Source organism: Erigeron canadensis, chromosome 6 (genome assembly GCF_010389155.1).
Source record: "Erigeron canadensis isolate Cc75 chromosome 6, C_canadensis_v1, whole genome shotgun sequence".
Classification (NCBI taxonomy): Eukaryota; Viridiplantae; Streptophyta; class Magnoliopsida; order Asterales; family Asteraceae; genus Erigeron; species Erigeron canadensis.
In genome coordinates, this window is record NC_057766.1 from 40,888,912 (window position 1) to 41,002,800 (window position 113,889).

The window sequence follows — 113,889 nt, forward strand, 5'->3', positions numbered from 1 at the left end:
TGTACGGTTTTTGAGATAAAAGATTTTGAATAAATTAGATGAATAAAATGATTTATGAAGGAAATAGAAAAATAAGTGGTTGGGATTTGATGAGAGAAAAAAAAATGAGTAGTTAAAATTTAGTATTAATGTTGAATGTTGAAAAAGTGAAAGTTCAAAAATGGATTTACTTTGTAATATAGATATGTGTCATTATGAAATATGAGAGATAGAGAGTCTTTTAACACTAATATCAATTTTATAGGTAAAGTTAAAATAACTTTAACCATTATATTGAAATCAATGGGCAATATTTGAACTTGATTTAATCGTGACCTTTGATTTAAAACTAAGGTTAAGATTGTTTCAACTTTACCTATAAAGTTAATATTTAATTTTAGAGAATCTATATCCTAGAATATGAAGAGTAAAAATGAAAAAGATATATATAATTATATAATCGGTCCATCTTACGTTATAAATAAATTTGTAAATAAAGATGAGATTCCTTCAAGTTACCCAACATGACAAGTCAAGTTAAGTTAAAGAAATCTTAACCATTGATTTATAACCAATGATTAAGATTAAAAGTCTTAAGATTACTCTAATTTAACCACTTAAGTTATTTTCAACTTGATAAGATTTCATCCCTTACAAACATTTGTTTGACAACTTAACATTTTTAAATTTAAAACAATAAAATATATAAGTATAGCTTAGTTTATAATTTGAACTTCCATAGAATAACATATGTCTATAATAAAATGAGTTGGTAGACTATTGATAAGGTCATAGACATTAGATAAATTTATCAGGGTTCAAATCTCACATGCTATATTGGTAGAATATGATTATTGGGAGGTTTTTTCGAGAGTACGAATTTTCATAATAGACGTTCGTATTTCGAGTTCCGCATATTGCCCAAATTGATATCATCAATGTACATCTTAAATACTAATTATAAACTCATTGTTTAAAAGACAAAAATACGATTCCTTTAATATGAGTAAATTTAGACAAGGTTCATTTGCCACCACACTTCTTTCTTGTTGTTTCTTTTAAAGAATAAAATTTTTATTATTTGCCTTTTTTTTTTCTTTTGACTTTTTTGTCCCTCCTGTTTCTTTTTTATTATTTCAACCCCCTAATTTTATATACTTTATGTTTTTCTTTAAACTTTTGTAATATTTTTTTTTTTTTACCTTTATTACATTTAACATTTTTTTAATAACTTTTTAAAATGTTATAAACTTTTTAAAATGCATAAACATTCGGGGCGGACGCACCTATACAATAAATAAAATACCCTTATTTCTTCGTATTGAAACCTGCAATAAAAAAAGGAAAAAACATCATACAAATATACAGATATTACATACAAATATATATACATATGAAACAAATGAAAAGCAAAAAAGAAAAACATTATCGAAAACCATCACTCCTGAAAAGAAGGCATGCACCATGTTTTTTAAGGATATGCATCATATGTATATGTATTTTGTGTATAAGAAAACTCACAACTCAATTATTTTCCATTGGTTCGGAGGTCCATAGGGTATGCAAATGCATACCCTGTTGTCCATGTGCGTCCGCCCCTTATGTTTATGGCTTAAAAGAACAATCATCTATATCTATAACTCCTAATAAAATATCTTTATTTCTTAATCCTAATTCCTCTATATATAAACTTAGAGGTAAGTATGGATCGGTTTGGTTCGGTTTTTTGCTAAAACCGAAACCATAACCGATCCATTCGGTTTTTAGAAAACCCAATCCATTGGATTCGGTTTTTGTTCGGTTCGGTTTATCGGTTTTTTAGTTCGGTTTCGGTTTTTGTTCGGTTTTTATTATAATTTTTTTTTTAACTTTTTTGTTTATTATGTTATAAATTTAATTTTCAGTTGTTAACAAAAAAAACTATGATATAGAAATTAAAATATAAAGATGTTTTTTATCGACTAATTATATTTTTTAGGTGTTAAAATTGATATAACTTTTATAAAACGAATTCATTTTCTTGTACGTTTTCATCTAAAACATACAATTTATATAGATTTGTATACTAAAAAGACAAAAAGTTTAAATATATTAACATATTTACAAATTATAAGTAATAAATATAAATGTAATATGACATAAATATTAAATAATTAATATATAATTGATTCGGTTCGGTTTTTGATCGGTTTTTTGGCAAATGAAACCGAAACCCAAACCGATCCGTTCGGTTTTTAGAAAACAAAACCAAACCAATGGATTTCGTTCGGTTTTTGGTTTTTTCGGTTCGGTTTTGTCGGGTTTTTTCGGTTTTTGGTTTTCCGGTTCGGTTTTTGCTCACCCCTACCTAAACCTAATCTATACTTTTATACTTTTTATTAAATAAAACAACCCTCTCTTTAAAGTTATGAAGGAATCTAAAATACCATTAATGATTAAATTACAGTATCAGTCATTTATATAAAGTATATCCATTAACCTTTTACGTCAATTGCCTTTACATCAACTATCTACACCACTCTACGCTACCCCAACGACCAACATTCGTCCCCAACACCACAACTACCGTCGCATTACGCGGGTACCGTGCTAGTTATCAATGAGGCATGATGATCGGAAATTTTTCTATAGGGGAAAGATAAAACTTTCTAAAACAATAATTAATCTAAATGTGAAAAGATTAAAAATAAGGCTTAGCAGAATTTTTTTTACGCTAATTTTAGAAAGATAAATCAGAATCTCATAAGAACCTCATAACTAGATTAATATCTTAACAATTATTTTGAAAATACTTCAAAAACATTCACAAAAATTAAATTTTCAATATTCGCGCATGTTTGAGTTATACACTCGTTTTCTCATATACTTTAGAAGTATATAACTCCTTCGCAATGAACTTGTTTCCTTCAAGAAAGTTTCAAGATTATTGGTACGTTTCAATACTTTAATATTTAAATTAGTGGAAACAAGTGTTCAATTTAAGTTAACTTTATAGTAATGCAATGCAATTAATACAAACTTTAGTTAATGCAATCACCCCATCATTTGTATATATTGTTAATAATGAATTTTAGAGATAATTACCATGTCTTCTATCGTGGGTTTATTGATTCATGTGTTATGTTACGCGTGGTGTATCCCGACCAACATTTTTGGTATCTCGACCATATAACTCCAAAATAGTGTGGGCCCCCTGTTTGTAATGATAAATTTGGTAGAGTAAAAGCGGCCCTCTGTCATTAATAGTCTGGTCGAGTTACTAAAAATATGGTCGGGATACGAGACGCTTTATGTTATCAACTCGTATATTAGATGGTCACTAGTGTCAGTTCAAAGGGTTAATAGATTAAGAGAGTTTACTACGAGTATAACCTTTAGGAAAATGGTTCAAAGTATTTAAGAAACAGGCCTAATTCAAACTTGATACAAAAAAAAAAAAGTTTTTATAAACTAGCAAAATCCAAGCAGCAGGATTAATGCGGGAAAGGTCTTACGATTTCAGCGGATAGTTGTAGCAAGTTGCAAAGAGTTTATTTTAACCTAATTTATTTTTCGTTATAATTTGTTTGACAAAATTGTTAAAATTGAAGATTATAATTATAAATCTACCAATAAACTAAAACATGATTGACATGTGCTTGAAAAGACACGTGGCGTAATTCTTGATCGACTCAATTTATTTGTATTGTTAAATTAGCTTTTTTTAGTTGTATATAAATTCAAGTTCCTTATTATACTTATAATTAAACTCTTTATTAATACAAAAGATACTACAACCTTATTTGATTGGTCGTTTTTTCATTAATAAACTGTTTCTTTTTCTTTCTCAATTTTTCAACTACTATTACTTACACTAATTACAATAAGTTATTAAGATAAAAACTTCAAAATTTTGAATTTACGATCTAAAATCACAAGGCTATTTGTCATCATCCACTATGATTACAAGTTCTAATTTCGATGTGGTTCTAAAAATTTAAGGTAAATCTAAAACTCTAACTAAACACATATTATATTTGTCATTACTGTTTATTATAATTTAGTTTCGATCATCGATTTATCTTAATCACAATTTATTTTATACTCACGAATCATGTATGATGCATATTTGAATATCTTTATGATACAATCAATATAGTTACCGTACATCGTACTGATATTAAGACTAGTTATATTATATATAGTGTAAAATAAACATATTAACCTTTTTAGTAACTGAACAAAGCTTACATTAATAAAACTATAAAGCAGGTTATCGTTACAATGCCAATACAAATAAAACTTATGCGAAAGAGTAGTTAGAATTGGTCTCGTATAAAACACACTCATCTTATCTATGATTTCTCGTTTTTATTACTAAGAGGCAAGGGTGTAGTCGGCAAAAACTCTCGACAAAAACCATCGGTTAATTCGGCACATCGGCAATACTATAGCACGTGAATCGGCAACTTTTGGCATGCTACATCGGCTAGCTTTGGGCGATGAAAGTGAACGTTGGGAGCGTCCTAGTAAACCGTTTTTTTTGTTTTTTTATGAAAAGTGAACGTTGGGAGCGTGCTGTGACCTTTTTTTTTTTTAAATTTTGTTTTTTTTCCCTTTTCCAACTCATATATACACATACGCATATTTACATATTTATCAAACAACTATACATATTTATCACATACAATCAAACACCAAACTATCAAATTTCATAAGGCAAAATGTCTGACGATGAACTACCCGTGTATATAATCCATGAATTCTTGTCGTCGTCGTCATTGTCATCGTCTTCTGGAGGCCTCGAGTTTTTGGCTTCTGTTGCTCTTGCAGCCTTAGAAGAAGACACTGCATCTTCTACACACGAAGATATATTTGGAGCGATCGGTACTCGACTCGTGAAAGATTGATGAACATGTACTTTGTGGATGACCCGATGTTTGAGGACGATGTCTTCCGTACGAGATATCGTATGTCGAGGAGGTTGTTTTTGAAAATCTTGGAAGATATCACTGCATCATTTCCATGGTTTCGCTCTTCGGTGAATGCGGCGGGTATTAAAGGGTTCTCGGCAATTCAAAAGTGCAAGTGTGCGCTACGGCAACTAGCGTACGACAACCTCGCTGACAACTATGATGAGGGGTTGTCGTTCTCTAATAGAACGACACATGAGTGTCTAGACAACTTTTGCATCGCCATAAAGTATCTTTAAGGTGAAGAGTATTTGCGTTATCAAACTATCCACGATGTTGCGCGTTTATATGAGGCGCGTGAAGCCCGACATCATTTTCCTTGCATGATCGGTAGCATCGACTGTACCCACTAGACTTGGAGAAATTGTCCACATAGTTTGCGTGGGCAATACCACCAGGGTGATCATGAACGCCCGACCATCATACTTGAGGCCGTTGCTTCATATGAATTATGGTTTTGCCATGCGTATTTCGTTGTTTCAGGCTCAAACAATGACATCAATGTTTTGAAGCAAACGCCATTGTTTATTTCCGAAGTGAATGGGAAGTCTCCTGAGTACGGCTTTACCGTAAACGGGCACCGTTACAACAGAGGATACTATCTAGGGGATGATACCCACCTTGGTCTTGTTTTGTGAAGGCGTATGTTTACCGGGTCGCTCGTAAGGAGCAGATAATGAAGAAACTTCAAGAGTCCGCGAGAAAAGATGTTGTGCGAGCATTCGGGCTTCTAAAGAACAAGTGAGCTATCATCGATCGACCTGCACGGATGAGGGACAAAGAAAAGATCACTAACGCGATGTATGCGCGTGTTATTTTACATAACATGATCCTCAAGGACGATGGTAACACGATATCATCGATGTACATCAACGATCCTCCTAACGATCTTCGTGCTACCAACCTTAATTTTCTCTATAACTTACGTAACGAAGACACGCATTACATGTTACGTCGTGATATTACGGAGCACGTGGGAGATCTAGATATCGATGTTTAGTGATCTTGTTTTTTATTTTTAAGTATTTGTGTGTTTTATGTTTTAAGTAAATGTATGTTTTAATTAATTGTATTTTTAAGTATTTGTGTGTTATAAGTATTTAGTTGTATTATGTTTTTAAGTTTAATAAAAGTTTAAGGTTTGTTTTGTAAATATTTTGAATTGGTAAATTGGCAAAAAAAAAACATGACTATAGCATGTAGTTTGGTAAAAATTGGTTAATTTTTGGTAAAAAAAGACTTGGACACTTGTCGGCTTTTAATTGACTGATTTGTTGCTAAAACTTACCAATTTACCACAAGTGTGGCACTACACCCTTGCCCTAAGGCTATGTGGAGTGAGGCAACCCCAGCCCCGTCGCCGCCCCTTTGCCGCCGGCGGGCGGCAATTGCCCAAAAACTTGCCTGCCGATCAATTTTTGCCGCCCCCTTTGGTTATGTTTTCAAAATTTTGTGCCGTTAAAACGACTAGTTTTTGTTTAAATTTTTTTTTCTACTTTAACCATTTTCCATACATTTTTCATTATAAATACCCTTCTTTACTTCTTATTTTATACATACTTCTCTTCTTCTTTCACTTTTCTTTCTACAATATATAAAAATCATTCAAATGGCAAGAGTTTGGACCCGGTCCGAAGAAATAAGTTTGACACGAGCTTGGGTCGAGGTGTCAAACGACCCGTTGTCGGATAACTTTCAAAGGAACAAAACGTTCTGGATGAAAGTAACCACACTTTTTCTCGAATATGAAAACCAACCATCGACATATCGAGATTCCGATGCGGTGTCCGCTAAATGGCGCCGCGCGCACAAGCATTAACGTATTCAATATGATGTTCAACCGTGTGAACGAAGGTCACAACGATGGACACGATGCAATGGTTGCAAGGGCTTTGACTGAGTACAATACGGTATCTCGACACAACGGTTTTCAATACTTGGAGGAGTGAGAATTGATCCGAAACAATCCGAGACTTAGAGATAATTAGTCGTTTAGTTGTCTTGTGTGATGTTTGGAATAAGTTTTAGTTGTATTGTTTGTTTTTTTATTTGAAATAAAGTGTTGAAAAGTGTTTTTATATTTTAGTATATGTTTTTTATTACATATAAATTTATAAAAAATAAAAAAATAAAATAATAATAATAATAAAATAAGGGAGAGGGCTTCTTTTGAAGGAAACCTCTGCTCCCCCTCTAATAAACTTACAAAAGAATTATTTCAAGGGATCAAAAAAAAAAAGAAAGCAAGAAAAAACAAGGGTGGAAACCTTGATAAAAAGAAAGCAAAACCTGTCTCATGAACATTCTCTCCACTCTCTTCAATTTCTTTTAATCTTGGGGGACCCATATATATCTTTCCCTTTCATTCATTATTATATATCTTCTCCATCCGGCAAACACACTCTCTCTCACTCTCAATTCTCACTTCCCCCCACATTTCCTTCCATTCCCAACATGTCTGACACCCTCCCCGACCTTTCCTCTTGGCTCCCGTCCGACTTCCTCTCCGGCGACTTTGACCACATCAAACCACCCCACGTCCCCAACCGCCACCACCACCATTTTCCGTACGACTTTGCTTCCTCATCTTCTACTGAGTCAGAAAGCGACGACGATGAACTCACTGGGTTGACTCTCCGTTTCACTCGCTCCGTTTCCCTTCAAGAACGTCTCCATAACACTTTCCCTTTTCAGGTACTTACCATTTTTTTCTTTTCGTCTTTTTCTTGTTCTGAAACATTTTTTACTATTTTTAGTATACTTTTTTTTTTCCATCTTTCTAATATAATTATATATATTATTTTAAAATAGAAGAAAATGGGTTTCTCTGGCTCTTGCCCAACGACGCCGTTTCCGTTAGACAACGAGTGGGAACAGGTACACGCTGCGGCAGAACGAGTAGCCAGAATGAAAATGCAAATAATGAACACTACCTCAAACGACGACGTTTTGGCTAACAGAGTTGATATTGTACCTCCACGTCACCTGGGACCCACCCAAACCCACCACCACCACTGCCATCATCTCGACTGTTCCATCTGGAGGTCTGAAAATGAAGACCATCTCCGGCTGCTACACTTTCGTAACAGGGTTTCTCTCAACGGCGGTGGGTATTTACCCACCGGCCGGCCGGTGGGTTTCCGGCAGTCTGCATGGCCAACACTCCGTGTTGAAACCCCCCGACGTCATCAAAACGCTCCTGTCAAGAAAGAATGTGCCGGTACCGGAGTCTTTCTTCCCCGGAGCTACTCTCCTAACCCACCTGAAATTAAGAAAAAAACAGGTAAATATTTTATTTCAATACTTTTTCTTTTATACTCACATTTTACTTCTCATTTTTATCCTGTATTTGTCTTTGTTTTTTTTTTACAAAAATTTATTTCTGATTTTTTTTTTCAAAATTCGAATTTGGATTCCGATGATGTTTTTTAGGACCCATTTCTGTCCTTTTCATTTTCTATTTTCATATTAATATCATTATTAACTTAGTCTTTTCAATAAATCCATATTTGTAATATATCCTTGAACTACTTTAATCAATTATTACTATACTATTATAGTTTGACTTTATAGCTGCTAAATCTATGATTGTGTTTTATTAGTATAGTATTATTTTAATAATTTATATTAGGGAAAATGATTTATGATGTTAGATGATGTTGTTCTTCCAAACTCACTTAAAATCAATTTCTACCCATGTTAAAAAGCCCCCATGATTTTAATGTTTGTGAGACTAACATCATCCTACCAAAATAAACCTTTATATTATTGATTTATTAACAGGAGGAGGAGGATGTCATTTTCCAGCAAATAGAGTGATGAACAAAAACATGAACATGATGGGGCCCCCTCAACCAACAAACATCCAGCAGTATCCTTGCTCTCAGTATCATCATCCACCCCACTACAATATCACACGTGACGAGCTTGAAGAGCTTGTAATGGCAAGAAGAACTGCAATGATGTTAGCCCAACAACGCCGGATTTGCACCAGCCGTGTGGCCCCACCTGAACCACAAATGGGCCAACACCACCCTGAAGCCCTTCTCCCTCAAGAATGGACATATTAGTCTCCGTTTTTCCATCAATCAAGAAACATAGGTTACAAAAAACATTATCACAAGTAGGGATCTGAAGAGTAGTATTACCAGTATTATTATTACTATTAGTAGGAGTTGTTACTATAAATGAAGAAAAATAAAGGTAGGTTTTGTTTAATGTAGGAATTTGGGGAAAAAAAGGCTTTTGTTGGGGGTTTGTTTTTGTAAGAAAGGAGAAAGTGTAAGGGGGTTAGTAGTGATAGAATAAAATGATGGTCTTGAGAAGTGTGGGGGCTATTTGTTTGTTTTTTTTCTTAAAAAAGTGAAAGGGGGTAATTTTGGGATATGAAATGACTGGAAAATGGTCTCTTTTGTTCATTTCAAAATTTTAATAAAAGGGAGCCAAAGTTTGATTTTGAATGAATTTGGCTGGTTTGCTTGCTTCCCTCTGATCTTTTTGTCAGTCTCTTTTCTTTTTCCCTTCTCATATGCTTCTGAATTGTCCTTTACAACTTTCCCTTTTATTATTTATAATTTTGTTTATGCATAAAGTGTAATTTGAAATCTGCAAGTAGTGTATATATAAATATTATACTAATGTTATAATTAATATTTATATACAAAGTGTAATCTGGTATATATAAGTGAATTTAAACTGTGGTGAGTGAGTTTGAAATGACTATGATTAGATGTTTGGTTAGGAATGTTACTATTTATTGTTTGAAAAAGGTTTGGTTACAACGTCATATAAAATAAAATCATTTGTTGGAGTGCGCTCCCATGCCTCCGTTTGGTAAGGTGGAGATATTTTACGTGTTGTTTTGGTGTTGTTGCATTGAAGACTGTTTCAAACTCGTTTCGTTATACTACTTCATAGCCTAGGTTGTATTCTTTTATTTTTAAATTTTGGGCAAATATCTACTCCCTATTAATTTATGTGCAAAAGGATTCCCATTTTTGATCGTTATACGATACGGATAATGACTTTCAAATTTTAATAATCACTTATCAAACTTGCAAGGTTTCCAAATTTAACCGAACAAGCCAAAGCATATTTTTGAAATGGCAAAAGCATAGAAACCTTATAAATTTGACTAGCAACTTCGACAACCTCTATGAGCTATATCCCTCTTGAAAACTACTTTAAATTTTATTTAGACCCAACGCTTTCTTTTGCAGCTGCGTACAAACACACAAATCAGAAATTTATTTATTCATTTCTCTGCAGAATAATGGTGAAGTAACAGTCAAGAAGTTTGGAATGTCTAAATCCTAAACTTATACAAAAACCGACTCTAAATTCTAGACAAATACATGGTTCTCGTTCAAATTAAAAATATTAAAGTTAAATAATTAAAATAATCATTTTTTTAGTGTAAATCGTTGTGTATTATGAAAATCTTCGTGAATCGGTGTATATACGTGCCATCTATATTTGGGAATCGATTTTATCATGATCTAATGGTCAAATCCTTTCTTATTTGTTTTATATTAATAAATGTTCTACAATAATCGTCACTATATATAGTTATACAACCTAGATGTTATTGGTAGCTTTAACATTAAGATTGTAATGGTGTAAACCAAAAGAACACCAATCCATTGAATTCGATTTTCGTTTTGGTTTGTTTTATTTTATTTTTTTGATTTTTTTTTCGGTTTTTGCTTCACTTTTAAATGCCAACACTCTTATGCTCCACTAAAATATTTATTTAGCAGTTTTAAACTACCTTCCCCTAAATTACATCAAACATTACAAGACCGGTTCAACTATAATATGGAGTTAAGCATGTGATTTGGGCCTCCAAAACCTAGAGGCCCCCAATTTTTTTGTAGCATGTGGGTTTTTAGTTTTGTATACATCATTAATATCAAATTAGTGGCTGGAAAAAAAAAACCCCGCCTAATAAGAAAAAAAAATAGGATACGCAGAAGTCAAAATGCAGCCTTATTCATCTTTATAAAAACTGAAAAGCCTGCGATTATGACGGTAACGTTTGAGACTCGTGATTATAGTGAAATCGAAGGGCTTGCAACCCTTTTTATGATTGAAGTTTTTGCTATAAAGTTAGATACAACTGCAAAGTAGTGATTAAAAGGAGAGGCTTCAAAGTTCACCAATTCCTGTAAACTATTTATGTAAATCTGAATCAGCAGCGCTGCGACGACACCATTATTAACCACCAACGGCAGCGGCACACTGGTATCAAGGTAGGCCCCCAAAGTTGATCTCGTTTAAGGCCACCGAAAAGCTTGAGCAGGAACTGAATATTGGATTGAACTAATTGTATTTTCCTTTGTTGTAAAATTATAACTGTAATCATTTTGGTAATTTGAGTCATATGCTCATGTAATGTGGCTCGAGGTGGTGGCGGCTGCGACGATTGATGGCGGCGGCGATGGTAACGATGGTGGGGCGACAATGGTGGCGAATGTATAAGTAATTGATGTTAAAGGAGATGAGTATTTTAGTTCAATTCCTTAATCTAGATTTCAAAAAAGAGGTTACTTTTATGTATATAATAAAAAAGTAACCTCTTTTTTGAATCCTTAATCTAGTACGATCCGACTAATCCATATGTCCCAATTCCATTTTTTATGGATCAGCCTAAATTAACTTCACATCTATAGTAAAAGAAGGATTCAAAATTTTATGAGATGCTAACTGTAAGGTGAGGCGGTATGTTTATTAACTTTGTGCTAACTACTAACAATACCCTCGGATTTCTTTTTTTTTTTTTTTTTTTTACTTTTTGATTTCAGCTCATATATTAATGATAGAGCTTTATATTGGTTGATTTATACCATTATATATTTGCTTATCAGGTTACATGGGTTGCGTCATGGGTTAGCGGTTGTGGGTTAGGGTTAAACTTTCTGATATGAAACTTTTAGTGGGTTGGGTTAGGGTCAGAGTTTTTCAACCCAGCAACCCGAACCCGGACCCACTGACCGCCCTAGCGTTATTTTCCTAATTTCCCTCTTCTAGAGATATACTGAATTTGATAAATTTGGGCCAACGATGTTACCAGGCCATTTAATAGATTGATCTTTTCGAGTTGCTGAGGTATTTGGGCTTTGAATGTTACAGCTTACAAGTGTTCTGTTCTTTTGGATTAAAATAGCCCAGTTTATGCTTTTATATACGTATGAATATACCTATGGAACTTGCAATCTCTGTGTTCGTATGGCTGATGACAAATTATTTTGGGAGAATACCACCATGTCTCATAACTTTGGATATATCGACAATGGTATATAATACATAAATATTGCAGACGGCCAGCTGGGCCCAACTTTGATACCATATATGTTTTATATAAGGACACTACCAAAATGTTGCCAATCACATGGAGAACCAACCAAGGAGCACCGTTGACCGGAATCGGAGAGTAATATTGTTTCCGTTGCCATTTCAAGGCCATATAAACCCCATGCTTCAGCTAGCTAACATACTCTACTCCCAAGGCTTCAGTATTACTATCCTTCATACCAACTTCAATGCACCAAATACTTGCAATTATCCTCATTTCACTTTTAAAGCAATCCTTGATAACGATCCACATGACGAACGCTATTCTAATTTACCGTCACAAGGCTTTGGTGCCTTTTCTCGGATTTTTGTGTTCAATCAATACGGTGCGGATGCATTACGTGAAGAGCTAAAACAAATGTTAGTGTTGGGAAAAGATGAACCCCCAGTGTCATGTTTGATCACTGATGGAATTTGGTACTTTACGCAATCTGTTGCTGATAGCTTTAACCTCCCACGGCTTGTTTTGAGAACAAGTAGCTTGTTTTGTTTCCTTGTTTATGCTTCAATACCTATTTTTGATAATCGCGGGTACTACAAACTTGACAGCACCCGTACGTTTGCCCACAAATTACATATAATTACAAGAAACTATACATCTCTTTTAACTTTTAAATGAAAAACTTTTTCGTGATACTTTTTTTTTTGATTACATGGATTCAAGACCTGGAAGATCAAGTGGCAGAGTTCCCTGTGCTAAAAGTGAAAGATATATTGAAGTTGGGTATCAGGAGCAAGAATGATGCCGGAGGGGAGTTGATGGGTAATATGGTTAAACAAACAAAAGCATCTGCAGGAATCATCTGGAACTCTTTTAAGGAACTCGAAGGACTTGAGTTCGAAAGGGTTTCTCATGACTTCCAAGTACCAAGTTTCGTGTTACCGTTCCCCAAGCATTTCACATCATCGTCGAGCAGCTTACTAGAACACGATCGGACCTTTTTTCCATGGTTAGACCAACAACCACCCAATTCTGTGCTCTATGTTAGTTTTGGTAGTGCTGGTCAAGTAGAGGAGAAAGATTTTTTGGAGATAGCTCATGGGTTGGTCGATAGCAAGCAGTCATTTTTATGGGTGGTTCGGCCTGATTTTGTTAAGGGCTCTTCAACATGGCTTGAAACTTTGCCTGATGATCAGTTCCTAGGTGAAAAAGGTCGAATTGTGAAATGGGTACCTCAGCAAGAAGTGTTGGCTCATAAAGCAATTGGGGCTTTTCTGACTCATAGTGGATGGAACTCAACACTGGAGAGCGTTTGTGAAGGCGTTGCAATGATTTGCTCGCCTTTTTGGGGAGATCAACCGTTGAATGCGAGATGCATGAGTGATGTGTGGAAAGTTGGGGTGTGTTTGGAGAATGGGTGGCAAAGAGAAGAGATAACAAGTGCAATAACAAGAGTAATGGTGGATGAAGGTGGGGAAGGCATTCAAGAGAGGGCAAGAGTTCTAAAACAAAAGCTAGATGTTTCTCTAATAAAGGGTGGCTCTTCATTCAAATCATTGGAGTCTCTTGTTGATTATATTTCATCCTTCCATGTTAATAAAAATTGATACATGATTTTATTCCTTGAAAAATGATATATAATTTAGTATGTGAAAAATCATGTTTTTAGCTTAATACTTAGAACAACATATCTACCAATATAGCTAATTAAAAAGGGATTATAGCATTCTGTATGCAATACATGACACAATCTTTAAGCTAGCCTTAGATACAACATACTTTTACAATAACAAAACAAAACATGGGAGACATATCTAACAGCAATGTCCTAACAAACAAAACACTTACAACGTTAAAAGCTAATTTCTTATACACATGGGATGATAAGTATCTAAAAATGTATTAAAATTTTCTAAACTGATGAAGCAGAACTAGACTTCAACCATCTATATGGAGGCCACATATATCTGGATGTATAATATAGTAAATTTTTAGAATTTGAAAACATATGATGGTTCAATCTAATATTCGATATTTACTCGTAGTACTGTACGTATTATTTTAATGAAGTAGTGGATTATGCTTTCAATACTAATAAGATAATCTGACATTATTGCCTTGTATACTCTATCAAATGCAATTTCTTCCAATGGATTTAGATTTATAAACAATTAGACACAAGGAAGATGCTCAAAGATGGTGGTTATCGTGACACTGACTAAAAATAAAATAAATATATAAAACGTTTTACATGATAATGATATGGGTCCAACTGGCCAAGACTCTTGACCATATTAATATATATACACTGACATATAATATGTACATATTTGCTACAAACATACAAACACATCGGCCAAAGTTACCCATGGAGATCCAAACGGCCGGGAGCACCATGTGCCGGAACCGGAGAGTAATATTGTTACCTTGGCCATTTCAAGGTCACTTAAACCCAATGCCTCAGCTTGCTAACATACTCTATCTACTCCAAAGGCTTTGGTATCACTATCCTTCATACAAATTTCAATGCACCCAAAACCTCGAATTACCCTCACTTCACTTTCAGATCCGTCCTCGACAATGATCAGTCACTAGACATGCGTACGTACTTTTGTTCAATCTTTTTTCTTCAAGCAAAATTGTGCAGATGCTTCATGTGACGAATTGGAGCCGCTGCTACAATCAGGAAAAGACGAGCCCATTTCGTGTTTGATCACTGACGCGGTCTGGCACTCTGCACAATCGGTTGCCGATAGCCTTAATCTCCCAAGGCTTGTTTTGAGGACTAGTAGCTTTTTCTCGATGGTTGTTTATGGTTTAATAGCAACACTTGATGATCGTGGTTTATTCAAACTTGACAACAACGGTAATACATCTATTTAACTTTAACCCGTAACCCATTATGCGTATCCAACTTAGATCCTTCGTATATCCATATAAGTTGCCATATCATTAGCCTTTACTATTGAAGTTGACTCTATTTCCAAATACTTTTCATATTGTTACAAAAGAACTCTTTTCCTTTTACAGATTATGATGATAATCTCATTCGTAAAAAGAAGCTTATGTAACTTTTTTTTCAACTTTGATGGGATTAAGAATTGGAAGAGCAAGTGGCAGAGTGTCCTGTACTAAAAGTGAAAGACATCTTTAAAATGGGAATTAAAGTCAAGGACGGCCCGGTCATGCAAATGATGAAACTTATGATGGAACAAACAAAAGCATCATCAGGAATTATATGGAACTCTTTCAAGGAACTTGAAGAATCCGAGGTTGAAACGGTTCTTCTAGACTTTTCAGTACGAAATTTTCTGATACCATTCCCCAAGCATTTTACAGCGTCGTCAAGCAGCCTACTAGAGCCGGATCGAACCTTTTTCCCATGGTTAGACCAACAACCATCCAATTCTGTACTGTATGTTAGTTTTGGTAGCCTTAGTCACCTAGAGGAAAAAGATTTCTTGGAAATAGCTCATGGGTTGGTCGATAGCAAGCATTCGTTCTCATGGGTGGTCCGGGTTGATACTCCCGAACTTGTTAATGGCTCAAAATGGCTAGAATCATTGCCTGATGGGTTCTTAGGTGAAAAGGGCCGAGTAGTAAAATGGGCCCCTCAACAAGAAGTGCTAGCTCATAAATCAATTGGAGCATTTTGGACTCATAATGGATGGAACTCGACAATGGAGAGCATTTGTGAAGGTGTTCCTATGATTTGTTCGCCTATTAGGGTGACCAACCACTTTCTGCAAGATACGTGAGTGACCTTTTAAAGGTGGGGGTGTATTTGGAGAATGAGTTGCAAAGACAAGAGATATCAAGTGCAATAAGAAGAGTAATGGTGGACGAAGAAGGCGCAGAGATTAGGGAGAGGGCAAAAGTTTTGAAACAAAAGTTGGATGTTTCTTTAGATACGGGTGGTTGTTCGTATGAATCATTGGAGTCTCTTGTCGGTTATATATCTTCGTTATGACTGCATTGAGTCAGCCTGTTTCCTATAAGAATGATTGTGTGTTTAGATGATTTTTATTGTATTCTTTGTTTTGATAAATGAACAAATTATATTAACAAAATATCTGACATAACCCTTGTGTATTTACAATCCATATACCGGTGTATCTTTGTGAGTACCAGATAAAAGGAGCTACCTATGTGAGCATGAAGTTTAGCCGCTTCAAGAAGTTGGGACTTGGCTTTGACATGTTTATGAAGGATAGGGATATAGGCTAGTAAAACGTATGTCAAGATAGAACTACTATGTGTGTAAACTTTTGTGTACATTATCTTCGTGTATTCAATAGAGTTCCCATGGTTCAATCGTTACGAAACCATGAAATTCGAATATTCGGAATGTGTAATGTACTAATGTGAAATTCAATTGTTACGACATTTAATTTATGCAAAAGTTTGAATGTTTGAGATGGTTTTTAGTTAATCATGGATTACACTAAAATAGGGGAGGATTGTTGGATATTTTAGTGTAATTGGATTAAATTGTTTGATCAATAACATCATAAGAATACATCAAATAGGATTGGTGGTGCGGAGTGCACGTCTATTTGAATTTATTATGACCTTAGGGGCGAAAGGTACGGGGGTCCGGGGGTCCGGGGGCAGCGCCCCTAGGAGGGGGTCCAAGGGGCAGAGCCCCTGGCTGGGGTCGAGCTGATTTTGGCGACTTACGAAACATGCATAAATAACTGCCGATTAGGCAGTTTATGGGCTATGCGTTTTATAAATATCAAATATATACAACCCGTATCACATTTCCTGATAAATCTCTCTTCTTCTTTCTCTGGTTCTTTTCTCTCAAATATATACACACAGAAACTTCTTAATCTTTGATTGTATCCGATTGAATAGTTTGGGTGAACCGCCAAATTGATTCAATCTGAAAGCGTTTACGTGCCTTCAAAGATTGATCACATCCGGTTATCTGTTCGTTTATAGTGAAATTTCCCAACACCAGAGGCGGATCCAGAGATTTCAGTTGGGGTGGGGGCAAATAATATAACTTACTTGAACATCAAAAGAGCTATGAGCATCTACAAACAACAACAACAACGATTGCAAAAATGATCCAAACTATAGCAATAACAGCTGCAAAACAGGGTCCAAACAACACCACAATGGCTTAAAAACAGCTTCCCAATACTGCAACAATAACAACTACAGTTAGCTCCCAAACAGCACTAAAACAAATGCCATAAAACACCTAAACACCGCTAAACAGGTACCCAAAGACATTAGGAAATAGTTCCTGGTAGTACCAAAATAACTGCAAAACATAAGAAAAATAAAAACAACAAAAGAACTGCAAACTTAGCAACAACAACAAAAAAAAAGCAATAAAACAGAATGTAGGCAACAAAAAATAGCCAAAAAGGCAAAAACAATGTTTCTTTCATTAAACCAAGAAAAATAAATTAGAACTTCCTACAATGCGTTATCTAACTTGTGGAATCGAGCCATTACATCTTCAATCTTAACCAAGTTAGCTTCGTACAAGCTATTGCTATTGATAGAAACAAATCAAGAATGTAGTCATAGAGATTCATAATACCTCATAACAAACTCATAGAATTATACGAGTACAATTTATTTCAATAATTGCAACTTCTCAAGTACTCAGGGTACACAATTTTAACAAAGTAATATGAATATTAAGATTTACAAATTGTAAGTTTAATTTGGATTTCGGCTTACCTTGTTCGTATTTAGTATAATACTAGATTTTAAACTCGTGTCCAACACTGGACATGAGGCTTATGACATTATTAAAATTAGATATTAATACATGTAACTCATAAAAGCTTATAAGTTCAAAGTTAAAAATATATGTAGAATTTATGTGTTTAATTCAAATGTCAAAAATGTTAAGATAATAGAAAGAAAACCAATGTAAAAAAATAATATTGGAAGCATATACCCTTATTCGGCAGTTGAAAGACTTTTTTATAGACGAAATTTATTGTAATGTTTTTTCTCTTCTCATCTTTGTCACATATTAACACTTTAGAGCCCCTTCTCGACTTAACTCGAGATACTGCGATGTACAATTATTCTTGTGTGAAAGCTGGACTTTGTAGATAGAAACTAATTTTAATAACATTGTAAAATAATTATTTTAGTTATTTGTTTTTTATTAATTAAATAAAATTATGTAAAAAACTAAATGGTGACATCATCGAGAGTCAATTTGATGAAATCGAGCGATATAATTGGTTAAAAAGTCATAAATTCAACTGTCTCTATTAATATTAAAATATTACAATTAGTCAATTACTATTAAGATCTTGATATATTTACATTAAATTTAATTTATTATTAATTATATATATATATATATGATAGAACATATCATTGGATATATATTAGTTATTATTTTATTGGATAAATATTAGATATTATTCTATCGGATATATATTAGATATTATTATTTATTTATTATATCGAAATTATTGGTAAAAAGTGTAAATTTGTGATGAAAAACAAAAAAAGTGTAAATTAAAGTCAAAATTGAAAACAAAAGTCAACATTAAGAAATCGAAAGTTATGATTGGTCGATAAGTTATTAGAGTAACCGTGCTTTAGTATAATAAAAGATATGGACAGGTGAGAGGCGACAAGCCGACAGCTAATTGAGCAAGGGAGGAGAAAGGATTGTTTTATTTTTTGGGACCGAGGTCTGAGGGTCGAGTAGAGGACTAGAGGGAATTCCAAAAATGGGCTTAGGACACTAAAAACATTTGGGCTTTGCAAAGAATTTACATTAATAACTTTTATTCTTTGGGCTGCCATAGATCGAGGTCACTGCCCCCAATATATTGCCCTGTTTGTGACATTGTTTTATGTATGAAAAACGTGGGACATGAAATAGTTCGATAAATGCATATAACATGGCAAGAAGTACATGATCGATTTTATTTATAGTTTCCTTAAAGATTGCATATCAACCAAATTACATGGAGAAGCAATCAACGAGCATCGTTAGCCGGAACCGGAGAGTCATATTGTTACCTTGGTCATTTTAGGGCCACCTAAACCCAATGCTTCAGCTTGCTAATATTCTATATTCCAAAGGCTTCAGTATTACCATCCTTCATACCAATTTCAATGCACCCAACACCACCAATTACCCTCACTTCACTTTCCGATCAATCCTTGATAACGATCCTGAAAGCCAACGCTTATTGTTGTCAGAAGGCATCCTGATCAGTTTTGCTAAGAACTTCATATTCAAACAAGATGGTGGAGATGCATTACGTGAAGAGCTGGAACGGTTGTTAGCTTAAGGTAAAGATGAACCCATATCGTGTTTGATCACTGATGCGCTTTGGCATTTTACACAATCTGTGGTTGATATATAGCCTTAACCTCCCAAGGCTTGTTTTATGGACAAGCAGCTTGTTCTCTATGGTTGTTCATAATTCAATATCACGTCTTGATGATCGTGGTTTCTTCAAACTTGACAATAGTCGTAAGTTTTTTCAATCTTTGCAACTTTTTCCTTTTTTTGTTATCTTGAAATATATTTTTTTTCGTAATGAGAAGCTCATTTGATTGTTTGATTTTTGATGGGTTTAATATTCGGATGAGCAAGTTGAAGAGTTTCCTTTCCTATATGTACTACTTTATAATACACTAGAAGAATACCCGCGCGTTGCAGCGGTAACAATTTTTTTTTTTTTTACCGTCTTTAGTAGTTTTTGCATGGTATTGTAACAAATTAGTCAAATAAGAGACCATAGTTCTAAGATCGGGTTTCATGAAGATATGCCATTGGTTTGTTGGATCAAACATTATCAACAAAATGAATATAGGCAAATGGCCCATCATTTATATCTTAAGAACCATAGGACCTCTGTACAAATGGAAACAAAATCATAATAAATACGCTACATATGATGATGGAAACCAAGATGGCCTAACATCTATAAATACATTACCAGCATTCACATATCATAGTTCTTCTTTCACTTGAAACTTCTCTTCCATGCCATTCATTACTTTTCGTTCAATGTAAATATGATAGTTAATCTTCAAAATCACATTCATTTCTATCAAATTTACATGCAACTGATGTATATCATAAGATGAACTAACCTTTAAATGCATTAAATTTACTCGTAGGTAGGCCATTATATTACCTTGGAGTTCTTAGGAAGCCTCCCGCTTTTGTTGCTGTCAAGTGTCAACAATATCATTGACTTTCTTTAGTAGGATGTTGAAACCAAAATTTATCAAGCATGGTGTGTTTGTCCCCGAATCGACCCAACCAATTTCGAACCAGCAGCTTATGTTCTGTAAAAAACATGTAGCTATACTACTAATCAATATCATATAGATGTTGCCTTGTGTAAAACATGCTATAATTGGATTACCATGACTGAAATGAGGTACATAGAATGAATACAACACGATAAAGAGTCAGATGAGCACATATGAAATGGACACCACTCGGCTATTTGGCGAGCATCATCGACCCTGTCACAATACAAAAACAGTCAGCATGTGATTAAAGATCTTTTAATAGAAGTAGCAATTGTGGCCATGATGACCCATATAAATATAATTTTGGTCATACACATTATCAAGTAATCTCTACCCAGTAAACAAAATAAACAAATAAAAGTATCCTGGAATCTATTAGCTCAAAGTCTCAAACCGCTTTATAATGCTATATGACTATAAGTTTTATTTAAGTTGTAGGAAATTGAAATTGCCTTTTACGAATAAAACTAATCAATATCATAATCAAAACAAAACAAAACAAAATCATTAATTAAAATATTCTTCCAAAATGAAATACACATCTTTTGATTCATCAAAACAGCTTATCAACACCAAAATAGCTTATCAATGTCATTAAAAGTCCCTTTAATATCTCGAGCTACTTGTTTGTCCAAAAAGTGACACCAAAGTAACTTTCTGCCGTTCGGGAAAAAAGAGTGACACCAACTTAACCAATGTGGAAGGGTATGGAACAAATATTTTCAAACTTTACACATATATAGAATTCAAAAATCTTATTCATATAACAAAGAAAGAATTATCCAACTATAGACTCAAACACACATAATCTCTCATCCTACAATCAAACATCTAGCACAACTCATATTAAGTTAAAAAAATCTTCATTTTTACAGAAAAGGTGAATCAAGTGATATAAGAGGCAAATATACCATGTTTTAGCACTTCATTGTCTCGACCAAGAGATTCAGTTGTTGTAGGAAAAGAGCTTCAATAATAACAAATCATCATCCTGAAGCGGAAAACAATTTTATAAACATTGATACATACATACATCTATATACTAAACTAATCGAACATCTATCATTTATCTACTATATTAAAGCTTGAAATTTAACCTTGAAATGTACATACAACAAAGAGAGAAAGGCGAAAGTTTTTTTCAAGCTCACATAGCCCCATCACCCTCTCTTCTGCAGATTTGTCATAAAAGTAAATCTCTTTGACACATTCCCTGAAACCATTGGGTGATCAAGAGTTCAGAAAATATGTATACATGGGTTATACATAACTATGAACCATGGTAGTTAGTCACGACTCACGACATAGCTGAATGTATACAATGTGTGTATGACCATCAAGGTGTTCAACTATACTCCCATTGTAGAAACATAAGTCTTATCTGCATTTGGAATATAATTACCAGTTATTAAATTAAATATATATATACAATAGCCTCAATAATAATAGGGAACAAAAGAATCTCTTAAATCTTACTCTGTTCCAAAAATGCCAAGTAACATAAAAGTTCTAACAACAGCCTCACTAATCTAAAAAACCCAAACTCCTTTATCGAACATACCAAACCAAAGTTACTAACTAATCAATCATACACAAACTAAAATCATGTACATTAACAAAGAAAGAAACAAATTTCAAAACCCGACACAAATAAAAGCCTCGATGAAGAGACCTGAGTTTTATACTATGGTTAGCTTCTTCCACAACCCTATAAATCAGCCACATTTTATTTTCTATTTTCTATTTGAAAGGGCAAAGACAGATTTCGTATGAGAAATTGAGAATGTAAAAAATAGAAAATTCATTGAAAGGAACGTGTGCAGTTAACAGATTTGAAATGGAAATAAAAAACAATAGAATGAATGTGGCACAGATGGTGTGTGTGATGGCGGTGGGTTTAGTTCCGAAGATACAGGTAGCATATGTTTCTGCCATTTTATTTAAATTTATTTAAAAATCAAAATACAAACCCTAATAATCACGATTCAAACAATGAAAGAAAAAAAATCGATTGAAATTAATTGGTTGATTGCGAGGGTTTTATGGTGAGATCGTGGTTGCCGGCGAGTGGTTCCGGCGATAAAGTTGCCGACAGATATAATAGCCGCCTGTTGTGGTGGTGATGCAAAATATGCCGGCGATGGTGGCTGATGGTGAAGATCTGAGAAGTCCGAGAGAGGGAAGATATCGATATGCAATTATCCAGAGTCTGTCTTTTTTCTCTTTGTTTAGGGGGATGAACGGAGGAGGGATGTGGGAGGAGAATGGTCAAGAGTAATTTCGGTATTTTAAAGACGGAGATACTAAAAATAAAAATAGCCCTTTTTTTATATAAGGTAATATAGATATAGTAAATTTGTATCTTAACCTATTTTACATTTATATCATTTTATATCGAGAAAAATGAATATTACGTTATCAATTTCCCATCACCTAAGTTTAGGTGTAAAAACTTTAACATATTAATTTTTTAAATATTTTTTTTGTCTTAAATAAATAATTAGGCCCTTATGAATTTTATGTACTGAAATATTATATTATGACCTAACCTTAATTATGAAAAAACCTCATATTCTCATTTTTTTATATTTATAATAATTACTTTTTGCTAACGAATATTTTGTTATATTTAAACTTTTTGTTTTGTAAATATACAAATCAAAATCATTAGTATGTGTTAAATGAAAAATACACAACAAAATCAATTAGTTTATAAACAATCATACCAATTATAACATATAAAGGATATACAGTAATAAGTTAATAAAAAATATTCTTATATTTTAGTTTCTTTATCATACTTTTTTATTAATATTTGAATGTTTAATTTATAACTTAATAAAAACGAAATCAAAATTAAAACAGAATCAAACCGAACCAGAAACTCAACAAACCAAACTAAACCAGATTCAATAGTTTTGGTTTTTTAGAAACCGATAAGATCGATTGGGGTTTCTATCTTGAGCCAAAACCAACCTATACCTAGTCCCAATATATATACGTGACAACCTCAACCATTAGTCATGGTGACAGGTCCCAACACATGATGTATACAACTTAGAAACTAGCCACACAAACCATAAAGAAAAGTGAGTATGGGACTGTTATGCATTTAACTTGGGTAAAAACCCCTCACATACCAATATTTTAATATTTTGAATAAATGCTTGGCTCCCCATGATTTTTATGGTTTAAAAAAAAAGTATATGAGAGATTTTTCCTAACTTAGGTGTCTAAAAATTTCATATTCCCTCCCCCCACCATTCCCCCATATATATATATATATATATATATATATAAGGGGGAGATCTCTCATATAAGGGTATCAGAGCCATTTTGATTTTTAAAATAAGGGGGAGATGGAGAATAAATCCATTTTAATAAACGATTATGAAGAATCTAAAGAAAACATGACTGAAATTTTAAATTTCAATGAAAATGAAAAAGGTTTTGTATCAGATTACATGATTAGTTTTGATCAACATACAAAAATTAATAAGCTTAAATTCAAGCTTGATTCAAGACATGTTTTTAATCAGTCTGGATATTTACAGAGTTTAGTTTCAAAAGCTTTTACTCGAAAAAATTAAATCTTTTACTGTTTTAATACTGAAGAACTTTCAGTAGATATAAAAGATACTTCTGGAGAAGTTTATTTACCACTTTTAACCAAAGGTGAAATAGCAAAAAGGCTATTAAGTGTTAGACCAGATTTAAGAAAGTCTCTTAATATGGTTCATATAGGAGCTGTAAAAATTCTCCTAAAAGCACAATTCAGAGATGGAATTAACTTTCCAATAAAAATGGCACTCGTTGACAATAGAATTGTTAACAGACAAGATGCTCTATTAGGGGCAGCACAAGGAAATTTAGCATATGGTAAATTCATGTTTACTGTTTATCCTAAATTCGCATTACATAGAGAGTCTAGAGATTTTGATAAGTCTTTAAGCTTTATACACTAATGTGAATGAACTGACCTTATAGAACCAGGTAATAAAGTATTTACGGTTAATTATTTAATCGCATATGCTATTACAAATAATACTCATTCAATAGAGTATAAAGAAAAAGAGAATATCACAATGGAAGATATATTCTCAGAAATTGGAACTGTAGAAGGCAGTAAATTTACTGAACCATCACAGTTACAAGAAAATTGGGCAATGAATATTACGCGAAATAAAAAGGTTTTACACCAAAGGCCTAGATATAGTCTTTCTAATTCTTTAAGATTAAGTGAACCTAGTTCATCTGAAATCTCTTCTGATTTAATGAGATCAATGTCTGAAAGAATAGACAAATATGGAGAAATCCTCAAAGAGGTAGTAGGAATTTAATATGTCCTCACAACCAATTATTGAAGTCTTGTCTATGATAGACGAAGAAATTAGTCAAGAAGAAGCTAGGATATTAACCTATCTTACTAGAATAAACCAGCTTAAAACCAATTTTATGCTGAATACAAAAAACAAGGCTTTTGCCATAAAAAATCTTAAAAGAAGAATCTCATCTTCTAAACAAAAAATTATTGATTTAAAATCAAGAAGAACTATTATTTCTACAATATGAGTTCTCTAGCAAAAATCGAAGAATTAATTAAAAAAGTAGATAATTTATCTACAAATGAGAATTTAGAAGCAATTGTTGCTAAAATCATCCAAGATTTATCAGAAAAAATTGATAAAGTTGAAAAAACACAAATTCTAGTTGAAACTCACAAACTAGAAGAAACACAAAAACTAGATATTATGGAAGAATCTAGTCAAAATAGTCTTTCTAAAAGAAGATGTCAAAAATATACATTTCCTAACTTTAATGTTGGAAATTCTTCATTAGGAGACTCTACGAATCCTAATGCATTAACATGGCCTTTTGGGTCAAATTCAAAAAAATATGGATATCATTAAAAGATAACCAACATTAATGAGTTCTATTACTGAAAAGTTAGAACCAATCCTTATTAAATGAACACTACATTTAAATGGGGGGATGATAAAGAAATTCATTCTTATGAAAATCTTCAAAAAGAATTAGTTTATTCAAATATAACTAATCCAAATTCCATTTATGTTAAAGGAAAAATCTTTTTAAAAGGATATAAAACAATTACATTACATTGTTATGTAGATACATGAGCTAGTCTCTGTTTGGCAAGCAAACATGTTATTCCAGAAAATCTATGGGAAAATACTCCTAAAGAGATTAAAGTAACAATTGCAAACCAAGAATCCATTAAAATAGACAAAGTTTGTAGAAATTTAGTTGTCTATTTATCAGGAGAACCATTTCCCATTCCTACAATTTATCAACAGGAATCTGGTATGGATTTACTCTTAGGAAACAATTTCTGTCAACTATATGGTCCATTTACCCAATGGCTTGATAGAATATCTTATCATCTTAATCAAGAAATGATTTTGATAAAAAAGATAACAAAGGCTTTCCAAGTTGGAAAACCAGATTTTCTTGAATCCATGAAAAAGAATACAAAAATCAAACAAATTCCCGGAACTAATATAGCTCAGGAAATTATAAAAACTGAAGAAAAATGTTTCTTAATAGACATACAAAAATATCATATGATAGAAAATTTACTTGAAAAAGTATGTTCAGAAAATCCAATAGATCCTGAAAAATCAAAAAATTGGATGAAAGCATCTATTAAATTAATAGATCCAAAAACTATCATTAGGGTAAAACCTATGAAATATAGTCCTCAGGACAGAGAAGAATTTAGTAAACAAATCAAAGAACTTCTTGATTTAAAACTAATCAAACCAAGTAAATCTCCTCATATGTCTCCTGCATTTTTAGTTGAAAATAGAAAAAAGAAGAGGTAAAAAACGATTGGTTGTTAACTATAAGTCAGTTAATAACGTCACAATTGGTGATAGTCATAATCTTCCTTGCATGCAAGAATTACTAACTCTTTTAAGAGGAAAAACAATATTTTCTACTTTCGATTGCAAAAGTGGATTTTGGCAAGTATTGCTAGATGAAGAATCTCAGTTATTAACTGCATTCACATGTCCAGATTGTCATTATCAATGGAAGGTAGTTCCTTTTGGATTAAAACAAGCACCTAGCATATTCCAAAGACATATGCAAAATGCTTTAAGAGGATTAGAAAATTATTGCACCGTCTATGTAGACGATATTATAGTTTTCTCAAATTCTAAAGAAAAACATTATTTTCATGTTTTGTCAGTTTTAAAAACAATTGAAAAATATGGAATCATTCTTTCAAAAAAGAAAGCAAATCTTTTTAAAACAAAGATAAACTTTTTGGGTCTTGAAATTGACCAAGGAACCCATTGTCCACAAAAACACATTTTAGAAAATTTGCATAAATTTTCGGATACTATTGAAGACAAAAAGCATCTTCAAAGATTCTTAGGCGTATTAACATATGCTGAAGGATATATTCCTAAGCTTGCAGAGCTTAGAAAACCATTACAAACAAAATTGAAAAAAAATTATGTTTGGGAGTGGAAACTATCTGATACAGATTACATTAAAAAGATAAAGAAAAACTTAATCAGTTTTCTAAAACTTTATCTTCCACAAAAAGAAGATTTTCTTATCATAGAAACTGATGCTTCTAATAAATTTTGGGGCGGAGTTTTAAAGGCTAAAACCACAGAAAAAGAAGAAGTATGCAAATATACTTCAGGAAGCTTCAAACAAGCAGAAAGAAATTACCACAGTAATGAAAAAGAATTACTAGCGGTAAAAAAAATACTATTTCAAAGTTTTCTATTTATTTAACTCCGGTTAAATTTTTAGTAAGAACAGATAATAAAAATTTTACTTATTTCCTTAAAACAAAAAATTTCTGGAGATAATAAACAAGGACGTCTTGTCAGATGACAGATGTGGTTTTTAAGATATTCCTTTGAAATTGAACATCTTGAAGGAACAAAAAATGTCCTGGCAGATTGCTTAACCCATGACTTTCAAAATGTATAAGCAATAATGCAGACACTTTTGTTATAAATAGCATTCAAAAAGTCTTTGAATAAAGAAAAAGACATCTATTTTCCATTTTTAGAAAGGGGGAATAATGAATGAGCTTAAGGCATTTCGCCTAAAAGAAAAAATTCTTTTGATCGAATTAAAAGCTATTCAAGAAAAAATAGCTCTTTATGACGAAAGTCTAACAACTGTTAATTCAGAACAGGAATCCGCAAGGATAAAATCTGAGTCTATTCCCTCTCAAACGGTAAAGGGTAAAGAAAAAGAAAATCCGTTGACTCCTATTGCTTTGAAAAAAAGCAAAAAGAAAGTTAATGAAGAACTACAATCTTCATCTAGTCCAGCAGCAAACGGCTTTGGTAAAGACACAAAAAATCCGTTGATGGCTGATAGTTTGCCAAAAACTGGAACAGTCTCTCTCAGACCAAGTTACGCTCTACAAGAGCCCACAAACTCCAAGTATTATGTCATTTTCGAAGGCGAATACAGAGGAATTTATGAAGACTGGGGAATTGTCTCCAAATATGTTACTGGAAATTCTTTTCCATACAAAAAATATAAAACGCTGTTACAAGCCCAATAAGAAGCTACTCGCTATTCGGCACAATTTGGAAAGAAAGAAATACCATTAAAGGTAACCTTCTACTAAACCATTGATGAGCAAGTCCAAGCGATGAAGAAAAAGCTTTGTAAAAAGCTAATAGCAATGACTAAAAGTCATATTACGATTATTGCTAAGAATCTTCAACAGAAGAAAAATAATTCTAGTGGTCCCTCCACTAATAAAGAATCTCTTTATACAGACGAAGAAATATAAACCCAGCACATGTAGCTGTCGATCAAGAAACGTCTTGGATGACGAAAGAAGAAAGATAAAACTCAACACATGCAGTTGTCGAGCAAAAAAACGTCAGGGATGACGACTTTTTATTTGTCTTGTAATAAACCACTTCCATTATATAAGGAAGATGGATCATTTAGTTTAGGGCATCTCAACTTGTAATCACATCCCATCCTACACACACCCTTCACATTTTCTCTCATTGTAGAATATGATAATTAGGGAGTAGTTTCTCCATTAAGGAGAAATAATGTAAATTATCAAGAAGTTTCTTATCTTCGGATAAGAGACAGTTATGAAATAAAACTATATTTTCTAGTTATCTATCTTTTTTTCTAAATATTTGTCATTGTTAAACCTGGAGACCCTGAAGCCATGATGAAGTACCGTTTAGGCAGGAGGCCGCTAGGGAAATATTGGTTGGGTTTGGTCACTAGCAGAAACAGAATTCAGAAGATATAAAGAAAAGGTACGTTACTCATAACTGTTAAAACAACTTTATATGGTAATTTACTTATTCTCCTTAAAACTAAAAACTTGATAAAAATCAAAACATATAAAATTGATATGCAGACAAACATGTCCATGTTAATTTTGCAACTCATAAATTTGGTTATGCCAAGAATTAAAGGTTACTCACAAGATATGACTAAAAGTCTATCATTAAGTATGTGGTTCACCACAATTATGACTAATTCAATCTTTATGATTGTTTACGTCAAATTAAAGAAAGGCTTTATTGCCAATAAAGACTAGAAATTTGTAAGACTTTGATTAATTATGGTCTTATATTCAACATCCCTCAAAGAGGAAATACATCGGGTTAATCAAGAGATTATCCGTACAAAAAATATAATTAAAACAATACATGATTCTATTATAAGACATCCTATTAATAAAAGCAATGATATAGAACATCTATATAGAATTGAATTTCATATATTTAGATTAAATGAAACAATGAAATGCTTGACTCGACAGATATTTTAAATATGAGTCTACATCATAATTTCTTAAAACAAGAAATTAAAAGAATTAATCAAGAGATTATTCTTAATAAACAACTGATCCAGTTGTTATCAGATTTCGGTTATCCGAAATCCAGCCTACCGGCGAAGAGATATAGCTCAAATAATTGAGTTAAAATTCTATCTAGTTGAACTAGAACAAGAACTGAGACTGTTGTCTCTACATATCTTTTAATTAAGACCATTCCACACTTCCAACTGATCCAGTTGTTATCAGATTCGGTTATCCGAAATCCAGCCTACCGGCGAAGAGATATAGCTCAAATAATTGAGTTAAAACTCTATCTAGTTGAACTAGAACAACAACTGAGACTGTTGTCTCTCTCTCTCTCTCTCTCTCTATATATATATATATATGGTAAAGTTATTTTGAGAACCCTTTTTTTGCGAGAACCTTTGAGAACTTTTCAAATCAAGCCCAACCGATGATTGTTCTTTACATGAAAATTGTTTTTTGATTGTTTTCTGAATAACTTATGTGTAATTTTAAAGTTTATAATTGTGTGGAGGCAGTGATTATCATCTGTTATACATATATGTGATTATGTGGAGATTTGGATTCTTGATCACAAGTACACGTATATTGCTATGATCACATGTATGCAAGTCGATCACATGTAATCATAGCAATATTCGTGCATATATGATCAGGAATCCAAATCTCCATATAATTGTATAACGGATGATAATCTATGCCTCCACACAATTATAAACTTTAAAATTACACATAAGTTATTCAGAAAACAATCAAAAAACAATTTTCATGCATGTAAAGAAGAATCATCGGTTGGAGTTGATTTGAAAAGTTATCAAAGGTTCTCGGCAAAAAAAGGGTTCTCAAAATAACTTTTCCCTATATATATATATAGGGGAAAGATAATTTGAGATAAACTAAAAAAAGTCCAAAAAAGGATCATTGATTTTCGTAACTTACACACCACCATTATCATCTACTACGATATACAAGACTTTTTTGTAAAAACACTAAGACTTTCCGGCGACGGGCCCATGTGTAAGTTAACTTACACATGATTTTTCTGTGGGCCCGTCGTTGGAAAGTCTTAGTGTTTTTACAAAAAAACCTTACACATGATTTTCTGGTGGCCCGTCGCCAGAAAGTCTTAGTGTTTTTACAAAAAAACCTTGTATATCGTAGTAGATGATGATGGTGTACAAAAATTAATGGTCATAGTTGGTCCTAAAATAAGATGTGGTCTCAAAATATCTCACCCCTATATATATATATATTATTTATTTTTTCAATTGTTTTTAGAAAGTGTAAAAAAATATGCTATAATTGTTTATGTTAATAGTGTGTATGAATATTTAACATTTCTAAAAGTGAAAAATATATTTTACAAAAAATTAGTATATAAGTTAGCAATGCATAATTATAATTGTGAATATATAACTGCCCGATAATAATGAAACATCAACTCTTTATATTTCATAACATCTTAATTAGCTCGATAATTTGATACATATGTTAATTAATGCATAAAGTTTTATTTGTAGGTATAACTTAATTATGGCTATTTCATATATCACTCTCTCTAATTAATAATTAAGTCGTACTTGACGGCCTATATATGTAGATAAGTACGTTAAAGTTAGGATCGGATTATTTTGCTGACAACTGGGAGAAATTTATTCCAAAATGACACACGTTATTGTTAGTAGTGTTTGGTAGACCATAGTTATTAAGTACAATTTGGAGACAAGGACACTTTGGCATGCCACAAAATCAAGTTCGATATAGCTAGGAAAGAAACTCAAAAGAAACAACCAGCTGAAGTCAAGTGACGAAGGTACTTACGTTACGTAGAACATTTAACATCCATATATATACTGTTGTTGTTGAATTTGGTGTAGCAATCGACTATATAGAATATATAGCCAAAAAAAAACAGAGAGTACGTACAGTACAACAGCATCTATATATATATTCAGCCTGATTCCTGAACATAGAGACCAAGGGAATTAATCGGTACCGATTAAAATAACAGCAACCGATGGCAACTGATCACCACAAGAGAATAATATTATTTCCCCTGCCTTTCCAGGGTCATATCAATCCCATGCTTCAGCTAGCAAACTGTTGAAATATTAATGTATTTCTAGAAACTACTAGAATAAATTAGTCGTAGTAAAAGTTAGAATTAACTAGGATTATCTAGAATCATTTAGATATTTGGTTAGTGTTTAATTACTAGAAATTTCTAGATTAGTCTAACCGACTTTGAAGGCCTATAAATATGGCCATCTTGTAACATATGGATGTAACAATAACAACATCAACAACTTCAATCAATAAAATCTAAGTTTATTTCTATCTAGTCCATCACATATTCAAACTCTTCTAAATCCCCTCATCATCAATTAGCATCTAAACTATATTTAAGCATCACATAAATAACTAAAACTCATAACAATTCTAACAAGTGGTATCAAGAGCCGTGTTGGGCGTTTACTAAAAATACACCATGACTACCGTTGGTGCATACAATATTCCCGTTCCTATCTTTGATGGTGACAACTATGACTTTTGGAGTATCCGAATGAAGACATATTTCCAAGCACAAAGCTTGTGGGATATTGTCGAAGTCGGGTTCACAACTCCAAAAGATGTCGAAACTCTGCCTGCGGATCAAAAAGAAAAACACAACAAAAATGTTGTGAGAAATGCTGCCGCCCTAGGCTACATTCAACAAGCCGTGACGCCATCTATTTTTCCACGTATCATGGGAGCTACAACAGCCAAGGAGGCGTGGAAAACTCTTCAAGAAGAATTTCAAGGAAGTGTCAAGGTGAGATCCGTCAAGCTACTAACCCTAAGGCGAGATTTTGAAAATTTAAAAATGAAAGATTTTGAGACCGTCAAAGATTACTACTCTAAAATCAAAGAAGTAGTAAATCAAATGAGAGCCTATGGAGACTATATAACCGACAAAAGGATTGTTGAAAAAATACTTATTAGCATGCCTGAAAAATATGATCATGTCGTTACTGCTATTGAAGAGTCAAAAGACATTGAGACTCTTTCAGTAATAGAACTAATGGGCTCTCTAGAAGCATATGAGGCTAGACTGAGCCGGCGAAGTGATGACTCACTTGAAAGTGCCTTTCAGTCTAAACTCAGAATGAGGTCTCAAAAATCTAACAGTGAGGGGAAAAGAAATTTTGAAGAAAAATCAAGAGGAGGAGAAAAACCCAAAACCGGGTTTGATCAGAGAAGAAAAAGCTACCCTCCATGTGGTATTTGTAAAAAGACAAACCACCTGGAAAAAGATTGTTTCCACAAAGGAAAGCCACAATGTAATAACTGCAAAAGATTTGGACATTTAGAAAAAGATTGTCGACTAAAACAAAATCATCGAGCTAACTACACGAAAGAAGACGGAGATACACCGGAGAACAATAATCAACTATTCTACGCGTGTCATGCTGCGAATGAACAAAAGGAAGATATTTGGTTCATCGACAGTGGCTGTAGCAACCACATGACCGGAGATGAGAAATTATTCAGCAGCATCAACACGTCAGTAAAGTCCCGTGTCAAATTAGGGAATGGAGCACTCGTTGACACTAAAGGAAAAGGTACGATAGATGTCCAAACTAGTAACTGCACGAGATCCGTCAAGGATGTTCTTCTAGTTCCAAGCTTAGCAAGTAACTTGCTAAGTGTTGGCCAAATGATGGAGCATGGCTACTCTTTACACTTTGAAGATGAGACATGCGTTATTCGTGACAAGAAAAATAATAACAAATTAATTGCCGAAGTCAAAATGGAAAATAGAAATTTTCCACTTTGTTGGCATTACATCAAAGACACGGCCATGAAAGCTCAAGTCGAAGAATCATGGCTATGGCATCGAAGATTTGGCCACTTCAATTTTCACGCACTAAAGTTCCCCAACAGAAAAATATGATGAGGGACTTGCCTGGCATAGAGGAGATCACTGATACATGTGAAAGCTGTATGATGGGCAAGCAACATCGAAAACCTTTCCCTCGTGATAACGCTTGGAGAGCAAGGAGTATTCTAGAATTGGTACACACTGACGTATGTGGACCAATGAGAACTCCATCTCATAACCAATCCAGGTACTTCATCCTCTTCATAGATGATTATTCTAGAATGACCTGGGTATACTTCATGCGTGAAAAATCAGAAGTTTTCACGATATTCAAGAAATTCAAAACTTTCGTTGAAAAGAAAAGTGGCCATTATATAATAACACTAAGGAGCGATAGAGGAAAAGAATACACTTCTAGAGAATTTAATAAATTTTGTGAAGATGAAGGAGTTCACCGCCAACTAACAGTTGGTTACGCTCCCGAACAAAACGGTGTCTCTGAACGTAAAAACAAAACTGTAATGGAAATGGCCAAAACTATGATACATGAAAAAGGCCTTCCAAACAGATTCTGGGCAGAAGCTGTATACACGGCTGTATACTTGCTAAATAGATGTCCGACGAAGGCTGTGGAAAATAAAACTCCGATAGAAGCATGGAGTGGAAAGAAGCCATCAGCAAAACATCTACGAGTATTTGGATGTATCTGCTACATCCACATTCCAAAGGAGAAACGTCACAAGCTCCAAGAAAAATCAGATAAAGGAATATTCTTGGGCTATAGCACACAATCAAAAGGCTATCGAGTTTATAACCTAAAGTCAAATAAGCTCGTGATCAGCCGAGATGTGGAGTTTGATGAAGAAGCTTCTTGGAATTGGGAGAAAGAGAAAGTTGATAAACAGATATATCTTCCAAAAATATCTATGGAGACTCCTACTCAACAACCACTACAAATAGAAGATTCTGGAAGAGATGAAAGTACAGGAGAAACGAGCCCCACTACACCAACTTCTTCACCGTCAACATTACCTTTAACACAAGAGGAATCAAGTTCGGAGTCAACACCTGGAAGAGTCAAAACATTAACTGAAGTCTACGAGACTTGCAACTACACATCTCTAGAACCTGAAAGCTATGAAGCTGCTGCCAAAGACGAAAAATGGGTGACAACTATGAATGAAGAAATCAAGATGATCGAGAAAAACAATACATGGGAGTTAGTTGATCTCCCCAAAAATAAAGAAATCATTGGAGTTAAGTGGGTCTACAAAACAAAACTTAACCCCGATGGTTCTATTCAAAAACATAAAGCAAGACTAGTGGCTAAAGGCTACTCACAACAACCTGGAGTCGACTACAATGAAACTTTCGCACCTGTAGCTCGACTTGATACTATAAGATCACTTGTGGCATTAGCAGCTCAAAGAAGATGGAAGATTCATCAACTAGATGTGAAATCAGCCTTTCTAAATGGGTTTTTGGAAGAAGAAATATACGTAGAGCAACCACAAGGATTCATCACGAAAAGAAAAGAAGATCAGGTTCTCAAGCTAAAGAAAGCTTTATATGGACTAAAACAAGCTCCACGAGCTTGGTATAGTCGTATTGACAGCTACTTCACAAGTTCTGGATTCAGGAGGAGTGAAAGTGAGCCTACGCTCTACATCAAAACCCAAGGTAACTCTGACACTCTCATTCTTTCCTTATATGTCGATGACCTAATATATACGGGAAATAATGAGAGAATGATACAAGAGTTTAAACATGACATGATGAAAACATTCGAGATGAGCGACCTTGGATTGATGCACTATTTTCTTGGCATCGAAATTAGTCAAGAAAATGAAGGCATCTTTATATGCCAAAAGAAATATACCGAAAACCTCCTGAAAAAATTCAAACTATACGGTTGTAAAACCGTAGCCACACCATCAGTTGCCAATGAGAAGATGAGAAAAGAAGATGGATTTGAGAAGGCGGATACTTCAAGATTCAGAAGTCTCATTGGAAGTCTACTCTACCTAACAGCTACAAGACCAGATATTATGTACGCAACAAGTCTGCTATCCAGGTTCATGCAAAACCCTACTCAGATACATTATGGAGCTGGAAAACGAATATTAAGATACTTGCAAGGTACCATGAACTATGGAATATGGTACAAGCCCACTACAGACTCAAAGCTGCAAGGATATACAGACAGTGATTGGGCCGGATCGGTGGATGACATGAAAAGTACTTCTGGATACGTATTCACACTTGGATCTGGAGTAATCTCATGGGCGTCTAAAAAGCAAGATACAGTGGCACAATCATCAGCAGAAGCCGAATATGTTGCAGCCGCAAATTCAGCAAATCAAGCTATATGGCTAAGGAGAATTCTAGAAGATATGGGCGAAACACAAGATGAAGCTACAAAAATATTCTGCGACAACAAGTCCTCAATTGCAATGGCAAGGAACCCCGTGTTTCACGGAAGAACAAAGCATATCTCCATCAAGTATCACTTTCTTCGAGAAGTGTCGGCAAAGAAAGAGATTGAGCTACACTACTGCAAGACTGAAGAACAAGTTGCAGATATTTTCACTAAAGCATTGCCAAGACCAAAGTTCGAGTTCTTGCGTAACATGCTTGGAGTAACATCGAAATACATTAAGGAGGAGTGTTGAAATATTAATGTATTTCTAGAAACTACTAGAATAAATTAGTTGTAGTAAAAGTTAGAATTAACTAGGATTATCTAGAATCATTTAGATATTTGGTTAGTGTTTAATTACTAGAAATTTCTAGATTAGTCTAACCGACTTTGAAGGCCTATAAATATGACCATCTTGTAACATATGGATGTAACAATAACAACATCAACAACTTCAATCAATAAAATCTAAGTTTATTTCTATCTAGTCCATCACATATTCAAACTCTTCTAAATCCCCTCATCATCAATTAACATCTAAACTATATTTAAGCATCACATAAATAACTAAAACTCATAACAATTCTAACACAAACATTCTACATGCCCATGGAACTTTTAAAATAACTATCGTACACACCGAATACAACTCTCCGCCAAACCAATCAAACTATCCTCACTTCACCTTCAAGTCCATCAAGGACAACTTCTCCGAGATCGTAAATCAGTTGGCTTGGAACCCAGACTCCAGCTTTTACCTTAAGCACCTAAATACAAGCTGTGTAGATCCTTTTAGGGAATGTCTTGCCGGGTTGTTAAGAGAAACCGATAAAGAGCCGGTTGCTTGTGTGATCACAGATGCTGGATTCTACTTCACGCAGGCTGTTGCGGATGAGCTGAAGATTCCTCGGATGGTGCTCCGGACAAGCTGTCTTGGCTGCGTTCTTGCTTATACCCGTTTACCCTTTCACTCTAAGATGGATTGCTTTAAACTTACAAAAGAAGGTCAGTGTTTCCATATCTTACGTACACTATTCTTCCCACATTTTCTTATAAACTATCATTAATTAGTTAAAAAATAAATATAAGGAGGTTAATTAATTACTCGTAATACGGAGTAACAAGTAGTTAATTAAATTTAACTTAAATATGTGTCTTTTGTTTCAATAAACCTTTTAATATGCATGATTTAAGTCTTTAATTAACCATATATATGCCAATCAAAGTTGGAACTTTTTTAAGCTTGTTTGCGGAACCCGTAAGTTAACAATCTTTTTTTTCTTAATTTTCTAGATAGATATATGTTCGAGTTTCTCAAATTCGGATTTGAAGAAGTAATATATTAAAAACTATATAAAAAAGCACGGAGTAATTTGTTAAGATAAACATTGTGTCTACCAAATCCGACTGAAAATAATAAAAATAAATAATTGTACCTTGTTTTTATTATTTCCTTGTGTTGATTGTGGAAGGATTTTTGCCAACATTTGGCCGGGCCTGAGGGATGACACACAATCCAATGTATAAAATGAAATAAATAAGATGGTTGATTAACGTGTCATGTTTTCAGCCCGTCATCTCGTTTATTGAAGTTGAAAAATAACGTTTAATTAATGAGAAATGATCCCTACATAACAACTTTTAGCCATACATAATATTGTATGCATTATACAATTATACAGTACAACCATATAATGCATATATTTGTTGTGTTAGTTATGTTTTTCGAACCGTACTCACCCAGAAAGTATCATGAATTACCAGAATAATTATTTTTAACTCAAAATATTAATTAAGGAAAATGATCTCTACACAACTTATTTTTACCATACACAACAAATATATGTATTATATGGTTGTACTGTACAACTGTATAATTACTAACCCAAGCTACTAGGCGGTGGCCTGGTGAGTTAGTTATGTTCTCCGTACTTTGACTACATGTATTTCGTGCACTATATATGGGATGTACGGACCAAATCTTAGTCAATAAGCCATGTCGATCGGCTGATTTTAGTCAACAACATAGCACGAGTCATCAAATGTACATTCCACTAATGAGTGGTATCTTAAAAAAATTTAAACTTTTTATAAACATGTATGTAGGCCTATATTATTAGAGAATTAAAATGAGAATTTGCTTTGATCTTTTGGGTCCATATATATATGCATGTTTGTAGATTCACAATATGAATCATCAGTGGAAGAATATCCAATTATGAAATATAAAGACATCGCAAAGATCACTATCAACCCACAAGGCACGGGGGACTTCGTCGGCAACATGCTTAATGAGATGAAGGCGTCATCAGGAATCATTTGGAACACCTTCAAAGAACTCGAAGAATCACAACTAGACACGATTTCGCTAGATTTTAAGGTTCCAAACTTCACCTTGGGCCCATTCCACAAGTACTTCCCTGCATCATCGAGCAGCTTGATCCAACAAGACCGAACCATTCTTTCGTGGCTAGACACCCAGCCTCCCAAGTCGACCATATACGTAAGCTTTGGAAGTCTTGCAAATATAACCGAGTCCGAATTTCAAGAGGTGGCTCATGCGTTGTTTAAAATTGGTTTGCCATTCTTGTGGGTGGTTCGACCTGGAATGGTCCGTGGCTCAGAGTGGATCGAGTCATTACCTGAAAGGTTTCTAGAAAGAGTGGGTGACAGGGGACGAATAGTGAAATGGTCTCCTCAACAAGAAGTCCTAGCCCATCCAGCCACCGGGTGTTTTTGGACACATTGTGGATGGAATTCAACACTAGAGAGCATTTGTGAAGGAATTCCTATGATTTGTTCACCGTATTTTGTAGACCAACCAATAAATGCGAGATACGTGAGCGACGTATGGAAGATTGGCGTGTACTTAGAGGATGGGCTTGAAAGGGTGGGGATCGAGACGGCCATCAAAACAGTTATGATGAGTAAGGAAGGTGAAATGATGCGGGAAAGAATAACTTCTTTGAAGGAGAAGCTAAATAACTCTCTCCTTGATGGTGGTTCTTCTCATCAATCATTGATAAACTTGGTTGATTATATTTCAACACTCTAATTAAAATGATAAAATTACATATGGTTCACATGTACGTAATTTGTACCACAAGTGTTTGTTATAACAATTTAAGTTTACAGAAAAATAATATTAAAGAAAAGGGTTTATTTTCTTTACATATGCAATTCAATTATATGCATGTTTATATGGTTCGCTTCAAAACTTTTAATTTATCTTTTCATTTAATCCATCGTTTACTTTTTAACTAGACGTTACATCCTCACACTAAATTTTTATTAAATAATGCATGAAATATTAGATATACAACGAAGATCACCTAAACTGATTAGTACGTACGTGATGCTCGACGAGATTGATGTTAATAGCATTTTTTCTTTGATTGATTGATGCCTTTTTATCTTTGTATTTACATGCCATCTTTTATTTTTTGTGTGGATAACCGTATTTTCGGCTTTTGGCTTTTTTATTCTTATTTATTTTTAGAAGCTTACTACCTTTAAATTCCTTATTAGAATCGAACCGTTTTTATAAGCTTACTACCTTTAAATTCCTTATTAGAATCGAACCGGCAATAAACCCTAATAAATACACACTACAACAAATTAATAGAAACAATATGAAACATACACTGATACACCCATTATTAGGCTAACTTCAAGCAACAATCTGATCATTAACTTTGGATATAATCGGTTGATAATTCAAAAACACAATCAATTAATACAAGATTATTCCAAAAACAACAACAAATCAATAAGTAACTTCATCTTTTTTCCCTATTCATTAGTTACAAATATATTTAATAAAAAAAACCCATTATCAATATCTATAAAATAAAAAATAAAAAAAAATCTCAACAAACAACAGAATTTGTAATTTTATATTTTATGTATAGAGATATTTTATATTTTATGTATAGACCGCATTCTGGGTTTCTCTTCAACCATTTTCTGATTCTTTTTAATAGTCCAATTTTTTATTATATCAGTAGCCTTGTTGAAGATCAACATCACTTTAAAAAAAGAATTTACAAAAGTTGAAAGAAGATTTAATTGGGTTAATTATGGTGCTTAGGGTTTGTTTTGCTTCAAATTGAGGAGGGTTTGTTTGGTTTTGAAAAAAAAAATCTCATTCATGGGATTCGAACCCGTGCTCATAAATATAAAAAGCAAGATATTTACCACCACTACCAAAGAGAACTTTGTTTACATTTTGCTATACTCTATATATATAGTATTCTGTAACTTTTTTTGACTTTTTACTGTTCACATCCAATTCCTTTATTAAAGAAGATAATATCTTCATTATTTTATTTTGTTTTTTATACACCAGCCCAGATTAGAGTGGCGACAGGCCCAAAAGAGTTTAACTGGACTAATTAACGAGTAGCCCATTATGAAAAGTAGCTTGATGCCTTGATCAGATTAGAAGTATTGAAGTAGGCTCAAAATTTCTAAGAAACCCAATCAGAAAGAAACTATGTGAGATGTGCACATACACGAATAATGATGCTCATGCTTATGAGTTCACATGATGTTAACAATTTCCCTTTTCACTTACAAAGATAATGATCATAATGTTGGGTTAAGAAATGTCATCGAAATATTAATAGTTCTCGCAGTCCAGACATGGAAGAAGAATACATCATTTTTTGAGCTTATTGGAAATATAGAACTTATGAAGTACGATTTGAACCCGATCCGAACCGATTTGAACCAGTTTTTTAGTCTAATGACGTGGACCGGTTTGACCGGTTCTTTTTGCCAAAAAACGAGCACAATCCGATTTGAACCCGATCTCTAACCGGTCCGAAAACCCAAACCGGTGGGTTTTCCAAAACCCGATTTGACAAGCAACTACCGATTTGACAAGTATATTATAAAAGTACCTAATTGTGTTTCTTACGATTAAAATTCTAAGTAGGCTAGCCGTGCAATTAAATGTTTCTCACTTGAATTGATAGCAGGTAATCATCCCATTAAGCCTCTAACTCTCCACTCGGTTGAAAGTGAGACCAAGTTAATGAGAAAAACGATACCTAGAGAAAAACGATATAGAAAAACAATTAGGTACTTTTATACTAGAGATGATAACTATTTATAATATACGAGTACTTGTCAAATCGGTACTTTTATACCCCTAGCTAAACTGAATGAGAAAAACGATACCAAGAGAAAGGTCAAACTATATATTGAAATGTATTAAAGTTAATACCTACAACAAAAAAGTGAAATTTAAAATACAATTACAAATTCGAGTATAGAAAACACACTAGATAATGTTATTTTGCCACAACTTTCCTATTTCCTCAAAATTTTCAACTTTTTGTTTATACGTACATGAATATTAGATTAAAATATATATATGTAGGACAATCCGAAGTAACTCAAAGTCGGTTTCCAAGTTCCAAACCAGAGCAAACCACTCATGTGCCAATACTGACATATGTGCATGTTTATAAGTACCCCCAACAAGAGAAAAGATAGGTATCCAAAAATATCTATATCTATGAATATTTTTTGAAAAAAATAGATAAATTAAAAAAGTCTACTAGTGGTAACCGGCGTGGAAGTTATTTATACTTCCGTGGGGCTAATGAATTGAAGTTGACATGAGTGAAACTGTGAAAGTGTTTAAACATAATACTAGTATATTACTTAGGTGTAGTGAAAATTATTGGGAGACTTTCAAATCTTACCATCACATAACTTTAAGGGCGTGTTTGATTTGTTAAGGGATTGAGAAATGGTTTCAGGTATAACCGTAAAAACAACATGTCAATTATAACTCATTTTCTTTATGTGATATATGATATTTCATTATTTAAGGAGGCGTTTAATAGCAGTGAATCATAAAGAATAGAATTAAATGAGAGAATGGAAACAGTAATGAAAAAGACATTAATGGAATGATTTCTTTGTTTGGTATAATCAGATAATCAATATAAAAAATAGAGAGGTGATTTATTTTTCTTGTTTGGTTATACTATTGAGTAGAATGAAAACGAATTTTATTTTTGTTAAGAATAATTTGTTCTTATCATCTACAAAGTACAAGAATATATCTATGTTGGTGTTCTTCATAAGTCCAACAAAGCATCTCATAATTTGTTATAGAACTTCTTTATACATGACACCCAAATTATAAAAACCAAAAGTGAAACTAAAACATACAAATTGACAAATCAATAATACCTACCAAAAAATGAATATTTGAGACATGTAAATCATACTCCTTACGTCTTATTTTAAATGTCTTATTTTGACTTTTTAAGTCTTTTTTTTAAATTACCGTAAATATCTTTATTTGTATTATTTATTAGTTTGATGAAATGTATATCAATTAATGAAAAATATATCTAAAACTCAATCCATTTTTTTAAAAAATTTTTATAGCAAGTGTTATAAAATATAAACGAAAATATTTATGATCAAAGTTAAAGATAAAAGACTTGACAAGTCAAATAAAATAGAACGGAAGGAGTAGTAAACAAGTATAAATCGAAACATGTATATATATCACAAATAGTGAATAACATATTAAATTTAAATAAAAAAAATAAAAAATAAAATGATAATATATAAGAAATAGTAATATGTTAGATAGATCGAGTTTTAATTTACACCAAAAGATTTTTCTTTGATTTTGTTTAAAAAGAAAGATGAAAGATGACTAGAAATATTAATATCCATCAAAAAAAAAGAAAAATGATAATTGATAAAGGTAGGGTTCAAATCTTGTAAAATTGTGCAAGGCACATGATTTTCATATTTATATCCTCTTTTTTAGATGGGTATTCATTCACATCAAGGATGGGTCGCGTCTAGTTTTGCTCCTCTCATTCCTTTCTCGGATTTTTTCTAATTTTTTTTAAGAATGAAATTAGTGGAATGGGAATCATTTTCTAATTTGATGTTTCCATTCCAATTGCCAATCAAACAAGTGAAGATAGATCAGTTCCATTCCGATACTTTTTATTCGCCTCTACCAAACACATGCACCTTAAAGATACGCAAATTTGACAATTAAGTAATTACCACCGTTTGACTTTAGAATATATATATGCAAAACTGGTTTATTTATGGCACCTTAATTAAAAGTTAAAATGTCGAATTTGAATGTATGAATCACTATACGACTAATGCTGGGTTAATTTGTATATTACATTGTTTAGTTGAATGACCGACAACAGCACGTTATTACCTTTTTGAAATCCTGGCCATGCCAATGATTCAAAATTTCAAATATCTTGCGGATCATCTTTCACATGCATATCTTTGTTTTTGAAATCTATGTCTCTCATGCAATTAATCTCTTGGACCAAAATATTTACTGATTTTTTGGTGTTACATTTTGAGTTTTAACTATTTTTTTATATTTTTAAGCTGGCTAATTAAAGTACTCAATTCCAACGAGTAATTAAGCCTTTTATTTCCACCGTTTTATTTCTATGCCCAATTGCCCATGCATTTCATTTTCTTGAATTATTTTTTTATGAAACGTGTCCTTAATTTTTAGTTCAAATCTCTTTAATTACCTTAATTCGTACATGATCATCAGTATTTATTACCCACATTAAATGTAACCAAAGTGCAGGACTAACTCAAATTCCATACGTCGTTCCAACCATGCATATATAGCAGACCTTGCATGCATGTGGATCGAGTGTGGCCACTCCACCTAACTATATATCATTTGGCAATATACGCGAGCACGCACACGCACACGATCGATTTTCGTGTTTATCTATATCCCTTCTAAAAAGAATAACATTAAAACATTAAAGATGCATTTGGTTGTAGAAAACAACCCTTGTTTTTTATTTTTGTTTTTTAAGAAAACATAGAAAATATAAAACGCGTTATAATGATAGTTTTCTAAGAATATTTTCCAAGAAAATAAAAAACAATGTTTTTTACTTTTCAATGGAAAACTTGAAAACATCTTTTCATTGTTTTTTATTTTCCATTTCCCCCTTCCCTTCCTCTCATATCCTAACATGTTTAATTTCTAGTTTTCTAATTAGAACGTGTTTCAAAAGTTTTATTTGTTTTTTAGAAAATAAAAACCCTTCTCATTTTCCAGAAAATTAAAAATGAAAAATCATAAAACATTTTCCACAACGAAACGCACCCTAAGCACTTTTCTAAATATTTCTAAACTACCCCTCTTTAACTCACGCGCGCACTTTCCATCTCTTATTTGTTGTTAATGAGCAGCTTATAATCGTCTTAATTTTCTTTTAATTTTTTTGTTTGATAGCTTGATGGAATACATGGCATGACCTAGCCTAGATGCGGAGATGAAAGGAAGAATATTTTAAACATCTTTTAAATTAATATCGTTACGGCATCTCACGTGCTATAAATTGGAGCCGCTGCAACACGCGGGCACTAGGCTAGTATAATTAAATATATATATATATATATATATATATATATATATATATATTATATATATATATATATATAACTTCAACACATGCAAGAGTACTAGTATATCATTGGAGTACTATCAATAATAACGTCCGATCGACACTACGAATTAAGCAGCCAGCATATATATATCATCGATCATGTCGTCCGCTGATGAAGTACCAGCAGCTGGAGGTGGCTCATCAAACAACATTAACTACCGTGGGCAGCTGGTTCTTTTTCCGTTACCATTTCAAGGCCACATCAACCCTATGCTTCAATTAGCAAACATTCTACACGCTAAAGCAGGGTTTAAGAACATTACAATCATTCACACGGATCTCAATTCTCCAAATCAATCAAACTACCCACAATTCACCTTTAAGTCAATCTCAGACGGGCTTTCAGATGAAAGCTGCAGCTTGATCAATCTAGATACTAGTAACTCTGTCATCAACTTTCTCAACAAAAGCTGCATTGACCCTTTCAAGGCCTGCTTGTGTAAGTTGCTGGCACAAGTAGTAGAGGATGATGAGCCACCAGTGGCATGCCTGATATCAGATGCACTATGGCACTTCACTCAATCTGTTGCTGACAGTCTGAACCTCCCACGTATCGTCTTACGAACTAGTAGCATGTCATGCATCCCTGCTTACGCAACCTTTGTTCTTGGTCAACAGTCCTACTTGAAAACAAGCAGCTTAAAACAAGAGCTTTCACTCATGACAGAAAAAGACAGACAAAGTATCATCTACAAAGGTGACTCCGAAGAGGGAAACAAAGAATTGATTGCTAGCATGATCCAAGAAACAAAAGCAGCTTCAGGGATCATATTGAACACGTTCAAAGAGCTCGAAGAAGCTGCATGCTTGGCATTAACCCAGGATTTCCGCATTCCGATTTTCCCTATAGGCCCTTTTCATAAGTACTTTCCGGCTTCTTCTAGCAGCTTGCTAGAACAAGACCGAGGATCTATTTCATGGTTAGACCTCCAACCAATAAGCTCTGTAGTTTATGTGAGTTTTGGAAGTATAGCCCAAGTGAGCGAAGCAGAGTTTTCAGATATGGCTTGGGGTTTGGCAAGTAGTAACCAACGGTTTCTATGGGTGGTTCGGCCCGGTTCGGTCTGCGGCTCTGAATGGCTCGAGTCATTACCAAAAGGGTTCATGGAGGAAGTAGGTGAGAGAGGATGTATCGTCAAATGGGCCCCACAACAACAAGTGTTAGCTCATAAAGCCACAGGAGCGTTTTGGACTCATAGCGGATGGAACTCGACATTGGAAAGCATATGTGAAGGGGTTCCGATGATATGTTCTCCTTGTTCTTATGATCAACCCATAAATGCGAGATACGTGACGGATGTGTGGAGGATAGGAGTGATGTTAGATAACTGGCGGATGAACAGACGCGAAATCGGAAGAGCGATCAAAAGAGTGTTTGATATGGACAACGACGAAGGTATTGAGATGAGACAGAGGTCTAAATCTCTTCAACACAAGGTGAACCTTTCTCTACAAAGAGGTGGCACTGCATACCGTTCACTGGAGAATTTAGTTGACCATATATGTAATCTCTCTTTCTAGCTAGCTATATATATATATATTTGTTATTCGATCGATGAAATTCCATCAAACCGCGGGTATTATGCATGTGCTTAATTCTTATTAAATTATCTGAATTGCTGTACGTTTGTTTCAAATTCAGTCATTAAAATACAATGAAGTTTAAAGTGTGTTATGTTTCACATATAAGGTTTGTCAGGGTGGGGCTAAAATGTGTACTTGCTTATAGCTAGGTTTGATCATTATAAAATCAATTCCACGTACTTAACAAGAAAACAACTACCTTGCTGTTCCTCTTCCTTTTTTTTTTTTTCTTCTTCTTCTTCTTCTTTTTTTTTTCTTGTATATATATATGAGCTATCCGCCTATTTTGTTTTTCATATACTAATTAAACATTAATTATAAAATAACTTTATTTTTGAAAAAATCCTTGTCATCATCATTGAAAACATTTTGCTTATATTAAAATTTAAATTAAAAAATTCAAGGTTTCTAAGTTTCTCAAATATCAATCTATCTATTAATTGACTATTGATCGATGGTAGTTGATCACTCAATAGGTTACCTAACCCTTTATGTCACATTAAAAATTTACAACTGTTAAACACGTGCATTAGTATCTATCAAACCTAATATTGTTTCTTATACTTGAGAATTGAAGTAAATGATAATATGAGGTTAGCTTATTTAATATTCCAATCTATCCTATTTTAATTGTTCTATTTTGACTGTTTAAGTCTTTTTCTTTCAACTTTGACCGCAAATATCTTTGGTTGTGTTATATATTAGTTGATGAAAGTTATATATCAATAAATATACATTTAAAACTCAACTAATTTATATATAACACAAACAAAAATAATTATGATCAAAGTTGAAAGCAAAAGACTCAAAAAGTCAAACGTAGACACTTAATATGGGATGAAGGGAGTAAAATTTTTTGTCTTTTAGAAATATTTAAACCATGTTTAATCCTTAATGCTAATATTTCTTTTGTTTAAGAAATTATAAAATTACAGTACATTTATGTTGCGATTTAGATGGTGAATTGAGATGTTATATTTTATAGGATGTTATATAATGAAGTTCAGTTGTCTCAACAAAGAAAATTAATCTTACATTTATACAAACATATATACTCTATTCATGAAAGAAACAAATACTATCATATTTTTTAGTTTGTAAAGACCATATTTTCATTTAGAGATAAAAAAAAAAATAAAAGAAATATGTAGATATTGTATGTCGACTATGGCAATCATCTAAGGCCTCTCCCTAAGGCCTTCGTCCACCGTTCGTCAATGGGTCTTCGACAACGAAGCCTTAGGGAGCTATCTCGTCGACCGCGAATTCTTCAACGCTATTCGATCCATCAATGTGTAAAGACGAGATAATGTGGGCCAACTGGTAACGTAAACTAAAAAAAAAATTTGATTTTTTCAAAAGTACGTTTTCAAAATGTAAATGGCTAGTTTCTTTTTTTTTCTTTTTTTTTAACTTTTCATATATATATATATATATTACCTTTTTACTCACCTTCTTCACCACTTTCTTCACAACTTCTTTCATTTTCTTCACAACTCCTTTCATTTTCTTCACAATATCAACAAAATCTTTCACTCCCACTCCATCTCTAAACCATGTCAAACAACGAAAACCAAATTAACGACATTTGGAATCGCTTTCTAGAAAACCCGATGTCGTCTATGTCGTCAACTAACCAAAGCCAAACAAGCCATGCTTCAACCTCATCCAACCCGCCCCCAATGGGTCTTTCACCCACTTGCCTCGTTAACCCATATTCTCAAGCGTATTACAATCAAATTGGTTACAATCCAATTATGGGTCAAAATTGGACCGAGTCTCAACGTTTGCCGTTAGTCCAAGCCCAAATGCAAGCTCAAATGCAAACTCAAATGGCGTTTGACTTTCACCACCACCAACAACAAAGACCAAGAATGTCACAACCGCCATTGATTATCAATGAAAATGTCCCCGACAAAGATAGTGTCGAGTCTGCCGATGATAAAGGTGAAGATGAAGTTGTGGAGGTGGGTCGTGGGAAGAGACGCGCCACAAAACCGAGAGAGAAAAGGAACTGGGAAAATAATGATACACTGTTGTTGGCAAGGTGTTGGGTGCATTGGTCGCAGGACCCGGTGGTGGGTAATAGTCAGACGGAGGGTGTTTTTTGGAAAAAAGTGGTGGAGATATTCAACAGCAAAACGGCATATGCACCATGTACCAAGAGCCAAATACATGGCAAATGGAACAAGATTAAAAATGGTGTTAAGGAATTTGGTGTGGCGTTGAAGAAGGTTAGCGAGTAAGGCCGACAAAGTGGGGCGGATGAGCGACAGGTGACTAACGCGGCTGTCAAACTATACAAGAAACAAATATGGGAGAAATATTTACCAGAGTTGCTATGACTTTCTTAAAAACTTGTCCAACTTTTGGAATGAAAACTAGGCCACGAGTAGTCGACAAGCTCCGGCGGTAGATGTGACCGCCGATGATGTTCTATTAGGCGGGACCCCCATTCCGACTCCCAATCCCACCCCTCCACGGCCCCATTTGAGGCCTTATTTGGGCCATATCCCATTAGGCGACCACCGAGTCGTAACGTTAGCCATAGGTTGTCTAGTTCATCCGATGCCACACCGGGTCGATCTTTGGGTTCTGAAACGACTCAACAGATTAGTTCTTATCTTCAAGAACGAAAAGATGCTTTGTGACGGGCCGAGATTAGAGATGCCATGAAGTTTTGGCGAGACCAATTCCGACGGGCTTGTCGCAATACGACTTTGAAACACATATGAGATATCGTCAATACTTGCAAGAGAACTTCAGTAGCTCGTTTTATGCACCGGCGCCACAGCCGGGTCCTAGCCACGACCCGGTGGAGGACGAGGACGACCAGACCGCCGACGACGAGTAGTTTATTTTTTAATAATCGTAATGTTTTATTTTTCCTTGCAATGTTTTATTTTTAAGTGTGTTATGTGTTTTATTTTCAGTGGTAATGTTTATTTGTAATGTTTTTTTAATTTAGTTGTAATGTTTTATTATTAATAAAATTAAGTTTCGTTTTAATTTTGTGTAAATATAAAATAAATAAATAAATAAGTGTGGAAGAGGGGTTATAGGGAGTGATTGTGGATGAAGAGAGAGAAAAGCTGATGTGGCAGTGTGGAAGAGGGTAAGGATGAAATGCCTTAGGCTTTCAGGTCCGACGATTATGATGATGTCGTCGAGTGTGCGGTTGCTATGTCCGTTAATCTAGCGATGCGAGCCGCGGTTAGAGATAGCGAAGCCGAACCGCGACAGCGATTTCGGAGGCGTGTCACGCTTGTACGTAACCTTGCAGAGGCGCAAGAACGGTTGATGCGTGACTACTTTGTTGATGAACCAACTTACTCCCCGAGAATTTTTAGGCGCCGTTTTCATATGCAAAAGGGGTTGTTTTTGAGGATTTGTGGTGATTTGGAGAGAGAGTATAGGTATTTTCAGCAAAGATATGACGGTGCCGGGAAACTTGGTTTTAGTGCAGTTCAAAAGTGTACGTCTGCGATATGACAACTTGCTTACGATGTTAATAGCAACTTGCTTACGATGTTAATAGCGACTTACTTGACGAATACTTGCATATGTCGGAGAGCACTTCGAGGGAGTCACTTCAACATTTTTGTTCAGGTTTTGTTTTTTATATACATAATTTATATAGTTTATATATATTACGTAATTTATATATATAGTTTATATATTACGTAATTTATATATATATATATAGTTTATATATTACATACATTTATATATATAGTTTATATATTACGTTTATTTATATATGTAGTTTATATATTTATAGGTATAGTTAACTTGTATGGACCTACGTATCTACGAAGACCGACTTGGGCTGATATTTAGCGCATATACAGTGTCCATGAACAAGTTCATGGTTTTCCCGGCATGTTAGGTAGTATAGATTGCACGCATTGGGCGTTGGAGATGTGCCCCAATGAATGGCGAGGTACTCACACACGTGGTGATATTGGACATCCGTCGATGATACTTCAGGCTGTTGCTTCTTCCGATTTATAGATATGGAATACTTATTTCGGACAGTAGGGGTCGAATAATGACATAAATGTGTTTGAGTCCTCTCCTATTCTTGAAGAGATCGTTAATGGTTTGGCGCTATCAGGTATTTATTATACACGTTAGTAGAAACTTATATTAATTTTTGTTGTGTTACTAATATTTTTTGAATTTACTTTGTAGCTTGTTTTTATGCAAATGAAAACTACTATGCGAGGGGATACTATTTGGGTGATGACATATACCCAGAATATGCCACATTTGTGAAGACTTTTACTGACCCGATGGATGAGAAGAGAATATTGTTTAAGAAGAAGCAAGAGGCGGCACGAAAAGATATTGAAAGAGCATTCGGTGTGCTAAAGAAGCGGTGGAAGGTTCTTAAAAATCCGGCACGATATTGGGACAGGGAGAGAATGCAAGACGTGGTATATGCTTGTGTCATTTTGCATAACATGATTTTGGAGGACGAGGACAAGGCTACTTGCCAAGACTTTGATGAGGAGGATCCCACTCTAGTTCCGGGATATTGGTATACGCAAACTCCAATGGAACAACGTCTCCAAAATCTACGTGCGGTGAAGAATCGAGAGACTCACAACATGCTAACGGCGGATTTGGTTAATCATATATGGTCGACGATACCACGTGACTTCAAGCCCGTTGCCGATCCGTTTGCAGACTTTGGTGATTACGTTAGTTCCGACGATGAGTAGTTTTATGTTTAATGTTTATGTATTAGTATTTTGTATGTTTTAAAACTTTTATTTGATGTTTAGTTTGTATTTATTTTTAAGAATTATGTAAGAATATTATGTTTAGTAGTATGTTATTAATAAACAAATAAAAATTACTTATTAAAATAACACAAATTAAATAAATAAATAAAAAATGAACAAGAGTTAGGAGAAAATCCTCACTCCAAAGGAACGCCCCAAAATCAAAAGAACTTCACATGTCACCAAAAGAAGCAAAAGGAGTTTTAAGAACCCTTGCTCCCACTAGCCTTAGGGAGAGGCCTAAGTACCGTAGCCGCACGTTCTACCAAAGCAGTTAGATTCAATGGACTTGATCAATCTAACTGACAGATTGAAATCATTATTAATTGGGATGTCAGTTTTTTGTCCATTTATAATTTAATTGACAAGGACCATATGGTCCAAACTCCTCAAGGGCAATATATGCTTACATATATACATGTATTTTAATTAATCTTTCTTATATGGACAACATCAATATAGAATAACAACTAGTTTTATTATCCACACGTTTCCCTAAGAAACAAAAACATCTATTGCGAACAAAAGTCTAGGTCTCCTATATTAAGATCCGATGCACAGTGCAGACTGTGCAGTTGCTCCTATTGACACTTCAATTACAATAAAGATAGCGTATTAACGAAATAAACAAAAAAAAAAGTACTCAGTAATAGATAATAAAAGAATGCTTACCTTTATAACAAACAGAGACATTTTATTTTACATACCATCAATTACCATAAAATAGCCGCCGTTTTGTATATGAAAACTATCGTTTCATCTACTGTTCACAGTGGCATTTTTGTAATTAGTTCCAACTTTATGGTTACTTACTAGTATTAATTAATAGCCGATACTTTATGAAATATGATTATACGTACTATTTTGTAAAACAAAAGTTTTTTTTAGTCAAAAATTGATGTTGGAAGAGATATATTTCAATATAACAAAAGCAAAGGTTTTTTTTAAAATAACAATAGCAAAGATCTATTTTTCGATAAAATGTATCTATCACAAACATCAGATTATGGGAAATGATTAATCTTTTAAAAATAATAGCCTAAAAATCTTCCTAACTATTAGATGGAGATATATAAAAAAAATCAGAGAGCAAAATTAGGAAAGAAAATTAGTGGATTTACATGTCATAGTTTAGGAGAATTTTCAGACTATCATTTTAGAAAGATTAATTATTTTTTTAAAATAATTTGTTGTTAATGAAGACATAATAAAACCGCAACGGAGTGCGGCTAATTTTTCTAGTTTTAATATCGTTAATATGATGTATTACTTTATGTATAATCGGGTGTTGTCCCCAGAGATACATCTAGATGTTGCTCGAAAGACATTACGTCACATAAATAAATAATCACGTTTAGAAAACTGAAAGGGGAAAGAGGGCCCATTGGGCCACTAAATGAAGTTCAAGCTTTGCTGTCAAATTGAAAACCCAGTGACACGAAAATTCATACTTCAAAATTTAAATAAATTCGTTTATATGAGTAATGCTACAATGAAAACATTTTAAAATAAGAACATGATAAAGAACAGTTTATGCTTAAGAATTTGAGAGGCCTTAAACGAAATTAATTTTATAGGCCTAGGTTATTAACAAAAAAAAAAAAAAAAAAAATGATATGTCACACTGTGAAAGGCACTCTTATACAAAATCTATTAGGGTCCTTTCCTTATAAATATGTAGTCTCCTTTTTATTTTTCTAAAGGCATAACAATAGGTCAAAAGGCCATTAGCCAACTTAATTTTTTCCTATTTTATAATAGTATTAGCTCAAATATCTATAATACTAAGCTCACTCTACAAAATATGGAGACCAATAAAAATGGGGGCGCAAAGCAATTGCTTATCCAAGACTAGTATTAAGTGGTAGGAACACTTAATATCATCATGCATTAAAAATCTATAAAACTAATATACGCTTAACATCTTTAAGGAATCCACGAGTTGGATATTATGTGTTTATTTGCGAAAACAGAGTTGCGGAATCTCGTAACTATATATATATATATATATATATATATATATATTAATGAAACATGTAGTAAAATGATTATATTAACAAAAAAAATCAATATAAACAATGAATTTTACTATAAAGATACGTAAGAAGATGATCAACACCGAATGTTTTAAAAAGAAATCAAAAATAAGAATTGTAAAGCTCAATATTAGTTAAGTACGGAGTAATAAATTTTATTAAATGTTGAACTTCTAAAAGCTTTATTTTATTGTAGTGCAAAGCTTTTTCTAGAGAAATGGCAAAAAAGTTTTTCTAAATTTACCGTTGTAGATGTTCTTACCATAAGTTTATGGTTGCTTTAAACTGTTGGGAAAACTACAGTCTTTTGCAAACGTATCCTATTCAGATTCGTAGGGAAAGAACGGCAAAATCCATTCGGCATAAAATTCAATTGTGTATTGACATCGTTGTAATATATCTGGGAATGAAATTAGTTAAATACAATATACAGCTGAATACACAAAAACTTAATCCCAAAAGGAATGACTTGAGGAATGAAAAAATCATTTCAAATGAACATCCACGCTACCAGCAATCCAGTATCAAATCAATCTCGTGTCAATCTGATCCTGTCAAACACTGACAATACATATATTAGGTTGATCCTTTAAAACACCAAACCAACAACTATTTGAAATATGAATCATTGAATTGTAAACAAAAAATAGCAATCGAAACTTCGATGAAATTAACATGTATAAAAACTTCCCTAATCTTAGCAAATACACAAATGGTTGGACCATCCATATCGAACTCAAGATCATACCATATAGGAGTGGGTTGTTTGTTTTAAGTTTTTAACATATCTGTTAGTGGCTCGTGCAACTAATTCAATCAAAAATACTAAACTATATTGATTTACATATACCTATATAATCTAATTGACTCTGTAATGGGCATAAATAAAGGATCATATATATGTATTTGTCAATCCATATCATGCTAGTTGCTTCTCATGTAGTCATATAAATAAATAAATAAATTTAGCTCGTCCAGCAACGGGGTGTGTTTGGAGTTTGGACTCATAATGGATGGAATCAACATTGGAGGGAATATGAGGAGTTCCTATGGTTTGCAGTATTACACACTCTGAATTCAGTTACAAAACTAAAGTATAGAATGAAATTTATTTGTGTACCTGGATTAGCCATCTACACGACTGCACATAGTATTACATAGCTTCAATATCCTTGATTAAACGCTCTAAATTACAATAAGAGGATCCACCATCTATCAAGCATTGTTTTGCAAAGTTACTCATTTGATCAGCTGACCTCCTAAACTCATCTTTCCTATCCTCCATCAGTTCTCTCACTGTCTTCTCTATAATCACTTTGTCACAAGTATCCTTCATGTCCAAACCCAACTTCCATACTTCTCCGACAAATCTACTATTCACTTGTTGGTCCAAAAAATAAGGCCAGCAAATCATTGGAACGCCTTCAATCACACTTTCTAAAGTCGAGTTCCACCCACTGTGTGTTAGAAACCCACCCACGGCATTGTGGGCCAAGACTTCCTCTTGTGGGGCCCAACCAACAATGTAGCCTCTCTCTTCTGTGCCTTTAGACAATTCTGGTGGGATCTCTTTTGAATCACTGGTTACTGCATCAGGTCGAATGACCCACAAGAAACGAGAACCACTGCTCACTAGCCCATACCAGAACTCCATATATTGCTCCTTTGTCATAACAGCAAGACTTCCAAAGGAAACATAGATCACGGATTTTGGTGGTTGTGAGTCCAGCCATGTAATACAACTCATGTCTTCTTGCCACAGACTGTTTGAAGAAGGCAGTGATGAGGATGTTTCTCCCACTAGCTTGTACTTGAGATGGGAGTGCAATGGGCCAATTGTGTACAGATTTGGACAAAAAGTGCGTATTTGAGATAGTATTGGACCCTCTAAATCATCAAATGTGTTAAGTATAAGCCCATGAGCTCTTGGGTTTTCTGTACTTTCAGGAAGATAGAGATTGAAGCTTGGGTCTGACAAGCTGCCAGAACGACAGAACATTGGAAGATCACGACGTCTGAAGATCCCTTCCATGCCTGGTATGCTCTTTATTGGTGCATCCAAGTCGTTATCTACTAGAATTCGACAAACCAAATAAATATACAACACAGGAATCGTTAAAACAAGAGCAGAGATAATATAAGTAGATTATGCACCTGCAAACGGGAGTTCACCAGCTTCAATGAGCTTGGGAAGACAGAAGAAGACCCAAAGGCAACAAGCACTAATTGTACGAACAAATATAATAGGTATTCCTACCTCATTAGCTACATCACAAGTATACCCCATTATACCATCTGCAATAATACAAGTTACCGGCCTACGTGAATCTGAATTAAGTTTACCAGAAGTCAAAAGATCTTTAAAAAGGATCTTGTTTTTGGTTTTCAGGGAGTCAAACATTTCCATAAGCCCGCTCCCAGAGCGAGGATGATCGTCTGGAAGGCCATCAGATATAGTTTCTAGGTGGAAACCGGGGTAACAATCAAACCGGGACTGTATATTAGAGTATTTAAGGAGTCGGGTATGAATATGACCAGTGACAAGGAATGTGACATGAATACCCGAGAGGCACAGAAGCTCAGCTAGCTTGAACATGGAGTTCACCGGGCCTTGTAGCGGCAAGGGGAAGATCAGTACATGTGGTGGGAGTTCTTGATCCATCACATAAACTGTTTCTGAGTTATGTGCTTTATGTATAAATCTGTACAAAGAACATCAATAAATAATATAGTTACAGATTCTTTAGCTAATAGCAAACAGAAAACTTATACAAAGTGCTGTTAAAGACTAATTTATTTGTAACATAATATTGTTAACCCTACTGAAGCACATACAGAAAACTGATCTCTACTACGTATACATTAACATTTTCGGATTTTCTATCAACACCCAATGATTTTAATCAAAACCGTTGATGTCATCAATGTATTAACATTTCAATCCTACAAATCATTTCACACAACCATTAATATTTTCAACTTTTTAGATAAAATGCATTGCAAGCGAAACGTGTCAAGATCACCCATTAAGTCATATATCTCCGCTTTACTTTTTAGAATTGTCTAATGTTTATATTGTTTAAAGACAGAACAAACCCTTGAGAGTTGAAACATATCAAACTCTATCATCCAATTGTGTTTTCACCAAAAACAAAATTCCTTAATCCTTCATTCACATATTATATTATACAAAATAAATAATACGTTTGATATTCTATACATTATTCGAAAAGTATGAGAAACACCATCTTATGAGTTTAGTTGTTGGGGGGTTTGAAGTCGCTGTTGATTTCTGCAACTTATGAGTTTTGTTGGTGGTGTTTCATGTACATAACAGAAGACTCCATCATCACTTTGGTCGGTTTCAAGATTAGGGGGGGGTGGGGGGGGGGGGGGGGGGTGTTGACTGTTGACCGATGGGATAATTATGGTCAAATTATATGAGTTGGTAGAATTAGCGTTAGTATGATGTAGTATTGGGTCAACATCATTGGTCTATTTTTACTAATAACATTTACATCACAATTGTTATTGCTATAAATCCTATAATAATTGGATTATCATAATACTCTCCGGTATCATCCTGGTTAATAAGCTAGTGTATTAGATTTAGATATAGATTTTCACATGAGTGAGTAATAATCATTATAATTGAATAAGTAGAGGCTGAAAAAAGATTACCTGAGGGATTCAATATAGCAGATTGATGTAGTTGAGCTGTTTAGACAACTACAGATTAAGGGTGGAGTTCTTATGGGTAAGTCGGCCCGAATATCAAGTATTGTAGGGAAAGCCGGAAAGGGGGCTATGATTGAAATTTTACCAAACAAGAACCTCTTAATCGCATAAGTGTTCATTTTAACCTTTAAACTTTTGTAAATTTCATTTTATCCATCCGATTTTTTTCCCCTATGATCCCATCTACAGTTTTAACTTTATACCAATTTTTCATTTTAGTCTTTTAAAGGCGCGTTTAGTTAGAGAAAATGTTTTTATGTTTTCCATTTTTAGTTTTCTAGAAAATGAAAAGGTTTTTCATTTCTAAAAAACTCTTAGAAAATTTTGAAAACGCGTTTAAAATAAAAGATGGAGTTTTCATTTTAGAAAACTAGAAAGCATGTTCAAATTCACTTGTTTTCTAATTTTAGGTTTATATAAAGTTTAGAAAATAGAAAAGTGAAAACAAAAAGAAAAAAACAGTTTTCTAATTTTAGTGCAAAAGTTTGAAAAAAGAATTTTCATTTTCTAGGAAAACATTTTTAAAAAATTACAATTTGAACGTGTTTTCTGTTTTTCATGTTTTCTTGGAAAACATGGAGTATTTTTTGCAACCAAACGCCCCATAAACTTTTTAAAATTTTCAGTTTGGAGTTTGGACAACATCTTTAAACCTTCAAGTTTTGCCTTCAGTTTACACTTGACCTTTATACTTTATCCATAAGATGTGTTATACCATACTACCATAGGGACCTTATTCAAAAAACATAGAATTGAAATACTTTCTACACAAAAAGGGAGACATTAAGTCAAACTTTTGTTCTCTCCCCTATTCACATAAACGTGCCAAAGCAAGATAACTTGGAGCCGCTTGAGCGGTGTTTTGTTTTCAACGTTCATAATGATTAATGAAATTGGGCAGTTGTGGATCTAGCCACATGATGCAACCCTTACTAGAACGTAGATTAGACTACTGGCGTAAGAATTTGAGCAAATGGAACTAATTTGAAAAAGAATGTGCCAGGCTAATGCTTTAAAGGTTTTGAGTACGAGCTCATGGGCTCCATCATGCCTTTTAGCTTGTTTGATCATATGCGCAGAGGAAGGATGAGCAACGTTACTTGATCCGCACATCGTCACATCCAGTGAAGATACTTGTAACATCACCGCAGGTTATAATCACGATATCAGGAACACAATGTGCACACTTATCATTATTTATTTTTCCTGAAATAAGGATGAATTCAATCAGGATATATGAAAGAAACACTAAGTTCGATTTGGAAAAATTTAGCAATTTCAAATAACCAAAGAGAACAAGGGCTTTAAGTCAACACGGAATTAACAGATATCAACTTAAATCTAATTAGCAGTGCAATACAAAAAACAAACTCCCTCCTTGAATCCATTATAGAAACCTATTGGTTCACACTCGCCGGAGTCCAGAAGCCAAATTTTGCACATAGGATATATAAATTGGTAATTGAAGATTTGATTATGTCAGATAACCAGATGGAGCAGAAAGACATTGGAAGATCAATAAAACTAAAGAAAGAAGTAGTCATTAACAAATAAAGCATCTAAATCTCTTCAAGAGAAGTTGAGCATTTTATACATTAATCAACAGGAGTCACTTTGAATAAATTCCAGATTCATATTTTGCCAATGAAAAATATGTTATACGAATTTTCAGAAAAAAACTGATTCATAAATGGGAACTGTTAGGAATTGCAAACTATCGCATTGAAGCCAAATAGAATGTCATTAAGTGTCAATTGTTCACATTAATGAGGTCTCATAACACCAAACCTATGATACTGAAGCGCAAGGTCATAGATTGACACGTATAGATCAGCTTATAAACCGTAGGATTGCTTGGCTGCATTCATGAAACAGGGGTCCTTGGCATGCTTGATCCCAGACACACTATGGCACCATTCAGTCATTTGCAGACACTCTGAAACTCCCAAGGATTCTGTTAAACCAACAGCATGTTGTGCAATTTTTGTTTCCGCAGCATTGCTTCATCTTGGCAAAAAGGATAACTTCAAAACTATTATTCATGAAAAGCCAATCCTAGATGTTGCACCTATGTATCTGTAGCAACTAAAGGCATTTTAAAGATTATGAATAGAAATTTTGAGGAGGACAAGCCGGAGTTGATACCCAAAATGATCAAAGAAACAAAGACAGCTTCAGGGATAATACGGAACACCTTTAAAGAAATATCTAGAAAAAATGTGTTCTACGTTTTCTAATTGGGTCCATTTAATAGATACTTATAGAAGCTTACAAGAATATAAGTGAAGCTTTCGGTCATGTTCAGAGTTCTAACCAATTAGGGACGCGGTACATGATGTGACTAAGTGAGTTTTAGAAGTATTGCTTAAATGGGTGAAGCTGACAGCTTGCAGGTTGACAAAAAGCAAGCAGTGATTCCTGTGTATGGTTCAGTCACTGGCTCAGGTCAATGCCTAAAGGGTTTATACAGAAAGTAGGAGTCCTCTGAAATCATAAGAGCATCCCCCTAATCCAAGCAGACCCTCCCTCCTGTTGGAGATGGTCCAATGGTTCGAACTCAACTTTAAAGAAATGGCAGAAATCTGAATAATACAATAATCTGAATTGGTGAAAATATCTTCTTTCTCAATCTCACTTTCTCTCCATCAACTAGATGGCATCCGAGAAAGTAACTAACTATGACCACCAATAAGCTTACTATAGCACAAATCACAACTTACCAATAGCTTTTTAAAATTATGGCTTATATAAGTAAGCTTAAAAAGCTCTGCCAAACACCAAACTAGCTAATTTTATTTTTATGAAAAAACAAAAAACAAAAAAAGCTACAACAGCTTAAAAAATAACTAAAACAAACACTTCCTAATGAATACTACAAGTTTAATTAAAACCCTAACTCATAAACCAAACCCTAATTAATGAAGAAGAAAATCTGGCAATGGAAATGATTCAAAAAATTAACATAATCGCATCGATTATTACGAAAAAAAAGAAGAGTGGAAATCAAATGTATACCTGCGCATGAATGAGATCGGATCGAAGGAGAAGAAAAACAATTTGGACCATTTCTCGATTTGTGCGTGTCATCCTTGCGCAGGGGCCATGCTAATCTTCTCTGTATCGTTCCAATTTTATCGGATGTCCCCGAAGGGACGATATGGGTTGCCTCCCGGTGCCTTATAAACCCTTGACAAGACCCCTCTCTGACCGATGTGGGATACGCTACGCAAGGAAGTAGAGCATAATGTAATTAAGCACTTAAGCCTATCTTATTTCTCCTTATGCATTTTTTATTTTAAACGAAATAATTACAAAACTCACTTTCTCAATCTTTATCCTGTATTATGCATCTAATCTTTAGCTTATAAACATTAGTATAGGTTAAGTGACTCGTAATGTGTCAACCTACAACTCAAAAAAGTATATTGTGTATTGAAATCTAAATATGTTTTTGTGTGTATATATTACAATGTTATGTATTTGTCCAATCAAAATATTTTAAGAATGACATTGAACTGAATGCGGAAGCGTGGATATACACAAAGCATCGCTATATGCATAAAATAATATGAGTAGTTTTTTATAAGTTAAATTCACACAATAGATGAGTTTAAATTTCGATACTATAATATAGAGTTCGGGTTATAGCTCGATATAGTTTCAAGCACTTATCGCGATTAGTATTTATTTAGTAAATAATAATGACAAAAGAGAATTAATTAGTTATTTAATTTTTTAGAAAACAAGTGGATGTGAGTCTATATCGGCTTCTTTTTAATACTATGCACATAACTATTAGATTAAGAAAGACACATACAACCAACAAATGTGATCAACTTTCTTCATGGTAAAAAACATGAACAATTGGCATACCAAAAGGCTGGTACCCAAGTCCTCAAACCTGTCATTTCTTCTTTTTTAAGGTTCAGAAAAGGATAATTTGGTTTTCAGCTTACAAATGATATGATCAATGACTTGATTTGTTTTTCGGCTTACAAATGATATGATCAATGACTTGATCAATGAAAAAGTGATGGTCTTTTTTCTGTCTCAAGGGTGATGGGATGGGACAAAGTTTTTGATGTTGGGTCCGGATATTGCTACAACCAAGTATATCATAAGGATTAAAGAAGAAACGCAGATACTTAAATAAACTTCTCAATTAGTTTGGACATCTCCAATAATCATCATGATTTTGGTTAGAGAGAGATACATACATAGGCACATGCGAACAAATTCAATCGAACTACCCCCAACTAGTGGAACCAATGATTCCGTTATATAACATTATAACAAAAGCAGCATGAACCATTTCTGAAGGTTGCTTGACTGAGTTGCAAGATGATGAGCCTGTGGCATGCTTGATTTCAAATGCACAATCGTATATCACTTGGTTTCTTGCAGACAGTCTGAATCTCCCAAGGATTGTCTAGCGAATAAACAGCATGTCAATCATCGTTGTTTACGCAGTCTCTTGCTTTTTCTCAGTGAAAGGGGCTATTTCAAAACCGCTGGCAGAATGGTTGACAAACAGCAAGCAACGATTCATATGGGAGGTTCAATCAGGTTCAGGCTTAGTCTTTAACCTCCGTTCGCTAGAAACATGTTCAAAACTTAAAAGGAATCACAGCTGAAGTACATGAATAGGGTGTATTGTCAAGTTGGCTGCCTAAAAGTAGCAGCACATAAGGCTATAGGAGGCTTCTGGACTCCTAATGAATGTAAATTGACTCTGCAGAGTATCTGTAAAGGTGTTCCTATGATCTGCTCATCATTATGATTAAAACCAAAAAGTGCAAGATATGTAACTGACTTTTGGAGGATTTTACAGTGAAAAGGACTGAAAAGATAAATTATCAACAAATACTATCACCCAATCATATCCCATACTGAAGTGTAGATCACACTTTACATCACCCCCACCATACGAAAATGAGAATGTACCTTTTAGGCATTTGGAAATTGTCATGCTGAAGCCAAATAGCTTACACTCACTATCATGGATCCTATACAGCATAAACTTTGTGGACAAACCACACAGTTGACAGTACTAACGATATTGAAGTGGAAGGCAGCAATTTACAAAGAGGAGATGTGTTTCTTCTACCTCTCACCTGAATTAAGAGGAAAAAGCTGATGACACTCAAACCTACAAAGTAACAAATAGAAACTCGAATTATCTGTCTTAACCAAGAAAACAAAAACTAATGCAGTTACACACATGCAGAAACAGTTGCAATCGTCAAAAGTAAAGAGGGATTGAGCTCAATACCTTCAGGGTTTGAAACAGCTGATTGATTATTAATGTAAATACAAGGGTGCAACTTCTAGCATGTTATAAAGTGGAGGCAGTTACTAAACTGTCATTGGTGATGAAATGACATCCAAAGTTCCCAACAGTCCAAATAAATTTCCTAACCTGCATCACCGCTACAAGCAAAACCTAGCCGAAATAAGTTTACACGAAATGGTCCATACTTTACAGCGTAAACCACAACTTTACTTATGAGTCCATGTTTAAAACCCTGTTTGATGAACCAAGAAACCACTAAATGATGATCAACTAAATCTGCCAAAACAAAATGGGTAATGGAATACGACATTTACACATAATCACAATAATCACACCAAAAATTACTGATTTGCAGATTCGTTTACTAATGAAAGGATAAATTCCTAGGCTGCAAAAAAAATATCAGCTAGTAACCAAAATTAATTGATTTATGGGGACCATTTTGTTCCCATGTGCTCTTGTAAAGCTCTGATTTGGATGACAATAAATTTACCACCTTTTAAATATATATATATATATATAATCCATCAAAGCTAGCTCAATTGGACCACCTGCCATTACACATGTTTGTATTCCTCAAATAACTCAGGCACATCAAAACACACCCAAAAAGCCTTTAGTAATAAAGACAAACTGGCTGCCTCCATCATGTCCACCGAACCATCGCCTAACAATCGCAGACTGGTGCTTTTTCCATTGCCATTTCAAGGCCACATAAATCCCATGCTACAGTTAGCAAACATTCTTCACACTAAGGGCTTCAAGATTACTATTATACACACCGATTTCAACATTCCAAACCAAACAAACTACCGACAATTCACCTTCAAATCTATATCAGATGGCTTGTCCAAAACCATGGCCGATAATGTGAATCTGGACACTGTTAGTTCTGTCATCAACTTCATGAACAAAAGCTACATTCCATCGTTCAGAAATTGCCTGGCTACATTGCTAGAACAGGAGCCTGTGGCATGCTTGATCTCAGATGCACTATGGCACTTCACTCAGTCTGTTGCAGACAGTTTGAAGCTTCCAAGGATCATCTTACGGACCAGCAACATGTCATGCATGCTTGTTTACGCAGCCTTTCCCGTTCTTGATGAAAAGAGTTACTTCAAAACGACTATTCAAGAAGAGCCGATAAAAGATCTAGCACCTATGACAACCAGAGACATAGTAAAGATTATGAATGGAGATTTTGAGGAGGGCAAGCTGGAGTTGATATCCAGCATGATCAAAGAAACAAAGGCAGCTTTAGGGATCATTTGGAACACCTTTAAAGAGCTCGAAGAACCCGAGTTTTTAGCCATATCTGAAAGCTTCCAAGTTCCAAGTTTTCCAATAGGTCCATTTCATAAATATTTTACAGCCTCCTCTAGCAGCTTATTAGAACAAGATCGAAGCTATATGTTATGGCTAGATCGCCAACCAATAAGCTCTGTATTGTACGTGAGTTTTGGGAGTGTAGTTCACATGGGTAAATCAGAGTTTACTAATATGGCTTGGGGGTTGGCAAACAGCAAGCAACGGTTCCTTTGGGTCGTTCGCCCTGCTTCAGTTTCTGACTCTGAATGGCTCGAGTCATTGCCAACAGGATTCATGGAGGAAGTAGGTGAAAGAGGATGCATTATCAAGTGGGCTCCACAACAAGAAGTACTAGCTCATCAGGCGATAGGAGGCTTCTGGACTCATAATGGCTGGAACTCAACTTTGGAGAGTATATGTGAAGGTGTTCCCATGATTTGCTCACCTTGTGCATATGATCAACCGATAAACGCAAGATATGTAACCGATGTTTGGAGGATAGGTGTGATGTTGGATAACATGTCGGAAAGAGAAGAAATTGAAAGAGCAATCAAAAGAGTAATCATCGACAAAGAAGGTATTGAGATGAGACAGAGATCTAAGTCTCTTCAAAAGAAGGTGAACCTTTCTCTGGAAAAAGGTGGTTCCGCAAACCAATCCCTGGATAGCTTAGTTGACTATCTATTCTCCTTATGAAGTCTTAAGATTGCTACTTAACAAGTTTAGTCTCCGTATTAGCAAGACTTGCTTCAAATCTGTAACAGAACTAGAATAAGGATTGAACTTGAAACAAGGTTGTAGCATTTAAAATTTTACTTGCCTTCAATATCCTTATCGGAAGAGACAAATTACAATTAAACGATTCATCTATAGATCAACCATCATTATGTAAAATTAAGCTTTTATATGTATATAACTATATAAGTCGCTTAAAGATCATTGAAAAACTCAAGATACAACTTAACGACCTGAGGGGTGACTGAAACTGTTGGTTGACCAAAAAGGTATGGCATCCCATAAAGTATCCAAGTTTGACCACAAATATGCCTAGCGAATAAGCTTACCAGCACAAATCACAACTTAACCATAAAAGCTCTACCAAACACTGGACTAGCTAATTCTTTAAAGAAAGCTAACAAAGATGTAAGAACTCAAAATAATAGCTAAAACAAACACCCCCTAATGAATACTACAAGTTTAATTAAAACCCTAATTGATGAGCAATAATATCTGGCAATTATTCAAAAAATTAACATAATCGCATCGATTATTAAATGGAAGAAAAAGTGGAAAAATCCATACCTGGGCATGAATGAGAGGAAAAAAATTTGGACCATTTCTCGATTTGTGCGTGTCATCCTTGCGCAGGGGCCATGCTAATCTTCTCTGTATCGTTCCAATTTTATCGGATGTCCCCGAAGGGACGATATGGGTTGCCTCCCGGTGCCTTATAAACCCTTGACAAGACTTCTCTATGACCGATGTGGGAGGAGAACTAAGCATATAATATTAAGTCTATCTATTTCTCGTTATGTTCATTTTTTATTTTTAACAAAAGAAAAAAAAACGCACTTCTTCAATCTTTATCTTGTAACTAGCTTAAAGACCCGGGTAACTACCCAGGTAGTATTATGATAACTAATTATAATAAAAACAGTTGTGATGTAATGTTAAACGTGAAAACACAAATACATCAACAGTCTAGTTATATCATATGATTATATCGTACATATACATCTAGGAATGAAAAAAATATCCGTACCTAATGAGAATCCGATATCCGAACCCAATTTGACCGGGTATGGGGATGTAATTCTATTCCTCAATGGAGATGGTGACGGAGATGAGAAACTATTAATCCCCGGTCCTCATACCCGAACCCGAAAACACTAAATATATTTATTAGAATTAGTTTAAGTTTTTTCTATATATTAAAATAATTTTAAGTTTTGTTTAATACTTTTTATGTTCAAAAAAAGATTCAAACTCTTTGATAAATCCTTTATTAACAAACCTTCTTTAAACCAATATTGATATTGACTAATTTAAAAAACCCTTTTTATCGCAACAATATATGCTATCTTGACGTGATGTATGTGATTTGTTTAAAACATTTTGGAGTGAATATCATACATCCCTTCCTTAAATTCTAAAATAACATATCGTGAAGGAGTGTATGAATCGGGCCAATGGCGTAAACATTTGGACAAATGGAACTAATTTGAGAAAGTATGGGCCCGTCTAACGCTTTAAAAGTATTGAGTATGAGCCCATGGGCTCGAGGAAACTCTTCAATTTGTTTCATAATATATTTTGAGTAATTATAATAATGATCCACATCACGTGATTCCCAAATTCTTGCAAGATCATCGCTAGTGAGAATCCCAGGAACACGTTTTAATGTACTTCTCATTGGATCAAAAACTAGGGTGGGTAGATTAGAAATAACCCAAACAGAACATGGACTTAAAGTCAACGCAGTAATAACAGGAAGTTGCATCTCCTTACCAATGTCATAAACAAAACTCATGATCCCATTAGAAACAATGCAGCTCGCCGGTCACGCTCATCAGATGTCAACTTCCCAGAAGTCAGCCGCTCTTTCAGAAGCGGTTTGATGACTGTCTCAAGAGAGTCCAACAATTCTACTGGATTCGATGATGGTGAATGCTCTGGTGGCAGTCCGTCAGAGATTGTGTGAAGGTGGAAGTTTGGATATGGATTCAAGCGAGAATCAATGTGGACGTGACAACGAAGGAGGTCGTGAGTCAGGGGGATTAAGAGCAATGTGACTTGGACACCCGAGAGACAGAGGAGCTCTGCTCTGCTATATCAAACATCGGATTTATTTGGCTTTGTAGCGGTGACGGAAAGACGATGACGTGAGGGGATTGGATGATGGGTGATGGATCTTCCATTTGACTATTTCTGTGCAATATTGATAGTGAAAAACTACCAACTCATAGTATATAACAACGTTGTCACATAGTCGGACTATAAATAACACTTAAATATTGGTCTTTGTTCTCTTGATATTGGTAGTCTCTTTCTTACAAGACTTCTAGTATAAGTTTATCGTTTAAAGAATACACACACGCTTCAGTATCTAAATTGTGATGCAATCTGATACACAAATTGAATTACAAGTTTTGATACTTGGACATGGACCACATGGTAGACTTTTTCTCCAATCACTAAAATCTTTCTTTGACAATGACTTTCAGTTTGGTTTTCCTTAAACTAATACTGTTTCAATACAATTTTGACCACCCACACAAACACACACAATGACCCCAACTTAGATTATGACACTATACGTGTTGTTCAGCTTATTGATTTGATGTCGTTGATGAGCCGGTTCAAATCCATGAATGAAGATCCATCTTTTGTAATACTTTCAGCTGCTGACTTTGCCAATGCGTTTAATGACTTGATAAAGTCATTTCTCTTTAGGTTAATAAGATTGTTTACTGCCTTTTCAATTATAACTCTATCGTTTGTGTCCTTTATGTCGATTCCAATCTTCCATATCTCACTCACAAACCGACTGTTTACTTGTTGATCCACATAAAATGGCAAACAGATCATTGGTACTTTCTCTACTATGCTCTCCAACGTCGAGTTCCATCCACTGTGAGTGAAGAACCCAACAATTGCAGAATGGGCTAGGACTTCCTCTTGTGGAACCCATTCAGCAAAAAATCCTCTCTTCTTAGTTTCATCCATGAGAACTTTTGGAACTTGATTATCATCGTAATCACCAATGATGGAACCAGGCCGTTTAACCATCAGGAAAGGCTTTCCACTGTTCACTAAACCATGCCAAATTTCAAAGAACTGATCCACAGTCATCATGGCCAAGCTTCCAACACTAACATAAATGACTGATTTTGGGGGTTGCTTGTCAAGCCAGGAGAGACAAGTTCTGTTTTCTTCCCATAGACTATTTGAGACAATGGATTGAGGATCTTGAATTTCTAGTTTAGGTTCGATAGAGAGACGAGACTTGAACAAAGTATGTAACGGGCCTATGCAGTAAGTGTTTGGACAAACGTTGCGCAAGTGAACAAGTATGGATGCATCCAGTTCTTCAAAGGTGTTGATAATGACACCATGAGCTCTAGGTACATATTGAGCTTCCTTCATTATGATTTGCATGGTATGATTAGTAAGGTTATCACGACGATAAAAGTCTGGAAGATCACGACGCCTTAGAAACGCTTCTGTGCCTGGAACATTCTTTACTGGGACATCCAAGTCATCACCTGAGTCAATTTAACACATGAACATTACTTGCATAGACTTATATAGTTATATGTGTGAAATAATGACAGTAACATAGATAATAGGTTAATTAAAAGGGGTATGATTCCAACATATTCATACCATTTTCACATAATAACAAAATGCAAATGGTATAGTTATATTGAAAAGGAGAATTAAGATGTATATAAAGAGACAGAGAATAAATGAAAGTTACGTATATGATTATGTAGTATTTGGTTTGTTAATGTGGGAATAAAAGTTAATGGGTATGAATTGAAACCCATAAAATTGAGGTTCGATTCTTTAAACCCATCAAAGGGGTGGGATTGAATTTCATGTTGGAACCACGTTAGTGTGACCGTCACTGATCATGTATCATTCCTGATATGATAATTGACAATAACTGAAATCCCTATGTCTAGGTAAATATATGATGGGCGTATTTACTCTTAAAGACGTAGTATAGGGTTTCCTATTAGGTGATTGTAACTAAGAGGACTAATGATACACACATTAAACACCACAGGGGTTGAATGTGTAATTACTAAAGGGTGGTAAGTGTAATTACTCTCATTATAAATAGAGGGTAATTAACCCTAAGTTAAGGTTAATCCCAACACATAATAAACCCTAAAATTCGTGTGTGTATTCCTCTCTAATTCGTGCATCATGTTCCAGCTGAATTTATCATCCCATTATTACTCAATCACCTTGTTATGGGAACCCGAAATCAATAGCAATTATGCTTTAATGTTCTTACAGGTTCCACAGGACGATTGGGATGTTTTATCACTCCAATCGAATCATGTTTATTCCAACATTTCATTGATGATTTAAGTATTACTCATACTTTTCCTTTATCAAACATATACCCATAGTCCCATAAGGCCATAATGAAACCAGACTAAAAACCAAACTCACCGCAATGAAAATGACTTGTGAACAAACGGCTGCTTCAGCATTTGGCAAAAAGTCAAATTTATCAATATTGCGAGTAAATCCCTAACTTATTTAATATAGTTAAAGACACTATTTGTATTTTTCTTTGTAAACGAAACGAAGTTACAAGATAAAAGCTTAAACTTGAGCTATGGATGACAAATTGATATGGTCTTTATAACAATGGGCTTTTGATTTGGGTTCAACTCCTGCTCTCTTTATATTTGTTGGCGTAGGTATTTTTGGAACTCTGAGTATTTATCTTAGACATTCAGGTAGTTTAAGATTAATTAAGAGTAAAAGTAATACAATTTGTCTTTTAAAAAAATAGAAACTTAAGAGTTAATTCAAAGTTCATCTCATCTACTACTAATATTCAAGATTATCTTATTCAAATAAAAAAGGAGAATGCAATACGTATAGTACGTACGTAAGAGGCAAAAATATACGAGTATTATATGTAAGTTAGCTCACCGTTGAAAGGAACTTCCCCAGCTTCAATCAGCTTAGGAAGGCACAAATAAGTCCAAAGTGCACACGGACTCACAGTTTCAAAATATATCAAAGGAATCCCAATCTCTTCGGCAACATCAAGGGCAAACGAGAACGATGCATCCGGTATTATGACTGTGACCGGACACTCGGACTTAGAACTAAAACATCCAGAAACCATCATGTCTCTAAAAGCTGGTACGGTCACATTTTTCATGCCTTCAAACATTTCCATAAACCGTTCAGCTGAACGAGGGTGGTCTTCAGGAAGCCCGTCCGAGATAGCCTCGAAACGGAAGTTAGTGTAACGACTGAACCTTGACACGACGTTGGTGTGAAGGAGGAGATTGCGTTGTATGTGCTCGGTGTTTAGGACAGTTACGGAGATGTTTGAGATACAAAGCAATTCTGCTAGTTTTAGTGTACAATTCACAGGGCCTTGCATTGGTATAGGAAATAGCAGCACATGAGGAGTAGTAGTAGACATTTTATTTTATTTTTGGTGTTTGGAGTGACCTTCAATGACTTTTATGGTTTTTGGATTATGCTTTACCAATGACCACTGTTTGATTTATATAATACCGAATGAAAGGATTTATAAAGGTGATGTTTGTTTTTTAATTCTTGATTTTTTAAATTCCAAATCAGAGAAAAGATATGGTAGAATCAGCAGATTTCATTATGAATGTTTTTATTTTTGACTTTGTCTTTTTCTTTGTTTGTTTGGTAACACCAGCTTCATTAAAGGGGAGGTGAGACGTAAATAGTTATGCCCTTATCCGAGGAAACTATAAGAGTGCTTCCAACATAGCTTCGTAAAAAATGTATGACTAAATACCAATGAGGTTATCATAAAACTTCTATCATACATTCATATGTTTAATTGCAAATAAAATACCGTGAAGATAAAAAGAGGCCGGAGTCCAAAAAAACTTCAACAAGATTATGTACGTGAGAAAATATAAGTATGAAACTTCTATCATATGTTTACTTGCAACTGAATGAAATACACAAAACTTCTGTCTTATGTTACTTACTTAATCAATAATATGCTACTTATTTAATTTCCCTTTAAAAATAGTATGCTATTACTTAACTAATAAATTTCGATGCGTTAAATTCGCTAAAAGATTAGTTGTGTTTCATTTTTATTTTTTTTTAGTTTTAGAATTCTTGTACTCTAATATCTAGCGGCTTGTTAGATGATGTAATATTGTATTATACTCTCCTGTTCAAAAAAAATAAATTTTGATGCGAGACACGAAAATCCAAATCATCAGATAACCAACTCACCTTGAATATAAGTTCACTAATTATTACTACTATATCATTAATGGCGAGGGTTATGAACAGTGCCACGTGCCACGTGGCGTTGTTCTATTGGTCTTACCTGTATCTTGCGTTTTTCTCAGATTTTGCCATATCAGATTCCGTTAAGGTTATTTTTTGTTCGGTTTTTCTTGGTTTCCTACATAGTTTTTTTTGCTTTTGTGTTTTCTTTTGATTGGTCCACCTATACCCTGCGTTTTTTTGGATTTTGCTATATCGGATCCCGTTAAGGTTATTTTTCTTTCGGTTTTTGTTGGTTTATTACATAGTTTTTTTGCTTTTGTGTTTTCGTTCTATTGGTTCATCGTATACCCCCCATCACTATTTAGATTTTGTCATTTTGGATCCCGTTTGGGGTTTTTTCTTGGTGTTCATCATAGTTTTTTGGCTTTTGTGTTCTGAATTAATATATTGGAAACTTTTACACAAAATTTAATTTTTTCTTTGTTATTTCTATTTTCGTTAAGGTTATTTATCTTTTGGTTTTTCTTGGTTTTTTGATACCTTTTTTTGCTTATATGATCTCTTTTATTGGTTCATCATATACCCCGCATCACTATTTAAATTCTGACATTATGGATCCCATTTTGAGTTTTTTCTTTCGACGCTTATGAACAGTGTCACGCCACGTGGCACTGTTCAATTGGTCCACCTATACCCTATGTTTTTATTCCAATTTTGCCATATTGGATTTAGTTTGAGTTTTTATTCTTTCGGTTTTTCTTGGTTTCTTCCACAATTTTTTTGCTTTTGTGTTCTTTTCCATTGTTTCATTTTATACCCCGCATCACTATTTACATTTTACCATATCGTATCCCGTTTGAAGTTTTTCTTTCGATATTTTTATAGTTTTTTTGCTTTTTTGTTATTAAGCATGAGGCTAATGAACAGTATTGGTCCACCTACATCCCGCGTTTCACTCGAATTTTGTTATATCGGATTCCGTCCGAACTTTTTTTCCTTTTGGTTTTTCTTGGTTTCTTGCACAAATATTTTTTTCTTTTGTGTTATTTTTTACTGGTATATCTTATACCATGCATCACTATTTAGATTTTGCCATAAAATATTCTGTTTGGAATTTTTTCTTTCGGAATTTTTCATAGTTTTTTTGATTTTGTGTTCTCCACTAATATATTGAAAACTTTTACTCGACATTCAGTAATTTTTTTGGCTTTTTCTGTACAACAAATATTAGACATATATATTTGGTAAATGAGATAATAAACAAAAAAATGATTTAGTTCAGCTGGACTTGGACTCCACTTATGATGTAAAGGTTGTGGGTTCGAGTCCTGCCACCACTCTTTAATTTTTTTCCCAATCTTTTTAGATAATACATTTTCAACCCTTTAAACTTTACATATATAACCCTGACCTTTTTACATTTGATGATTTGGTGTATTAGTTTAGTTCACTTTGTTGAATTTTTTTTTTTTTTTTTGCTTTCAAACTTTTTTGTTTCGAAATTCTTTATATTTTTTTAGAACTTTTTGATTTATTTGTTTTCCAATTATTATTTGTTTTCATAAATTTTTTTTTGCAATTAGACACATATTTCCACCATTAACCGATTTTCTTACATCTAAAAACTTTCTGGTAAGTACCACAACATGCTTTAAACACCGACGCCGCCCTTCCTGGTAAGTACCACAACATGTTTCAAACACCGACACCACCCTTCCTGATAAGTACCACAACATGCTTTAAACACCGACGCCGCCTAACGGGCGGCACCAGAACTTTCTAGTTTCCCGCTATATCTACAAACTCCCATTATACTTCATATATGCAAAAGATAATGATACACATATCTATATACCCAAAAATAAGTCTTTACATGATATCTATGTATATATAACTAAATATCTTAGTATACATATTTCCTTTTACAATCTTATTAATGTATGCTATGTAGTATGTAACGATAAGATGTTCTCACATCTCTTGATATTGTTTTCCCATAATCGCATTTGTTTTTTAGGTTCTTAGCTAGTTAGCTTTGAACATGTGCCCCTCAGGCCTCAGCTCTATTTTATGTTACATTCTTTAACTTTTAATTTAGAAGGAAAGCTATCAATTTAATTTGAATAAGTATTTTCATTAAATAGTGTGTCAAACAAAACATATTATATTTTCTAATGGAAATGATATATATGATGCATTGTCATACTCTACCTATAGCAAGTACAAATAGTTAATCTATAGTCCACGAATGAGTTATGCATATAAAAGTAAAGTATTCGCGCAATGCGGCGACGGTGACGACGAAGAGTGGTGGTGGCTACGGTGGCGGCTACGGTGGCGGGTAACAAAGTGGTTATTAATGTAAGGGTAATTGGTGTAAACGGATGTAGTGTAGTTATTATAAGGGTCAAATGATGTGTGTTGTAAATAATTTTATTAAGAGTATTATTGGTAATATCTAAATTAGTGAAAATTGGAGGTAAATAGTTTGGATAGATATGGTTGAAAAATATTTTAATGATATTTTTGGTAGATGTAGCATGTGAGTTGAGAATGTGTTGAAAATTAAGAATAATTTAAATATTTTATAGGCAGAAAACTAAAAATGAGAGGAGAAATAATTTGTTTTATAAAAATGTATGTATAACTCATATATGAAAATTTGTGCTTATATATTTATTGCTCATATAGTCATATGCTCTCCATTTTCTAAACACAAGTGAAGTAATCTTTTTATTTTTATATTAAAACAACACTAATATAACTTTTTGTTTTGTGTTATTTTATCAAGTTTGAAAGTCTTGCTTATTATATTAAAAGTTACAAATAAAAGAGACGGTCGCTCAAATAATGGAACCAAATATCTTATCATATGAAATTATGAGTATATTATTATATTAAAATTATAGTTTGTTCTTGGGATTTAGCCCAACTGAACATTTAATGTCTCTTATTTCTTTCAGCCAAATGTTGGTCACGGGTTTGAAACCTTTGAAATACATATTGGGAAGTCTTTGCCAATGAGGTAAGGTATGAGGGTTTTCTCTAGCATTTAGTTGGTTTTCTCTAGAACGGTAATGGGACTTCTACCGCTAGTCATGCCCTCGGATTGACTGTGCTGGTGATATGGTTGATCTCTACCAGACGATTAAGAGAGAATGCCGCTGAATCCAATAATCATTGCTGTTTTAAAAAAAAAATTATAGTATCATGTTAAATGTTAAAAAAACGATACACTTAGATTAACTAAATTACTTTTAGTGAATTAAATTAACATCAACTCTTAATATTAAATTACACAATCATTTTCTTATAATGTAAAATATATTTACACTTCAATCAAACATTTTTACATTAATTAAGTACATCATTTGACAACACCATCATTATCATCATCCACCACTATCGTTATATCGTCGTATTACGTAAGTACTGTAGTAGTTGTAACTAATAATTCATTGTATAAAAAGTGTTTTGACATTATGTGATAATGACCAACAATAATTTTCTCGTTCGGTTTATTTATTAAAGATAAATTTTGATTATATGTGTCCAACTATCCATCCTACGTCATCATAAGATATCCGTAATTATGTCGTTATTAGAAACTTATAACTTGTACCCTTGAGATAGTCAAATACTCAAACAGTCTTCATTCTATATGAACTCATCACCAACGAATTTCGCTTGAGCACCATTTCTTTGTAAAAGATCCGTAGTTGTTAACATCATTCACACAAAAGAAAGTTACATACACATTAGACTGAATTCACTTTTTCACTTCAACAATACCAAAAGTTGTAAATTGGATTTTACAAAATCCCAAATAATACTGCATAATACTAGCGAAATACAGTACTCATCAATAAGGAAAGGAAAATAAAGAAATAAACTCGCCACATAACCGTTCCTAGCATCACCACACCACAATTGACATAGAACAGAAGTGAATAAATAAAACCCCAATCGAATTTGACAAAATTTTATTAATAATTACAACGTAAAAAGGAATGAAACTCAAGCTCAACACGATAAGGTAAAAACTATGATCATTAACTTTCTTGAGTTTTGTATTCACACATTGATTTTTTATTTTTTATTTTTTGGGTAAATCACACATTGATTTTGAATAAGTCTCGAACTACCAATCTTTTATTGTTGGGTCACATCGACCCTAATTGGTCAAAGGCGTACTGTTTAATTCAATCTTAAATTATACTGTATTCATTAAAAAAAATCAAGCATTCATGTAATTATATTATACTGTATATTCATATGTACGTAACTAGCTGATAGAGTTTTGATTTCCTAGTCTAGTACAAGATTTTATAGGAATAAATAAATCATTTTAAAATGTAAATGAAATGATATGTAAAATCCAGTGCGACTGGTCAATGTTTTAAAAGAAATAATATTATACTAAGTATTTGGTATACCGAAACAATGACTTTCATAGAATTTAGGATAGTTTTTTTTTTTTAATCATATTCTGATTTGCTCCAAATATGATCCAACGGTTAATAAAATATGGTGGCAATTTTCAATTTGATTGGAACTATTTAGTGGCATGCATTTTTCTTCATCGGAAGATTAATTATATGCTCATACTTTCAAAAAAATTTGATCATAAAACTTTAATTATTTATTTATTTATTTTTATCTCTTAATTTTTTATTTTTAAAAAGTTATTTACTTAAAACTAATAAAAAAACCTTCAACTTATTGAAGAAATCTTCGGATGAATATTAATTAGACTAATTGCGAAACAAAAAGCGTCATAGTACTCACAAACTTTCAATGAAGATTTCTCAACTAAAGTGTAGTGAGAAAATTCAAAAATTAGCTATAGGATTATGCAGGATTGAAAGATAACCATATTATATCAGTAAATACTGAATAGATCAATGTAAATAAAGCATGTTACTTCGTGATCGTTAGCTTCCCATGGAGATATGATATGTGTTATGTTTTCGAAGTTTTGTGATACTATGGTTGCGTTAATTAAGTTGTGTAAAATGTTTTCAAATTTTCCGTTTTCAAATGAAAAGGGTTAAACAAATGAGAATTTGAGAACGCGTATTAAAAATTTTATTTTCATTTTCCATATGTTCAATGGGTGAGGGAATGGGGGCGGGAGGCGGAGATGAGTGGGTAAATCAGTGGCGGAACCAGAATTGAAAAAGACGGTTAACACAATTTTATTTATCGTTGTCCTTATATTGACGTAAACTAACGATATCAACTAATTTGTTTCGATTTTAGCAATTTTTAGGTTTTTTAGCTATTTTTATAGATTTTTGATAGTTTTTGGCACTTTGGTAGTTTTTATTTTATCATTTACTTGCACAAGTACGTCTTTATAAGTTTTATTATTCGGATAATCTTTCGAAAGTTTAGAATTAGTTACATTGACGGGTATCCCATATTTGTTTGACACGTAACACCAATAAAGAATAAATCATTTTTTCAGAAAAATTGCACTACATGAATTTAATGGACCCGTAGGGCCCCTAGCTTGGGTGTAGTTCTGCCTTTTGGGTAAATGTAAATTGGAGTTTTTAAATTTTGGAAAATGGAAATGTGGAAAACAAAGAAAGATGTTTTCAATTATTCATTGAAAAATAAAAGACATTGTATTTTGTTTTTTTTTTTCTTTTAAATTTCGATCATTTGAATACAATTTTTTGTTTTTCATGTTTCATTGAAAGACAATGAGTGTTTCACCACCAAATGTGTGTTAATATTTTTTTCATTTCAAACTATTCGTTCAGGATCAATGAAGATTTTTTCACTCAAGCCGAATGAAAATTAATTTCACATTTTCTGAAGATAAATGAAAATTAACTTGACTGAAATTAAAAATTGAAGATTTCTTCACCGATTGAACATGTAGATCAAAAGATATAGGTAAATGTTTCTTCACCATTTAAAAAAAAAAGATTTCTTACTTGAGTTGAGGTAATTTTCAAATGAAGATTAAACGAATGTGTAGATATTAAGTTTAACTCTTTTTTTTCTGACCAATTGATCAGAAATAAAATAACAATATAAACAAGGACGGATCTATCATGGGAACAGCGGGGTCAGCTGCTCCCACTCCAATTTTAGTACAATGTAATTTTTTAAATTTAAATGGTATATGTGTAAATTTTTCTCAAAATAATAATTTTAGAATAAAAAAACTTTAGCTGTTTTAATTTTTAATAATTATAATAATTATGTTGAAAAGATATATATATATATATATATATATATATAAAAGCTAAATAATTCATAAAAGATTATATTTTTTTTGGGTTTCTCGCATTATGATTGAATAAGGTTTCATTTAATAAGACCTTGTCTGACACGTATAATCTTTATTTATTCAAAACAACTGGTATTTTTTAAATATGACTATATGAGTATTACACACGGTATAAGGACTCTGAGGGTCCATTTTCTATTCCTGAGCTATGTTCTGATTTTTTTACAATCTCGAATACGACTTTTATAAGTAAGACAAACATCTTATAAAATTGCCCCTCGTAAAAAAAATTCTGACTCCGTCTCTAAATATAAACGGACTGAAACTGACGAAATAAAATAAATGACCCTTATTTATATTCTCTGATGGTCAAAAATTACAATGGTAAACTTTGATCCATGCCATAATACTACACATCGATATTCCATGTACTCAAAGATGTTTAAAATAAAACCTTCAAGGGGCTAGTTTGTGAAAGCCTAGTCCATCTTAATAGGCCACTTGCTCAACAAAATGTCAACATAAAGTCCATCTCGATATCCTTTCGTAAATTGTCGAACAAATTTCATCAATATAACGCTGGTGGTTGATAAGCTTTATGATCAGTTTACTTTACACTGCATGAGAACCTCAACTAGAGATAAAAGTAGCACTTTATAAAATGTGATTTATTTTGGAAGAAAGTTATTCAAGATCTTCGAAACAAAAGGAATATACGTGTCCAAAATACTCATCAGTCAATCTTTTATTTTTGACAATTTTATATTTTGATTAAATTAAATAATTGAATGTAAAGCAGTATGGTTGGATCAGTAGTAAACACCTTTGTCTCTGGAGACAGAGGTCATGGGTTCGATCCTCATCTCATGCAAAGGTTGGAGGGCCTTTTCTACCATTTAGGTAGAGACTGGAAGCAGCCTCTCTACTTAGGTAGAGGTAAGGTCTGCCTACATCTTAACCTCCCCCATATACTGTCGAGGTATTGGGGCTCAAAACCCGCGGAAGGCGACACTGGGCAGTTACTTACATACTATTAAATAATTGAACGTACAGTCATAAGAAGTTAACCGATCTCCTAGCAAATTTCATCATTCAGTTAACCGAGTAAAACCTTTTTAAACGAACATTTAAAAAACAATAACTTGTAAAACTCTAAAGTTTTCAACCATATGATATTCAAACAATTTATTTGTCATAAAATCAAATAAATTTTCATATGCCACTAAGCCACTTAATATATATTTTCATGGATCCACTAGCCCACTATATGATTATAACTTTGGATGTGCGCAAGGCCCAGCCCATGTTGTGTAGAGTCCGACTTGAAAACTTGAGTTAAACAAACACCTGGACTTTGTGGATTGACTATCGAGATAAAGCTAAATATCCAAGGAACATTCTCCCCACTCTAGAGAGCCATCGAAGATTTTAGAAGAAGTGAGTGACCCTGCTTTCAAAACTTCAAGACAATCCTAGAAACCGCCACATCATTCTTTCCTCTCCCTATAAATAACTTCCTTTCATCTCTATCCCCCGCATCACACAAGATAATCAGAAGATATAAACAAAAACAGCTATCAAAAAAAGGAAAATTAAATATGTCGATCATTCCAAGCTTCTTAAGCGGCAGGAGGAGCAACGTGTTCGACCCATTCTCTCTTGACATATGGGACCCTTTCCAGGGCATGTCAAGCGCCCTCAGCAACCTCCCTGAATCCTCAAGGGAAACCGCAGCCATCGCAAACGCGAGAATCGACTGGAAAGAGACCCCCGAAGCTCATATTTTTCAGGCGGATGTACCCGGGCTGAAGAAGGAAGAAGTTAAGGTGGAGGTTGAAGATGGAAGTGTGTTGCAGATTAGCGGTGAGAGGAGCAAGGAAAGTGAAGAGAAGAATGACAAGTGGCATCGGGTTGAAAGGAGCTCCGGCAAGTTTTTCAGGAGGTTCAGGTTGCCTGAAAATGCGAAATTGGACCAAGTGCAGGCTACCATGGAGAACGGTGTGCTGACGGTCACCGTGCCCAAGGCGGAAGAGAAGAAGCCGGAAGTGAAGTCTATTGATATATCCGGTTAAAGGTTCATGGATCGGCGGGCGTTTTGAATATGGTTTTATATAATGTAATGAGATCCTGAAGTTTAATGTTTATGTGGATGGGTTGTGTATGGTTTGTATGTATGTTTTTGTGGTTAGTTGCCCTTAAATAAATAAATAGAAAACTTTGTTGTACTAGTCAAGAGACAAGAAAAAGAACTTCTACTTAATTTTTTTGAACATGTACTGTAATTTTTAAATCTGGGCTAGTATGCAACCTAGTCGGGGAAATCAGGCAAAAAAAAGAAGAAAATAAAAATAAAAATTACATGTGTTATTGTGTGACAACGATTGATCTAAACATGAGCATCAACCCTCTTCCATTTACTAATATATATCACCCCATCCTTTTAAAGCTGCAGCACTGCACGACTTTTTAATTTACCCCGACAATCAATCCCTATGTGCATCCTTCATTTTTTTTTTTATTTTGGTTCCAAACATCGGGTTTGTCGGGTGACAAGGAACCATATATATGTCTCTCTGAAAGCTACCGATGAAGATTATTCCACATTTCTACTACGAATGATTGACTTTGTCGGCGTGTTGTGCGTGGTGATTAAGCTATTGGTATGTTACGTGGTATATATGTGCTCTATGCCATCTATCTTCAAGGCGTGCCGTGGCTCAAGATTTTTTTAATTTCGGTTTTGGGAAAGTATATAATATATTATTTTTCAACTCCTTAAATATTATAAGTTTTAATCATGATTTTTCGGATATTAAAACTTAAAAGGAATAAAGGTGAAGAAAAAAAATCAAAAATATTGTTGGAAAACACCCAATCAAGGTGCAACATGACATACATGTCAAGCAATGAAACATCTTCCAGAGGGAACAATTTGTACAATAAACCAACAAATACCCGTAAAAAAAACCTGAACAGATAAAGATGTGACAAAATCCACAAGATGATCTAGAATGACTAACATATGTTTAAATATATGATAGAACTACAAGTTATATGCAAGACAAATTCTTATAAATCATGTTCTGTTAGTGAAAAATAGAGAAAAAAAAATCTAAAATGTTATATAATTGTTTATCCACTAACTAAACCAATAAAAATGTTGATTTCAAATCACACAAATTGCGTTTCGCTATCATGACTTTGTGATAACATTATTAGTATCAAAAATAATATTGGATTTTACCGGATATTACGTGTTTAATTATTAGGTTAATATTGAAAACACTATGTCATAAACAATATGTTAAATTACTAATTTTCTATAAAGATAAAATCAAACATTCAATACACATTTATATAATCGATCTTTATAAATACTACCAATCATATTTTTCTATTTTTTTAAGTTAGACTTAAATGATGTCATTAATATATTTAGTACTAACTATACTAATAAATGTTATCCAAATCCAAATATAACTATATAAGTTTATCCATATATTGGACTCGATATTTATAGTTATTTGAAATATATCCAATTTTTATCTTAAATTTTAATATAGTCCATATGTTCAACATAAATAAAATTAATAAATTTCGTCCATGTTCTGATATTACATTGTTTTTTTACTTTAATTTTAATTAAATTATTTACTATTTTTTTTATTAATTTGATAATAATTATCTTTTGTTTAATGAGATTATTTATTATATTATGTTCATTTTTATGAAAAATATTAATAATATTATATTTAATAATAAAAAAGATTTTTATAATATATAAATATTTATGTTTTATGCTTTGACATATCTGATGTACATATCATATATACATTAACTACACATTTATTGTTTGTATCAGTGTAATCGGATGTATCTTGTGATCGACACATGTCATAATATTTAAGCGATAAGTGTCTTTTTTTATTCACTAAAATTTAAGAAAATAAAGTTTTAAATATGTATATACGAGTAATAGTTACCTTATCATATTATAATTAGTATAAATAATATTTTATGTTATGTTATGTATTTACTTACCATATAATTTTATTTAGTAAACATTTATAAATATCCTAATCCTAAATCAAGTATATACATGCAAATGTTAGTTTTCATAAAACATTAATTTATATTATGATTTCAAAAGCTAGATTCCATAAAAGATTTTATATACTTAGTTTTTTTAGTTGTATAGCTACTAGCTAATTAACCCGCATATTATGCGGACAACTGATAAAGATTGAATTTTTTAATATATAACACGATAAACGTATTTAACTTTTTATTATGTTGAACACCTATATTGTATGTTTTGATATAACATACATCTAACTCAAAAATACTATTACAATAATCAATTTTGATTTACAAATTTGTTCATATTTTGATAGAAACCTTTCTGGTTATCTACCAAAAAATATCTTAAAATAAGTTTTTTTTTTATTTTGTTCACTTTTATTTTTTTTATGGGGATGTCATAAAAATATCAAAATCATGCATTAACATGTTATGAAAGTTTCTTTTAAAGTAAAAATGACACATCTTAATTTTGTTTTATTAATATAAGAGATAACTATTTACATTGAGGAGTTATATGAGTGACACGTAACGTAATTCTTCGTCGACATGTGTATTTTTATCAATTTAATACCTAAAATATGTTTTGAGTTTTAGATTGATAATCTTTCACTAATATAAATTTGATATACAATATTTAAAAATATATATATATATATATGTGAGGTCTAATCAAACAATGTTTCTAATTGTATTTATTAATTAAATTACTTAATATTATTTAATTAAAAATAAGACCATCTAGCAAGATGTACAACATAAATACTAAGATAATCTACCAATAAATTAAAACATGACTGAGTTGTTTTTGAAACAATACGTGACGTAATTATTGATTGACATGTGTATTTTTAATTTATTTATTTTTATTAAATTAACTTTTATAATTGTATATTGATTCAATTTCCTTAGACTTAGAGTAAAACTCTAATTATTAGCTTATAAATACAAAACACATTATAATCTTATTTGATTGATTGTTCTTACTTCTTATTGCGAAAATTATTTTTTTTTCTTTCTCAATTCTTCAACTTTTATTACTTATAATAAGTTTTTAAAATGAATACTTCAAAATTTTGAGTTTACGATCCGAAATCACAAGACTATTTGTCGTCATCCACTGTGCTTACAAGTTTCAGTTTTGATGTAATGGTAAAAGTTTAAGGTAAATTCAAAACTTTAACTAAACATATACTACGTATTATATACATCATTACTGTTTATTATAACTTAGCTTCGATCATCGGTTTATTTTAACCATAGTTTATTTCATTCACACGAATTATGTATAAGGCATATTTGAGTTTATTTATGATACCATCTATGTAATTACCGTATATTGTACGGGTATTAGAACTAGTAGTCTATTATTATCATAAATTAAAAATAAAAATAATGTAATTTATGTTCTCTCAGCCGTTCAGGTTTAATTTAGTACAAGCAATAAGTCAATAACTCGAATAAGTCATATAAGTGTGTGTTGGGCCTTAAATAAAAAAAAAAAAAAGCGTCTGGTATCCCGACCATGATTTTGATAATTCGACCAGATTATTAATGATAGGGGGTTTATTTTTTACTATATCATATATACCATTATAGACATGAGGTCCCACATTATTTTAGTTGGGATATCAAAAAGTGTGGTTGGGATACCCATAGTGAAAAAAAAAAAAAGCCCAAATCTATATCCTCAAATGTTTTTATGATTGGAGCTCTAGAAACTTGCAGAAATATCCATATATATATATCCCTTTCAATTTAAAGCTTATTCAAGAAAAGCCTAGAAATTACTATCCCACTCTGTCCATCCTATAAATACACCCATCTTCTATCAAACTTTAATCATAACAGAGACACAAATAATAATCTGATAAGTATATCTGACAGCTACAAACATCCGAATTCAATCATCAAAAATCATATCTTTGAAAACATGTCGATCATTCCAAGTTTCTTAAGCGGCAGGAGGAGCAATGTGTTCGACCCATTCTCCCTAGACATCTGGGACCCCTTTCAGGGCATCTCCAGCACCCTCAGCAACCTTCCCGAGTTTTCGCAAGAAACCTCAGCGATCGCAAATGCCAAAATTGACTGGAAAGAGACACCGGAAGCTCATGTGTTCAAGGCGGATGTACCCGGGCTGAAGAAGGAAGAAGTGAAGGTGGAGGTTGAGGAAGGAAGGGTGTTGCAAATTAGCGGTGAGAGGAGCAAAGAAAATGAAGAGAAGAATGACAAGTGGCACCGGGTCGAGAGAAGCTCTGGCAAGTTCTTTAGAAGGTTCAGGCTGCCCGAGAATGCGAAAATGGATCAAGTCAAGGCTACCATGGAGAATGGGGTGCTTACCGTGACCGTGCCAAAGGAGGAGGTCAAGAAGCCAGAAATCAAGTCCATTGATATCTCCGGCTGATTGATTAGTTGGTTTTGGAACTATGGGTTTGTATATGATGTCGCAATGATTATTGTGAATTTGTGATAATGTGTACTAGTTTTATGTGTCTTGATCGTGGTTTTGTATGGAAGTGACTGATGTTTTAAACTTTTTATGGATATTTTGATTGAATAAAAAAGTCTTCTATTATCAATTTTGTGTTATATGCTTTTTAGTTGCACATACATCTAGTGTGGCTGTGTGGGCATGAATAAAAAAACATCGCATAAACACACATGTCTAAAATTCAACCTTTCATCAATTGTCTATATATCTGTACATATGAAGTGCAATAGAGATTGGCGAAGAAGACCTGTGTGTTTTTTTTACAAGTTTTTGGTTGGAGGATATCATGATTATTTTTAGATGCAGAATGGGGTGGTTGGATTGAATGGAGAAGACGACTTGTGGGTATTTTTATATTCATTATATACAAAATTTTACTTCCGGCCCATATGCTCACTGTTGTAAAACTCACCGAGTAAAACCGAGTACTCTCCGAGTATTCTCTACAAGGTAAGATGTCGAGTTGACCGATTACTCTGATTACTTCCTGACCTGGCCACTTTGACCCCCGAGTACTCACCGCATACACCCGAGTACTCCCAACTCGCTTGTCTACCGACCTAAGAGCGATTAGCGACTTCCGCAACCTTGCCCGTGTTATTTAAAGTTTTTCTTTTTAACTCTTTCAAATGTGATATATTTTGTTTATATTTATCTTAGTTTTATGGTTAATATTAACATTCACGTTATTATTTAATGTGTTTTATATATGTAGTTTGTAGGTTTATGTATTAAGAATAAATGAAAATAAAATGATGATTGGGAAAGTGGCATCAGTGATTTGGGAAAGACAAGGAAAGATTGAGGAAAATTGAGATGGAAGATTTTTATTGGTTAGTGATGGTGTGGAAAAGTGGTAAAGATTGGGGAAGGGGTAACCACTCCCTCCCCCCTTGAAACAAGATTCAGCTTGTCTTGCAAAACGTTTTAGTGAAACGTAGCTTTTTATATTTATTACAATATTTTATGGAAAAAAAACTTATAAATATCTTTGACATTTTCTCACCATTCTAATTAAATGGAAATGCTTTTTTTTTCCAACCTCTATATTTCAAAACATAAAATATGGATTTTCTTAAACAACGAATACATCAAATCTGGCTGTTGATCAATGGCTACTGAACAACGGGTAAATAATACCTTTGTTTGGAATAGATGGGTGCCAATCAAAGTCAACTTTTTGGCATGGCAGGTTTGGTTGTGAAGGATGCCCACTAAAGATAACTTGGCTAGAAGAAATGTGCATATTCCGTCATTCGAGTGTGAGGTTTGTAGTTTGGAGGTCAAGAATTTAAAACACAGGTCTGGCTCATGCAAAGTTGATGATCGGATTTGATTATGTGTCACATTGGTGTCGGATAGCTCGCTTATTTTTCTTGTCGGTTAGAGATCTTCCGATTTTAGCTCAACAATTGAGAGGCAAGTTGTGTTGGAAACGAGCAATGAATTTGGTTATTGTTACTTTTTTGTGTGGTGTTTATAGAGAAATAGAAACAATGTTGTGTTCAATTCAAAAAGAGCATCCGTTGATTCGATCATAAATGAAATTCGATCACCATTATTCATATGGATCAAGGGCAGGTTAAGATACAAAAGTTTATTGTGGAAATGGTGGTGTGGTTTTAACTTTCATTCGTTTTAGACAATGTAATGTAGTATGATGGTGTCGTGATAGTATTCATGCATGTAATTGATGACATGTAGTGACCAATCTTTTATTGTTTTGCCTTTGATAATTGATTTTATTAATCGCTAAAAAAAACTAGCACATCAGATAATACATTAAATTGCTCCTATGAGACTTAATTTTAAGGAAAATGATTAATCTTTTTAAAGATTAGCCTAAAATCCTCTTAAAACATTAAAAAGATGACATGTGATATCCACTAATTCATTTTTCTAATCTTGCCTCATGATTTTTACATATATCATCATCTCATAGTTTGAATGATTATTAGGCTATTTAATTCGAAAGATTAATTATCCGTCTAATTTTAAACTAACTTTTGCCTCACATCACTTAAAAAACATAAAAAAAAAAAAGATAATGATAAATCAACCTACTTGGTATGCCTAAAGATGTGTCTAATTGTAAGATGATGACATGTGAAAAAATCAGGAGGTAAGATTAGAAAAGAGAATTAGTGGAATCCACATGTCAAATTCTTTAAACATGTTAGATTAATATTTTCTTAAATAAAAAAAATACGTAGTTCTCATTCCATTTTAACCCTTTCGACTATTAACCATTTAAACCTTTACCTTTAAGTGGAAGACTGGAAGAGGCCTACAAAAGTTTGAGCCTTCAAAACTCATATTGCTCCCGGAGCATACAGGATATTGGTGTGGAGTAGTGTTGAAGAGAAAACCTAATTTGTTATCACATTCACATAAATCTAAATTAAACAAGCATCTTTCACAAGTCTTGGTCCAGTTTTTTGCTTCAAATCTTATCCATCGTAAGTTTACCCTTATTCTCCTTGTCAGACTAGTGGTATAATTAGCTATTATTATTATTTTCTTTTTTATTAACATTGTTGTTATTATTATATTATAAGTTTAGGTGATTGTCGATTTGCTAAAGTAAGTATTCTTATTTCTTGAATACGAGCGTTCTTTAAAATTTGTTACTTGCCAACAAACGATTTTACCAACAGGCAACAGAACATTACTATGGTGAATTTTTTTGTAAAATAAATTTCCGAATATTAGTTTTAGTTTTTTAGATAGTAATAATAATATACTACGAGTAATTGTTTAGTTACTGCTTGCATTTCTTCAAAATTAATAATAAACTTAAATACACTAGCTCGTTCATTACTAATTGTTTAGTTATTATATTTTGTGTTGCCCTGGTACAAAATAACCATAAACATGTAGGATTCGATTCAATGTAATTGGTGTTTACCGGACAGCTTCCCTCTCTCTATATTTAGCTAGCAAAGCTAAACCACCCATATTTGAAGTGAAAGAAAGATAGCAGAAACATTGAGTTTATAAGAAGTTGGTCATCACTCCCTAACTTTGAACTTTTTCCCAAAAATGGGCGTATATGCCCCGACATTTGCAAAACAAGTTTTTGTCTTCAAAAGTTTGCAAAACAAGTAGTCAAGTATAGCATTAAGTGCCACATTCATCCTTTTTCACTTCAACCCCGCAATTAGAAAGCCGGATTATGCCTAACATGTAAATCCTTTCGATTGCTTGAACAGCCATGCTGCCACGTTTTGTAGCCGGCAATGGCATTGCCGGATTCTGACAAGAAGTATGTACTTGGCACTTGAGTTGCCGGTTTTAGTCCACCACTTTCCTTTCTTTCCCTTCGTGTGCTAGACTTGACGCGTGTGAACATAAGTGAACAAGTACTTAATAACTTATTGTCTACTTGCTGCTTGCTTAAGAAGATTAAGCTTTTCTATTGTAGGGGCTTTAAAATCATCAAGTTTAAAAATCCTTGTTTTCTTGGGGAATTGGAAATATTTACAAGTGAAGAGGACATTTTTTTGGAAATCGACGATGTCCCCTGTCTTGAGTTGTTTCATTACAGCAGCTCAGCATCCTCTTCATGGAGTAGGGATAGGCCTCTGCCCTTCAACTTGGATGCAATAGGAGCATGCGTGACACACTTGTACATAACTGGTGTTTTCATGGACGACTCTTTTTTCAACACTATCAACTTGAAATTCCCTTTTCTTGAGAAAATGACCATTGGAATTTCTTTTTCCGGGCAAGGAGAGTTTCGTTATCACAAGTGCTTCATTGAAGAGGTTGACCATACGAGTGTGTGTGGAAGGGTCGATGGACATACAAGTTTATGCTCCAAAATTACTCACTGTCAATTTTGAACGTTTGAAGAGAATACCTCGTAATAAGGTTAGTATCTCGTATCCCATCACTCCTCCTGGTCAAGTTAAGCTTACAGTAAAGTGAAAGACATTTCGCTTTATCAAGGTATTGAAAAGGTACTCCAGAAATTGGCTGATCACTTTATTAATTTTCACTCATCTTTGGTTCTATGTACAGATTAGTTATTTACTTATTTTAAGCTTGTTGTTTGTTCATCTAAACTTGTTTTATGTACTTTTCTCTCATCTATTTATCGATAGCTATATTTAATTTCAAAGTTTGTGTTGAGAGTCTACAATTATCATAAAGTAGTATATAGATTTAAATATACAGAGTATTTTATAAATGGAGGCACTAAATGTCTAAATGTTATGCGGTGATCGCCAACTGGTACAACCTTGCAATAGATAACAAGGAGAAATTAGATGTAGGAAGAAAGATACAAGTGTGGTCGTTTCGTAGAGACAATCAGTTGTTTTTGCTGTTGTATGTCCTGATGGTGTGTGGAGAATCTGATGCAGAAGAAATTATAATTAAGCTTAAGGAGTTTCTACAATGCATGGTTATTATTATTTCTATTTCTTTTCTTAATGTATTAGGGTAATTTTCCGACAGGAGATCTGACTAGTTTGTTACTTAGAATTTAATACATCATCGTTTATGACTACGCTTAGGGAATCGTCATGTTAAACATGGTTTGGTAACTAATATTAATATATTTTGGTCAATCGTCTTGGTGAGTCTTTGATCCTGGAGAACCTATTTGAGTTCAAGTACTACTCTTCATGTTTGTGCGAGTGGATTGTTGTAGATTTTTTTTTGAAAGTCTTCGTGTAATGCATATTGCATAGCATACCGGCCAAGTGGCCAAAAACAATTGTTCACTGTATATTGGGCCTAATAAAGGAGCCCAGATGGATGTTGTATTCTGGACCCGGGTCAATGCACGCTCTGGAAGTTTTGAGAAGTCATTATCTGCTCTGTTCAAGCTTCTTCAAGACAAGCCTAGAAACTACAATTCCATCATTCTTTTCCTTCTATAAATGCCTACTCTCTCATCACATTTGTTTCATCACAAAACAAATAAGATATATTGTCTCAACTTTGAAAACGATCAAGTGTAAATCATATCTTTGAAAACATGTCGATCATTCCAAGTTTCTTAAGCGGCAGGAGGAGCAATGTGTTCGACCCATTCTCCCTAGACATCTGGGACCCCTTTCAGGGCATCTCCAGCACCCTCAGCAACCTTCCCGAGTTTTCGCAAGAAACCTCAGCGATCGCAAATGCCAAAATTGACTGGAAAGAGACACCGGAAGCTCATGTGTTCAAGGCGGATGTACCCGGGCTGAAGAAGGAAGAAGTGAAGGTGGAGGTTGAGGAAGGAAGGGTGTTGCAAATTAGCGGTGAGAGGAGCAAAGAAAATGAAGAGAAGAATGACAAGTGGCACCGGGTCGAGAGAAGCTCTGGCAAGTTCTTTAGAAGGTTCAGGCTGCCCGAGAATGCGAAAATGGATCAAGTCAAGGCTACCATGGAGAATGGGGTGCTTACCGTGACCGTGCCAAAGGAGGAGGTCAAGAAGCCAGAAATCAAGTCCATTGATATCTCCGGCTAATCAGTCTTTGGAAAATGAGGTTTGTTATGAGATAATGTACTGGTTTGTTGATGTGTGTTTTGTAAGCTTATATGCTTGTACGCTATTTGTGGTTTTGGCTTGAATAAAAGAAGTTTCTTATTATTTTTTGTTTAATAATACGAGCTAATCAACCCTTGTTAAGTAGGCAGATCAAATAAATTTGATTATCATTGTACAAATAGGCAAAGTTGATGAAGAGTAATGTATGCATCACTAGTGGTTTCATTCTATTAAACAATTAATAACAGCCCTACTCAACTCCTACGTAGTTTTAAGTAACCAAACCATCATCTACAAGATAGAAAATTCTAAGCCTAGTGTTGAGCTTCCAATAAAAAAGCCTCTATTAATCCATAACTCAATTACTCAAGAATGCAACTTGTATCATTCATTCATAAGTAATTTACATGACCCAATTGCTCAAAGTTAGTAGTCTTGCAACATAGTTAAATTACAAACATCAATCACTCAATATTCTTTGGAAAAAAAACACCACCATACTAACAGTTGTGAGCAGATCTCCGTATTTGTGCAGAACAATGGCAAAACCCGCCCAAAACTTGTAATCCTGCACTTCATACATGGAAGTAAAAATATACCAATCTAAACAACAACAAAAAGATAACTCGAATCATCAAACGGACAGCCTCGAATATGCATTTGAAGAAAAAAGTAGTAATGTAAAAACCCATATACCTCGCCTAGCTGTTGTGTGCAACTTTCATTAAGAGACACTTGAGCCTTTAATTTTTGCAAAAAACACTTTGAGCCTTTAATTTTTGCATAAAGTATAAACTAGCAACAAACTTTACATGAATTTTAAATTTAGAAATCAAATATGATAACTATTTTTAAAAAAATAAACAACATCTTTTGGCTTTTATCAATTATAAAAATCTATTTTCGACTTCTTCCATATCTAAAATCCAAGATAAAAAGTTAATTAGAAAATCATTCGAAAGAGTTTATACTACTGACCAATGAAAAGTTATATCTTTATTGGTGGCAATTGGTGTCAGATAAAACCCAACTTCAAGTTAATTAGATTGTTAATTAGGCATACTCATCCCCCAAACTGCCAAACATAACTTATCCATTCAGCAAAACGGACCCAACATATTGACGGGTTGTTTTTCAGACAAAGACTAGTTTCCAGGCTATCTGGTTATCAACAAAGCATTTTAGGAATGCACAAGACATGAACAACACAATGCTAAGAAACACAAATTGATTCGATTTGAAATTGCAGTGCCAAAAGTAGCCCAAAACAATTACAGAGCAAATATACACACCCGTATATTATGTTCCTTTATACCCTGAATATCGAAATATCCATAAAATCCATTTCTGCATAGGTCCTCTTTGGTAACACCAATATTATTAAACACCAATATGAACACATGAATGTTTTAGCATTGTTAACACTTTTCACACATTGAAATTTATCTAACTCCCAACTATGGAACCAACAACCCGGTGAACTTGTTTTGCAACTATTGCCTTGGAGCTTCAATCATTAAATTTCAAGCGTAGTAAATGCAATTTGTGGTTCTAATACTAAAGCGATAGATGATTATTTATAGTGATTCCATGATCAATCAGGTCCTAATTGTATCTTTATGTCATCTCATACCAAATGAATCAAGTAAAACAGAACTTAAAACAGGATAATAATAATAAGTAAAACAGAACTTAAAACAGGATAATAATAATAATAATAATGCAAAACAGGAATATTTAGATAGCAACTGGTGAGTAGTAGATTAATTTTATTTCACAAAAGGCCAGTACAGCTTGAAAAACCTAATTCACAGCTAAAACCACACCATCATATTTCATAAACACGAACAATTTATTCAAAAAGCAGGCAGTCATGATATCGAAAATAAGCACGAAATCAACCAGAAATCTGAATAGATTTGACATCACGTTTCTTAACTTCAATTTTGGGCACAGTAACAGTCAACACACCATTCTCCATTGCAGCCTTAACCTCATCCACTTTCGCGTTCTCCGGCAACTTAAACCTCCTCATAAACTTGCCACTGCTTCTCTCAACCCTATGCCACGTGTCACCCTTTTCTTCACTCTCCTTGTTCCTCTCTCCGCTGATCTGCAGCACCCGATCATCTTCCACTTGGACTTTCACCTCTTCCTTTTTGAGCCCTGGCACGTCGGCCTTGAACACGTGTGCGTCGGGGGTTTCTTTCCAGTCGATGTTGGCGCTCGCGAATGATGAGGTTTCGGACGATCCGACCCGGTTGGCAAGGGAATTGAAGTTGTTGTTGGTTGGGAATGGGAATGGGAAGCCGTCGAATGGGTCCCATACGTCGAGCGAGAATGGGTCGAAAACGTTTGATCGACGGTTACCGAAGAAGTTTGGAACGATCGACATCGTTTCGAGTTTGAATCGTTGATTTGATATTTGGGATTTAGTAAAGTATTTTATTTTTTTTTTATGATTTTTAGAAATGAAATTTGTATGGTCTGATTGAAAAAGGGGTTCACTGGTTTATATAACTGTTTTTGGATTATGTCTTGAAGGTTCTCGAGATATTTGGGGGGAGGGAGGTTTCTGGATTCTTCTTTTCTTCTTAGAGCTGCTTGATAAAAGGCCATTGGGCTTGCTAATGTCTTAAGCCCATTTATGTTTTAATTATAAGTAACTTAATGAATCTAGTCCAAATAGTTCGGACAACAATTTTATGAAAGGTTTGGTTAGAAGTTCAGACTTTTGAATCACTAAACTAAGTAAAACAATATTCACAATACCTTAACAAGTTAAACAATCAGTAACACCATAATATCAAAGTAATCGATTCTAAATCAATCTGGATCTCATACCGGAGTTGACGGAATTTAATGTGTAAAATGAGGATGCAAAAGAGCTCCACCCTTAAGACGGCCATAATCTTTATCTAACTTTGACTTCCAAAGCACACCGTAGAATACACGAAAGAATAAGAACCTTATTTCGAGGATTACTAAACTATGTAAGCAAAAGACATTATCCAATATTAATCTATTGTTTTTTCAAATTACTTGCATTGAGTATTAACTTGGTTTTGCATCATCATTAGGAATTCTCATTTCTTTGTCTACTAATTGATAGCTCAAAAGGGCTAACAACTCACATCCTACCCTTCTTGTTTAAGTATTTAACTAACTTATCACATCTATTGATCATGGTAACCATATTTGTAGCAAAATAAATGTTGCATTAAAGTAGGTAACCATTTGGTTATGATATGTAAATAAAAAAAGATATCCGACTAATATCCTCTATAAGATCGTCTAAGAGCACATATAAGCTCAAACGATTCACTATAACTAGTATATTATACAACTTGTAAGATATCATATGTACATAGGGTGACATTATTAGACAGACTTTACGTCACAAGTCACCGAAATCGTTGGAATCAACCGCCACAATCTTAGGAGCACCAAACCTTGTAGAGTTCCCTCGGCTCTTGGAGGTCAACCTGGTGATTCCGGTAAACTTTTCACCTCCTTTAGAGTGAACCATTGGTTGATCTTCCTCTTTCTTTAAGTCACTTGGAGGCAAGAAACAGTCCATTGTAAGACCCTTGATATTAAAATCAACTTCCTCAATGGTCCAAACCTCCTCCATTTTCGTGTGTGAATGACTTTCTGAGTCCTCGCCAAACCTAAACAATGAAACAGTTGTTTGACCACCATAAGCTATGTTAACCCCTTCGATGGTCCGATAATCTTGGATTAGCGACTCCATGGTAGTCTCCCAAAACACACTATCACTTCCAGAGCTTCTGATTTTAATTAGGTGCGAGTCTTTAAGCTGGTACAAAAGGCCGGTCCGCTGACTAAAATACCCCCAAATTGTATGCTTCATGATTTCCACATTGTTGCTGCTTCTCACTTTTAGAGCTGAAACATCTGCCTCAAGCTTTAGCACAAAGCAGTCTTCTCCATTAACATTCTTCTCTCCGATACAAATTGAATTTGTGAACAAATTAGCCGTTGACTTTGGATCCAGACCCTGTCAAAATCAAGAATTGACCTTTTTAGCACAAAATTGACTTTCATTAACCAAAAAAGTAAACAATTAGCAGCTAAGACATTTAAAGACGTGCTCCACTATTGACATAGGTCCCACTCTTGGAAAAATTAGACCCCTTATTTTCTTTGATCAAAAGTCAAAAGTTTGACTAAGACTCAAATTTGCTAAATGTAATTTGTACCTGTAAAGAACGACGAAGAGGTCTAGGCGGGCCTCTAGAAGCATGAGAATGATGCCACGGTGTCTGACGCCAGGCCACCTTCCCGTCACTTCCAGCGCTGATCTTGAAACCGGAAACAACCAGTTCTAAGGACCATAAGTCTGGCCTTTTTTGCCATAACACAAACCCGCCCATTTCACCACCACCATTTTTCACGCTCTTGGGTTTCACGGCTTTGACACCACCGCAGCTCATGGTTATTCCGTCTCCGGTGGTGAACTCTGTCGCCACCATCTTCACCTTCCCTACGGCGTACATACTGTCAACTCTGTTTAAAGCCTTTTCACCACCCGCGGCTGCTATGTATTGTTGCACGATGTATTTAGCCATTGAAGATTCCTATATAAGTCAAATTTATACTTCATCAACACCAATGAAAACACCCTACAAGATTATAATCTTAACTTACTAAAAAAAAAAAATTAACAAAAAACCATAACAAAAGTACTTTGTTTAACTACCGGGCCAAAACACATATTGATGTAACAATTAAGAATGTTTTTTAACCACTATGTTGTACACGCATACATATTAAAATTACTATCTACTTTTTTTTATTAACTAACAGACCAAAACACATGTTTGATGTACCAAAATTGTCCTGTTTACAACTAGCTAGCCTAACACATCATTAGATGATAATTATGAACAAGATTTGTTCGTGATTATCATTAGTCATATTCAAAAACTGTTATTTAATAGTTACCTAAATTACATAACTAATTTATGGTAAATATAATCATTAACAAATCTTTTTGGTAAATTACTAGTAACAAAGTTATTTAATTAAGAATTGTTTTAATTAAGACAAGTAATCATAAAAAAAGAGAGAGCTAGAGAGAGACTTACGATAGGATTATCTTGAATGACAGGTTTGGTGATAGTGGAATGACCAGCAGAAGAAATGGGAAGAGGGACAAGAGGAGCCCCAACGACTCCAAGCAAAAGCTGGATTTCAGCGTCTCGGCCACCAAAATCAGGAAAGGAGTGGCGTTTTTGATGATCATTATTATTATTATTGGAATGTGGTTTCATCCAAGATTTCATGGTTTGCCAGGAATTGCTCATCTTATAATTATTATTAGTCTCATAGCTATGATCAAAGCTTTCTTCGGGTATTGGAACTTCGAGAACAGTTTCAAGTGCGTCTTCATTGTCTAAGTTTGGGCATAAAGTTCTCATTGTTTGTTTTTGGAGAATGATTATTATTAGAGAATGAGAGAAAGCGAATGAATGAAGTGGGAAACGAGGGAGGGAGAGTGAATTGTATTCGAAGGGATTAGGGAAAAGATGGAATGGAAGGGGATATATTATATTATAGGGGTAGAGAATGAATGAATGGACCAACCGACCATAGGCCGTTTCATAACGTGCAAACTATTTCTTATGTGTCATGTCGTGTCCGCACGCTTACTCTTTTTTTCTCTTTCTTCTTTATTTGTCTCACCCCCTTCGCCAAAAAATAGTTTTCTTTTCTTCCCAAATATTTTTATTATTAACTTTTTTATATGGTACCAAATATTTTTTATTAGAAAAATAATCATATAAAATATTAACGAGATGGTCTATGCATGATAAATAAAGTTTAATATATAGTTGTGTTTTTCAGCCTCCAACACTTGGGGTTGGTGGTGTCGTACTGTTATGAGATAATAATTGAATAACATACATACATTCGATCTTATTACTTACCAGCATGTAAACTAAATCAAAATTAGTGAACTGAATCGATATATGTTATGAGATAATAAAGTTTTAGTTAATGGAAAATTTTTATTTTACTTAATTATTTAGGAGGAATAGAAACTAAAAATCAAAACCCGTATAATTAATTAAATTTTTCAAAGTATTTTTTTAAAATTATATAACTATTTTTTTTCTTTCGATGTCATTGTAACTTAAGTGAAATGTTAAGTGTTATCAAAAGGTTGATAACTTGATATTAAAATAGAAAACAAATTTGTGGATTAAAATTTATTATTGTAATTTTATTTTGGAGTTAAAGTTTGAGAAATGAATAATCAACTTATCATCAGATTTTTAATATAATACATGTGATTTATATATTATAATTTATAAACAAACTCTAATTTTAACACCAAGTTACCCGCATAATATGCGGTTTCATTAGCTAGTTATATAATATAGTTATCTACAATATAATATAGCCTTTTCATATTCAAGTATTCAACTATCTCATCAATGTTTATAACGCATATCTTTTTGGAAAACTATAATGGAATATAATACACTAATAATTTAGTCGGCTTTGTAGCTCTTGACCGGTATTTTATAACAAATCAAATTGTGTCAATATAGAGGTATTGTAAATAAGATATCAAATTTCAAAATTGGTTGATTTGCAAATTATAAGATTAATAATGGGTGAAAGTTTGTTCGACATATGTGCATAACTACAAAGCATTTGTTAATACTTTGGTATTTTGTTTTACCCTTTCATGTTTCATCCCGCATGTTAGTTTTCATTGTTGTATTACAGTATAAAAGCTAGCAAACTTCTAAAAAACATTAGAAATTCAGTAATGCTCATCTAATTAGTGTTAGGATTAGCTTTTTTTTTTTAAAGCCAGAAAGTTATATTCCCAAAAGAATATAGGTAAAAAGCACAGTAGTCTTAGATTTACGTGTGTATATACATAATTTACATCATAAAGCACCATCTAAAAACTCCATATTGACCTAACATTGACTGCGAGAGAACTAAAATGAATAAAAAAACTGGGGTTCAATCATTCAGTAAGATGATCCCCAAGTTTGGACTAGCTTTTAGTACAATTTTTGTTATTTCCAGCCTCCACGATTATACATAGTAAAAATTTTATACATAAAAACTACTATCATACTTCATATTATAACTCATTGGTTTAGTACCAACTTTACATGCTTGAGTTCGAGATATGGGAAAGACAGCTCAAGAAATTTCACAAATAAAGTCTTTAAGTGAAACAAGTTTGAGTCCTGCATAGGGAAAATATTTTTATCACAATTAAATGTTGTGTCTTCGAGCAGTTCAGTTGGGGTTTTTCCTCCTACTACGTATTAAAGGTGAAGGGGCTCTCTAACACAAAACCGATTAAAACAACATATGTTAAACTCTCCGTTGCGAGTAGTTCAAACCTTAAAAAAAAAAAAAGAACACTCCGGTCTAATAAAATATATCAAACTTCTTAATTTATTTGCTTACAAATTATTTAGACTTTATCTAAAACTAGTATTTCAAATTTAAACTATTTTGTTGAAAAGTGACACATTTTCAATATTGAAAATTTACTATTTATCGTTACCCTGACAAAATATTTAATTAACACATATCTTATATATTTAATCACTTTTACATCTTAAATATTATAGTAGTTAATATTTATGATATATATTTTGTTAAACTTTTCATCTCTTCAATTATTTTATAACGGGATCAACAACAGCTTCTTACACGACATATTTGGGGTTGTTTTAATGTATGGTACCCTTCTAATGGGTTTTTCAAGGACTTATTAAGACACACCGCACACGTATCAACTTTATTAGAAAAAAAAATGTGCTTAAAAAGTTGGGAGATTAAGAGTACGTTCGACAACAATAGTTGGAGTTAAGAGGTGGGGTTGGAATCGGTTGAAATTAAGGACGGAAGCTAGAGAATTCAGCTACTATACTGAAGCATTCAATTATATGAGAACAGTATCTGCGCGTTGAGATAGTAAGGTGATAGGTCATAAAGTGTGATTGGTCATACAAGGTGATAGGTCATAGAGTGTGATAGCCAAATGCCTTAGCCGTCCGCCCTTAGATTTAAAAATTCGTCGAAAGTATATCGAATGGCATCTCTAATGAAAGAACATGGAATTTTAAGAACACCCATATAATTTTTATAATTTATCGATGTACGGTTTTTGAGATAAAAAGATTTTCAATGAATTGCAGGAATAAATGATTTATGGAGGAGAAAGAGAAAGAATGATTGGTTGAGAAGAGAGAAAAGGTGTTAGGTAAATATAGAATTGATATATGGGCATTTTGAAAAAGTAAATGTTGAAACTTAAAATATAGACAGGGAAGATCTGCTTTATAATATAGTATAAATATAAATATAGATAAAGCCTTATATCCTGCTGCATACGTGTATCAGTGTATGTATCCTTGCTTTATCAATGAAACAAGTTTAGTCCAGGTAGATTATATCAAAGATATCCCTAACGACCCAAGTCCAATGTATTTGTTCATGTTACTTTTGTATAGTAATGTTGTCCTCAATCTCTTATCATCATTATATACAATCCGTGATTTGAAGTGTATTAAAAAATATGTGAGTTATCAACAATTAACATAAAAGTTAAAAACGAATGATGTGTTTATGAAGCAATTAGTAGCAAACATATATGATTATCCAGCCAATTGTGTAAATTGAGCAAGATTTGTGTTATATATCGGGCTGGGTGTGGGTCGAAAGACATTAGTATATCCGGTGTTGTTTTTATGTGGTGGTTAGTGATGGTGCAGCCGGCAATTGGTTTGACGGTTTGTATGGCTTAAAATAATATCCGATCCGATTAATTATGCAATGCACGTTCTCCTGATATTTTGTCGGGCTTAAGGTGGGGTTTTAAGCTAACACCCATGCATCGACGACCAGGTGAAACGCCTCTTCAATCTCATGTCTTATCATTACAAAAACATACATTCTTTAATCATATACGACCACCTCAATTATTTCACTATTTTATTTTATTTTATTTTTAACGGTATATAAATTTAGATACAAACTTCAATTTAAGTGAAAACTCGTGTTAGAAAAAGTTCTCTTTCAATAAGAAAAAGTTGAGCTAAGTGTCAAATGTAACAAAAATTTTATAATTTTATGCATGTTAAATCAAGCTTTTTTTTTCTCATTTATGATGAATTTATTTATACCGATCGACCCTCCAATGGACTAATAATGAAATTAATGGCAATTATGTTTAGCCCATACTATCAGAGGCGGAGCCATAAATTAATGATAAGGGGGCTCAATCGTATTCTTTTTCCGATCGTGGTATACAATATAATGTAAAAGACATAACCATTTAATAAAATGTTAGTAAAATAAAATTTTATTACGATGGTTTAGTTTTATGGGCCAAATGTAAAGGTTTTACTTGCACTGTTATGACTAAAAATCAAACATTTTAGATTCGGGGTGGCTCAGTTTGAAAAAACATTTGTACTAGTCAGCTATGAGCTAGCCTTGCAATGAAAAGCATGAACAATTGGTAGGGACTAAGCACCCGCTAGTCCCCTATCGGCTCCCCCTGTATACTATATATAGATGATGTAATAGTTGTGTTTTGGTAAAGTAGAACATTTAATTCAAGATGAATCGAAAGAATAAATTGAATTATAGTTGTGTTTTATGACAACTTTATATTCACTTTCCCATATAGATATAATATTCTATAAAAATCCAACTCTTTTCCTGCAAAGTGTATGTAATTCAATTTTCAGTATACTGTACATCTTGGATGTTACCATTGGGATTTAAACCATTAACATGTAATCCTTTTCGTTAAAAGAAAGAAGTTTAAAAAATAAGACATTGTAAATGACCTAACTGTCCTCAATAACCCCTTCGCAGGAAATACTTATAAGGAATTATCCAATTTATTACTGAACTAACTTACACCTTAAAAGTTTAAAACATTATCTAACTAATTTACTTAATAAACTCTTATCCTCTAAGATACATTTACTACACCTTCAAGATCAATTATATATATTTACATCAATCTATAATACTTAACACCACCACTATCACCAATAGTCGTTGTCATCATCACCAGTCATCGCCGCATTGCGCACGTAATGCGTTTGTGGGAAATCCGTGAGAAATTGTTATTTATTTTATTTCGATTTCCCACTATTTTCTCACATATATAATTTTGTGAGCATTATGTGGAAAATCTGTGAAAAGAAAATGAAAGATGTTTTGACTTTTTAGTTTGATAATCTGTAGAAAATTTTCCCGGATGTGGGGAAATCCATATATATATATCTCCTAGTAGTAATTTATGTTTGACATCAATGGCAAATAAACACTTTGTGGAATATAATTATTTAGGCCGCTGATTTTTCTTAGTAAAATGGATTTTGTTATTCCAAAAGCGTGAATTTAATATCATACTCGTATTTAATTTATTACTCCGTCTAATAAAAAGCCTTATCTAAAGTACATCGTATGTGGTTTTTCATGTCTTTAAGGTACGTAAAATTTTATTATACAAACTATATTATATTGCCAAACCGTCCATACTTGGAGTACAAATCAAACTAGTGAAGTATCAAACGCAGTTAGCTTGGAATTGATAAAGCCAAACTTGTGGCACCATATCATGTTATTTCTAACTTCTAATTGTTCCATTAATTATATCACTCAACCTATGTAAATCAGATAGAGTACGATAACGAAATAATATAATACAATGTGGATTATTGGAAATATAGTAATGAACTTTCACATTTCTTAATGCGAAGTAAACAACATCCTTTAATTTATTCGTATTTATATTTTATAAATCAATGACAATCTGTTTAGGGCATTAATGCATTTTCGGGATTCAAAATCGGGTTGGACACATTGCCGGCTAAAAGTTTTTGAAGCTTTAAGTGAAATCAATTGTATGACATTAGCATATTAATTAAAGTAAATATAAAAGGGGGAAAATGTACTTCGACTTATATTATTGAACTACTATTCTACTAATAATAAATATACAAGAACAAGTATCCGCGCGTTGCGACGGTGAGATGGTGAGGATGATAGGTCATAGAGTGTGATAGGTTATAGAATACGACAGACGAATGCCTTAATTGTACGGGTTTCGCCATCGGATTTAAAAATTCGCTGAACGTATATCAAATGACATCTTTAATGAAAGAGCATGAAATTTTAAGAACACCCATATAATTTTTATAATTTATCTATGTACGGTTTTTGAGATAAAAGATTTTGAATGAATTGGATGAATAAATGATTTATGGAGAGAGAAAAAAAATGATTGGTTGAAATTTGAGGAGAGAGAAAGAGTATTATAGTTATCTTAGGTAAATATAGAATAGATGGGATGGACATTCTTGGAAAGTACTTAAAATCAATATTAAAAATTTAAATCCAATGTTGAAAATTTAGAAGAATCTGCTTTATAATATAATATAAATATAGATAGATGTTGATGTAAAAACCAATAATGATATTACTGTAATGAAAATTTTATAATGATACTTAATCCAAAATACAAACATTAAGTCTAACTTACAAAATATTAAGGCTTTAGATTTTTAGGTACCTAGAACAATTATCTAGTCTCATATTACTCTTGAGTCACCTCCAGTTGAACACACCAATTTCTCCCGGTGTTACTAGTTCTTTTGCTTTTAAAAAAAATAAGCCAAAAAGATTATTACAAAAAGTTCTGGTAAGATTATATTATTATTATCAAAAAGTAGGTAATCATCTATAATCTAATTAAGTATTTAATATTACATTTGAAAATCTTGAATACAATTGAATATAACAACTAATCAAATAATCACCATCTAAAGTTTTGATGTTTGATGGCATATGTGTTGTCGAATCAATCCAAACAAAAGTACTTAAGGTTGCTTAATATATCAACATAATAATATAAAACATATTATGTTATACTCGTAACTTATTACTCATAGCTAGATAACTACGATGATTTATACAAACCATCACATTTTGTTTTCTTGAATGGTTTTTGGAGCTAAATTAACACTATAAAAGTAGCAAATACTTTTGAAAAAAAGAATTCGAATCTTCTCTGATTCTGAATGTTCAAAAGACAAAAGGGATGCATGTTACATGCATAAATATATCTTTGGCAAACAAAATATTCTAGGAGAAGCCTTTTTCTTTCAAATAATGGAATAATATTTCTAAATGTGATTTTTTTACGGTGTGTAAGTGAAAAAATTGTGATGTTTATTTGAAATTTGTCACACTTGTAAATGAATTATTTTTATACAAATGTAGGTGTAAAAAATGATAATTCTTATTTTCACATTTTCTAAAAGCATGTAAAAAAACTGAATAAATGATATATTTTTTGTTTGTCATATATTTTGTTAGGATGCATGATTGAAAATATATATTGGGAATATTTTGTTATAGAAGCAAGTTTTAGAAAGGAATGAAAAGGACAAGAGCAATAAGATGAAAATAGGCACGTTTGGATGTTTGTTGCAGCATATTGCATATGGGCAATGGCACCGCATTGGATTGGGCGAATCTTTCAAGTTCTGAGATCTTCAATATTGATATGCATGTATTTTGATAGGATATATTTGTTAGATTTTCTTTTTTAACCGGCAATTTGATAGTTTACATATCAGGCCATATTAGTAAGGAACTATTGGATTATATATGTAGATTGGATTATAACTTTCAATTTATATAAAAAGATATTGGTTATTAAATCTTTGATTCATACAAAACAGTGATTAATTAATGAATCAATATATGTTATCAAGGTATATGTTTATAGGTTAAAAATGACTAGAAAAACCCATTCATAACCCATTTTACTAATTGGTTACTTTATAATATAAATTTTAGTTCAATATATAATCACGAACACATGAAACGTTTTAGTAAAATCCTATACTAGTATAAAGTTTTGTCAGAAAAATTCTAATTCTAAGTAAAAGCTAAAATTGGAGGTTCGATCCAGTTGGACATTCCATGTGATCAATAGGAGTGTAGGAAACGTGAGATGACTTGAGAGGTAAACAGGACAAATAGTCTGCCAAATTTCAAACTCCTTTGAATTTCTGGTAAGTAAATTAAATAAAAATCCATATTAGCTGTTATAGAGTTAGATAGAGGTTTTTTTTCTAATGGATATCTTTAATTATTCATATTTTATAGTTATTTGAAATGGAAAGATTTGAAAAATTAACGAAATATTTTGGTTAGGTTGTATATAGTTATTCAAAATTGCGTTTATTTGTTTATTTCTATAGTTATTTGAATTAATACGAAGGGGTTGAATATTATAAAATAGTTATTAAAGTAAAACAAAAATAAGACAATATTTTGACCCTTAGATCATGGTTAAATTGATGCACGAATATTCACGAGTCAATTGATGCACAATGATTTTTATGATATACGGTGATTTTCACTAAAGAGAAACATATTACTTTATTTATTTTACTTTAATATTTATTTTATTTATTTAAAACATTATTATGAATTACATGTTTTGAAATTTACTCTAAAAACAATACAATATATAAAGCTTATCAAGGAATCATTGCTCTTTTTTGGTATTGAACTTCATAAGGAGAGATTTTCATACATATACCAAACACAAAAAAAATAAAAAATATTAGGACGTAATCAATTACTTATTATTATTATTATACATATGAAACAAGACAATTGGTGTCATTAATCAGAAAAAATAAAAAATAAAGAGCAGATGCGCTACAGTTGGCTTTGAGAAATTTGCAATGGGAACGTTCGTTGGAGAAGACTGGAAAGTCTTTGCAATATTGGAGGATAGAAGCATTTAATTATGATTATTACGAGTATGTATGTTTGTTATTTTTGTTTGCAACGGCGTGAATGGCGAAAATAAACCTTTGCCCGACGTCCCATTCCTGGGCCCCACGTTAATAAGTACAGTATAATTCATTCTAGTTTCATATTTGTCACGAATATGGATTTTATGAGTACGATGGTGTGTGCCCATTTGTAGCATGCGTTAATGTAAAAGGTTCATTTGATAGGAAAAATAAATATTATGTTACAGTCTTATAAACTTTTAGTATATAGTTGTTAGCCGCTTAAATTTGGATATAAAACCATTCATATATTAATATTTTAATTCAAAAAAAATATGAAATTTATTTATTTATTTATTCATTATACAATATATATTAATTAAAAGGTTATATGCTATGCTTAGATGATTAACGAGACATATTCATTTTTCTCATTCTATAATTATATTATATTATATGTATATCTAGAGGTGCACAAAAAAACCGGTTAACCGAACCGATTCGAAAGTTAACCTATAACTGTAACCGGTTAGTAACCGATACCGTACAAATCGATTATAGGTTAGGAAAAACCGCAAGTTAGTAATCGATTTGGACTTTCAAAACCAAAAACCGATTCCTAATCGGTTAACCGGAAACCGATTGTTTTTTTTAAATTTAACCGGTTAATCGGTTATGGGGTTACTTAAAATATTATTTATAATATTTATACTTAATATTTATACTTACCTAAGAATCCCACCGATCAATATTATACCCAGCAACGGAATACAAACCCTAATAAAAAAAACCGATCGATCGCAATCCCCAATCAATCATCCCTTTAATTCTTTCAATCACCCTTTAATTCTTGATTTCTTTCAATCATCAGACTATAGAGAAATTGATCGAATAATTTTAACCTAATAAACAAACCCACAATCATCAGCTGATGTTGTTGTTGCTCCTGTTTCTGTTGTGTTGCTGTTTGCTTTGCTATGGCTGCTGGAGTGCTAGCTGCTGCTACTTTTTTTAGTTTTATTAAACTGTTGCCACTTTCTTGTTGCTGCTAATGTGTTTATGTTTTTGTTAAAACATGTAATTGTGACATTGTCTTGTTTTGTTTTGGACTCTTTGTTTATGTTTTTGGCTACTATTAAACACTCCTGTGATGTTATTAGTAGTTCTGTCCAGGTTTTTAATTTCATTCAATTCTTTTTGGAATTCGGTTAACTGGACCGGTTAATCAAAGCGGTTAACCGGTTTTTTAAAACCGAAATCGATTACATAGGTTAGAACTTTCACACATAGTAACAAGTTATTAACCGGTACCGGTTAACCGGAACCGGTTAATTTTATATAAAAAAAAAACCGAATACGATTACTAGAAAAATTAACCGAAACCGGTTAACTTGTTTTTGCACCTCTATGTATATCAAATAAATTTCATTTACTGATATACATATGTATGAAAATTAAAAGAAAATAATTTAAAACAAGTAAAATCATATTTATTTGAAATGTTCACATTCAAATTTTATTAAAACGTGAACAAATTAAATCATATGTAAAAAAATACAAATAAAAATCAATTTTATTGATCTCAAATTTTTTTTTTCTTGTTTTTCTTTCATTTGAACATGTGACCCTTTCCATAATTTAAAGTAATCATCTTGGATATCTATATAAGGCGCTCTCCAGATAATTTAAATCGAAGCAATTGGATGTATTCATATTAAAGGGTTGCTCCGCAATGGAACACGGAAACGTCAATATGGTGGTAATGGTGGCCCCGTTTATTAGTGCAAGACTGTAAGTAATTGATATAAAATTGATAGTTTAGGTATCAATTGTCTAAATATGTAAGAAAATTAATATGGATATTTGTACAAAAGCTATGTATGTACCAATATAAAACATAAGATTATAATGTTTCCATATTTTAAAATTTGGATCTTAAAAAATCCTAACACAAAATCAAAATGATCAACTGTAGATAACATGATTAACATTTAATTTCCAAGTTTTTGAAAACATATTTTCAAATAAATTTAACCAATGCATTAGCCAAACCTGAAACCTCTTTTAACATGTTTGATCTGAAATTAACCCATGAACCTGAAATCCAACTACCAACCCATAAATCTAACAACTCTACATGTTTAACCTGAAATCAAATCATGAAATTTCAACCCATTTGACTTGCTTTTAATTAGATTGATAGGTTGGATTTAAATTTACGAGTTATGAGTAAAGTTCAGTCTTTCAGCCCGACTTTAAAATTAAGTTAGGTTAGGTTTGAATATTTTCAACCCGTCAATTTGAATGTAACCCAATTACCACCCTTAATTTCCCATTTGCGGTTTCTTTTTGTTGCCTCAAAATTCAGACTTAATTTTTAAAAACTGATATTTTGTCTTTTTTCCTTTTAATGCTTTTATAGCCTTTGATGTTCTCTTTATATCGCCAGGTCAAAAAAATAAAAGAAAGAAACACACACTCTCCGCTTTACCAAACTTTTTGGGCGCGTTTGGTTGTATAAAATGTTTTGTAGTTTTTCATTTTTAGTTTCTAGAAAATGAAAGGGCTTTTTATTTTCTAGAAAACAAATAAAAATTTTAAAAACTTTTTCTAATTAGAAAACTAGAAAACATGTTAGAGATGTGAGGGGAGGGGGATGAATGAAATTGAAAATAGAAAACAAGTGAAAGATGTTTTCAAGTTTTCTATGGAAAAGTGGAAAACACTGTTTTTTGTTTTCTTGGAAAACATTCTTAGAAAACTATGATTATAACACGTTTTATGTTTTTCATGTTTTCTTGGAAAACAAAAACGGAAAACAAGGGGTGTTTTTCGCAACCAAACGCCCCCTATATGTTTCAATTTTCATTTTTCTTTCGAAAAGGATATCTTTTTATGACTTTATCGTCCAACTGCAATACATTATACATACATACCTTACCATGTATAATGACACATAACGGAATCCTGACTTTACATCACATCATCCAATTGTATAGAGAAACAATTCTCTTCTATTATAATTAAGTAAACAATGTCATGAGATGTATAAAATCCACATACTCTTAAGGAAAAAGCTTGTATAAATCTCATCTCTTGTAATCTGAAACTTTCTAGGTATCTAGCACAAGACATGATTGACCAAAATTGTTTTGCTTTTGCATTGCTGCTATCTCTATGAGTCTAAGTGTCTAGCTATGTCAAGTGTCAACACATAACTTTACTAGTTTTTATGATAATGACGAGATACACGATATCTTCTTCTTCTTTTTATTTTTTTTGGTTTAATTTTCCTATAGTTTTTTTCTTATTTATATATGAAAAAACTTAATAGCAACTTTAGCCTGAAAATTCTCAAATTCATCTCAAGATCTCATAATCTAACAAGATTGTATTATTATCATTAATTACGATTTTAATCTACGAGGAATAAAATATCATATGCGATTCATGTAATCATGAGTTTAGGGGGGATGCTTAAATCTCCTAGAGAACCAAATTATGGTGGGAACGTGCATGATAATGAATTAATGACTATGATTGAAGTTGCAAAAAAATAAAATAAATAGTTTTATAACATTATTTGTTTCATTCTATTTCTATATAATCATCTTAGGGGCAACCATAGAAAGACCCCCCACCACCACCCAAGGTAAACCATCCATTTACCCACATTACATCGATAATAGTTTCAAGTTATATGTAAGCACACAAAAGAATCAACATCAGTATACGTTCATGTGTATCCAGATTAATTAATCTGGGTAAAGACTAGAGTAATAATATATTTCAAATCTATTGAAACTGTGTTTAATAATCTACAAGAATTTGGTGTAAGCTTATACAGTTATACGTGAAGTGGCCATGATTCATTTATTCGTCACAACCCAAATGTGCAATGGTACGGAGTATTTTCTAATACCGTGTCCTAATTAAGCTTAATTACATATCAACATTACCAACAAGTTTGAATAATTGATGATCATATTTGACATATACAATTGCAATTCAAACAGACCAATAATGGTCAAATCAACAACAGTTTACATAAACATTTGAAATTTGATCGAATGTAAAGGTGTTATAGTTTGTAATACTAAAAATTAATACATTATGACTTCAGTAGTGATGTACTCTTTGGCAATAGCCATGGGCCCATGGCCCAACTTCTTGGGCTTTTTAATGAAATGCCTTGCTTTATCAGTTATCAGTGAAAAAGGAGCCTTATGAATCAGCAAGATAGAAAGAAAAGAAAAAAGAGTCCATGATGATCTCTGCGAAGACAATATCATTTCACCATGGGGATTAATATCAATACTACTGAGTTCAAATCACACACTCCATTCAGCTGTCGCAAACCGAACCATTATCTTAAATCGCCAGTCAGCGGAGTTTCAAGGTTTCACAATTATACAAATCATCCAGGAGGGGTGTCTCAAGGCCTGTAATTCCACAAGACGCCCCTGCAAGCCAGTCAGGGATTAGACTCATCAGGGTCATGACTTCTCGGTGGTAGAAAGCAAAAACTCCACATGTTCATGAGTCAACCCTTGTCCCTTTGACATTTCAATAACTTACTGCAAGGTGATTGCCAATTCTATCAACTTCTTTGCTATCAAATCGTCTGTGACGCCCCATATGAACGTTAACCACCTAGATATATTTTCATTTTTTGTACACAGACATGAGTCTATTATACGGGATGAATTCAGTTAAAATATATGCATTTCACCGACAACTTTGATGAGAAATGGATGAAATACACACTGAGGTAACATTCTATTTCCCAAACACAAGTCACAATCACCTACAATCTTTAAGAGTTGTTACACAATAACACAAAATTCATACTTCAGCTTATACTGTGATTAATGGCAGGGGTTAAACATAATGTGTTGATATAGAAGATAGAAACATGGTGTAATAAACAAGTGACTGTATGTATGTTTTTTGTTTGATGTTACCAGTTGTCTGTTGCAAGCTCAACGCTCAAGTTTGCATTCCTGGTGGGTTTGGGCTTGCTGCATTCTCAGTATGCAGTGTCAAAGTTATGATGATTATTACTTGGCAGTCAAGATAGTAAGTTAAATTATAATGTTCATACATCTCCTCTTCCATGAATGTAACTTTAATCAGATCTTATATTTTTACGCCGCTGTACCTTATATATAGTTCAAGCAAGTAAATTCAGTTACTACCAACCAAGCGCCCCCTAAAGGTAATTCATCCAACACGTCGGTCTAAATTCAAAGAAGCACATGCTAATTAGATATTATTCAGGTAATCACAAAACCAAGAAAGATTTTTATTGCTAATCCCCTTCCACTGTTAAGCTATATGAAACAACAATATAGATGGTACAACATCATATAAAAATACAAGTGTATATCTGCATCTTAATACACACACTAACCTCCGAGTTGTCCACGAACAAAAACTCAACGGATATGTTATATTCCTATGAGAAGAACAATCAACAAAAACTCGATTTCGTTTGCTTATTCGTGATCAATGTATAACTCATTCCCAGTCCTCTATTTCCATTTCATTCCCATCATCTTCCTTTGGAGGCCTAACAACTATAACAACAGTCCCTAAACTCTCTGTGACACCTTTCTCCTTCAATATCGATCCTCTTTCAACTTTCAACTCGTCTTCACTCAGAATCAAATAAAATCCGTTATCAACTTCCACCTCTTTTCGCCCTCTATCCGCCACAACCAAAATAGATTCCTCCTTATACCACCTATTAACCCTCCAAGGCAACGCCCTCGCGTCAGAAAACGCCACAACCACTCCCCCTCTCTTCAAGTTCATGACAGGGTCCCACGCTGGCAACACGACCCATTTCGTCCATCCTTTCTCGGCCTCGACGATACCAAAATCTCCTTTACTCTCACATTCCCACGGCGCTTCCTCCACCTCTTTACCCCTATCGTTTGACCGACAAACAGGCAAAACCGACACCACGGTAGCCTCGGCAATCTCACCAAGGTTCAACCTAACAACCGGAACTTTAACCCCGTCAACAAGGCCTCCGCCTCGTCCTTGTCCTTCTCCGTCTTCGTCTGTTCCATCTAGTTCCTTTAACACCCAGGCTCTTGCTTGCTCAGAAACGGCGACATCCAAAGCCTTTTGTAATGCTGTTAATCTCGGCTCGGTTTCCCTATACTCAAGGGCCTGTCTATAATACATAAAAGCTAAACAATCAGCAGGAATGTTGTAATCAAACCATTCCCAGCCGCGGTCTCCACGTCTACGCGGATAATCTTTAATTGCTCTAGCTAACTCCTCTGCATCACCTGGTTCAAATCTGTTCTCAGAAAGATATGTAGCAACAGCCGGACGTTGGCTAACACTAACTGTTCTTATCTCATACAGCAGTTCAGCACCACCCTTATCGAAAAACTCGAGTATTTGGGGGTCAAGACCAGCCTGAACTAATGACTCCCTAACTTGGGCTGCAACAACAAGCCGGTTTTGTTCGATACCAGAGATACCAGTGATCTCTTCTATAGTCGGAGGGGTAAAACCTTCTGAGATCAAAGGAGGGATAAGAGGGGCATACTCATACCATTGGCCAAGCCGATTAGTGAGTACATCGAGGCGGGCTTCGGTGTCGAGGTTTCGGAATTGGGGTGGGATTGGTGCTTGAGACAGTGGTGGTCTAAAAGGTTGGTAAACTTTTTGAGGTGGTTTCGAAGAGGATGATGAAGATGAGGGTTGGATAAGCGTGGCTGAAATGAGTTGTTTCTTGTGGTGGTGGTGTTTGGTTATGGGTTTAAGGTGGGAATGGGAACGGAAATGAAGTGGGGAAGATAGGAATGGGGAATGGATGGAAGTGGTGGTTGTGGGTTTTGAAGGACTTAGGGTAAAAGAGAGCATTTTGAGGAGGTATGATATGATGGTTTGAATGTATTGGCTGGAATATGGAGGGGAGGTTGAAGAAAACCTTATCCTGTGTGTGATAGATAGTTTTTGAGTGTTTGTGTATTGGCTGTATATCATCAGAAATATCTCCCAGTTTCATTTGGCCAAGTTTCAGGATCATATTGGCCTTTAGATGTTGGAATGACTATATTACCCTCAACTCAATTTATTTTGATCCTATATTTCTATGTGAAATGACTATTTATTAAAGCATGGGCCAACTACATTCACATAAAGAGTAAATGGGCCTTCCTAATGATACTGGAAAGACATACATCATCTGGTATCTACCCATTTAACAAATTTAATTTCTTGCTGATATTTCCAGGATCCACAAGTTCAATAATGATACTGCAAAGACATTCATCAGCTACCCTATAAAACAGAATATTAATCCATGAGATTCGCTGTTCAACACGATACTGGAAAAGTAACACGAAAAAGATGAGCTATATAAGAACAACATTTCATACACATCTTGACGGTACACCCGATACAAGCTCTGATAGAGCACATGAATACTACATAAACAACGACAACAACAAAAAGAACAAGTATCATACAACAAAGAGAGATGCAGTGGTAGCATACAAGAACGATTCAATTAATAAGTTGTTGAATTTAATAACATCTACTTGTTTTCATGAGGGGACGTTGAAATGAAACAGCCAGGAGATGACAAAGGCAAAAACCATACAAGCTAGTAAGAAGTTGAGGAACCGATGACCTTGCCAGAATTTTCGTGTATCTGATGTGGTGGTGGTAGTCCCCCCAGGTGCGGTAGCAGTTGACATGGCATCATTAGCTTCGTTCCACTGTTCCATTAGTTCAGCCTCGTTTGCACCGGCAACATTTTGTGCAATTGATCCACAAATCTCACATGTTCTGCAGTTTAGGTTGTATCAAAATCAAGTTAGTATACAATTTATCTGAAACAAGAAAAACCTATTTCTAGAAAATAAGGATGTATCAGCAATTATCTTCATATATCAAATTTATACACCACCAACTCTAGGGTTAGGACCGGCAACATTGGGGACGTCTAGTTTTTCTGAAACTAATAGAGTTATAAGTAATTAGAAGCTCAGTAAACCATCTTTCTTGCATTAAGCAAAAAGGAAAACAAATTGAGCATTAAGCAAAAAGAAAAACAAATTGAGAATCAAACAAATTTGGATCATGGTTCTCATCATTCACATTTTGAAAATTACTCGACTATTGATATACAAACTATGACATCGTGAAGTTTAGTACAAGAAAAAAAGTGCAAGATGATGATAACTTCTTGTTAAAATATGTTCGTTTGAGTAAGTTGGAACCATCCACGATTTCAACAAACTTCATATGAACCAACTCATAACATGTAAAATCCATACACAATTTTGCCTGCCCATTTCGTTCTCATTGTACATTTCAATCCAATCTTTTTAAAGTTCAACCAAAAAGTAGCCGACAGGAATATCAAGAGAAAGAATAAGAAGTGACATTTCTCAAATTAAAGAATAGAAAAGTATGTATTTATATAAACTAAGAAATTGTGTGCTATACACTGATGATTGATTTTAATATGTAAAGTGCTAAATAGCACCTGATGCAAAGAGATTACGTAAAAGCTTTCAAGATTGCGAAACCAACCATCAAAAAGATCGATGGAGGTGAATGCGTCCATGAATCAGGGATCCCAACACTAGTAAAGATGTCACCTTTAAGGATAATACAGGAATCATACGTATATCATAAGAACAAGTGTACAACACAAGAGTGTTTGAGCTTTTAAAAGTGCTTATGTTAAATTGAGTCAAAAGGCCACTTGCTGATAACAAAAGAGAAAGCGAAAAGGAAAGAAAGAAAGCAAATTCCAACACGATTAAAAGGCGAATAAACCAATTCAAAGTTCTGCATACTTAATACACACATTGGATTATTGGTTGCCGACTTCTTTTGTAGGTACTTGAATTCAGAATCTTTTTCATTTCATATAAACTGCTTTTGTCAACTTTATTTCTTACATTATTCCCTTTCTAAAGTGTTGACTCCCCTTCTGGAGTATTCACTCCTCTTTTTTTTTCACCATAATTAGTCAGTGTTTGGTTGTTAGTTGTTAAATTCTACCTAGGCTTCTCCCTTGGCTGCATACTGTTTATACTTACTAACATTTAGCCCTTAATTACCTCAATAATTGAAATGATATAAAGATTAAAGTTTTTGGTCTGAAAAAGTCAACTATTTATCAATATCCAACAAGGCAACAACCAAGCACCACCAAACAAATACAAGAAAACAATTTTTTTTAACATAAAAGAAAGACCCATGTCAATTTTAAAAGGAATTTGACAATACAAACATATGAACCTTGACTGGTCAGCAAAAACTGAATCTTGATATGTTATTTTTTTTCGTTTACCCTTGAAACATGAGTTTTCATGGTAAAAGATGGAAAAATGCATATGGGCATGTGAAAAAGTAATAAAAATTTAAATTTGAAATGATTATTCCTTTAAATTTGAAATGATTATTCCTACTTTTTACCATAGCAACAACAAAAACCAATCCTAACTTTTACCCTTGGAATGATAAAAGGAAAAATGCTAATGGGTAAGTAAAAAGACTAATAAAAACTGAATCTTGATATAAGTTTTGTTACCTTTTACCCTTGAAACATAAGTTGAGATCATGAAAGAACAAATGGGTATGTGAAACCTCTTCATTTTGCAGCCATGGCAGGATTGGGTAACGTTGTTTTGTGAGAAAAAACTAATAAAAATAGAATCTTGAAAAACTTACTTATTGCCCTTAATCTTGAACCAAGCTTCAGCACAATGTTTATGAGCAGCAGCTAAGTCATCTTTACAAGAACAGCCTAACTCAATGGGAATCCCATTCTGAGCACCAAAATCATCATCATCATCTTCCTCATTTTCATTATCATTGTGTGTTAAATCCAGACTTAAATGACAGATTCTACAATCCCTTTGAATCCTTGACAAATGCACCTCCTTAGTATTACCACTTTCCAGATCCACTACTGAAAAATCTGACACATTGGATTCCCTGCCTTTTTCCACCCCAACAATCTCTGTTGTTACTATAATACTGTCTTCTGTTGCATCAGATGACCGTGAACCAACGTCTCCGCCACCACCGGCTTCCAAATCGAGATGGGGTTCTTGTAAAGTTGCCATTTTTGAAGATGAATAGAACAGAAATTGTTTTTCATGAAATGGATTTGAAAAGCTGAGACCATGAATGCTTAAGAGCACTCTTGATCTCTTTTTTTTTTGTGGTTTTTTATTCTGTGAAGATAATAAATAAATTAGGGGATAGCCATGGTTGGGGTTGGGAAGAGAGAAAGCTTGAAAACTGAATGAAATGTAAGAATTAAATAGTAGTAATACTATACTACTAGCAAACACAGCACAGGAAGGGGAGGGGGGAAAATAAAAAAGATTTTAGATATACTCGTAACATATATTGTGATTTTGCCTTCTTCTAGTATTTTCTTTTTCCTTTTTCTAAATTTAATATCCACTAAAATATAAGATTTGATTCTCCCATTTCCAAAATATTTAGATTTTTTCTCAACCAAACTAAAAACTAAGTAGTTTATCTATAAAATATTATGAATTTTTGGAAAAATTAAAATAAATAAATAAATAATGATAAATTGTCGCATGACATTCGGTGAAAGGAAAAAAAAAAGAGCACCTAAGCATTATCACTTATAAGTTGACCATGCATAATAACGAGAAGGTTTGACATATAACTTATGGCTGTATGTTTATAGTCAGGTGATAATTTACTAAATTATTTACACTATTAGTTTTGTTTCATTTGTTCAAAAGTCCTTATAAATTAGTCTATCTACCCATGAGTAAAAATAAGATTGTTTACACCTTACTTTTTCATATTATGCTAAAAGAGATTGCTAAAAGAGATTGGTCATGTTGTTGTTTATTATACAATATTTATGAACAATGTTGAATGGTAATTTTAGTACATCTCTTAGTCGTGCCTAAAAGCCTTTGGTCAACAAAATGAAAAATGAGTTTGACTATATCTACACCGGTTTCTAACCGTTTTTTTTATAACATAGATCGGTTTTTCTATCGGTTTTTTTAATACTCGATTTCTGCCCGGTATATACCCTACCCGAATATAAGGTTTCCAAAGTGTGTTCAAACCGATGGGCTTTTCAAACCGGTTTTGATTACACCCGAGTTTGATTGGATAGGAAACCGGTTTCCTTTCACGAGCTTTCCAAAAATCATTTTCTTGTACACCTCGAACGACTTATTGAAATGAAAGTAGTATATTCTATATAATGTAAGATACAGCCATAAGGGTATTATAGTGTGTCTAAAAAATTATATTTTTCATATCAAAAGTTCACTCGTAAATTTTATGATAATAATATAATTGTTTTATGTATAAAATTGTCAACAATAACTTATAATGTATTACTGTATAAATTAACATTGTGATTTTGCTATCTTATTTTTCGTTTCCTTTTTCTAAGACTAACAGGAGTGGTGATGGGATAAAGGAGAGGCGACTTGTGTCATGTAGGGTAAAAAGAGTCGCTTTTGAAAATAGGTGGAAATGGGTGAATTTTGGAGAGTGAGACGACTTGCACCATGTGTTATTTGGGCAGGAAAGTGTTGTATATACATAGAGGAGGCAGGGAAAATAATAATAGTAATAATAATTGATATCCGTGTCGGTCAACAAACAAATGGGCGACCTTGAGGGTTCGCGTAACATGGAGTACACCCCTCAAGGGCGGTGTTCAAGGCGAACTAGGGCCATCCGGGGTGACGTGGCGTGAGGTTCGCCCCTTTTTCTTTCCCACTCCTTTCAGCCTAAATGTAATCCATTAAAATATAAGATTGATTTTTTTTTTCTTGAAAATATTTAGATATCCTTCTTACTATATTAAAAAAAAAGGATGATAAATGTACGATA

At 33.4% G+C, this 113,889-nt stretch overlaps 15 protein-coding genes, 3 long non-coding RNA genes, 2 other non-coding genes and 1 pseudogene across 33 annotated transcripts; 10 read left to right on the forward strand and 11 right to left on the reverse strand.

Annotated features, from left to right (window-relative positions):
* Positions 1-7,329: 7,329 nt before the first annotated feature.
* On the forward strand, positions 7,330-9,414 carry LOC122605549. Of its 2 annotated transcripts, none has more exons than XM_043778507.1 (3): positions 7,330-7,625; positions 7,743-8,214; positions 8,715-9,414. In XM_043778507.1, exons 1-3 carry the CDS (start codon positions 7,386-7,388, stop codon positions 8,999-9,001), a joined length of 999 nt encoding a protein of 332 aa, XP_043634442.1. In that variant the 5' UTR covers positions 7,330-7,385; the 3' UTR covers positions 9,002-9,414. The 2 variants fall into 2 exon arrangements, with proteins under 2 accessions (XP_043634442.1, XP_043634443.1); XM_043778508.1 differs by having other exon boundaries at positions 7,746-8,214.
* A 2,907-nt stretch (positions 9,415-12,321) lies between these two features.
* Positions 12,322-13,832, forward strand: LOC122604902 (UDP-glycosyltransferase 76G1-like). Its single transcript, XM_043777760.1, has 2 exons — positions 12,322-12,838; positions 12,949-13,832. Exons 1-2 carry the CDS (start codon positions 12,322-12,324, stop codon positions 13,830-13,832), a joined length of 1,401 nt encoding a protein of 466 aa, XP_043633695.1.
* A 761-nt stretch (positions 13,833-14,593) lies between these two features.
* Positions 14,594-16,195, forward strand: LOC122606213 (annotated as a pseudogene).
* Positions 16,196-20,024: 3,829 nt separating this feature from the next.
* On the reverse strand, positions 20,025-22,781 carry LOC122602743. 8 transcript variants are annotated; one of them, XR_006324383.1, is made up of 6 exons: positions 22,169-22,781; positions 21,798-21,877; positions 21,594-21,709; positions 21,408-21,487; positions 20,607-20,709; positions 20,025-20,543 (listed from the first exon to the last, which is right to left on the reverse strand). It is a non-coding gene; the product is annotated as an uncharacterized LOC122602743 (long non-coding RNA). The 8 variants fall into 8 exon arrangements; XR_006324382.1 differs by having other exon boundaries at positions 21,973-22,781; XR_006324385.1 differs by having other exon boundaries at positions 20,025-20,262; positions 20,373-20,543; positions 21,798-22,781.
* Positions 22,782-24,299: 1,518 nt separating this feature from the next.
* LOC122604903 lies at positions 24,300-24,836 on the forward strand. Its single transcript, XM_043777761.1, has 2 exons — positions 24,300-24,375; positions 24,484-24,836. The coding sequence occupies exons 1-2, from the start codon at positions 24,300-24,302 to the stop codon at positions 24,834-24,836; spliced, it is 429 nt and encodes a 142-aa protein (XP_043633696.1).
* Positions 24,837-31,207: 6,371 nt separating this feature from the next.
* LOC122602742 (UDP-glycosyltransferase 76B1-like) lies at positions 31,208-38,792 on the forward strand. Its single transcript, XM_043775332.1, has 3 exons — positions 31,208-31,438; positions 36,215-36,624; positions 37,800-38,792. The coding sequence occupies exons 1-3, from the start codon at positions 31,356-31,358 to the stop codon at positions 38,672-38,674; spliced, it is 1,368 nt and encodes a 455-aa protein (XP_043631267.1). The 5' UTR covers positions 31,208-31,355; the 3' UTR covers positions 38,675-38,792.
* Positions 38,793-44,108: 5,316 nt separating this feature from the next.
* LOC122602741 (UDP-glycosyltransferase 76B1-like) lies at positions 44,109-45,793 on the forward strand. Its single transcript, XM_043775331.1, has one exon. The coding sequence runs from the start codon at positions 44,211-44,213 to the stop codon at positions 45,630-45,632; it is 1,422 nt and encodes a 473-aa protein (XP_043631266.1). The 5' UTR covers positions 44,109-44,210; the 3' UTR covers positions 45,633-45,793.
* Positions 45,794-52,854: 7,061 nt separating this feature from the next.
* Positions 52,855-56,393, reverse strand: LOC122604366 (7-deoxyloganetic acid glucosyl transferase-like). Of its 3 annotated transcripts, none has more exons than XM_043777260.1 (4): positions 56,203-56,393; positions 54,676-55,223; positions 53,642-54,591; positions 52,855-53,082 (listed from the first exon to the last, which is right to left on the reverse strand). In XM_043777260.1, the coding sequence occupies exons 1-3, from the start codon at positions 56,376-56,378 to the stop codon at positions 53,675-53,677; spliced, it is 1,641 nt and encodes a 546-aa protein (XP_043633195.1). In that variant the 5' UTR covers positions 56,379-56,393; the 3' UTR covers positions 52,855-53,082; positions 53,642-53,674. The 3 variants fall into 3 exon arrangements, with proteins under 3 accessions (XP_043633195.1, XP_043633194.1, XP_043633193.1); XM_043777259.1 differs by having other exon boundaries at positions 52,855-53,072; positions 53,642-54,594; XM_043777258.1 differs by having other exon boundaries at positions 53,642-54,594.
* Positions 56,394-57,006: 613 nt separating this feature from the next.
* Positions 57,007-59,504, reverse strand: LOC122605447. Of its 4 annotated transcripts, XR_006324618.1 has the most exons (3): positions 59,275-59,504; positions 58,048-58,344; positions 57,007-57,465 (listed from the first exon to the last, which is right to left on the reverse strand). It is a non-coding gene; the product is annotated as an uncharacterized LOC122605447 (long non-coding RNA). The 4 variants fall into 4 exon arrangements; XR_006324615.1 differs by lacking the exon at positions 58,048-58,344; XR_006324617.1 differs by lacking the exon at positions 57,007-57,465 and having other exon boundaries at positions 57,811-58,335.
* LOC122606360 lies at positions 59,311-59,413 on the reverse strand. The gene has a single exon (XR_006324874.1). It is a non-coding gene; the product is annotated as a U6 spliceosomal RNA (small nuclear RNA).
* Positions 59,505-60,401: 897 nt separating the features above from the next.
* On the reverse strand, positions 60,402-64,342 carry LOC122605448. Its single transcript, XR_006324619.1, has 3 exons — positions 64,163-64,342; positions 61,532-61,689; positions 60,402-61,408 (listed from the first exon to the last, which is right to left on the reverse strand). It is a non-coding gene; the product is annotated as an uncharacterized LOC122605448 (long non-coding RNA).
* LOC122605446 (UDP-glycosyltransferase 76C2-like) lies at positions 62,114-63,754 on the forward strand. Its single transcript, XM_043778398.1, has one exon. The coding sequence runs from the start codon at positions 62,201-62,203 to the stop codon at positions 63,554-63,556; it is 1,356 nt and encodes a 451-aa protein (XP_043634333.1). The 5' UTR covers positions 62,114-62,200; the 3' UTR covers positions 63,557-63,754.
* LOC122606359 lies at positions 64,183-64,285 on the reverse strand. The gene has a single exon (XR_006324873.1). It is a non-coding gene; the product is annotated as a U6 spliceosomal RNA (small nuclear RNA).
* Positions 64,343-65,986: 1,644 nt separating the features above from the next.
* LOC122606320 (7-deoxyloganetic acid glucosyltransferase-like) lies at positions 65,987-69,081 on the reverse strand. The gene is made up of 2 exons (XM_043779276.1): positions 68,540-69,081; positions 65,987-67,125 (listed from the first exon to the last, which is right to left on the reverse strand). Exons 1-2 carry the CDS (start codon positions 69,042-69,044, stop codon positions 66,185-66,187), a joined length of 1,446 nt encoding a protein of 481 aa, XP_043635211.1. The 5' UTR covers positions 69,045-69,081; the 3' UTR covers positions 65,987-66,184.
* An 8,427-nt stretch (positions 69,082-77,508) lies between these two features.
* On the forward strand, positions 77,509-78,322 carry LOC122603653 (18.1 kDa class I heat shock protein-like). The gene has a single exon (XM_043776420.1). The coding sequence runs from the start codon at positions 77,696-77,698 to the stop codon at positions 78,167-78,169; it is 474 nt and encodes a 157-aa protein (XP_043632355.1). The 5' UTR covers positions 77,509-77,695; the 3' UTR covers positions 78,170-78,322.
* Positions 78,323-81,955: 3,633 nt separating this feature from the next.
* Positions 81,956-88,267, forward strand: LOC122602624 (17.8 kDa class I heat shock protein-like). Its single transcript, XM_043775219.1, has 2 exons — positions 81,956-82,093; positions 87,642-88,267. Exon 2 carries the CDS (start codon positions 87,659-87,661, stop codon positions 88,130-88,132), a length of 474 nt encoding a protein of 157 aa, XP_043631154.1. The 5' UTR covers positions 81,956-82,093; positions 87,642-87,658; the 3' UTR covers positions 88,133-88,267.
* On the forward strand, positions 82,092-82,759 carry LOC122602625 (17.8 kDa class I heat shock protein-like). Its single transcript, XM_043775220.1, has one exon. It carries the CDS (start codon positions 82,111-82,113, stop codon positions 82,582-82,584), a length of 474 nt encoding a protein of 157 aa, XP_043631155.1. The 5' UTR covers positions 82,092-82,110; the 3' UTR covers positions 82,585-82,759.
* Positions 88,268-89,889: 1,622 nt separating the features above from the next.
* Positions 89,890-90,653, reverse strand: LOC122603944 (18.5 kDa class I heat shock protein-like). The gene has a single exon (XM_043776809.1). It carries the CDS (start codon positions 90,546-90,548, stop codon positions 90,051-90,053), a length of 498 nt encoding a protein of 165 aa, XP_043632744.1. The 5' UTR covers positions 90,549-90,653; the 3' UTR covers positions 89,890-90,050.
* A 720-nt stretch (positions 90,654-91,373) lies between these two features.
* Positions 91,374-93,708, reverse strand: LOC122605320. The gene is made up of 3 exons (XM_043778244.1): positions 93,265-93,708; positions 92,377-92,754; positions 91,374-92,174 (listed from the first exon to the last, which is right to left on the reverse strand). The coding sequence occupies exons 1-3, from the start codon at positions 93,595-93,597 to the stop codon at positions 91,551-91,553; spliced, it is 1,335 nt and encodes a 444-aa protein (XP_043634179.1). The 5' UTR covers positions 93,598-93,708; the 3' UTR covers positions 91,374-91,550.
* A 13,570-nt stretch (positions 93,709-107,278) lies between these two features.
* On the reverse strand, positions 107,279-109,007 carry LOC122605016 (rubisco accumulation factor 1.1, chloroplastic-like). Its single transcript, XM_043777880.1, has one exon. It carries the CDS (start codon positions 109,003-109,005, stop codon positions 107,518-107,520), a length of 1,488 nt encoding a protein of 495 aa, XP_043633815.1. The 5' UTR covers positions 109,006-109,007; the 3' UTR covers positions 107,279-107,517.
* A 351-nt stretch (positions 109,008-109,358) lies between these two features.
* Positions 109,359-112,353, reverse strand: LOC122605017. Its single transcript, XM_043777881.1, has 2 exons — positions 111,712-112,353; positions 109,359-109,812 (listed from the first exon to the last, which is right to left on the reverse strand). The coding sequence occupies exons 1-2, from the start codon at positions 112,107-112,109 to the stop codon at positions 109,569-109,571; spliced, it is 642 nt and encodes a 213-aa protein (XP_043633816.1). The 5' UTR covers positions 112,110-112,353; the 3' UTR covers positions 109,359-109,568.
* Positions 112,354-113,889: the final 1,536 nt, after the last annotated feature.

What these genes read in the sequence shown, in the direction of transcription:
- LOC122605549 (XM_043778507.1), top strand. Translation starts at nt 7,386, where the DNA reads ATGTCTGACACCCTCCCCGACCTTTCCTCTTGGCTCCCGTCCGACTTC. An exon ending in ATAACACTTTCCCTTTTCAG is followed by an intron (nt 7,626 to 7,742) that starts GTACTTACCATT and finishes ATTTTAAAATAG; the next exon opens with AAGAAAATGGGTTTCTCTGG. An exon ending in TGAAATTAAGAAAAAAACAG is followed by an intron (nt 8,215 to 8,714) that starts GTAAATATTTTA and finishes ATTTATTAACAG; the next exon opens with GAGGAGGAGGATGTCATTTT.
- LOC122604902 (XM_043777760.1), top strand. Translation starts at nt 12,322, where the DNA reads ATGGAGAACCAACCAAGGAGCACCGTTGACCGGAATCGGAGAGTAATA. An exon ending in CTACAAACTTGACAGCACCC is followed by an intron (nt 12,839 to 12,948) that starts GTACGTTTGCCC and finishes CATGGATTCAAG; the next exon opens with ACCTGGAAGATCAAGTGGCA.
- LOC122604903 (XM_043777761.1), top strand. Translation starts at nt 24,300, where the DNA reads ATGGCACTCGTTGACAATAGAATTGTTAACAGACAAGATGCTCTATTA. An exon ending in ACAAGGAAATTTAGCATATG is followed by an intron (nt 24,376 to 24,483) that starts GTAAATTCATGT and finishes CTGACCTTATAG; the next exon opens with AACCAGGTAATAAAGTATTT.
- LOC122602742 (XM_043775332.1), top strand. Translation starts at nt 31,356, where the DNA reads ATGGCAACTGATCACCACAAGAGAATAATATTATTTCCCCTGCCTTTC. An exon ending in CCCATGCTTCAGCTAGCAAA is followed by an intron (nt 31,439 to 36,214) that starts CTGTTGAAATAT and finishes TTCTAACACAAA; the next exon opens with CATTCTACATGCCCATGGAA. An exon ending in CTTTAAACTTACAAAAGAAG is followed by an intron (nt 36,625 to 37,799) that starts GTCAGTGTTTCC and finishes GCATGTTTGTAG; the next exon opens with ATTCACAATATGAATCATCA.
- LOC122602741 (XM_043775331.1), top strand. Translation starts at nt 44,211, where the DNA reads ATGTCGTCCGCTGATGAAGTACCAGCAGCTGGAGGTGGCTCATCAAAC.
- LOC122604366 (XM_043777259.1), bottom strand. Translation starts at nt 56,378, where the DNA reads ATGAACACTTATGCGATTAAGAGGTTCTTGTTTGGTAAAATTTCAATC. An exon ending in TGCTATATTGAATCCCTCAG is followed by an intron (nt 55,224 to 56,202) that starts GTAATCTTTTTT and finishes TTCTTTGTACAG; the next exon opens with ATTTATACATAAAGCACATA. An exon ending in TGGTGAACTCCCGTTTGCAG is followed by an intron (nt 54,595 to 54,675) that starts GTGCATAATCTA and finishes GTCGAATTCTAG; the next exon opens with TAGATAACGACTTGGATGCA.
- LOC122605446 (XM_043778398.1), top strand. Translation starts at nt 62,201, where the DNA reads ATGTCCACCGAACCATCGCCTAACAATCGCAGACTGGTGCTTTTTCCA.
- LOC122606320 (XM_043779276.1), bottom strand. Translation starts at nt 69,044, where the DNA reads ATGTCTACTACTACTCCTCATGTGCTGCTATTTCCTATACCAATGCAA. An exon ending in TGGGGAAGTTCCTTTCAACG is followed by an intron (nt 67,126 to 68,539) that starts GTGAGCTAACTT and finishes AAATTGACTCAG; the next exon opens with GTGATGACTTGGATGTCCCA.
- LOC122603653 (XM_043776420.1), top strand. Translation starts at nt 77,696, where the DNA reads ATGTCGATCATTCCAAGCTTCTTAAGCGGCAGGAGGAGCAACGTGTTC.
- LOC122602625 (XM_043775220.1), top strand. Translation starts at nt 82,111, where the DNA reads ATGTCGATCATTCCAAGTTTCTTAAGCGGCAGGAGGAGCAATGTGTTC.
- LOC122602624 (XM_043775219.1), top strand. Translation starts at nt 87,659, where the DNA reads ATGTCGATCATTCCAAGTTTCTTAAGCGGCAGGAGGAGCAATGTGTTC.
- LOC122603944 (XM_043776809.1), bottom strand. Translation starts at nt 90,548, where the DNA reads ATGTCGATCGTTCCAAACTTCTTCGGTAACCGTCGATCAAACGTTTTC.
- LOC122605320 (XM_043778244.1), bottom strand. Translation starts at nt 93,597, where the DNA reads ATGAGAACTTTATGCCCAAACTTAGACAATGAAGACGCACTTGAAACT. An exon ending in TCATTCAAGATAATCCTATC is followed by an intron (nt 92,755 to 93,264) that starts GTAAGTCTCTCT and finishes TGACTTATATAG; the next exon opens with GAATCTTCAATGGCTAAATA. An exon ending in CTCTTCGTCGTTCTTTACAG is followed by an intron (nt 92,175 to 92,376) that starts GTACAAATTACA and finishes TGATTTTGACAG; the next exon opens with GGTCTGGATCCAAAGTCAAC.
- LOC122605016 (XM_043777880.1), bottom strand. Translation starts at nt 109,005, where the DNA reads ATGATATACAGCCAATACACAAACACTCAAAAACTATCTATCACACAC.
- LOC122605017 (XM_043777881.1), bottom strand. Translation starts at nt 112,109, where the DNA reads ATGGCAACTTTACAAGAACCCCATCTCGATTTGGAAGCCGGTGGTGGC. An exon ending in TTCAAGATTAAGGGCAATAA is followed by an intron (nt 109,813 to 111,711) that starts GTAAGTTTTTCA and finishes CCTAAACTGCAG; the next exon opens with AACATGTGAGATTTGTGGAT.